This window comes from Chlorocebus sabaeus, chromosome 26, assembly GCF_047675955.1.
Source record: "Chlorocebus sabaeus isolate Y175 chromosome 26, mChlSab1.0.hap1, whole genome shotgun sequence".
Lineage (NCBI taxonomy): Eukaryota > Metazoa > Chordata > Mammalia > Primates > Cercopithecidae > Chlorocebus > Chlorocebus sabaeus.
The window spans coordinates 54,866,700-54,996,476 of record NC_132929.1 but is presented as its reverse complement, the minus strand read 5'-3'; the positions used below and the strand labels follow the sequence as shown (position 1 = coordinate 54,996,476).

Here is a 129,777-nt window from a genome sequence, read left to right as displayed (position 1 = left end):
TTTCACCATGTTGGCCAGGCTGGTCTCAAACTCCTGACCTCAAGTGATCTGCCTGCCTCAGCCTTCCAAAGTGCTGGGATTACAGGCGTGAGCCACCACGCCTGGCCTCTTTGGAATTTTAACCTTTATGAAAGTCACTTCCATAATGCAGGCCTCTGTTTCTTCATCTACAAATAAAAAGGCGGAGTAAGAGACAGAGGGAGGGCTAAGTAAGGGAGGGCTTTAGGAGATCTCTAAAGAGCCTCCCAGCCTTACAGCTCATGAATTGATGATCACTCAGAACCCTGGACAAAAGTGCTGGTTCCCTATTTAGAGCCTCTGTGAGTAAGTACAAGAAGAAAGGCTCTTCTTCCCGAGAGGCACAACTTGATTTTTACTTGGTGCTGGTTCTGGAGGGGCCTGGGGCTGGAGAACGGAGGATGGGTGGCCAAGGTTGCACAGGCTGGTGGCATTACGGGGCCCCTCTGCTTCTCCCCATCTCATCCCAGTATTTCTTTCCCCATCCCCACACTTACTCAGTTTGCCTCTGTGTGTCAGAGAGAAGGGGGTGAAGCCAAGGTCTAGTCCAGCATGAAACAAAACACTTGAAATTTCAGCAAGGAAATTTCATCAGAAGGAACTGTACCATCTTCCAGTGTCACCATGGAGACGGCTGAGATGAGACTCACGAAAACCCTTGGACTCCAGTCTCCTTCCCTCTCCCCCTGTATATCAGCTGCAGCTAAACCAGACTCCTCAGTGATTTGTGGAGACCTCTGTAGCCAGCACAATCATTCTGATATTTCCCTAAAACTCTGCAAAATTACCCACTGCTTCAGGATGAAGTCCAAAGTCCAAACTCCTTAACAAGGCCTACCACATCTTGCTTATGATCTAGCTTCAGCTTACCTCTTGGGCCTAATTGATTGGCAACCCATACCGGATATTCCAGCCATGTGGAGCTGCTGGAAGGGGCAAAGCCAGGCACTTTCTTTTCTTTTCTTTTCTTTTCTTTTCTTTTCTTTTCTTTTTTTTGAGACGGAGTCATGCTTTGTTGTCCAGGCTGGAGTGCAATGGCACGATCTTGGCTTACTGCAACAACCTCCGCCTCCCAGCTTCATTCAATTCTCCCAACCTTCCAAGTAGCTGGGATTACCAGCCTTCACCACCATGCCCGACTAATTTTTTTGTATTTTTAGTAGAGATGGGGTTTCACCATATTGACCAGGCTGGTCTGGAACTCCTGACCTTGTGATCCGTCCGCCTCGGCCTCCCAAAGTGCTGGGATTACAGGTGTGAGACACTGCAACGGCCCTTTTTTTTTTTTTTTTAAATTAATTTAAAAAATTTGTCCGGGAGCAGTGGCTCACGCCCGTAATCCCAGCACTTTGGGAGGCTGAGGCAGGCGGATCACGAGTCCAAGAGATCAAGACCATCTTGGCCAACATGGTGAAACCCAGTCTCTACTAAAAATACAAAATTAGCTGGGCGTGTTGGTGCACGTCTGTAGTCCCAGCTACTCAGGAGGCTGAGGCAGCAGAATCGCTTGAACCCAGGAGGCGGAGGTTGCTGTGAGCGGAGATCACACCACTGCACTCCAGCCTGGCAACAGAGCGAGACTCTGTCTAAAAAAAAAAAAAAATGTGGCTGGGCACGCGGTTGCTCACATCTGTAATCTTAGCACTTTCAGAGGCCAACCAAGGTAGGCGGATCACTTGAGGTCAGGAGTTCGAGACCAGCCTGGCCAAAATGGAGAAACCTTGTCTCTACTAAAAATACAAAAATTAGCCATGCGTAGTGGCACATGCCTGTAGTGCCAGCTACTTGGGAGGCTGAGGCACAAGAATTGCTTGAACCAGAGGTGGACGCTGCAGTGAGCCAAGATCGCACCACTGCATTCCAGCCTGGGTGACAGAGTGAGACTCTGTCTCCTCCTGCCAAAAAAAAAAAAAAAAATTATAGAGAAGGGGTCTTGCTATGCTGCCCAGGCTGGTCTCAAACTCCTGGCCTCAAGCCATCCTCCCACCTCAGGCTCCCAAAGTGCTAGAATTACAGACATGAACCACTGTGCCTGGCCAAGTCATGCACTTTCAAGCTTCCAGGATGCCAAGTGCACTCCTCCCTTACCTTGGAATACTTGCTCCCCACTCTCCTTTCTCAACTCTATCCTGGAAGACCTGTATCAGGAAGCACCTCCTCCAGGAAGGCCTTACAGCTTACCAGGAAGGCAAATGTGCTCTCTCTTACACCCACACTTGACTGTCCTCCCTTTTGACTCAACACAGTCCCTCTGCCATGGCTAGTGCGGAGAGGAAGCACCCAGTGATACCACCTAGGTTCAAATCCTGACCAGGCCACTCATAAAACCACAGGACATTAAAAATTGCCTACCTACTTCTTAGGAGCATTTTTGCCTACCTACTTCTTAGGAGCATTGTGAGGACTGCATGAATGAATATGTGTGGTACATGTTGCCTGGCACATAGAACACTTGGCTTCCTCCTAGCAATCTGTGAACTCAGCCGGACTTGTGTTCTACCCTTAATGGGTGCCCTTTTTTTCTTTAATTAATTAATTAATTAATTAATTTTTATTTTAGTGTCAGTGTCTCACTCTATCACCCAGGTTGGAGTACAGTAGCACAATAATAGCTCACTGAAGCCTTGAACTCCTGGGCTCAAGAGATCCTTCCTCTTCAGCCTCCCTAGTAGCTGGAATTACAAAGTGACTGGGGCTACAGGCCCCCACCACCACACCTGGCTAATTCTTATTTTTTATTTACTTGTTTATTTCAGTAGAGATGGGGTCTCCCTATGTTGTCCAAGCTGGTCTGGAACTCTTGGTCTCAAGAGATCCTTCTGCCTTGGTCTCCCAAAGTCCTGGGATTACAGGCATGAGCCACTGTGCCTGGGATGCCCGTTAAATTAGGGGCTTGGTCTCATGAGCTCTCCAGTTGTCTCATTCACATCGAGGAGATGGTATTGTAGATCATATAAGGTTGGATTGTAAGGGAGGGGGCAACCAAGGCAGATTCAGGGGCATTGTGGGGATAACAAGGGAGCAGCCTGAAAGTCAAGGAAAGGCCACACTGCTGCCAAGCTGCTAGCATGAAAAAGACAGATCATAACGAGTGTTGGAGAGATGGGGAGAAATTGGAACCTTCATACATTGTTGGTAAGAATGTTAAACGGTGCAGTTGGCAAATTGTATGGCAGTTCCTTAAAAGGTTATGCATAGAGTTACCATATGACCCAGCAACTCCACTCCTAGGTAGAGATCCAAGAGAAATGAAAACGTGTCCACACTAAAACTTGTACACAAATGTTCATAGGAGCATTACTCAAAATTGCCAAAAAGTGAAAACAAACCATATGTCCATCAATTGATGAATAGAGACATAAAATCTTCTGTAATATTATATTCTATATAATGGAATGTTATTCAACCGCAAAGTAAATGAAGTACTAATACATGCTACAGCATGGCTGAACCTTGAAAACATTCTACTCTGTGAAGAAAAGCCAGTCACGAAAGACTACATATTGTATGATTCCATGTAGGAGGCAGATCCACAGAGACAGAAAGTAGATTAATGGTTGCCAGGGGCTGGGAGGAAGGATAAAGAAAATGGTATAAAATTAGATAATGATGATGATTGCACACATATATATGCTAAAAACCGTTGAATTGTACAATTTAACAGGGTGAACTTTGTGGTATGTAAATTATATCTTAATAAGCTGTTATTTTAAAAGGAAGGGAAAACATGACAAAACAAGATTATCAGGGTTTAGGTATTTTCTAAATATTTATTTAAGTTGCAAGATAAATGTTTTGCTTCATCTTGTCAGTGTGTTTAATGATAGAATAGACAACTCCATAAGGAGAAAAGGTCAAATGTCTAGAGTCAAAATGTCTCAAATGTCCTCTGGGAAGGTATGGCCTGGAGCAGTGGAGCCCCCTGCTGCCCCCCACGTGAGGCTCTGTTTCCAGCACCAAGTACGCTGCTGATTTGCCCTGTGGTGCCAGGCAAGTCTCCATCCCACTGGAGTTCCAGGCTTTCCATTTACATAACAAGGAGACTACTGCACAGGATCCTGCAGGCTGTCCCTCCTCTGGCATCCTGCACAACTTTGACCCTCCCTGAAGTCGGCTGGTGGAATTCTGCATGGACCCCCATGCATTCCCACCCAGGCCCCAAATGGCATCCCTTCAGGTTGAAAGGACAGAAAGGAAATTGTGAGCCCTGTGAGCTCACAATGGTGCCATTGTGCCCAGCAGAGCCTCTTTGTTCTTTTCAGCCCTCTTTCAGATCAGTATCCAGTCCCCAGCTCTGGAAGGAGTGGGAAGCAGGGCTAGTGAATGCTACGGAATTAAGCCAAGAGGTTAGCAGGCACTTAATGAACATAGTAGCCATCTATGGAGTCGCCACTCTGTGGAGGCCCTTCAAGTACTAAAAGGACCTCAGCAAGGTTAAATGACTTGTCCAATACCACACAGCTAACTAGTGGCAGTGCTGGGCTTCACACACACTCCTGGACACCTTCAAAGCCTCCAGTTACCAATGCCACGGTCAACTTCCTTCTGTAACTCTTCTCACTTTGCATGTCCCAGAGACTTTCCTAAGACTTCATGTATGTTAACTTGTGTAAGTCTCATAACAATCCTGGAAGAAGGGAGTGTTGTCATCATCACAAGGATAAGGAAACTGAGGCACAGAGTGGTTAGGTAACTTGCTCAAGGTCACACAGCTAATAAATGGCAGAGCTTGAACTTGGATAAAGCTGTCAGGCTCCAAAGTCCACGCTCTTACCATTATGTACCAGACAGTTGAATGTGACCTTCCACTTTGATAGACTTATGAAGAATTTCTTGATTGGCTGAATGGAGATTCAAGTATAGTTGTAAGAGCTCTGGTGCCCAGGTCTGCCATTGACTGGATGAGTGAACGGCCAGAGGTGCCTGTGAGACTGGTTTTTTTAAATGTCTGATCTAAAGGGGCAGCCACTGCTGGACGTGCAGGCCCAAGATCACTGGTTCTGCTGACTTGATTTAGAAAGGAACTGGAAAATCTGGATTTTAAGTGAAAATTTCTGAATTTTTTTTTCTTTTGAGTTGGAGTTTCACTCTTGTTCCCCAGGCTGGAGTGCAATTGCGCGATCTCTGCCCACTGCAACCTCCGCCTCCTGGGTTCAAGCAATTCTCCTGCCTCAGCCTCCCAAGTAGCTGGGAGTACAAGCATGCACCACCACGCCCGGGGAATTTTGTATTTTTAGTAGAGATGGGGTTTCTTCATGTTGGTCAGGCTGGTCTTGAACTCCTAACCTTAGGTGATCCACCAGCCTCAGCCTCCCAAAGTGCTGGGATTACAGGCATGAGCCACCATGCCCGGCTAACTCCTGAGTTTTAAATGTTGGCAACTCACTTTTTTGGGGGTGGGGTGGGGGACAGGGTCTCACTCTTTTGCCCAGGCTGGAGTACAGTGGTGTGATCTCAGCTTACTGCAATCTCTGCCTCCCAGGTTCAAGCGATCCTCCCAATGTCAGCCTCTTGAGTAGTTGGGACTACAGGTGCGCACCACCACACCCAGCTAATTTTTTGTAATTTTTATAGAGACAGGGTTTCCCCATGTTGTCAAGGCTGATCTCAAACTCCTGGACTCAAGCGATCCACCTGCCAAGATCACACCACTGCACTCCAGCTTGGGTGACAAAGCGAGACCCTGTCTTAAAAAAAAAGCCGGGCGCGGTGGCTCAAGCCTGTAATCCCAGCACTTTGGGAGGCCGAGACGGGCGGATCACGAGGTCAAGAGATCGAGACCATCCTGGTTAACACGGTGAAACCCCGTCTCCACTAAAAAATACAAAAAACTAGCCGGGCGTGATGGCGGGCGCCTGTAGTCCCAGCTACTCGGGAGGCTGAGGCAGGAGAATGGCGTGAACCCGGAAGGCGGAGCTTGCAGTGAGCTGAGATCTGGCCACTGCACTCCAGCCTGGGCGACAGAGCGAGACTCTGCCTCAAAAAAAAAAAAAAAAAAAAAAAAAAAAGGCCAGGCGCGGTGGCTTATGCCTGTAATTCCAGCACTTTGGGAGGCCAAGACAGTGTCGAGGATTAGATTCAATAAATTGTTTGGCCAGGTGCGGTGGCTCAAGCCTGTAATCCCAGCACTTTGGGAGGCCGAGACGGGTGGATCACGAGGTCAGGAGATCGAGACCATCCTGGCTAACACGGTGAAATCCCGTCTCTACTAAAAAATACAAAAAACTAGCCGGGCAACGTGTCGGGTGCCTGTAGTCCCAGCTACTCGGGAGGCTGAGGCAGGAGAATGGCGTAAACCCAGGAGGCGGAGCTTGCAGTGAGCTGAGATCCGGCCACTGCACTCCAGCCTGGGCAGCAGAGCGAGACACCGTCTCAAAATAAATAAATAAATAAATAAATAAATTGTTTAATTAAATTGTACAATTCAATGGGTTTTTTTTTTGTGTGTGTGTGTGTGTGTGTAATTATCACCACTATCTAATTTTATACCATTTTCTTCATCCTTCCTCCCAACCCCTGCCAACCAGGGCAAAAAAATCTCCTGTTGAGAATTCATAACTATAGTGTGGCTTTGGCTTATAGTTTTAGGGCCTAAAGCATATACTTCATGTGCTAAGATGTGGTCCAAAACAATACAAGCTGTTTTTTTTTTTTGTTTGTTTGTTGTTGTTGAGACAGAGTCTCGTTCTGTCATCCAGGCTGGAGTGTAATGGCATGATCTTGGCTCACTGCAACCTCTGCCTCCCAGGTTCAAGCAATTCTCCTGCCTCAGCCTCCTGAGTAGCTGGGACTACAGGTGCCCACCACCACGCCTGGCTAATTTTTGTATTTTTAATAGAGACATTGTTTCATTCACCATGTTGGGCAGGCTGGTCTTGAACTCTTGACCTCAAGTAATCTGCCCGCCTCTGCCTTCCAAAGTGCAAGGATTACAGGCGTGAGTCACTGTGCCCTGCCCAAGCTGTATCTTAATTAAAAGTGGCAGAAGCAAATGAAAATCTCTCCGGTGAAGACTACCCTCAATCCAGATGGCAAAGAATTCCTAGATATAAAGTGTATGTAAACATGACCTCACAATCAGAAGTGACATCAACAGACATGACTGACAGCATAATTATGCCCATAAAAACTTAAGCTACTATGATTAGACTATAATAACATTTAGTTTAAAGAAATAAAAGATCTACTTGAAAACATGAGTAAGAAACAAAAGGCTAACAAAAATGGGAAGGAGCCGGGTGCTGTGGCTCACACTTGCAATCCCAGCACTTTGGGAGGTCAAGGCAAGAGGAGTGCTTGAGCCCAGAAGTTCCAGGCCAACGTATGCAACAAAGCAAGACTCTGTTTCTATAAAATAAAATAAATACAATAAAATAAATTAGCCAGATGAGATTGTGTGCACTCATAGTCCCAGCTCTTCGAGAGGCTAAAATGAGAGGATCACTTCAGCTCAGGAGTTCGAAGCTGCAGTGAGCTATGATCTAGGATTGGGCCACGGTACTCTGCTTGGATGACAGAGCAAGACCATGTCTCTTAAAAAACAAACAAACAAACAAACAAAAACTTAAAGCAGCCAGAGGGAAAAGACAGATTACTTAAAATCAATCAACAATTAAATCAGCTGGGTGCGGTGGCTCACGCCTGTAATCCCAGCACTTTGGGAGGCCAAGGTGGGTGGATCACCTGAGGTCAGGAGTTTGAGACCAGCCTGACCAACCTGGTGAAACCCCATCTCTACTAAAAATACAAACATTAGCCAGGCATGGTGGCATATGCATGTTATCCCAGCTACTTGGGAGGCTGAGACAGGAGAATTGTTTGAACCCGGTGGAGGGTGCAGTGAGTGGAGACCATACCATTACATTCCAGCCAGAGCAACAAGAGTGAAACGCTGTCTCAAAACAAAACAAAACAAAATAAAACAAAACAAATTAAATTGATAGCAGACTTCTAAAAAGCAAGGATAGAAAACCAGAAGACAGTAGAATAATGTCTTCAAAGAGCTGGAATAAAAAGAACAATCAACTTACAATTAAACTAATGAAGCTATATTTCAAGAATGATAAGAAAATCAGATCATTTTCAGACAAAAGAAAATTAAGTTTATCAACAAACCTTCACTAAAGGAATGTTTCAAGGAAATAGTTCAGAAAAAGAGAAAATGAGCCTCAGATAAGTTTGAGATACAGGAACAAATGTTGAACATTATAGGATAGTTATTAAAAGACTAAGTGTAGAGTATACTACTCTCCAACTACTAGAGGGAAAAAAAGGAATGAGAAAAATAAATCCAAATGAAAAGAGAGGAAATTAAAACATAGAAAAACAAAGATAATGATAAAGTATCAAATATGATAGAAACATATCTAGCCATTACAGTAAAAACCATAATAAATGTGAATGAACTAAATTAGGAAGGCAAAAAAATTGTCAGGCTGGATTAAAAGTAAAACAAAACCAAGTTTATAAGAGAAACACCTAAAATAGACACAGATAAAAATATGCCTAATAACAACTAACTAAAATAAAGCGGGCTGGTTAGCTTGGGCAACATAATGAGACCCAGCATCTACCAAAAAAAATTAAAATAAAAAAATTAAATACAAAATTAGCCAGGCATGGTGGTGTGCACCTGTAATCCCAGTTACTCAGGAGGCTGAGGCAGGAGAATCTCTTGAACCCGGAAGGTGAGAGGTTGCAGTGAGCCAAGACTGTGATTGTGCCATTGCACTCCTACCTGGGCAACAGAGCAAGACTCCATCTCGGAAAAAAAAAAAAAAAAAAGCCAGGTGTGGTATCTCACTCCTGCAATCCCAGGACTTTGGAACGCCAAGGAGGGCGGATCACAAGATCAGGAGTTCAAGAACAGCCTGAACAATGTGGTGAAACTCCCTGTCTACTAAAAATACAAAAATTAGCCAGGCGTGGTGGTGGGCACCTGTAATCCCAGCTACTTGGGAGGCTGAGGCAGGAGAATTGCTTGAACCCAGGAGGCGGAGCTTGCAGTGAGTTGAGATCTCGCTATTGCACTCCAGCCTAGGTGACAGAGTGAGATTGTGTCTCAAAAAAAAAAAAAAAGAAAAGAAAAAGAAAAGAAAAGAAAATTATCTGGGTATAGTGGCATGTACCTGTAGTCCCAGCTACTGGGAAGGCTGAGGTAGGAGGATTGTTTTGAGCCCAGGAGTTTGAGGCGCCTATGATCATACCGCTGCAGCCTGAGCAACAGAGCAAGACCTGGTCTCAAGAAAAAAAAAGAAAAAAAAAAAAAAGAAAAAGAAAAGAAAGCTGGTGAGACTATATTAATTCAAAAAAGGGGAAAAAAGAGATTATAAGAAATGAAAAGATGACCAGATATTAGGGATAGACTGATGAAAAAGACAAGGCATCGCCCCATAAGCATTAACTGTAGTAGGGGAAACTTGGAATAGACATACATAAACAAAAAAAGAAACACCAATGCCAGTGAGTATTTTTTTTTTGGAAACAGAGAACTCAAAGGAAAACTGTGGTAGAGACACCTATTTTAGATTAGAGGTCAGCGAAGACCTTTTTGAAGAAGTGCCATTTCAGCTGAGCCCTGAAGGCTGTCACCTGAGGCAGGAGATGAGGGGCAGAATGTCCTGGAGAGACAGAATCAATTTCAAGAGTGAAAGCCCCAAATGGGGAAGAGTTGATCATAACAGGAGAAAGAGAAAGAAGACTGGCTGTGGCCAGTGAATGAGGATGGATAATCCCTTTTCTTCCCAATGGAAACACTGATGGCCATCATCTAACTTTTGCTGTGTGAATTGAGAGCCTCGCCTTTTGATTTGGAACAGTTGCAAAGAGTTTAAGTGCAGTGAGTTTAGGTGAGAGCTCCCACAGGGAAGCCTGAGCTGGAAAGTGAGCCCACCCCATCTGTTCTAAGAACAGCAGAGCTCCTGAACTGCTCTTTTGTCAAGGTCATTCTTGCCATCAGGGCCCTGAGCATCCTGGGCTAACCAGAGTCACTCTTGCAGGTACCCTAGAAATCAGGTAGGGCAGCCTTGGTCTACAGGCCAGTTTATTTGAATAAAAGGAGTTGAGGTTTCTTGGTTGCTTTTCAGAGGAGCTCAGTTGGAAGAGAAGTTTCCTCCCCTGGAAGGAGAAGGTCAGGGTTGGGACCCCAGGGAGGGGAGACAGATATCCCGGCCCTCAACACTTCTCTTCAGGACTGTGCTGCCAGGGATGGATAGCAAATAAGTGCATACGGCAGGGCATGGTGGTTCATGCCTGTAATCCCAACACTTTGGGAGGCCAAGGCAGGCGGATCACCTGAGGTCAGGAGTTCGGGACCAGCCTGGTCAACATGATGAAACCCTGTCTCTACTAAAAAATACAAAAATTAGCTGGGCGTGGTGGTGGGCACCTATAATACCAGCTACTAGGGAGGCTGAGGCAGGAGCATCACTGGAACCCAGGACGTGGGAGTTGTAGTGAGCCAAGATTGCTCCACTGCACTCCAGCCTGGGTGACAGAGTAAGAATCTGTCTCAAAAAAAAAAAAAAAAAAAAAGTGAATGTCACACCAGGGCCAGACCCTTCCCATGGAAGAGAAAGGGAAGGGTCAAAGTCCCCATGAGTGTTAGCAACGTCCCCTGCCCCATACATCAATTCATTAAACAATCATTAAATGTCATCTTTATCAATGCCTACTGTGTATGTAGCACAGGGCTGGATATAGGAGCCTAGAGTCAAAGAATCAAGACCTAGATAGAGCCTTGGAGATCACTGACTCTGACCTACTTATCTCACAGAGGGGAAGCAGAGACCCAGAGAGGAAAGGGCTTTGCTTACATCTCTCACATGTGGGGTGGACTTGGGACAAGCCCTGCCTCCTGGTGCCCAGACCAGTGTCCTGTCCCACAGCCCTGCTCTCCTCCATTGACTCCACCTCCACCTGCCCACGTCCAGTCTCCCTTACTGTTGGATTACGGCAGCTCTGTATACAGAAGACATGAGCCTCCTTCAGAATCCAGCTCTGTTCTGAGAATTTAAGAAGAAAGAAGCTCCGGTGAAAAGCCTATTAGTTTCCTCTGCATGGAAACTAATACATATTTAACAGCGGAGTTAAGTTCTGAACCTGCAGGAACCAGGAGGAGAAATCTGAAATTTCCATCCACAGAGGATCCCAGTGCTTTCACTAAGCCCTGGCTGACTCCTCCAAACCTCAGAGGTAGGGACCAACTGGACCTAGAGCCACCAGGGAGTCGAGATAAGAACAGCTACATTTTGGCCAGATGCAGTGGCTCATGCCTACAATCCCAGCACTTTGGAGGCCGAGGCGGGCAGATCACTTGAGGACAGGAGTTCAAGACCAGCCTGGCCAACATGGTGAAACCCTGTCTCTACAAAAAATACAAAAATTAGCTGAGTGTGATGAGATCCACCTGTAATCCCAACTACTCAAGAAGCTGAGGCAGGAGAATCACTTGAACCCAGCAGGCGGAGATTGCAGTGAATAGAGATCACACCACTGCATTCCAGTCTGGACATCAAAGCAAGACTCAAAAAACCAAAAAAGTCTCAAAAACAACAACAACAACAAAAAAAAACAACTACCTTTTACTGAGTGCTTACTAGGTGCCAGGCAATTTGCAACTGTTTCTTCTTTACTTCTCAGAGCAACTCAACAAGGTAGATACTAGCATTTCTAACTTCATACATGGGGAAACCAAGACTCAGAGAGATGTGGGAATTTACTCAGGGTCACACAGAGAGCAAGGAACAGAGCTAGCTGGATTTCCCTAAATTGCAGAACATCAGAAAGACTTGCCAGCACATTGCTAAACAGAGCCTCTCAAAATACATACCATGTGGATGTACATTTATTGAAAGAAATGTTTACAGAGATCAAAGTTAAATAGCCCAAGAGAGATTTTAAAAATCATGTCTTTTGTACAGATAGAGCACAACAGTCAAAGACAGGCAGAGCTGGAGGCCCAGGGGGAAGTGCCCAGCAAGGCAGACACTGGGACTTTAGAGCCTCAGCCACCTGAGGCCTGGCGGCCCACCTCACTGTCAGCTGGACCATTGGTCCTGCTGGGTCCAAGTGACAGACTGGGCCTCAGATACCTCTGCTTTTTCACTCTTTTCTAGAACTTGTCTGGAAGGTTGTACAGCCAGAGAGAGAAACCATGACCCATGACCCATAGGGGTAGGATGACCACCACTGGTGTTTGCCTGAGGCTGTATCAGTGTTAGCAATGCCACGTGCCAGGAATTCCCTCAGTCCCAAGCAAACCGGATGCTTGGTCACCCTGTCTGGGGTGGCCTGGCTTCCTCCTGGGACTCTGTCAGACTTAGAGAGGCAGGCTGTGACATCTCTTCCTGGTGTATCCTCAGACAGCAGCCTCCCTCCCTGGACCTCAATTTCCCCATCTCTAAAATAGGGGTATTTAGGCCGGGCATGGTGGCTCATGCCTGTAATCCCAGCACTGCCAAGGCAGGCGGATTGCCTGAGGTCAGGAGTTCGAGACCAGCCTAGCCAACATGGTGAAACCCCATCTCTAAAAATACAAAAATTAGCTGGGCATGGTGGTGCACACCTGTAGTTCCAGCTACTCGGGATGCTGAGGCAGGAGAATCATTTGAACTGGGAGGCAGAGGTTGCAGTAAGCCGAGATCACACCACTGCACTCCAGCCTGGGTGACAGAACAAGACTCCATTTCAAAAAAACAAACAAACAAAAAAGGTGGGGGGACATTCAATAGCACCTCTGAGGATGCTTCTAACTTACCTGTTTCACAGTTTCTGAACCAATGTTTTGTTGATTAATGGCATGTTTTGGTCCCTTGCCTAAATTGCCAACTCCCCTGGGGCAGTGCTGAAAAAACAGTGACTACTAGATCCCTGCAGGGCTGGCCTCCTCCACTCCCCGCACACAGAGTCTTACTTTTTCCATTCTCTAAGCCTGTCATTTAAGAGATGATTATTCATGCCAGCCACAGCAAAAGGGCATTTAAAATGGAGCCCTGTTCCACTCCTCATGGAATTAAAAATGGGTTTACAGATCCCTGCTTACTTGACATTTTAATCAAGGAGTTAAGAGCAGAGAAACTTAAAGGGGAAAGGTCAAGAGCCAGGGTCACACACATTTCCATTTCAGCAAGGAATATTCCACTGCCCACTCCAGGCCAGAAGCTGTTGTGGGGGAGACACACACAGACAGGAGAAGCATGGTCCCAGCTTCCAGAAGCTCCTGCTCAGCCCAGGAAGGGGGTGCCATCCCCACAACGGATGGAACCAGAAGCACCCTGTGGCAGGTGCTCTTCAGGGCCCCCAGGAACCAGAGGAAACCTGAACAAGTGCATAACTTATCAATACAAACCTGCCATATCTGGCGGTCTAAAACATTATTTCCGCCGTATCTGGGGATCTATAACATTATTTCCATCAGGCCCAAACCACTGTCTGTGGAACCTGTGGAACCTCTGAGTTAAAAGAGGTGGTAAAAAATGCTTTGAGAGGCAAGAAGGCCAAAAAGGGTAGTGGGTTCTGACTCAGGGTGCTGAGTCTAGGGATCAGCAGCCAGGACAACAGAGCACCACAGTACCAGATACACAACGGACTTTGGGAACAAAAGAAAACCTCCCACCCCGCAGGGCAGGGCAGGACTGGCATTCCAGGCAGAAGGAACAGCGGGAAGTGGATTTGCTCAGGGCACAGGCATGAGGGGCATGGCCAGAGAAGACTGGAGAGGGAGTCTGGGCCATGCCAAGGCCATGGGGGAGACAAAGGATTCTGGGCTTTACTTTGCTTCTCAGAGTTCATGCTTCTCAGAATGGGGCTCTCCACAGTGCTACTCAGGATATAGCTGGAATATCTTCCAAGAGCATCAGTCACTTGAGGATGGGGGAAGGGGATCATTCTTTTTTATTGTAAAATAAACTTGTGAACAGTAGGCAGCAGACAACCAACTAGACTACTTTTGAAGACAAAACTCAAGATTTTGGCTGGGCATGATGGCTCATGCCTGTAATCGCAGCATGCTGGGAGGCCAAGGTGGGCGGATCACTTGAGATCAGGAGTTCAAGACCAGTCTGGCCAACATGGTGAAATCCCGCATCTACTAAAACTATAAAAATTAGCTGGGCGTGGTGGTGCTCACCCATAATCCCACTTACTTGGAAGGCTGAGGCAGGAGAATCGCTTGAGCCCGGAACGCAGAGGTTGCAGTGAGCTGAGACTGTGCCATTGCACCCCAGTCTGGGCAACAGACCAAGACTCCGTCTCAAAAAAAAGGAAAAAAAAAATTTTTTAAGGCATGCTTCACTCACAACCGAAGGCACAGCCCAGAAGTGACTGTGCTCATGCCTTCTCCTCTGTGCCACACTACCTCTACTGCAACCAGAGCCACTTTCACCTTCATGCTGTCTGTCCTTCCCACTCAACTAGCCTCCATGAGCCCAAAACCTCTGCTGTGGCTCCCTGTTAGACCATGTGGGGCCACTCCCATACTTCTAATCTTGGGCTGGACTTCAATATATTTTTTTGGAGGTCGGAGGGGCACAATTCAATGCACAATAGCATCTTCTTTCAAATATGGTTATCAATCTTGGGGTTCATGTTATCTACAACTACCTCCCCAGCCCCCTTAATAACTCTAGGTATTCTCATCCCTCATAAGCGCTCACTCTTCCATGGTCTCTTCTCTCTTCTGTCTTCAGCCTCTTCTGTTCTACTGGCTCATTCCCACAAGTACCTAAAGAGCCACCTGCTTCTCTTACAACCCTACGGCAACTTCCCATTGTCTTTCTCTATCACAGGTCATGTTGAAAGGGCTGTCTGCATTTGCAGTCTCTGCTCCTCCGCTCCCATGTGTGGACATTGCAGACTCTTCTCCTCACCTCCCACCTATTTCGCCAGCTGCTGTGATCTGGTTTTCCCTGCCCTGCCTCTCCCATCCTGTCCTGGGAGGTTGGAATTCAGCCAGGAGTGGCCTTTTTTTTTTTTTTTTTTTTTTTTTTTGAGACGGAGTCTTGCTCTGTTGCCCGGGCTGGAGTGCAGTGGCCGGATCTCAGCTCACTGCAAGCTCCGCCTCCCGGGTTTACGCCATTCTCCTGCCTCAGCCTCCCAAGTAGCGGGGACTACAGGCGCCCGCCACCTCGCCCGGCTAGTTTTTTGTGTTTTTAGTAGAGACGGGGTTTCACTGTGTTAGCCAGGATGGTCTCGATCTCCTGACCTCGTGATCCGCCCGTCTCGGCCTCCCTAAGTGCTGGGATTACAGGCTTGAGCCACCGCGCCCGGCCCAGGAGTGGCCTTATATCAGTCAGTGGTCAAGACTCCGTTTCTCAGAGAGTATCTTGAAGCTTTTGCTGCAAACCCAAGTCCACCCTCCTCAAGCAACCCCCACAAATCCAAAAGTCTCTAGGACAACCTCTATTAAGATAAAACAACTGTTGACTGGACGTGGTGGCTCACACCTGTAATCTTAGCACTTGGGAGGCTGAGGCACGTGGATCTCCTGAAATCAGGAGTTTAAGACCAGCCTGGCCAACATGGTGAAACCCCATCTATACTAAAAATACAAAAATTAGCCAAGTGTGCCTGTAGTCCCAGCTACTCGGGAGGCAGGAGAATTTCTTGAGCCCAGGAGGTGGAGGTTGCAGTGAGCCAAGATAGCACCACTGCTCTCCAGCCTGGGTGACAGAGTGAGACTCCATCTCAAAAATAAATAAATAAATAAAATAAAACAACTATAGAAAGTAGCAAGCCATCAGTCATCTCCACATTTACTTGGATCATTTCTGTCTTGATTGACTCCAGTCTGACAACTCTTATTAAAGGCAATGCAGGATGGGAGACCTGGGATTGTCTCTCAGCTCTGTTGTTGACTGACTGTATGCCACTCCTCTGCTTGAAGCCTCAGTTTGCTCCTGCAGGAGGTGGGAACAATAATGAGATCCAGCTGCCAAAGATGCTATGAGGATGAACTGAGATGATGACATAAAGGGGAATGTGGCAGGCTGAACAAATGTGAGTGCCAGAGAAGACTCAGGCCAGCTGGCCCATTCCTCAAGAGCTTGGATTTTAGGAGCAACCTCTGGAATCTAGGCGAGGCTTTGGCAGACCGTGCTCAGGCTAAGGGAATGAGGAAAGAGACCGAAGACAGCATCATACACAGGCGAACTGGAGAATGAGAATGTACCTTGCAGAGTGCACTCACATATTGGTTATTTATTGAGAACCTACTGTATAAGCAATTCAAGCAAAAGTCAGACACACGTTGACAGTTCATAATTGAAGAGAAGACATGAAAACATACTCAGCATTCAGGTTGCTATACCTCACAGGCAAAGCACTGTGCTGGGGGAGCCAGGTAGGCCAGAGGGAGTGCAGGGTCCCCGGGAGTGGAGAGTGAGAGCCACAATACAGACAGAGAAAGGGCACAGGGCACATGGGAGTAGAGCAGTGGGCACAAAGTGGGAATACAAGGGCCCCCAAGAGAGTAGGCTGGGGCTAAGGAAAGGACTAGAACATTTTTTTCTTTCTTTTTTTTTTTTTTGAGACAGAGTCTCTCTCCATCGCCCAGGCTGGAGTGCCGATCTCAGCTCATGGCAGCCTCTACCTCCTGGGTTCAAGTGATTCTGGTATCTCAGCCTCCGGTGTAGCTGGGGTTACAGGCGCCTGCCACCACGCTTGGCTAATTTTTATATTTTTAGTAGAGATGGGGTTTCACCATGTTGGCCAGGCTGGTCTCAAATTCCTGACCTCAGGTGATCCACCTGCCTTGGCCTCCCAAAGTGCTGGGATTACAAGCGTGAGCCACCGCGCCTGGCCAGGACTAGAACATTTCTGCCTGAGGTTCCAACACCTGGAAGAGTCCACGGAGGGGGAGGAGTGAGGTGGAATAGAAGAAAAAGAAAGGCTCAGCGGCTGTCCTGTCTGAAGGGCAAAAGACAAAGGTGGTCAGAGTCAGGAGGGGCTCTGCGCCAGCGAGGCTGTGTGACTTAGGGTGGGGAGCTCAGAGAAGCAGCCTGCCCTCTTTGGGAGAGAATTCAGCACAGAAAGCTTGACAGGGCCTCGCCTGCAGAAGCCTGGCTGATGTGAGAGGTGGGGGACACCTTTGTGAGCTGAAGATGCTCTTTCAGATACCCATCCACCTTTGCCCTCTTGGAGGGGCTGCAGGAGTCCGAGGGCTGCCCCTCACAGCCCTCCCCCATTTGCCACTGAGGGGACTGGGATGTGCTGGGATGAATGACAATATCAGACACACTTATGATTTACTCAGGACATCGCTTTTCACCCTCCTTCCCTCCTCTGCAGCATCTGACACCAACACCAACCCAGCTGCCATTCATTCATTCACCCAGAGCATCTATTCTTTTCCCAGGTGCCTGGCTCCTTTGTGGCCTCTGTGCACCAGGATATAAGTTCTTATTTGGCCTTTTAGAGCACTTTGCTCCACTTCTCGGCACTTGGCAGATGAACCATTAGTGATTATGAGTTTGGAGCCAGGCACAGTGGCTCACACCTGTAATCTCAACACTTTTTGAGGCCAAGGTGGGAGGATTGCTTGAGCCCAGAAGTTCAAGACAAGTCTGGGCAACATGGTGAGACTCTGTCTAAATACAAAATAAAATAAAATAAGGTAAAATAAGGCAGGATGCAGTGGCTCACCCCTGTAATCTCAGCACTTTGGGAGACCGAGGTGGATGAATCACCTGAGGTCAGGAGTTCAAGACCAGCCTGACTAACATGGTGAAACCTTGTCTCTACCAAAAATACAAAATTAGTCAGATGTGGTGGTGCATGCCTGTAATCCCAGCTACTAGGGAGGCTGAGGCAAGAGAATCGCTTGAACCTGGGAGATGGAAGTTGCAGTGAGCCAATATCACACTGTTGCATTCCAGCCTGGGCAACAAGAGTGAAATTCTGTCTCAAAAATAAATAAATAAAATACAAATAAAGAAAATAAAAGCTGGGCATGTGCCTGTGGTCCCAGCTACTAGGGAAGCTGAGGTGGAAGGATCACTTGAGCCCGGAAAGTCTAGGTTGCAGTGAGTTGTCATTGCGCCACTATATCCAATCTGGGCAACAGAGACCCTGCCTCAAGGATGAAAACAAAAACAAAACAAAACAAATGAAAAACCCCAAGAGTTTGGACTTCAGAATCAGGGAGCTGTGAATTGAAACACTTGCTATGCCATCTTATAAGCTGTGTGACCATGGGCAGTTTCATAACCTCTCTAAGCCTCAGTTTCTTCCATACAGCATAAATAATATGATGCACTAAAAACATTTGTGAAGATTAAACATACATGAAGTGCTGCACCTGCCTCATTGTCAAGTGCTCAATAAATGCCAGCCCATGGCTCTTTTACAAACTTTAGGGTTTTTTTTTTTTGTTTTTTTTTTTGAGACGGAGTCTCGCTCTGTTGCCCAGACTGGAGTGCAGTGGCATGATCTCGGCTCACTGCAAGCTCTGCCTCCCGGATTCACACCATTCTCCTGCCTCAGCCTCCTGAGTAGCTGGGACTACAGGCGCCCGCCAACACACCCAGCTAGTTTTTTTTTTTGTGTGTGTGTGTTTTTAGTAGGGACGGAGTTTCACTGTGTTAGCCAGGATGGTCTCTATCTCCTGACCTCGTGATCTGCCTGCCTTGGCCTCCCAAAGTGTCGGGATTACAGGCGTGAGCCACTGTGCCTGGCCCTGGGGTTTGTTCTTTCCTTCAGAAACCTCATGTACTCTGCATTTCTCTGCATGCATTTCCTTTGTGTCTCTCTTCTCTGCATTCATTGACTACTCACTCTTCCAGCCACCCTATCCAGACCATATTCTCCGTGTAACCCTATGCCTTCCTTTAGAGGCACACCAGAGACCCACATCCACACTGTAGAACAGTTCCCAGAGGACTCAAGAGCACCAGCTCAGAGCTGGGCGCACAGTCCAGTACTAGCAATATGTGTATTTATCTGATCTTCCCCTCTTAAGAGCCAGTCCTCTTCTGGGTGAGCAACCTGATGCTTTTATAACAAAAGCCAGTAAAATTTCACCCTGGCCTTGATAATAGAAAACATTCAGAAACTAAAAGTTCAATATTTTCTAGGATCTCAACTTTGTGGCAAGAAATGACCCAAAAACAATTTGTGCATAAAGAGTAATTAGAAAAGAATACAGAGTGGGTAAAAACCACTGATCTGAAAAATGCACAAGGAACTCAACTTTTCTCATTTTATAGATGAGGAAACTGGGGCTCAGAGAGGCAAAGTTATCTGCTTAAGGTCACAGGACAAGGCAGAGCAGGGGCTTCTGACCAGGCTGACTCCAAGTTGAATGCCTTTGCCTCTAGACCCTGCTGTCCACTGTATGGTGTTTATGGAGTAAATGGTGTAGCTTTCTGCAATATTCTTTAAAGTAAAGAGAATGGTTTTAGAAGTGACTGTTGGCCGGGATCAGTGGCTCACCCTGTAATCCCAGCACTTTGGGAGGTGGGTGGATTACTTGAGGTCAGGAGTTTGAGACCAGCCTGGGCAACATGGTAAAACCCCAAGCCTACTAAAAATACAAAAATTAGCTGGGCGTAGGCCAGGAGCGGTGGCTCACGCCTGTAATCCCAGCACTTTGGGAGGCTGAGGCGGGCAGTTCACAAGGTCAGGAGATAGAGACCATCCTGGCTAACATGGTGAAACCTTGTCTCTACTAAAAATACAAAAATTAGCCAGTCATAGTGGTAGGCGCCTGTGGTCCCAGCCACTTGGGAGGCTGAGGCAGGAGAATTGCTTGAACCCGGGAGGCGGAGGTTGCAGTGAGCCAAGATTGCGACCCTGCATTCCAACCTGGCGACAGAGCAAGACTCCATCCAAAAAAAAAAAAAAAAAAAAATTGCTGGATGTGGCGGGCACTTGCAATCCCAACTACTCAGGAGGCTGAGGCAGGAGAATCGCTTGAACCTGGGAGGTGGAGGTTGCAGATTGCGCCATTGCACTCCTGCTTGGGAAACAAGAGTGAAACTCCTCAAAAAAAAAAAAAAAAAAAAAAAAAAAAGTGACTTTTGCCCTGGGCTTCTATTTAATAAGGTATTCTTTCTTTCTTTTTCGGGGGGTGGAGGAGAAGTTATCACTTTGTCACCCAGCCTGGAATGCAGTGACATGATCTTGGCTCACTAAAACCTCTGCTCCCAGGTTCAAGTGATTCTCCTGCCTCAGCCTCCCTAGTAGCTGGCATTACAGGCAGGTGCTGCCATGCCTGGCTAAGTTTTGTAATTTTTTTTTTTTTTTCTAGTAGAGATGGAGTTTCACCATGCTGGCCAGGCTGATCTGGAACTTCTGGCCTCAAGTGATCGGCTCGCCTTGGCCTCCCAAAGTGCTGGGATTACAGGCAGTGAGCTACCGCGCCTGGCCTCCACCCTTTTAATTCTTTTTTTTGTTTTGTTTTGAGTCTCGCTCTGTCACCCAGGCTAGAGTGCAGTGGCAGGATCTTGGCTCACTGCAACCTCTGACTCCCGGGTTCAAGCGATTCTCCTGCCTCAGCACTCTTTTCATTCTTTGGACTGGTTCTAACTCAGCGGATGGGCTGCAGGAAGATAGGAGAAAGCATTAGTAGGGGACTCTTCTCCCTCCTATTGCTCCCATGAAACACGTGCCCCTGCACTTGAGGGAGAAATGAGCTACAAATGACTCACTTCATTTTTTTTTTTTTTTTTTTTTGAGACAGAGTTTTGCTCTTGTTGCCCAGGCTGGAGTGCAATGGTGCGATCTTGGCTCACTGCAACCTTCACCTTCACCGGCCTTGGTCTCCCAAACGGCTGGAATTACAGGTGTAAGCCACCGTGCCCGGCCATGACTCACTTTAAAAAGAACACCAAGAAAGGCTGGGCACGGTGGATCAGACGCCTGTAATCCCAGCACTTTGGGAGGCCGAGGCTGGTGGATCACGAGGTCAAGAGATCAAGACTATCCTAGCCAACATGGTGAAACCTGTCTCTACTAAAAATAAAAAAATTAGCTGGGCATGGTGGCATGCCCCTGTAGTATAGTCCCAGCTACTCAGGAGGCTGAGGCAGGAGAATTGCTTAAATCCAGGAGGTGGAGGTTGCAGTAAGCCGAGATCGTGCCACTGCACTCCAGCCTGGCGACAAAGTGTGACTCAGTCTCGGAAAAAAAAAGAACACCAAGAAAAATAATCAAGGTTTAGAGCTACCTGTGAACCACTGCATTCTCTTCTTCCTTTATCTTTTAAATGTTTCCTGACTCCTAGAACTGACACTGTGTTTTCTTCTTTCCAAAAATGTAACTTTCCTTTTAAGTAGACAACCACTACAATAGGAGGTAAGATTCTTCAGCTGGAGTACTTTGAAGGAATAATGGTATCGCCCACACCAAGCGGTTCAGGCACTCTTATTCCATCAAGCACTAGCTATGGGTATTGCCACCAATTCGGGCTGCTCTGGGATGATACATCTGTAGACATTTGGGTTGACACAAGGTCCTGTACAGGCTCTTTGCTTGGACAGCAGGCATTGTGGAATGTGTTTTTCTCTCTATGTTCAAGCATCAAGTCTTTCTCATTCAACACAACAGGCATGAAATTTATGAGCAGGTCTTCTTGCAAGCATGCAAATATAAATTCTGACCTCTGGCCATCTAATCTCAAGTGATGTGTATTGAGAATGCTGCTTTATGGCGGCTTTGCATCAATATGAGACTCAAGTGTTGCCTACCAGAGAAAGGATCTAACTTGGCTGTCTTTAGATTAACCTTCAAGTGATTTTGGGGAGCAGGGGAAGAGAGGATGCTGACTGTTAAGGCTTACAGCATGCAAACGCTGAAGTTATACTCCTTCCTGGTCCCATATCAGGTACAGGGTCATCAGGCTAAAAGGAATTGCAGAAATCATCTAGTCATTCCACAGCCTCACTAGATGCATCAATTCTGTCTCCAACATTCTTTGTAAGTGATCAGCTAGTCTCTGCTGGAATACCTCCAAAGACAGGGAGCTCATGAGGCTCAGTTGCTCAAAAATGGAAAAAGCCTGTCATAATTAGGATTGAAATCTGCTTCCTATGACTTTTCTACCACTGGTCCCAGTTCTGCCCTCTGTGGTCACCCAGGCCACTGCTGCTTCACCCAGCCTGGGGGTGGGAGAGGGTGACTACCCTGTCCCCTTCTCCAAACTGCACAGCTTCAGCCCTCTGGCTGCTTCTTGCAGCCCCTTTTCATGCAACAGCTAACATTCTCAGAGTCAGCATACTGCTGAATCAGTGCTGCTTGGGGTCAGCCAAGTCCCCAGGATCTTAAGAGGACATGTAACAGGAAGGTCTTAAAGGTGAAAGCTCAGAAATCTTCAGCCATTGAGGGCTGTCTTTGAGCCTGATGTTCCTCCATTGTAGGTTTCCAAAAACGGCCCAGACCTCTCCCTGGGAGCTCCCTCCTTAAAATAAAAAGGAAACAAAACAGAAGCCAGGACAGTTAAGCCCCTTAAAGTGCAATGAATGGAGCTCATACCATTTGCAGAGGCTGGGCTAGGAGGATCAAAGTGCTGGACCTGGCAGAGTCCCCAGGATTCATCTCATCCCCAAACTTTTCGAATGGGGAAACTGAAGCCAGGGAAGATGGGGCTCACCTTAGGACACGCAGGTTAATGATGACTTCCAGTGTTAAGTAATCTCCATCAATGGACCAACCCTGACCTTCTGAGAGACCCCAGAATAGCAGCCTAGACTTCAGACCCTGCTTCTTGATGTCATCGCCCTAACCCCTAATGAGCCAATTTACTCCATGCCTTTGGTACTGAGGCAGAGACAAGCGGCCCTCATTGGGAGAGTGCAGCCGCTGGGGTGCTGCCGTGGGAGCTGGGAGGGGCACCAGGCGCTGGGCTTAGCTACACAGCTCTGGAAGGCCCTGTGGGAAGTGGGCCACAGCAGGCAGTAAAGCAGCGGGCTGAGGCAGTTGTTGCAGTGCGCCAGGCAGATGGAGACTGGGAAGAGGTAGGCCTAAGCCAGGAAGTAAGAGCGGTCCAAGGGCATGGCATTCAGTTTGATCAGCATCCCTCAGAGTGTGAATGCTTGGTTGGGCAGCCAACAGAGCACTAAGGCCAGCAGCACGCAGGCCAGAGAGCAGGTGACTCAGGAAAGCAGTCGACGCCTGACCCTCGACGGCCAGCGTGCGGGCCACAATTGCAGGAAGCACAGCAGCAGCAGCGAGCAAGTGCCCAGCGTGGCCAGCGTCAGCACGAAGGCCACCACGATCTTCTCTGCAGGTGGTAGAGCGTTTGCCAGTTGGGGCCGCCGTCGGGGAAGCACAGCAGGCATGAGTGCTTTCCCCCCACCCTAGCTGCCGTGGTGAACAGGGCGGTGGGTGCTGTAGCCAGGACGGCCATAGCCCAGAGCAGGCAGCACACACAGCTGGCCCGGCTCGGAGGCAGCGTGCCAGTCACGGTGCAATAGCGTGCCACGCTCATGGCGCTGAGGAAGAAGCTGCTGGCATACATGTTGAGCACGGTGAGCATCAGCACCACCTTGCAGATGGCACCCCCGAAGGGCCAGCTGAAGTCGCGCACCATGTCCACGGCCCAAAAAGGCAGCGTTAGCACCAACTGCAGGTCAGTGGCTGCCAGGGTGAGGAGGAAGCAATTGAGCAGCCAGTGGTGGCGCCGCTGCTGGGACCAGGACTAGCACCAGCACGTTGCCCACCAGGCCTACAGCGCACAGGGCCCAGTAGGCGCCCGCAATCAGTGCCCGCAAAGCCGGCGCCGGGACTGCCCCTGCCACCCAGTCCAGGCCGTCCAGGCTGCGGGCACTCCGGGCCGGGCGAGTGCTCTTCAATCCGTTGCCCAGGGAGCTGTTAGGGCGCAGCCCTGACGACGCCTCTTGCAGCCAGCTGAAGGGAAGCACGGCCCAGAGAGCTCGGGCAATTCGACCCTGCCGCTGGCGGACGCCATCGCCGTAGATGGCAATGCAGGGATCCGCTCAGATCCACTCCAACACCGGCTTTCGCTGAGAGAGAATTAGGGGTCTGCGGTACCTCGCCGCAGCACCTTTTAAAAACTGGGGACCGCTCGCTAGCCTGTGATCGGCCATGGTCCCACCCCAAAGGCCTCCGAGCTGTATTTCCATTAGCTGCTTCTGCACCCTTGAATTCGCGTTGAACCGGGGACCCTTTGCGGGTGAACTGAGACGCGGAGGCCGGAAGCCCGAACCAGAGGAAACAGCGTCTGCCATTCACCCAAGGTGTGGGGCCACAGCTGCTGGTTCCCGCCCGACAACGCAGCTCCAGCTTCCCAGTGCCTCCCAGAGGGACTCTGATACTCGGGGGGCGGAGAAGGGAGGTCATACAAATTCTTCCTGTGGAGGCAGTGCGCCCCTCCACCTCCCGTGTGGGCCCCGAAATAGCCAACTGAAGACCAAGGAGGGTTGCCCAAGTCCGACCAGTGGGGCCTGGCAGGCCACTGCCCGCCAACCCTGCTTCCTTGAACCCCCTGCTCCTGATAAAGGCATTTCTCCTCCCCTGCTTTAGTCATGGGTACCCTTCATCTCCACCTTCACTGTGGTCTGCTCTGCAAGTATCTGTGACTTTCTTCCCAAGGTCAGCCTGAGAAGTAACTAATCTAGGAGCAGTCAGAGGAAGAGACAGGCAAACAGGATTTAAAAGACCAGTGTTGGGCCAGGCGCCAGGGCTCACGCCTGTAATCCCAGCATTTTGGGTGGCGGAGGCCGGCGGATCACCTGAGGTCAGGAGTTTGAGAACAGCCTGGACAACATGGTAAAACCCTGTCTCTACCTAAAATACAAAAATTAGCTGGGCTTGATGGTGTGTGCCTGTAGTCCCAGCTACTTGGGAGGCTGAGGCAGGAGAATCGCTTGAATCTGGGAGGTGGAGGTTGTAGAGAGCGGAGATGGCAGGCCATTGCACTCCACAGAGCAAGATTCCATCTAAAAAAAAAAAAAAAAGGGCCAGTGTTGAGAGACCAAGACTGGGTCAGCACTCATGCTCAGCATGCACAGAGGAGGGTCCTAAAGCCTGGGGAATCCTGAAGGGCTTCTTGGAGGAGGTGATTTTTGAGCTGATCCCAATATTGCCTTGGCTTCCAATTCCAGTGAGTTCCTCCTATAGTTAGAATAAAATCCAGATTTCCTGCTTTGGACTACAAGGCCTCATGACAGAGGCACTCAACTATAGCTTTTTTTTTTTTTTTGAGACGGAGTCTCACTCTGTTGCCCAGGCTGGAGTGCAGTGGCGTGATCTCGGCTCACTGCAACCTCCGCCTCCTGGGTTCAAGTGATCCTTCTGCCTCAGCCTCCCATGTAGCTGGGACTACAGGCATGCATCACCACACCCAGCTAATTTTTGTGTTTTTAGTAGAGATGGGGTTTCATTTTGTTGGCCAGGCTGCTCTTGAACTCCTGACCTCAGGTGATCCACCTCCCAAAGTGCTGGGATTACAAGTGTGAGCCACCATGCCCAGCCAACTAAGGCTAAAAAAAGAAAAAAAAAAAAGGCTGGGTGCAGTGGCTCATGCCTGTAATCCCAGCACTTTGGGAGGCCCAGGCAGGCAGCTCATGAGGTCAGGAGAACGAGACCATCCTGGCTAACATGGTGAAATCCCTTCTCTACTAAAAATACAAAAAAGGTAGCCTGGCGTGGTGGCGTGCGCCTGTAGTCCCACCTGCTGGGGAGGCTGAGGCAGGAGAATGGCGTGAACCCGGGAGGCGGAGCTTGCAGTGAGCCGAGATCGTACCACTGCACTCCAGCCTGGGAGACAGAGCAAGATTTCATGTCAAACAAAAAACAAAACAAACAAAACAAAACAAAACAACAACAACAAATCAATGCATGGGTCCCATACTCCAGAGGTCTGGAGTAAGCTCTGTGTGTGTGTGTGTGTGTGTGTTTTTTTTAAGACAGAGTCTCGTTCTGTTGCCCAGGCTGGAGTGCAGTGGAACGATCTTGGCTGACCACAACCTCCACCTCCCAGGTTCAAGTGATTCTCCTGCCTCAGCCTCCCGAGGAGCTGGGACTACAGACGCAAGCCACCATGCCTGGCTAATTTTTGTATTTTTAGTAGAGATAGGTTTCACTATGTTGGCCAGGCTGGTCTCAAACTCCTGACCTTGTGATTTGCCCGCCTCGGCCTCCCAAAGTGCTGGGATTACAGGCATGAGCCACCGTTCCCGGCCAGCCCTGGTATTTTTAAAGGTGCCTAGGCAATACCACTGTATGCCAGGGTTGACAAGTCCTCTGTTTGTGATCTCTCTGCCCATGTCCTAGACCTTGTCACCTACCATTCTGAGCCTTGCTCACTTCACTCCAGACACAGTGGTCCTTCCCCAGGTACACCACTCTGGCCTGCCTCAGGCCTTTGCCTCTGCTGTTCCATCTGCCAAGAATGCCCTTCAACCGGATTACCATGTGGCTGCTCCTTCTCAGCACTCAGGCCTCAGCCCAAATATCACTTCCTCAGAAGAGACTTTCCTCTGCCACCACTCTGTTTACTTCCAAAAACATTCATTGTGTGCCCACTATGTGCCAAGCACCTTGCTAAGCACCCAGGATACAGCCTGGAGTGTGTCTTCTACTAGGGGATAAAGACAAACAAGTAAATGAGATGAATTTATGGGGGAAAGAGTGACAATGAAACAAAGCAGGGTAACAAGATAGAGAGTGAGGGGCAGGGCAGCAGGCTGAAGAAAGGGGTATGAGTTTAGGGATGGGAGGGCTCCCAGGGGAGGAGGAGACCATGGTCCCCTTTATGCCACTTACCAGGTGTATGTCTAGGGGTTAACCAGTTTTCATTTTTCATTTTTTATTTTATTTTATTTTATTTTCGAGATGGAGTCTTGCTCTGTCACCCAGGATGAAGTGCAGTGGTGTGATCTTGGCTCACTGCAATCTCCGCCTCCCAGGTTCAAGCAATTCTTGTGCTTCAGCCTCCTGGGTAGCTGAGATTACAGGTGCCTGCTACCACACCTGGCGAATTTTTGTACTTCTTAGTAGAAATGGGGTTTTGCCATGTTGGCCAGGCTAGTCTTGAACTCCCGACCTCAGGTGATCCACCCACCTCAGCCTTCCAAAGTGCTGAGATTACAGGTGTGAGCCACCACCTCCAGCCAGAGGTTAACCAATTAATCTTGCCTATCTGTAAAGGAAGATGCTGATAACCCCTTGTCAGGGCCATAGGACAATTAACCAACCTCAAGAGAGAAAGCCTTCAGCTCTGTGCCCGGTACGAAACTCTTCTTCTTGTGATTATTATTGAGAGGCTAGAGTGATCTCCCGTTTTGCTGAAGGCCCTCTCTGGAACTTCTTGGCCAACTTTAGTCTGGAGCTCCCACTGTATGGCAACCCTGGCATACCGTGCACTTGCCTTTTCCTCCTTTCCTACCTCCATCTAGAACACAGGCACGACATGCCACCAGGAGCTGGGAGGTGGTTCCCAGAGGGCAGATCTCCTTCATGTCTCCTGCCCTCAATCAATCACCACTGCCAGAGCCTCCCCATCACTCCCAGGCCTCTGCCTTGCTTGCCCAGGAGACAGGGAATCTGCAGTAAGTGACATTCTCTGCGCAGCAGTTAGGAAAGGGGAGATTAGCCTACTTACCGAGACATAGACTAGGCCAGAACCTGGATGAACTGGGAATCTGATCAAAAGTTTCCAAAATTAGATCATGCTTTCCCAGGGTTTCCTTCTAGCAGGGTCTGATGCCTGGGACTTTTTCTTCCTTCAGTGGAAGTTGTCACTGAATGTCAAGTGGCCTGGGTTCTAGTCTCTGTGCCCTAGGGCTCTGTGTAAAATCAAGTGACTTTTCCCATTCTGGTCTGTTTTCTCATTTGTAAAATAAGACACCTTCTAATTCGAAGAGTGTTTTTAGAGACAAGGTCTCGCTGTGTCACCCAGGCTGGAGTGCAAGGCCTGATCATAGCTCACTGCAGCTTCTTTGCATTGGCTGAGCATCTACTATGTGCCAGGTCCAGTGCCAGGTGTTTTACAAGGATCATCTCCTCCGGTCCCCATGACTGCTGTGTGAGACAGGGAATGTGACCCGGACTTACACAAGTGGAAGCAGGCTCCGAGAGAGGACTTGCCTAAAGGCCCACCCAGCAGGTGAACAGAAGCCTCCCTCTGAAGAGCCTGTCCAGTTTTCCCTGAGGTGCTCTGCTGACAATACTCCTAAAATCTGCACACCAGGGGAGTCTCCCAAGAGAAACAGTTATTGGTGAGAGAGGGTCACAGGTTGGGGATGTATTTCTTTTTCTTATTTATTTATTTATTTATTTATTTATGAGACAGAGCCTTGCTCTGTCGCCTAGGCTGGAGTGCAGTGGCTCCAGCTTGGCTCACTACAACCTCTATTTCCCAGGTTCAAGCAATTCTCCTGCCTCGGCCTCCCGATTAGCTGGGACTACAGCTGTGTGCCACCACACACCTGGCTAATTTTTGTATTTTTAGTAGAGATAGGGTTTCGTCATATTGGCCAGGCTGATCTCGAACTCCCGACCTCAAGTGATCTGCCCACCTCGGCCTCCCAGAGTGCTGGGATTACAGGTGTGAGCCACTGCACCTGGCCGGATGCATTTATTTTTCTTTTAAAAAAGTATCTTTATGTTCGGGCACAGTGGCTCACACCTGTAATTTTAGCACCTTGGGAGGCCAAGGCAAGAGGAACACTTGAGCTCAGGAGTTCAAGACCAGCCTGGGCAACATAGTGAGACCCTTTCTCTATCAAAAAAAGAAAAAATAGCTGGGTGTGGTGGTATGTGCCTGAGGTCCTAGCTACTCAGGAGGCTGAGGTAAGAGGATCGCCTGAGTCCAAGAGTTGGAGGCTGCAGTGAGCCATGCTTGTGCCACTGCACTCCATCTGTGGCAACAGAGGAGACCCTGTTTTTTTTTTTAAAAAAATCCCTTTACAGCCAGGTGCAGTGGCTCACCCCTGTAATCCCAACACTTTGGGAGGCCAAGGTGGGAGGATCACTTGAGCAGAGGAGGTTGGGGGGCAGTGGGCCATGTTCCTGCCACTGTACTCCGGCCTGGGTGACAGAGCAAGACCCTGTCTTGAAAAAACAAACAAACAAAAAAACCCTAAAACACAAAACTCTTTATATTATTACTGCAGTGAAAATATAGCATTTCCACATGTAGTTTTGTACAAATTATGTGGCCAGTGTTGATTTTTCCCTTGAGAAAATTTCCCCACCATGAGATTATAGGTGACTGTGTCAAGCTTTGGTGTCTTGCTGCATAATCCCTTTGATTCCCCATTCCCGTCTCCACAATAGGCCACTCAGCCCCTTGCTTTGCTGCACTGGGAAGATCACAGAAACATCAGGGCAGTATTCCCAGAGTCCCTGGAGAGCCCAGAGGAAGTGGGGAGGTCCGGAAGCAACAGACAGTAGGTCAAGGCCATGACAGGGAGACAGGCCTGGCCTGGCTCAGGGGCCTTCCCCTCCTCCCACTGCATAAGTGGTGTGTGTGTGTGTGTGTGTGTGTGTGTGTGTGTGTGTGTTTGATGGGCTAGGACAGAGTGGGCTGGTTTTCAGCTTGTATTTCTGTAATATAACTTGACTCTTTTAAACCATGAACATATATTACTTGGATGTAAAGTAAATTAAATAGCAAAAGCACAAAAACCTTTGCAAATTTGATAGGTGGCAAATGCTCCACAGTTGCTTGGATTTGCATTCCTTTAATTTCTGGCAAGGCTGTACATTTCTCAAATGTTTCTGCACCATCTGTATTTTCTCTACACTTTTGGCATTTCCCGTCAGGGAATAGGGTAATGGCTGTGGGCCTCGTACCTGGAGGCAGACAGATCTACCTACAAGTCTTGGCTCTGCCAGTTACTGGCAAGGGACTTAATCTCCATTTTTTTTCTTGTCTGCACATTGGAGATAAAGGTTGGGTTTCCCTTATTCAAAATGCTTGAGATCAGAAGGGTTTTAGATTTTGGATTTTTTTGGATTTTGGAATATTTGCATATGTATAACGCAAATCTTGGGGACGGGGCCTACGTGTAAACATGGAATGCATTTATGTTTCATATACACCTTATACACACAGCGTGAAGGTAATTTTATGCATTGTTTCATTTTATTTATTTATTTTTTTATTTTGAGATGGAGTCTCCCTCTGTCGCCCAGGCTGGAGTGCAGTGGTACGATCTCGACACATTGCAACCTCCGCCTCCTGGGTTCAAGCAATTCTCCTGCCTCAGCCTCCTGAGTAGCTGGGACTATAGATGGGCACCACCATGCCTGGCTAATTTGTGTATTTTTAGTAGAGACAGAGTTTCACCATGTTGGCCAGGCTGGTCTCAAACTCCTGACCTCAGGTGATCCGCCTGCCTCGGCCTCCCAAAATGCTGGGATTACAGGTGTGAGCCACCATGCCCAGCCTATACATTATTTGAAATAATTTGGTGTATGCACACATCCATTCCCAGACCTCTTGAAATCTGCCCTGGGCTCCCTCATCCCACCTCCATCCAGAGTTGCCTAAGTTGCAGGTCCAGCAGAGGCAGGATTGCTTGGTGGTGAGAAGGTTAGGTCTGGCTCAGACCGAATAAGAGATAAAATTTGCCTAAAACTGGCAATGGCTTTACTGCACGGCCTGAAAACACCCGTTCCCGCCTTCTCGACTGAAATTTTCTTGTGACACAGAGAAGGGCAAAAGTCTGAGCCCAGAGTTGATGGAGGGAGTATTTCAGGGTTCAATTCTGGGACTCCTAAAACGATGAGGGTGTTAGGGAGACAGGCCCAGAGTGGGGACTGGGAATTTAAGGAGAGCTGGGGACACATCCCTTAGGTTCAGGAAGCTTCTGTGCAAGTAGTGAGGATGGCTGGGGCTATGGGGCTGCTCCGCCCGCCACGCTAGCTGTGAGTTGAGCAAAGCCCTGGTCTCATGGCGCACCAAAAGCCTGCAGCTTTAATCCTAGGCCTGCACAACACATTCAAAAGGATTGTTTTGTTTTGTTTTTAAAGAAAGATGAGATTGGCTTGATTCTCCATGGGCACATTTTATATAGCTCTTTTTCTTTTTTTCCTTCTCATTTCGTTTTGGGGAAGAAATCTGTACTGTATTGAGATTGTGAAGAACATCTCTGCACTCAAACAGTTTACAGAAATAAATTTTAAAAAAATGTGTGCATGAAACTAAGTCTAGGTACATTGAACCATAGAAAGCAAAGGTGTTGGGTATGGAATTTTCACTTGCGGCATGTCAGTGCTCAAAAGGAGCATTTCAGATTTTGGATTTTTGGATTAGGGGTGCTCAACCTGTAGTAAGTTTACCTCATAGGGTTGTTCAACTTTTAAGTAGAAAATTAACATAATGCAACATGGTGAATCCCTGTCTCTAAATTTAAAAATTAGCCAGTCTCAAAAATTAAAAAATTAGCCAGTCTCATAACTTGGTATCAAAAAAAAGTAAATAAAAATTGAAAAATAAAATAATGGTTTTAAATGCTGTATTTTGTTTTATTTTATTTTGAGATAGGATCTTGTTTTGTCACCCAAGCTGGAGTGTAGTGGCCCGATCTTGGCTCACTGCAACCTCTGCCTCCCAGGCTCAAGCTATCTCCACTTGCCTCTCCCTGATACCCTGGCTCATTTTTGTATTTTTTGAAGTGATGGGATTTTGCCATGTTGCCAAGGTTGGTCTCAAACTCCTGAGCTCAAGTGATCCGCCTGCCTTGGCCTTCCAAAGTGCTAGGACTACAGGCGTGAGCCACCGCGCCTGGCCTGTATTCTATTAATTTTCCTTCCTCCCTTCAGAAAGACATAATATATCTGTTGTTTGTTTGTATGTTTGTTTTTTTGAGACAGCGTCACGCTCTGTCATGTAGGCTGGAGTGCAGTGGCACAATCACAGCTCACTGTAACCTCTAGCTCCCAGGTTCAAGTGATCCTCCTGCCTCAGCCTCTCAAGTAGCTGGAACTACAGGCATGCACCACCACACCTGGCTAATTTTTGATTTTGTGTAGGGACAGGGTCTTGCTCTGTTGCCCAGGCTGGTCTTGAACTCCTGGTCTCAAGCAATCCTCTGGCCTCAGCCTCCCAAAGTGCTGGAATTACAGGAATGAGCCACCATACCCAGCCAGATGCTGTATTTCTTTTCTTTTCTTTTTCTTTTTTTTTTGAGATGGAGTCTCACTTTGTCACCTAGGCTGGAGTGCAGTGGCATGATCTCAGCTCACTGCATCCTCTGCCTCTCGAGTTCAAGCGATTCTTCTGCCTCAGCCTCCCGAGTAGCTGGGACTAAAGGCATGTGCCACCACACCCGGCTAATTTTTGTATTTTTAGTAGAGACAGGGTTTCACCATATTGGCCAGGCTGGTCTCGAGCTCCTGACCTCATGATCCGCCCGCCTCAGCCTCCCAAAGTGCTGGGATTACAGGTGTGAGCCACTGCGCCTGGCCCAGATGCTATATTTCTAACAAACTCCTAGGTGATGCTCTGCTGTTGGTCCAAAGGGCCACATTTAATGTAGGAAAGGAAACTATATTCTACTAGTAGCAATGGGCTAATGGCTGGGCATTAGTCTCTATGTTTTACTGGGAGATTGGTGGTGTTGTAGTGAGCTAGGTTGGCAGAGGTTGCTAAGGAACTTCCACTGTGACTAACAGTAGTTTACAAAGTACTTTCACATATATCATTTCATTTGGGGCATTATTTTAATGCCATAGGGTGTTATTGTAATCATTATTATACCATGGGCCGTTATTTTAATCCACTGCCCTTTTTCTTTGAGTTGAGGTCTAGCTCTGCTGCCCAGGCTGTAGTGGTGTGATCATAGCTCACTGCAGCCTTGAACTCCTGGGCTCAAGTGATCCTCCGGCCTTGGCCTCTCAAAGTGCTGGGATTACAGGCATGAGCCCCTGGACCCAGCCACCAATTCTTTTTTTACACTAAGGATTTAAGACTCAGAAGGATTGGTTGGGTGCAGTGGCTCACACCTGTAATCCCAGCACTTTGGGAGGCCAAAGCAGGTGGATTTCTTGAGACCAGGAGTTTGAGACCAGCCTGGCCAACATGGTGAAACCCTGTCTCTACTAAGAATACAAAGATTAGCTGGGTATGGTGGTGCAAGCTTGTAATCCCAGCTACTCGGGGGTCTGAGGCAGGAGAATCGCTTGAACCTGGGAGGTGGAGGTTGCAGTGAGCCGAGATCACGCCACTGTACTCCAGCCTGGGCAACAGAGCAAGACCCTGTCTTTAAAAAAAAAAAAAAAAAAAAAAGGCCAGGCGTAGTACTCATGCCTGTAATCCCAGCACTTTGGGAGGCTGAGGTGGGTGAATCATGAGGTCAGGAGATTGAGACCATCCTGGCCAACATGGTAGAACCCCCTCCGTATTAAAAATACAAAAATTAGCCGGGCGTTATGGCACGCGCCTGTAGTCCCAGTTACTCAGGAGGCTGAGGCAAGAGAATTGCTTGAATCCAGGAGGCAGAGGTTGCAGTGAGCTGAGATTGTGCCACTGCACTACAGCCTGGTGACAGAGTAAGACTCCATCTCAAAAACAAACAAACAAAAAACACGTAGCAGAGCTGGGACTTGAACCCAACCATATTTAACTCCAGAGCCTGCCACCATTACTACGTGGAGCTCACCTTGAGAACATCCAGATCCTGAATCTAGTCTGGAGGGAGGCAGCTGAGTTGAGCCAGGCCTGAGGGTCTTATCTCTACCAGGAGGTGTTACAATTGGTCATTCAGGTGATTTGCAATTAAGCCTTTGTGGGTTCCTGTACATAGAGCCAATAATCTCTATTTCTGTGGATTTTGTTCCTTTCTTGTGAAGCCTCCCTCCTGGGTCTCTGCCTTCCTGTTTATGTCTGGACTGGTGTCTCTTCTGGCCTGCTAACCAGCTGTGATCCTGGAATCTACCTTTACTATTATTCTGGAGGCTCCCTTCACCTTACGTTCGTGTTGGATCTGTTCCTTAGGGCCTCAGTCTTTCTCTTTCTTGGCTTACTTCTTCATTTTGGTAGAGCACAACCTTTAGTAACTTTTGGAAAAAGGGTGCATAGAAGGCAAATATTTTGAGTCCAGTGCAGTGGCTCACGCCTGTAATCCCAGCATTTTGGGAGGCCGAGGCAGGCAGATCACCTGAGGTCAGGAGTTTGAGACCAGCCTGGTCAACATGGCAAAAACCTGCCTCTACTAAAAATACAAAAATTAGCCTGGCGTGGTGGCAGGTGCCTGTAGTCCCAGCCACTTGGGAGGCTGAGGTAGGAGGACTGCTTGAACCTGGGAAGTGGAGGTTGCAGTGAGCTGAGATCACACCACTGCACTCCAGACTGGGTGACAGAGCAAGACTCTGACCAGCACTCCCCCCAAAAAAACTTTGACCTTGTATGTCTTAAAATGTTCTTATTCCACTTTCTTACACTTGATCAAGAGTCTGGGAGTTGAATCCTATGTTGGAAACCATTCTCCCTAGAATTTTGAAGGCATTGCTCTGTTGACCTCTAATCTGTAGCATTGCTGGAGAGAATTCTGTTGCCACCCCAATTACAGAGTCTTTGGACCATTTTTCTTCCTTCGCTGGAAAATCTGGAAACAATTTTCTCTAATATCCCAAAGTTATGGTACGTCAAGATGTCATGTCTTGGTGTGGGTCTTTTTGTGTGTGTGCTGGAAGCCAGTAAACCCATCTAGAAATTCATGTGCTTCAGTTCTGAGAAAACTCTTGTATTATTTATTTGATAGTCTTCCCTCTGTTTCCTCTGATCTTGCTAGGTCTCCTATTTTTTGGATGTTGGATTTATGAAGTTTTAAGATATGGACAAGTTTTTACTTTTCATACAGGCATATCCATAAACTGTTTTCCTACAGATTTTGCTGTTGATTTCATCTTTAAAATATCCTTCCCAACCCCAAAATTATATAACCAACTTCACTTTTCATGTTGGCAATAGCAGTTTCAAAATAAGGTTCATGCTGTTTCTCTTGTCTAAGCTCTACTGCAGGCAGCAGAAGTGACTATTTGTTGGATAAATAAAACAGTGAAATGATTTATTGATTTTAAAAAAGAAAAAGAAAAATGATCCATGTAATTCATTTTGTCCAGCATCTTTTTTTTTTTTTTTTTTTTTTTTTTTGAGACGGAGTCTGGCTCTCTCACCCAGGCTGGAGTGCAGTGGCGCGATCTCAGCTCACTGCAAGCTCCGCCTCCTGGGTTCACGCCATTCTCCTGCCTCAGCCTCCCGAGTAGCTGGGACTACAGGCGCCCGCCACCTTGCCCGGCTAGTTTTTTTGTATTTTTTAGTAGAGACGGGGTTTCACCATGTTAGCCAGGATGGTCTCGATCTCCTGATCTCATGATCCGCCCGTCTCGGCCTCCCAAAGTGCTGGGATTACAGGCTCGGGCCACCGCGCCTGGCCTTTATCCAGCATCTTATTGCCAGCAGGGATTCTGATTTTTATTTTTTAAATTTATTTTTTATTGTTTATTTTTGAGACAGAGTCTCACTTGTCGCCCAGGCTGGAGTGCAGTGGAGAAATCTTGGCTCACTGCAACCTCAGCCTTCTGGGTTCAAGCAATTCTCCTGCCTCAGCCTCCTGAGTAGCTGGGATTACAGGCGCCCACCACCACACCTGGCTAATTTTTGTATTTTTAGTAGAGACAGAGTTTCACCATGTTGGCCAGGCTGGTCTCAAACTCCTGACCTCTGGTGATCCACCTGCCTTGGCCTCCCAAAGTGCTGGGATTACAGGTGTGAGCAACCATGCCCAGCTGGGATTCTAATTTTTAAATGTGAAAACAAATATTTTCTTTACAAAAGTTAGTAAAATGCATGAAAAAATAAAAGATAAATAATGAGCAGAAAGAGCTCCTTAATATTCAGTAAACACAATAGAAAAACAATAAAAGTTTTCAAATTATTTCCAGACACAAAAAATATGGAACATCCATTGCTGAAACAATGGTGTGAAAAAACAAGAAAAACACAATTTTAAAAAGAAGAAGAGGCTAGGCATGGTGGCTCACACCTGTAATCCCAGCACTTTGGGAGGCTGAGGCGGGCGGATCACTTGAGGTCAGGAGTTGGAGAACAACCTGGCCAACATGGTGAAACCCTGTCTCTACTAAAAATACAAAAATTAACCAGGTGTGGTGGCGGGTGCCTGTAATCCCAGCTACTCGGCAGTCTGAGGCAGGAGAATCGCTTGAACCTGGGAGGCAGAGGTTGCAGTGAGCCGAGATCATGCCACCGCACTCTAGCCTGGGCGATAAGAGTGAGACTCATTCTAAAAAAAAAAAAAAAAAAAAAGAGAAGAAGAAAACAGCCAAGGCAATAAGTAAGCTATAGCATCAAGGTGGTAAAGAAACCCAAAGATGGTTGGGTTTGTGCCAGGACAAGGCTGGGTCCAGTAGCGTGCACGGCTCACACTTCCAGCACTGGTTAGACTCTCAAACAACAGTCTTCTGAGATCCTACTAAGCACCAGCCCATCAGACATGGCCCATGCCCTTTCAGTGTTCATGAGCTAGAAGTGAAGATAAGATCTGACTGCAGGAAAGAACGTGATAGCTATCATTAAGAGTCCCTTTGCAAATCAGCATGGCTCTTGGCAATTAGCACTTAGTATATGTTCATCAGTGAGTCTCTGGTGAAGGGGATCTGGCAGCCTCCCACATATCCAGCTGTCTGACAGACTTAGAAACAACTCTAAAAGGAGGAGTCCCGAAGAAACAGATCCTTTAATGATAGAAGCCAAAATTGGTAATTTGGAGAGGCAGTGATATGGAGTGGTTAGGAATCCAGGTGCTGGAATTAGGCCAGTCCTGGCCCTAACACTTCCAAATGTGGGATGTTGGGCAAGTTACTTAACCATTCCATGCCCCAGTTTCTCCACTCCTAAAATGAGGAAAACAATATCTGCTTCATGTTGGAAAGATTACATGAGACATTGTGTGTAAGGCACAGTGCCAGAAAATCGGATACAGCACTCCTTCACTATCTCAATTTGCCTCCATCAAATCATCATTCTCACTGCCCAAGTGGCAACTCAAAGGCAGTAGAAGCCAGTCATGAGCCTTTTTCCCATCAGCTAAGTGATGGCTCCAAAATCTCAATGTGGATAATTCTCATGACTCTTCCTGTGGCATTTCTCCCCTACGGTGAGGGGACAGGACACATTCCCAAGCTGCAGAGGCAGCTGTGGCTATGGCGTTGGCGGGTGAAGGCTGCAGTGCTCCAGAGAATGGGGATAGATTGAAAACACCCATGTCTCCAGGGCTTCCAGAACAATGACTAATCAGGCCCACAGGGGCAGCTCAGCATCCCTTTCCAAGTCAATCATCCCATACATTTTCAAGGCCAGCTCATACTCTGCCCAGTTCTGTCTAATGAGGGAGCTTTTTTGGGCACCCTTGTTTAGAAATCTGCAACCTAAACTGGCATTTTCAATTATTTTGCAATGCTTGAAATTTACTGGGGTGGAAGGGACCCACCAAAAATAATGTCTTTAATTTGGCAATACCTGTTTATCAAAGTCACAAATGCACACATCTCTTACAGCAATCTCAGTTCAAGGACTTTATTCTACAGATGTACTCACACAGGTGCTTCGTGAACATGGCCAGAAAGAGATTGGAAACAATCTAAATATCCTTCGGTAGAAGATGAGGATAATGGCATATGCACACAATGGAATATCAATCATGTAACATTTATTTAAATATTGAAAATAGCTATCGAACACATACTATACGCCAGCCACTGTTCAAAGTAGTCAGGACACATTAGAGAGCAAAATAGAGATTGCCTGCTCTCACAGAGCTCATATTGTGGCTTATGTGCCATAAGCTCCACAACCAAGGATATGAAGCCATCTCCAAGTTTACATACATATGTATGTGTGTGTATATATATGTGTGTGTGTGTGTGTGTGTGTGTGTGTATAGTTTCTGAGATACAGTCTTGCTCTATCACCCAGGCTGGAGTGCAGTGGTGCGATCTTGGCTCACTGCAAGCTCCGCTTCCCAGGTTCACTCCATTCTCCTGCCTCAGCCTCCCGAGTAGCTGGGACTACAGGCACCTGCCACCATGCCCGGCTACTTTTTGGATTTTTAGTAGAGATGGGGTTTCACCATGTTGGCCAGGATGGTCTCGATCTCTTTAACTCGCGATCTGCCTGCCTCGGCCTCCCAAAGTGCTGGGATTACAGGAGTGAGCCACCATGCCCGGCCTATATAGACACATATATATTTTTAGACAGAGTCTTGCTCTGTTGCCCAGGCTGGAGTACAGTGGCATGATCATAGCTAACCATAGCCTCTCCAGCTAATTTTTTAATTTTTGTACTCTCACTGTGTGGCCCAGGCTAGTCTTGAACTCCTGGGCTTCAGCAATCCTCCCACCTTACCCTCTCAAAGTGCTGGGATTACAGGTATGAACTAGGGCACCCAGCCTCCAAGTTATAGTGTTAAATTTTTTTAAAAAGCCAGGTAAAGATAGAGAGTATATATGCTAGCATGTGTGTAAAATTTATCTTTGTGTTTGCAATGCATTTTTCTGGAAGGATTCGTGAGAAACTGAAATAAGTCATGGCCCCTGAGAAGGAGCACTGAGGGACCAGGGGTCAGGTTTGGAAGGGAATAATTACTTTTCAATGTTTGTAAAGTTTACATTTTTAATTCTGTGCTGTCTCACTACAAAATACAAAATAAAACATAAAGGCCTTTACTTTTGCCAAATGCCTCAAATCCTTTCTTTACTCCTCTAGACCAGGGTTTCTCAACCTTGGTACTATTGACACTTGGGGCTGAAGAATTCTTTGTGGCAGGGGGTTGTCATTTAGCCACACCCCTGGCCTCTACCCATTAGATGCCAGTAGCACCCTCTCCCTGGTTGTGACAACCAAAAATGTCTCCAAACATTGCAAATTCCATGGAGGCAGAATCACCCCCACTTAAGAACCACTGCTCTAGATAACATATGAAATAGGGGTGGAGGAGTCTCTATCTCCACTAGACAGATAAGAAAGTTGAGGCCTAAAGAGGTTTTATTTTGTTTTTAAGAATTGTGTGCCTTGTCCAGGTGCTGTGGCTTATGCCTGTAATCCTAGCACTTTGGGAGACTGAGGAGGGCAGATCGCTTAAGTCCAGGAGTTTGAGACCAGCCTGGGAAACAGAACTAAACCTCATCTCTACAAAAAATACAAAAATTAGTTGGGCATGAGGCACATGCCCGTATTCCCAGCTACTCGAGAGGCTGAGGTGGGAGGACCACCTGAGCCTGGGGAGTTTGAGGCTGCAGTGAGTCCTGAGCATGCCACTGCACTCCAGCCTTGGTGACAGAGCAAGACCGGGTCTCAAAAAGAAAAAAAAATGTGTGGCTCATTTTCTTTGTTATTTATTCATTTATAATTTTAAATGGATGATGTTCCGCTATACTTTCCTACTTTTTATTTATTATTATTTATTTATTATTTTGAGACAGGGTCTCACTCTTCCTCAGGCTAGAGTGTAGTGGCACAACCATGGCTCACTACAGCCTGGACCACCGGGCTCAAGCAATCCTCCCACCTCAGCCTCCTGATTAGCTGGGACTACAGGTGTGTGCCACAACACCTGGCTAAATTTTTGTAGAGACAAGATTTTGCCGTGTTGCTCAGGCTGGTCTCCAACTCCTGGACTCAAGCAATCCTCCTGCCTCAACCTCCCAAGAGCCACCACACACAGCCCTTTCCTACTTTTTAAGCAATCTATCAATATATAAATGGATATATAGAAGTAGAACAAATGTAGTTTCTTTTTAAATTTTGATTAGTTTCTGGTAATGTTTTAGCTATGTTAAAACTTACTGGAGATGTTGGGTCATATAGCATGATAATCATTTAAACAATAAATGAAATAATTTATATCAAGATACGGGGGAGAAGCTCACTGACTGGATACTCGACACTCTGAACAATGACATAAAATATGTGTTGAAATATCAAATCTCTTGCTTTGTTCAAAATGTACACTTTGGGCTGGGCACAGTGGCTCACGCCTATAATCCCAGCACTTTGAGAGGCCAAGGTGGGCCGATCACTTGAGGTCAGGAGTTTGAGGCCAGCCTGGCCAATATGCCGAAACCTTGTTGCTACTAAAAACACAAAAATTAGCCAGGTGAGGTGGCGAACGCCTGTAGTCCCAGCTACTCAGGAGGCCGAGGCAGGAGAATTGCTTGAACCCAGGAGGCAGAGGCTGTAGTGAGCCAAGATCGTGCCACTACACTCTGGCCTGGGCAATAGAACGAGACTCCGTCTCAAACAACAACAACAACAAAAACAAAACCCCCCCAAAAAAACAAAAACAAAATGTACACTTTACTCCCCAAAATTTGGAGTTGGCTGGTCCTGTATTTCCAGTTGAATTATTATTTGCGTCATGATGGCATGACTAAGGCTTATCATTTTTTGTATCTTTTTTTTTGTATCCCATGGTTTCCAAGGAGGTTTAAAATGAAGGCATCCAGCAGGGTGTGGATGGAGTAAAGACCAGGACCTGGGACACTGGAGGAAGCAGGCAGGGACTGTTGTCAGCTGCGGGATTTGAAAACACAAACTCCAAGGCTGCATTTCAGAAAAGCCTCCAATCTACTGTTGGGCCTTGGCAGCATGGAGGCAGTTCGTGGCGTTGGCCAGGGAGGGCTGTGTGTCCCCTCCCAAGATCCTCCTGATCTCTAGGGTTTGCTGTGCTGGTGGCAGGGATCACAAAGACTAAGACATGACCTTAGCATCTCACAGTGTGTCAGGGTTGACAGACCCATAATCAGATACTAGCAGTCTAGTGTGCTGTCAACGAGAATGGCAAAGGGTGCTCCAGGGAACCTAAGAGGTCAGGGAGGGCATTCTGGAAGGGGTGACGTATAGCCTAGGTCTGAAAGGACAAGTCTCAGGGACATCAAGTTTACGCCCATCTTTTATTTATTTTTCATTTTTTGAGACTGAGTCTCGCTCTGTCGCTGGCTGGAGTGCAGTGGCATGATCTGGGCTCACTGTAACCTCTGCCTCCCAGGTTCAAGCAATTCTCCTGCCTCAGCCTCCTGAGTAGCTGGGATTACGTGCATCTGTCCACCACCATGCCCAGCTAATCAAACTCCTGACCTCAAGTGATCCGGCCTCTTCAGGCTCCCAAAGTGCTGGGATTACAGGTGTGAGACACTGTGCCTGGCCAGCGTCCAGCTTTTTACCATTTATTTTTATTTCTAGAGACAGGGTCTCATTCTCTCGCCTAGGTTGGAGTGCAGTAGTGCGATCAGAGCTCACTGCAGCCTCAATCTCCTGGGCTCAAGGGATCCTCCTTCCACACTCTCCTGAGCAGGCAGGACAACAGGCATGCATCCCGTGCCTGGCTCACATCTTCTCCCTTTCACCTTCACATGACTGGCTCCTTCTTGTCATTCTGGTATCACAGCTTAAATGTCACCTTTTAAGGAAGGCCTTCCCTGACCACCCCATGGAAAGTAGACTCTCTAGTCACTTCTGGTTTTATTTTCTTCAAAGCACCTCTCTGTAGCTGGTCTTGTTTATATGGTGGTCTGAATTGTTTATCCATCTGTCTATTTGCTTGCTGTCCGTGGCCTCCTCCAGAGTGGGAGCTCCAGGGAACAGAGACCTTATCCATCTGTTCACAGCTGTGTCCCCAGTGCCCTGGGTCTGCAGTGCATACTTGATATTTATGGAGTGAAGAAGATACGTGCCAGGTGATAAGGGCAGAGTGGAGGCGTGCGAATGGGGAGGGCATCTCTAGAATGCACTGCGCAGGTCAAGGTGGAGAAGGAATTTGGCTTTGACATCAAGATGGGGATGGACAAGAGGCTTAGCCTGAGGTACAAACAGGAAAAGGGGGAATCTAGACAACCTTGAGGGAGAAGTTTGACTAAGACAAGGAGCAGGTATGTGGGGTGGGAACTAGAAGGGACATCCAGTCCATGGAAGGGTATTATCAGTACTTTTTTTTTCTTTTCTTTTTTTTTTTTCTTTTTTGAGACAGGGCCTCACTTCGTTGCACAGGCTGGAATGCAGTGGTGTGATCTTGGCTACTGCTCATAGGCGGGGCTGGGCCCGGCCCAGCCTCAACCTCCTGAACTCAAGTGATCCTCCCACCTCATCCCCGCAAGTAGCTGGGACCACAGGCATACACCACCATGCTGGGTTAATTTTTAATTTTTTTGTAGAGACGGTGTTTCACTATGTTGCCCAGGCTGGTCCCAAACTTGGGGCTCAAGTGACCCTCCCACCTTGGCCTCCCAAAGTGTTGGGATTGTAGGTGTGAGGCACCTTGCCTCTTTTTTGTTTGTTTGTTTTTCCCTAGAGACAATGTCTCAGTATGTCTCCCAGCCTGGCCTGGAACTTCTGGGTTCAAGTGATCCTCCCTCCTCAGCCTCCTGAGTATCACTGGGACTACAGGCCTGTGCCACTGTGCCCAGCTATTATCAGTATCTTTAATAGGAGGAAGACAAGAATGTTTTTAGACTGACGATCACCAGCCCAAGGAGAACAAGGAAAGTGGGGGACACGTGGAGCAGGACCCTTGAGGAGACAGGAGGGGAGGGAGCCACAGAGCCCTGGTGGAAGCATTGTCTCTGACTGCTGGAGGGCACCTGTTTCACTGTGTCCAGATGGAGGGAGAAGCAAGTGGGTGCCAGCTACAAAGTCTCATTGCATGCAGTGCAATGGATGTGGTGGTCTGAATTGTCCCTGTCACTGAGCAGCAAGACCAGCTGGTGTAAGCGGTGGGGAAGAAATGGAAGGTGGTTGGGTAGGGGCCAGGAGTCAAGCAGTGGATATAGCTAGGGAGGGAAGTAGGTGAAGCCAGGAGGGGCTGGTAGATGGGGCAAAGAGGAAAGTATCAAGGGACTGGAGGAAGAGCAATACATAGTGGGATTGTAAAGGTGGAAAGGATGGCAGGGTTGGGTCTGAGAGGAGGGCACCTGATCTTCGGATTTCCGAGATGGAGCAGTTCTGAGGGATGACACAGCCCAGACTGTGACCCTGAGACCTGATGGCTGAGGTGGAGTGGAAGGTCATTGGAGATGAGGTGGAGGAAGTAGGTGACCCTGTGCTACATGAATTCCCTAGAGAACAGAAGGGTTGAGGGTGGAGAGGAAGCCAGAAGTGAGCTTCCAGGAATTGAAGGAAAGCACCCAGGAGATTGGACAATGAGGAGGTGTGCGGGTCTCAGAGGGCAGGGGGCACACAAAGGCTAAAGAAAGGGAGGAAGCTGACCATAACCTCCCTGAGGACAAGACTGGCATTCTCGGGGCAGGGCCATGTTTAGTGACGGCAGAAGGGAGAGAGGAAGCTCCTGGGAGCACAGGGGGAAGGGGAGCCCGAAGCCAGAGCCAAGGCTGGGGCTGCGAAGGACAGATGGCCGGTGTTAGGGGCGGAGGCTGGCCTGGGATGTGAGATTGGGGTTGGCCAGGCTCCAGGCTCCCCGGGGGCCCCTGTTGAAAGTCTGTGGGCGCTAGCCTGGGCGAAGCCGCGGTCCCCTGCCTGTGGACTGAACTCTGCGCTCTGCTTCAAGCAAACACACTAAGAGAGGAGTCAGGAGACGAGGAACTGCGGGGCCCCACCTAGCGCGGGCAACCGCTGTCCATCCAGGGAGGGCCCAGGCCTCTCTCCGCAGCTAGCTTTGAAGCAGGGCCCCCGCTGCCCCTCTGTGTGACCCTGGACCCTCGGGAGGCCTCCCGTGTCCCCTTTTGAGAGGCTGCCCTACTTGGCCCGGAGAACACAGCGAAGGGCACCTCCTGGAGCCCAGTTTAGGGACAACACAGAAATTCTGGAAATTCCAGATTCTTTGTGGGGAGCCTCAAAGGGCCGGGGTCGGGATAGGCCTGGCCAGGCTCCGCCGGCAGGGGGCGCTGGGGACAGGGGGGCGAGGGGCGCGGACACCCGTCGTGGGGCGCTGCCTGCGCCGGGCCCTGCCAGCCCTTGAGGGGAGGGCGGCCTGCGGGGCCGAAGAGGCCGGGGCCGGTGGGGGCGGGGCGGGGCCGGGGGCGGGGGAAGGAGCCCGAGGGGCGGGGCGGGGGCCGGCAGCCGCCCTCCCTCACCCTCCCTCCCTTTCTTTCTTTCTTTCTTTCTCTCCTTCTCGCTCTCTTGTCTTTTCTTTGCCTCTGCAGCCGGCCAAGGGGGCGGGCCCTGCAGCCTTTGTTGCCCGCGGACCGAGCACAGCCGACCAGAGTCTGGCCCGGGTAGTCGGGAGCTGCACGCGGGCCGTGCATGTCCTGAGCCGGACCTGGGACCAGGCAGCAACCGGACGGGACGGACGAGAGCGTGCGCGCGGGGTCACCCGGCGGCCGCCCGGTCCCTGCCATGCCCGGGGGCCCGAGTCCCCGCAGCCCCGCGCCGTTGCTGCGCCCCCTCCTCCTGCTCCTCTACGCTCTGGTTCCCGGCGCCCCCGGACCCGCACCAGGTGGGTGTCCGCCCCTCCCCGGCCAGCCAGCCCTGCCACCCCTTCCTGCTCCCCAAGTCTCAGTTTAGTCCCTCCTCAGCTTTGTGGTCCCTGCGCCGGCCCCGCTCTGCCTGGAGGTGGTCGTGTCTTCTGCTCGCACGGTGTTAGGGGACAGGGGTGGGGTCGGGCCGGCGGAGGAGTGAAGCGGCGCCTCTGGGGAAATTTCCTCAGCCCTTGATTCAGCTACTGACACTGTCTGTTGCCTGCAATAAGCCCCTTCCGCTCTTCGGGCTCCGGCTTCCCCACCTCGGGTGCAGCAACGCGCCTCGCTCCTGGGAGAACTCTCGTCCGAGTGGGCTGGATGGAGCGCTGTTTACCCACTGAGAATTTGGTTTCTCACACTCCTTAGTGGGGCTTTCCTGGAAAGCGGGCTGTCCGGGACACCGCCGGCGAGGGCGCCAGGTCGCAGGTCTCCGCGGGTCCACGCCGCCCCTCCCCCCCACCGCCTGCTCCCGCCTACGGCATCTGGGCTCCTGGCGGCCGGGGGGACCGGGTCTTGCGCGGTCCTTGCACTTCCTGCCTCTCCCTCCCCCAAGTGTGAAGACGCCGGGAGTGGAACCGGGAGCAGGAGCTTCTTTTCCCGGCCATGGGTTAAACTCTCCCCGCCCCGCCGGGCCGGCCTCCGATGAGCCTCTGGCCTGCGTCCAGACTCTTGTTTGGCGGAGACCTGCCGGGCGGCAGCGCTGCTGGCGCGTCCGACGCAGCGCAGCGGGCCTGGGAATTCAGTAACCGAGTATGTAGGAGACCCCAGGCCCGGTGCTCAGGGAGCTCCCAGTCAGGGGAGGCGGTGGATAGTTGGGAGAGCCCTGCAATAGAGGCGATCGGCAGGCTTTGTAGGAGAGGAGGGGCATGAGGTTGGAGAGACTGGAAGGATGGATGGATTCTGGATGGGCTGGAAGGGCGTGAAGGGAGTGGGGCCCTCCCCTGGGGAGCATCAGTCGGGGGACTGGAGTAGGGTTACTTGCTGGGACGGAGTCGACCTACCTCCCCACTGGAGGGATTGTAACTAGAAAGTAGTCTGACATTTACTCTTGGTCTCAGAGGTTTGGGAAGTCAATGAGGGGAGCAGCTGATGAAAGCAGTGTTTTGGGAAGATTTGGTCTAGCAGCCATGTGCAGAGTGCAGAGGGAGCGAATATTTAATGAGCACCTACTGTGTGCCAGCCTTACGGGTTCTTATTTCTCATAATCTCCACAACAACCCTGCAAAGCAAGTGATGGAAAGGTCTTTTATGGACCAGCAGACAGGCTCAGAGTAGAGCGACCTGTGGGGGTTGGACTCCTGAACTTCCTGAATGAGGCCTGTGTTTTCCACTGTCCAGAGCTGGGGGCTGAGGAGGATGAACCGGGCTATGGGAATGAGAGAGCAGGAAAATGCTTCCTTCAGGACTTGGGTCCAGGACCCCTGGCAACTGTGGGAAGAGCTGGGTACGGTCAACCTGGTGGTATTCTTATGAGGATTAAATGAGATACTGAATATGTCAGTTGCTCAGTATAGGACACAGTGACTACAATGTAGTGGTCATTATTTTTATTAATCTGCCAGGCCAACCCAGGACTCCCCAGATGACCTGGACCTGCTGTTTGCGGGTGGAGGCAGGCCAGGCACTCTCCTCTACCTAATCTGGGCACAAACACTCCAAGGGTGGGGTCTGTCTCTAGCGTTCCCATAGATACAGAGCATGGGGTCCTCGCCGTTCTGCACTCCCTCGGGATTGGTGACTCTGAGGCTGCTGGCCTGTTTGTCATTTTCTTTGGAGCCCAGGACCTAAGCCTGGGGCTCCTCCTCCTACTGAATGTTACCTTCTTTGAGACCAAAGGGCTCATCCTGGGCTCACTTTTAGGAAAACATATCCTTTTTCCCCACTTGGGACTAACCCAGGGACCTGCTATGGTTTCTCAGGCTGGAGCCCAGTCATGTCTCCTCCTCATGCTGTATGGCACATGTGAACCCTGTGTGCATGTGTTTCTGTGCGTACTAGGACTCACAGAGGAGGGCATTCACATACCACCCCCTACCCTGCCAGGTATTTTTCCTTCTTGGCATGAGCTGTGGGTCATTTGAAGGGCTGGATTGTAACTCAGGTTCTTGATAGGGAGGTGAGGGTAAATACCATCTTGGCATTTCTTTGATAGAAACTCCAAAGTGACAGTTCTGTCACCCAGGGGAGATATTAAAAGTTTTTAACACCCAATGTGGCAGGAGCTTGGTCCAATCAGAACAGACCTCCTGACTTGGCAGAATAGATTTGGCCATGAATCTCTGGCAGTCCTCCTGAATGGCGCCTGTTGCCATCCCACTGTCACTTGAGCTCTGCAGGCTCAGTTTTGATGCAAGCACATGACCATTTGAGACTGGAACCTGCAATTACTCCTTGCTGGCACTGGGTGGTGCTAGTTTCAGCCACCAATATCTCTATTGGGGTCAACTGTAGGCTACAGTGAAAGTTACTTATTTTTAAACTTACCCCTGCACTCTTTGAAAATATTTTAATGGAAAAACAATACAAGTTCACTATAAAAAAGTTAATGCTGGTGGGGTGCAGTGGCTCATGCCTGTAATCCCAGCACTTTGGGAGGCTGAGGCTGGCAGATCTCTTGAGGCCAGGAGTTCAAAACCAGCCTGGCCAGCATGGTGAAACTCTGTCTCTATTAAGATACAAAAATTAGCTGGGTATGCTGGTGCATGCCTGTCATCCCAGCGACTCGGAAGGCTGAGGCATGAGAATCACTTGAACCCAGGAGGCAGAGGTTGCGGTGAGCCGAGATTGCACGACTGCATACCAGCCTGGGTGACACAGGGAGACTCTGTCTCAAAACAAAACAAAACAAAATAAAAAACCAACCAACAAACCAAACAAACAAAAACTAAACAAAACAAGAAAAAAATTATTGCAATAAAAGTGGCAACATCCTGTAAGTCTGTTCTTTTCTTGTTGATTGAAAAAGATGTTTTAGACCGGGCACAGTGATGCACACCTGTAATTCCAGCACTTTGGGAGGCTGAGGTAGGCAGATCATTTGAGCCCAGGAATTCAAGACTAGCTTGGGGAGCATAATGAGACCCCATCTCTACAAAAAAATTAAAAAATTATCCAGGCCTGGTGGTCCACGCCTGTGGTCCCAGCTACTTGGGAGGCTGAGGTGGGAGGACTGCATGAGCCCAGGAGGTCAAGGCTGCAGTAAACCATGATTGCATCACTGCACTCCAGCCTGGGTGATGGGGTGAGACCCTGTCTCAAAAAAAAAAAAAAAAAAAAGAAAAAGAAAGAAAGAGAGAAAGAGAGAGAGAAAGAAAGAGAGAAAGAGAAAGACAGACAAAGAAATAAAGAAAAGAAAAAAAACCTGTTTTGGTTTGGTTTGTTTGTTTTTAAGCCATTAGGCAAACAGATAAAACAACACGTTTTTAGAAGAAAAAGCTAAGTATACGTTAGAAGTTCTCTTGCTAATTTTCAGTTATAACTTAGCTCACATTTGTTATGTGCCAGCTATTGTTGTAAGCACTTACATGCTAACTTATTTAATTCTTACACAACCAAAGAGAGCAGCTGTAATTATTATCATCCCCATCTTACAGATGGAGAAACTGAGATTCTGAGTGGTTGAGTAATTTACCCATGGTCTCACAGATATGGGTAGCAGAGCTGGGATTCAAACCCAGCCTGTCTGGCTCTAGAGCTCACTAATCTGAATGCTTTTTACCTGCAGCATAGCTCTACTTAGCCCTGTCCACATTTTTGAACTTAATAGGATGCTTCTTTGTAACTCATCTGGAATTTCTGTCTTGCAATATTTGCCTAGGATCTAGAGCAGGTATTCTCAACAGGACTGTACATCCCTTGGGGCATGGGTCCTTCCCCAGAGATACTTTATTTTTTTAAAGCTTTTGGGGCCTTTTCTCCCCAGTGGTTGATTCCTCAGTTACATACCTGCTTCCATCCCCCAACCACACGCATTTGAGGACAAAACTTGCCTAAAAGAGTGTCATGTAGCTCCTCCAGTTGAGAACTTTAGAGCTAGTTGGCATCAGTGCCCCCTGACCTTCAGCTCATCTTTAGCTGCCTTGGCTGGGATTGTCCTTGCCCTGGGAACCAATGTTAATACTCACTTAAAACAAATCTTGGAGGGTGGGCACAGTGGCTCATGCCTGTAATCCCAGTACTTTGGGAGGCCGAGGCGGGTGGATCACCTGAGGTCAGGAGTTTGAGACCAGCCTGGCCAACATGGCGAAACCCCATCTCTACTAAAAATACAAAAAATTAGCTGGGCGTGGTGGCTCGCACCTGTAATTACAGCTACTTGGGAGGCTGAGGCAGGAGAGCTGAACCTGGGAGCTGGAGGTTGCAGTGAGCCAAGATTATGCCATCGTACTCCAGCCTGGGGGACAAGAACAAAACTCTCTCTCAAAAAAACAAAAAAGCAAAACAAAACAAAACGAGCCTTGGAATTGTAGTCTCCGCGAATTGTGAACCTTGGGAAAGTTAGGAAATCCCCCACTGGAAATGAACCTGGGAAGCAGTTCTTCCCTATCTCTGTCATTTTCGTCTCCTTGACCTGGGCCCCCTCCTCATGTTTTTCTGGCCTGGATTCTCCAAGCAGATGAGGAAACAAAACCCAGAGACATGCAGTGACTCAGATTATACAACTATTAAGTGGCCCACTTGGGCCTGCCCGGGGTCTTGTTATTTTCAAAGCCCATGCTCTATAGTGCATTATTTTGTCCCTCCATTGCCTTCCATTTTACAAAACACATGCCTGGGCCAAGATTAAACTTCTTGTTGCCCATTCTTCTGGCTTTTCCCCCACTTCTCTGAGGGTTTACCACACAGTGCCCCTACCACCAAGAGGCCCTCCTTGTCTTCACTGTTAAATTCACATATGTTAAGGGCCATCTCAAATGCATCCTCCTTGATGAAACTTTTCTTCATTCTGATGCATTCATAAAGTGTCATCCCCTCCCTTGCTTGGACCTTGTCAGCACTGTGCCAGAGTGGGGGTCTTGGATCTACCACACCCATTTTTCTGTTTTTTTTTTTTTTTTTTTTTTTGGTGTGTGTGTGTGGGGGGGGGGGGGGCGGAGTCAGAGTCTTGCTCTGTCATCCAGGCTGGAGTACAGTGGTGCAGTCTCTGCTCACTGCAATCTCCGCCTCCCAGGCTCAAGTGATCCTCCCACCTTAGCCTCCGGAGTAGCTGAGACTACAGGCATACACCACCACGCTGGCTAATTTTTGTATTTTTTGTAGAGATAGGATTTCACCATGTTGCCTAGTCTGGTCTCCAACTCTTGAGCTCAAGCAGTCTGCCCTCCTCGGTCTTCCAAAATACTGCGATTACAGGTGTGAGCCACTGCATCCAGCCATTTCTCCATTTGAAGGCAAGGATGGTGTCTTATCCACTTTCCTGGACTTTGGAGCACCTAGTGCACCCTCACAGTTAGTAGCCAAGGGTCACATACCAAATGCCATTGACTAGGCAGGTAATGTAAATGAGCAAACAAGGTGGGCAGGGAGACAGATTTTTCCTGAAACGTGGGGCCTCTTGGCCCATCTCTTGTTTTCCCACTTTTGTTAGAGACTCAGTTCTTTACTGAGTGAAAGGAAACACAAGCATGATGGGAAAGGGAGCCTACTTGCAGCCACAGTACTGGGAATGAATAGGGAGTGGTGGGGACTGAGGACTGGGGAGCATAGGCCCTTCCTAAAGGGAACTCACTGCTCCACCCTGGCCACTTCTGCCAGGCAGAAATTTAAGCCTGACATGGATGGATGATAAGACTTTTCAAGAAAAGCTGAAAATTGAGATTTTTGTACAAGATCATGTGATTCTTTTTTTTTTTTTTTTTTTTTGAGATGGAGTCTCACTCTATCGCCCAGGCTGGAGTGCAGTGGCGCCATCTCAGCTCACTGCAAGCTCCGCCTCCTGGGTTCACACCATTCTCCTGCCTCAGCCTCCCGAGTAGCTGGGACTATAGGCACCTGCCACCATGCCCAGCTAATGTTTTTGTATTTTTAGTGGAGATGGGGTTTCACCATGTTAGCCAGGATGGTCTCGATCTCCTGACCTCGTGATCTGCCTGCCTCGGCCTCCCAAAGTGCTGGGATTACAGGCGTGAGCCACTGTGCCCAGCCCCAAGATCATGTGATTCTTCAACATTGGCAGTTGACTAAAACGTTTTTCAGTATTTGTGTCAGCCAAAACAAACCAAAAAATCAATAACTGATCAACACAAGCAAATCTGCATGCTGTGATTAAGGAGTTGTAGTCCCATATGCCCTTATTAGGATGTCAGAGCAAGAAGTCTCCTTAAATTTTCCAGTCCGGTGGCTTCTGAATGCCAGCCTCTGAATTGGCTAGATCAGAATCCCTGGGAAGGTCTAGAAAAATACAGAAAATACACGTTCTAGGGCCCCCAGAGCCCTGGATCTGTGGAACCAGAATCTCTGGGCTGGGTCCTGGCATCTGCAGTTTTTCAGAGCTCTCCAGGTACTGTGATGACCAGTCAGGTTCACTCCCAGTGGGGGATTTCCTAACTTTCCTGAGGATCACAGTTCCTGGAGGCTCTTGGTAAAAACATAGCTTCCCAGTCCCTAGTCCTACTTTCCTGGAAATGCTGATTTAGTGAGTCTGGGATGGGACCTGGGACTCTTTTTTAAGAAACTTATCTGTGAGGTCTGGAAAATCCTTGCACTAGTGGCCCGCTGAAGCTCAATGACAGGGAAGATTAGCTCAGAGCCACACAGCACGTTGCCCCAGCCTACCCAGTCTCTTGACTCTCAGAGAAGGCTCTTTGAGGCTGGCACTGCTGGGGCGGTTGGGAGCAGAGGGAGATAGCAGGGGCACAGCACTGGCATGTGCAGGGCACTCTACATGCAGTTTGGCAGAGGACAGACTGGAGGGCGGGTTTGGTTTCTGTAGCCTGCTGGGATGGAGCTTTGGACTGGGCAGCAGCAGAAGGAACCCTGGTGGGATGTCAGCAGGGCACTCAGGCATTCATGCGAGCCTGAAGAGTCTATTGTCGTGAACAGCCAGGATCCTGGGAGCTGGGTATAAATCCAATCGAGAAACTCCTGATTGCCAAGTTTCCTAACTGTGCTCTTTAGAGCCTGGGAACTGCAGAGAGGGAAAAGGCCGGGGAGGAAAGCATGGATGCTCGGCTCTCCCAAACTCCAGCACATGAGATTTCTTTTGAGACTAGACCTGGTGGCCAAAGAGATTTGAGAAACGTGATCTAATTCAACTTTTTCACATTAACGATGGGGAAACTGAGGCCCAGCAAGGGCTGGAGTGTTGAGAGTATAGAGCAATGTTACTGAAGAGACTGAAATCATTTGGGGGACTTGAGTTCCAGTCTCAGCACTGTCATTCTTACTGTCACTGTGTGGCTCTAGGCCAGTCTGTCTACCTCTCTGAGCCTCCCTTTGCTCTCTCACCTAGGAAGCAGTCTGGACATCTTACTGCAGGTGTCCTAACCTGGGCTTCACAGCCTAAGGGACTGTGAACTCAGGGGATCCATGAACTTGAATGGGAAAATATTACATATTTACTTTTTGTAACCTCTCAAAGAAATTTAGCTTTTCCCTCAATTATGAATATCATTAGCAAATCCCAACAGCACCTGTGGTTTTGTTACCAATAGAACAAACCAAATATTTTTCTATCTCATTACGATTGTTGCACGTATCTTGAAATAAGGTTTACGTTCATCACTACTTCAACATTTCCATAGTTGCCCGGCATAGTGGCTCATGCCTGTAATCCCAGCACTTTTGGAGGCTGAGGTAAGTGGATCACTCAAGGCCAGGAGTTCAAGACCAGCCTTGCCAACATGGCAAAACCCTGTCTCTACTAAAAATACAAAAACTTGCTAGGTGTAATGGCATGCACCTATAGTCCCAGCTACTTGAAAGGCTAAGGGACAAGAATTGCTTGAACCTAGGAGGCAGAGGTTGTGTTGAGCCAAGATTGAGCTACTGCACTACAGCCTGGGTGACAGAGAGAGACTCTGTCACAAAAAAAAAAAAAAAAAACCCAACAAAAAACCATAGTTGTTAAATATGCCACAAAATCTTGTTTAATTCCACACCCTACTTTTTAAATTATTTTTTGTTTTGTTATGTTTTGTTTTTTAGATAATGTCTCACTCTGTCACCCAGGCTGGAGTACGATGGTACCATCATGGCTCACTGCAGTCTTGACCTCCTGGGCTCAAGAGAGCCTCCCACCTCAGCATTCCAAGTAGCTGGGACTACAGGTGTGCACCACCTTGCCTGGCTAATTTTTTTTTTTTTTTTTTTTTTTTGTAGCAACAAGGTCCCATTATGTTGCCCAGTTGGTCTTGAACTCCTAGGCTCAAGTGATCCTCCCACCTCATTCTCCCAAAGTTCTGGGATTACAGGTATGAACAACCATGCCTGGCCTTAAATTATTTGGATAACTATATTTCAGTATAATCAATTTCATTGGTACTTCTGTGTATTTTATTTAATATATTTATTTTTTGTGGCTGGGTCTCACTCTGTCACCCAGGCTGGAGTGCAGTGATGCGATCTCGGCTCACTACAACCTTCACTTCCCAGGTTCAAGCAATTCTCCTGTCTCAGTCTCCTGAGTAGCTGGGATTACAGGCATGCGCCACCAAGCCTGGCTAATTTTTGCATTTTTAGTAGAGACGGTGTTTCACTATGTTGGCCAGGCTGGTCTCAAACTCCTGACCTCAAGTGATTCGCCTGCCTCGGCCTCCCAAAGTACTAGGATTACAGGTGTGAGCCACTGTGCCCAACCACTCCTGTGTATTTTATTTACTGCATTTCAAAACATTGTTCTGAGGAGAAGGAGTTTGTGGCAAAAAGGGATAAGAATCCAGGCCTTACTGGGAAATCCAAGAGGACAGAGCAACAGAGAGGGGTTTTTAAACGGCAAGGGCCTGAGCAGAGGTCTGCCAATTTTTTCCATCCCTGGAAGCTTTCTTTAAATGAATTCTTGTATATAAAAGAAAGAAACCAGAGCTACTCTGTTGAAGTGGCAGTTAGGGGCCAGGGAGCCCCACTGGGGTGGTCTTTGTCTGTCTCCCCATTCCAGGAGGCCTGGAGACATTTGCAGAATGTTCACGCACCTGAGAGCACATTTTTCAATCCATCAGGCTAATAATAATCATAGCAATCATAATTGCCATCATATTCCACCAGTGGCTCAGGCACTGCTAAATGTGGAGTAGCTCACCGGGTTTAATCTTCACAACAGCATCGAGAGTGTAAGTGCTATGGTTATCTGCATTCTACAGAGTAGAATTTTGGTATTCAACAAATACCAAAAAAGGACTAAGTTCTGGACACTTCCTCTGACACTTAAATCTTCAACAAAGAATATAAAGGGCCAAGTGTGGTGGCTCACACCTGTAATCCCAACAATTTAGGAGGCTGAGGTGGGAGGATCAGTTGAGGCCTGGAGTTTGAGACCAGCCTGGGCAACATAGCAAAACTCCCATCTCTACCAAAAAAAAAAAAAAAAAAAAAATTAATCAGGGCCAGCCTTGATGCCTCACACCTGTAATCCCAGCACTATGGGAGGCTGAGGTAGAAGGATTGCTTGAGCCCAGGAGTTTGTCTGAGACCAGCCTGGGCAACATAGTGAGATCCCATCTCTATTAAAAAAATTAAAAATAAAAAAAATTAGCCAAGTGTGGTGGCACCCACCTGTAGTCCCAGTCCCTTGCTACTTGGGAGGCTGAGATGGGAGGATGGCTCAAGCTCAGGAGTTGGAGGCTGCAGTGAGCTATGATTGCACACCTGCACTCCTGTCTAGGTGACAGAGCAAGACCCTATTTCAAAAAAAAAAAAGTGCAAAGAATGTAGATTCTTGCCTTCCTAGACTACATTGGGAGGGGTGCGAGAAAACAAATAAATAGAAAAAATACTGAAAATGCTAAGTGATATGGTATGTCAGAAGTGCTATGGGGAAAAACAAAGCAAGGAAGGGGGATAGGGAGAGCCAGGGAGTTGCAATTTTAAAATAAAGTCATTAGAGGAGGCCTCATTGAGAAGGAGACATTTGAGCAAGAACTCAAAAGTGAGTGCTTTAGCCACGTGGAAAACAGAGAGAAGAGTGTTCCAGGTGTAGGGAACATCAATGCAAAATCCTGAAGCAGGAGCATGTCTGGCCTGTGGAGGAACTGCAAGGAGGCCAGTGGGCGGAGTGGAGGGAACTAAGGCGGTGTAGTTGGAAATGAGACTGGAGAGGTTACCTTGCCTAGGGCCTCATATAGGCCAGAACTTTGTCTTTTGCTCCGTGAGATGGGCACGATTGTAGGATTTTGAGCAGAGTAAGACCATGATCGCGCTGGTTTTGAATGAATCTTTCTGGCTTCTATATTGAAAACACGAGGGGAGGGGCACCTGGGGTAGGCAATAGTTGAAACAGAGAGACCTGTTAAGAAGTTACCGCAGCAATCCAGGCCGGGCGCGCAGTGGCTCGCGCCTGTAATTCCAGCACTTTGGGAGGCCGAAGCGAGCGTATCGCCTGAGTTCAGGAGCTTGAGACCAGCCTGGTCAACATGGTGAAATCCTGTGTCTACTAAAAATACAAAAAATAGCTGGGCGTGGTCGCGTGTGACTGTAGTCCCAGCTACTCCTGAGGCAGGAGAATCGCTTGAACCCAGGAGGCGGAGGTTGCAGTGAGCCGAGATCGCACCACGCACTCCAGCCCGGGAGACAGAGCGAGATTGTCTCAAAACAAACAAACAAACAAACAAACAAAAAAAACCCCAAACACAAACAACAACAACAAAATAAGTTACTGCAACGATCCAGATGGAGAAACTGAGGCACGGAAAGATGAAATGGCAAAGTTAGTAGATAGCCCAGGGAGGATTTGAATCCAGATACTCTGACTCCAGCAGCCCCCTCTTGGCCGCTCCCTTCTTGTCTCCGGCCACCAGCAAGGACCCGGGTCTGCCCTGGGCTTAGGCGTTTGTGGTTCTCTCCCTGCAGGACGTGCAACTGAGGGCCGGGCGGCACTGGACATCGTGCACCCGGTTCGCGTTGACGCGGGGGGCTCCTTCCTGTCCTACGAGCTGTGGCCCCGTGCACTGCGCAAGCGGGATGTGTCTGTGCGCCGAGACGCGCCCGCCTTCTACCAGCTGCAATACCGCGGGCGCGAGCTGCGCTTCAACCTGACCGCCAATCAGCACCTGCTGGCGCCCGGCTTTGTGAGCGAGACGCGGCGGCGCGGAGGCCTGGGTCGTGCGCACATCCAGGCCCACACCCCCGCCTGCCACCTGCTTGGCGAGGTGCAGGACCCCGAGCTCGAGGGTGGCCTGGCGGCCATCAGCGCCTGCGACGGCCTGGTGAGTGCGCTGGGACGTGTATACTTGGGGCAGTCTCAGGTGGTGGGATGTGGAGATTGGCTCCAGTCTTGCCATGCACTTGTCTGGTGCCAGCCTCGGTATTCACGCCTGTAAAGTGGGAGTGACAACGCAGGCCTCGTTGATCTCTGGACAGCACTTCTCAAAGTTTAATGTGAAAGCCGGGTGGTGGTGCACCTGTAGTCCCAGCTACTTGGGAGACTGAGGTGAAAGGATCACTTGAGCCCAGGAGTTCAAGGATGTAGGGTGTGATGATAGAGCTTAGCTGGTGATACAGTCAGACCCTAGGCACTAAAAAAGAAAAAAAAGAAAAAAAAAAAGATTTACTATGAGCTCAAATCACCTGCAGGCCCTGTTTAAACAGAATGTTTGCAGGGTAGGTCTGGGGTGGCGCCCAAACACTTGGATTTCTGAAACCGTCTCAGGTAATATTGAAGATGCAGGTCCAGAGATCCCACTTTGAGAAACTCTCTTTGACTGGACTAAGTAACCGAAAAAGCAGTTGGCTTCTCTTCCCTGGGGCATCAGTTATGACTGTTCCTTCACAGGTCCCTTTAGGCTGCTCTTCTCCAGGAAAGCCACCCCTCACCCTGTAGCCATTCTGCAGGGTGTGGTGAGGAACCCCTTTCAGCCCCTCTGCCCGGATCAGCGTTCCGGGAAAAGCAGGCCTCAGCTTCCTGGCTTCGTCTGGCTGAAGGGTGGTGCTGGCTACTACCTGCAGCCCTAATGGCTCCCTGACTGGGGCTGATTAGAGCAGCTTCCACTCCAGGCGGAGCAGGGCCCCTTTCTGTTCGTGTTCGGGTGACCAGCCCCACTCTCCCAGCTCTGGAGGGTGGGGGTTTGGGAGGAGTAGGGGATGTGTGCACACTCTCAGCGTCCACTGTTCCCAGGAGGCCCTCAGCTTAGATTGCTCAGGCAAAAACCATGTGCTGTGGCTGCACAGGGCCTAATGACAGGGCAGCCCACAACATAAGCTGCACAACATCTGGACCTTTGAAGGCCCATCTGCCCTGCACAGTATTCTCATTTATGGAGCCTGCGCCTGTCCCTTAATGTACAGTTGATGTTGTTGAGCCTGAGCAGCAGCTGTGCACACAGAGCATCATTCCCATTTCACAGATGAGGAAACAGGCTCAGAGGGGAACTTGCCCAGGGTCACCTAGTCATTCAGTGAGTGGTGGGTGGGAGGGGGGGACTCCGCATTCATACCCAGGTCTCCAGACCCAAGAGCTGATGCACTCTCCAGCCCTCCCTCCAGGCTCCCTGGTCCTGTGTGACCCAAGGGGCAGAATTGGTGCCTACGAGGGGAAGTCCGAGGCACGTAAGACCTTCTTCCCTGTTGGAGCCCTGAGCTTTCTCAGGAGGTAGTGGGCATCAAAGATGCTTCCCAGGGCCCCTCCCCTCTGTGGATTCTGAATGCTGGCGGACATGTCCAAGACACTCCTGCCAGCTTTCCTTCTCTGGGCGGCCCTGGGCCCAGAGAACAGGGTGTCCTGGTGGCCATGGGCATCTCCTCTGCTCGGGTGTGGGTGTAGATGCTTTGGAGTGATTCATTGCCTTAGGGAGATAGAGGGAAGGTCAGAAGCCCTGGCCAGCTGGGAGGGAGCACAGTGCTGGAAATGGCTGGCATGCAGAGGAGATGGAGAATAGCCTGGAGGCCTGGACACAAGCTGCCCTGTTCAGGATAGCTGTCTGAGACTCTGGAAGACACCATTTTGTCAGACTGGGATGCAGACCCATTTCCCTCTCCTAATGGGGTGGGTGTGTGGGGCAGCTTCCCCAGGGGCGGAGGCTTCTGAGCTTCACTTTGAAGGTTTGGCTGTGTGTGAAATGGCAGAGAAGGGCTTTCCAGGTGGAGGCTACAGAGTGTGCAAAGGCCCAGTGGGATGAAAGTGCAGAGTGTCCGTGGGCAGTCACAAGTGGTGTGGGCAGTGGGGGCTCAGCTGGACAGGACGGGTCTCTGGGACATGCAGGAAGAACAGCTGAGGGCCAGCCCTTCCTGTGTGACCCTAGTGCTTCTTCCCCAGAAAGGTGTGTTCCAGCTCTCCAATGAGGACTACTTCATTGAGCCCCTGGATGGTGCCCCGGCCCGGCCTGACCACGCCCAGCCCCATGTGGTGTACAAGCGTCAGGTCCCGGAGAGGTTGGCACAATGGGGTGATTCCAGTACTCCAAGCACCTGTGGGGTGCAAGGTATGCTCTTCTGCTCCCAGTTCTCGGGTGGGTGCTGGGCCTGGGGACATGAAGGGGCCTTTCTAGAAGCCCCTCTTAACATCCCCATGCCCAGTGCCCCTTAGACCAGGGGACACAGATAGACAGACGGATACATCACCATAGCCTGTGCCCTTAACTGTGCCACAAGACTGTGTCCTCTGCCTTTCAGGCCTGCCCCAGTCAGTCTGATCTCCTTCGCTCCGTCTCACCTCCTTCTCCCACCTTGGGGCTCAACCTCCCTCTGCTCCCTCCCCCCCAACAGCCTATGGCACCTGGCTCTGCCAGCCATTCTTCCTCCAGTGCCCAGCTCCAACAGGGCCACTAGCCAGGAACCTCCCTCCCTCCGCCACCCTGCTCCCACCCTAGAATAACTACCTCTATTATTGGGAATTGGAGTGTGGTACCCAGTGCCTCCTCAGCAGAGCAGCAGTAGTGCTGGCCAGTCCAGGTGAGGAGCTGCCTGCTAAGGGTTGCTAGGGTTTGGGGAATGTTTGGCTGGCATGCCAATCTCAAGTTGCCCACAGCTCTGGTCCTCTATTTGCTGGAGCACATATCCACGGAAGCATGCTTCTTGGCCTCAGTTTCCCCAGCTTCATAGATGTGCTTCCTCTTCTGATCTGGAGCAGCCTGGGTCAGGGGAGCAGGCCCGGTAGGGCCAGCTGGGCTGGATCTTGGCCAGCTTCCTCAGGCTGGGGTTTAGAGGGTGAGGTCAGCCTGTGTTGGGATGTACTAACCCCCCAAGAGGGGAGGAAGTGACACACGGAGATAGGGGCTCAGGTGCCAGCTTTGTCAGGCCCAGGAGTTCCCCTCCCATGGACACAGTACTTTACTGTGTTTATATCCACCATTTCATTTGCCCTTTGAGGTCCCCCTGTGAGGCAGATCAACTTATTCCTGTTTTTAGTTAGGGAATCTCAAGATGAGAGAAGGAAGGTGACCAGGCAGAGCCACACAGCACAGATCTGGGGCAGAGCCAGGAGGAGAATTCAGGCCCCTGGCCTCTGATCTCAGTGTGGTTCCCAGTGCCCCAGAGAGAGCTCACTGGGGAGAGGCCCTGGAGACATGTGCCCTGGGCCAGTCTGCTGGCAGCTAACCCCACCCCATCTGGACCTCCAGTGTCCCCAGAGCTGGAGCCTCGACGGGAGCGTTGGGAGCAGCGGCAGCAGTGGCAGCAGCCACGGCTAAGGCGTCTACACCAGCGGTCGGTCAGCAAAGAGAAGTGGGTGGAGACCCTGGTGGTAGCTGATGCCAAAATGGTGGAGTACCACGGACAGCCGCAGGTTGAGAGCTATGTGCTGACCATCATGAACATGGTGAGTCTGTGTGGGCCAGGAGTGGGTGGAGGGGATAGTGTTGGGGGATGGGGGTGCAAAGAGTGGGTGCAGGGCAGGAAGGCTGGCAGGCTGGACCCCAGACCCAGGTCCAGGCCCCGAGCAGGAAGAAGGGTATCCAAGCTCCTGAGGCAGGAAGGGGTGGGGGTCTTGGCAGCAAGTCACCATGAGAGAGCCTGGACAGAGGCTGCTGTGGGGACACCACAGGGTGTCATGCCACCGGGAGGGGGAGCGGGAGTGGGAGACTGAGGCTGCCACAACTCTGTGCCTGCCTGGGGGCTCATAGACTAGTTGGTTCATTCATGCTTCCCTGCACAGATACCTCCTTCCTTTGTGTCAGGACCTGTGCTAGATGCTGGAAACACAGAAATGCCTGATCAGACCACACTCTGCCTGAGACCCTGCCTGAGACATCAGCACACATTACAGCTGGAAGGATCTGTGCAGTTCTGTGGTCACTAGCTGGCAGCCTTGGGCAAATCACTTGCCCTGTCTGAGTCTCAGCCTGCTCATCTGTGAACTGGGCATGACGACAGTACCTTGTGGGGTTGGCAAACTGCTTTTGACCCCATATGATGGATGAGATATCAGAGGCCTTGAGAGGACAAGTGACTTGCCCAGGTCACACAACGAGGCAGGGTAGAGCCAGATGGGAGCCCAGGTGTCCTAAGTCCCACCGGGGGAACTGTGGCTGATTGCAGCTGGTGATTCCTGGAGCCGACTACTGCAGAGCTGCCACTCCCTGCTCCTGCCCTTTGGGTGCAGGTGGGAGGCCTCAGGCTTCAAGCTGCTTCCTGCAGCCCCTGGGAGGAAAGATCTCTGCTCCTGGCATTCTTAGCAGCCACCTGGTGGGCAGGCCACCATATAACCATGTTTCTCTCCTGGGCTGGGTGGTTGGGGGCAAGGTAAGGGTGTGTGCTGTGAATAGGATGACATCTAAAGGAGCCCTGGGGCCAGGATCCTATGCTGCTGCTTCCCCCTGCCAGCCCCACACCTCCTGCAACCCTAAAGGAAGTACCCTCTGAGATCATCCAGTGTCTGGCCCCCTAGTTTATCACTGTGAAACCTGAGGCTCAGAGAGAGGAAGGGACTGCGTCCAGGGCTGTTCTCTCTACGTGCTGACCACCACGTCCCCACTACTTGAGTTCTCATCAGCAAATGCAGCTCTGGGCCAGTTCTTCCCTGACTGGGACACCCTCATTGGCTCCCTGTTCCATATGGAATAAAAGTCACAGCCTTCTGCCTGACATTTGAGGCCTTGAAGGCCCAGATCAAGCCTCATCTGCCTAGGGAGGGAAGCCACTAACAGCCAGGGTTCAGCAGGGCTATTGCTGGACAGCAGGGCCTGGCCCCTGGGCTATAGGGGTGGAGCAAGGGGCAAGGCCAAGTTCTCAGGCCTTGAGGTTCCCTCCTTCTCATTCTCAGCACTTTGGGGGCTCAGCCTGAAAGATCCAGGAGGCTGGCTGGAGCCAATGATGATTAACTAGGTTCATTTCACACCTGCTTTTCTGAGTGTTCTCTGTGCTCCAGATTCTGGGCAAAGTAAGACCCACCTGAGCGGGTGTTGTGGTTCATGGCTATAATCCCAGCACCTTGGGAGGCTGAGGTGGGCAGATCACTTGAGGTCAGGAGTTGGAGACCAGCCTGGCCAACAGGGTGAAACCCCATTTCTACCAAAATACAAAAAATAGTTGGGTGTGGTGGTGCACACCTGTAGTCCTAGCCACTTGGGAGGCTGAGGTGAGAGGATCTTGAGCCTGGGAGGCGGAGGTTGCAGTGAGCTGAGATCGCGCCACTGCACTCCTGCCTGGGTGACAGAGCGAGACTCCATCTCAAAAAAAAAAAGACCCACCCAGCCCAACAGGTGCCCCATGACTTAACCTGGGTGACAGGATTCAGGTGTTTTTGCCCCCCAGGGCCTGGCCCCTTCCTGGCTGCCTTGCCCTGGCTCATAGGACCCACGCATTCACTTGGTGAGCCCCATCCCTGGGGAGAGGGTGGGCCTGGTTCTCACACTCACCTGCTCTGACAATATCAAGCTTTTCTGAGCTGGTGAGCTCAGCATTGGTCAGATATTCACAAGGCTCCAGCCCTAACCCACCAGGGGTTGGGGGCACCTTTGAGCCTGACAGTGCTGGACCCCCTAGGAGGCTGTAGGGATGGCAGGGACATGGGAACCCATGTGGCCAGCCTCTGAGGACGGCTGTATTGTGGGCTGAGGCCCTGGTGGGTTAGGGCTGGAGCCTTGTGAATATCTGTCTACCTTTTGTCCAATGCCCAACACCCAACACCTCACCTAAGCCTCACCCCCATTTTATTTATTTATTTATTTAATTTATTTATTTTGAGATGGAATTTCACTCTTGTCGCCCAGGCTGGAGTGCAATGGCACGATCTCAGCTCACTGCAACTTCCTCCTCCTGGGTTCAAGTGATTCTCCTGCCTCAGTCTCCCTAGTAGCTGGGATTACAAGCGTGCCCCACTACGCCTTGCTAATTTTTGTATTTTTAGTAGAGAGGGAGTTTCACCACATTGGCCAGGCTGTTCTCCCTGGCTCATCCTCCCAAAGTGCTGGGATTACAGGCATGAGCCACTGTACCCGGCCCTCATCCCCATTTTCGAGTTGAGGGAACAAAGATTCAGAGAAGTCAAGGGGCTTGCTCAAGGTCACACAGCTAGTAAGTGGTAGAGCTGGGACTGGAACTCAGGTCTGTCTGCCTCCAAAGCCCCATTCTGTCTCCTGTGCCCCTTAATCTGCCCTGGAGAGGGGCAGACAGGGTGGGCCAGAAGGATGGGGAACAGATGTTCCCTCGGGATCAGATGTTTATTTAAGACTGACTTGTTGAGAGCCATTGCTCTACCCGGGATAAAGTGATGGATGTGGAAGAGCACAATCCTGCACTTGGGGACTCTGTCTCATTGTAGCATTTCCCAAGGAATATTTCAGGGAATGTGTTCCAAAGAATGCCAGTAGTGTACTGTGAAAAAAGATGCTGTTGTTGAGTCAGTTTGGCCACACAGGGTTAAAAAAGTAAAACAGGCCAGGCATGATGGTGCACGCCTGTAGTCCCAGCTACTTGAGGGGCTGAGGTGGGAGGATTGCTTGAGCCCAGGAGGTCGAGGCTGCAGCTGGGCTGCAGTGAGCCGAGATCATGCAACTGCACTCCATCTTGGGTGACAAAGTGAGACCCCGTCTCAAAAGGGAAAAAAAGGTAAAACAGACTTCTTTACTACAGGACTTCTCAGAGCCCTCAAAATAAATATGCATTGAGAATCCCCAACAGAATAGGCAGGCAGCATTCCCCAAATTTAAGAAATAAGCAGGGGCTTTGAAGCAGCGAAACCTGGGTTCTGAGCCCAGCTTCACCCTCTCTTTGAGCTTCAGTTACTTCATTTGTAAAATAAGGATAATTGTGCCTACCTTAGAAGTAAGAAGATTAAATGAGATAATGCATGCTAAGCCCCCAGCACAGGGACTGTACATGTTAGGCTCATTCAAGGTTGGCTGTGGCTATTTTTTTGGCTGCTGCAGTATTTGACCCACAGCCACCTTTAGGACAGCCACACCTTTCTTTACCAACGCTACCTACAGAGCCCAATTTATCAGTGTTCTCCCTGTGCTAGATTCAGACCTGAGTCCTAGAGCTTGGGTGGGTCTGTCCCAAGGATAGCAAGACAGGTCCCTTTTCACCCCATTTTCTTTCTTTTTTCTTTCTCTCTCTCTTTCCCTTCCTTCCTTCCTTCCTTCCTTCCTTCCTTCCTTCCTTCCTTCCTTCCTTCCTTCCTTCCTTCCTTCCTTCCTTCCTTCTTTCATTTCTTCCTTCCTTCCTTCCTTCCTTTTCTTTCTTTTGGAGATGGAGTCCTGCTCTGTCACCCAGGTCGGAGTGCAGTGGTGAAATCGCAGCTCACTGCAGCCTCTGCCTTCCTGGGTTCCAGTGATTCTCCTGCCTCAGCCTCCCAGGTAGCCGGGATTACAGGCATGCGCTACTACGCCGAGCTAATTTTTGTATTTTTAGTAGAGATGGGTTTCACCATTTGGCCAGGCTGGTCTCAAACTCCTGACCTCAGGTGATGCACCTGCCTTGGCCTCCCAAAGTATGGGGTTACAGGCATGAGCCACCACACCCAACCTCCACTGTTTATTTTTAATGAGATAATACATTGGAAATATTGAGCAAGTACCCTAGGTACATTCATTCATTCAACAACTATGTCTTGAGTGCCCATCATGTTCCAGGTACAAGACATGTCACTGGGGCTCTAAGAGGAAGTTTACATATACCTGGCCGTGTCCTCATGGAGCTTTCGGTCTCTTGAGGGAGATAGACATTAGTTAATGAAACCATTATCTTGTTGAAGATGAAGGAGCAATGGAGGGAGGTGCTAGGAAGGACAAATTCATAGTGCTTTGGGAGTGTTAGATCAAATAAAAGCTCCCCAAAGGACATGATGAGGGGTTGAGGGCAGGAGAGAGGATAGGAGGTAACTTGGGGAAGACAGGTGGGAAGATGTTCCAGGCTGAGGCCATAGCATCTGCAAAGACCTTGTGTTAGGAAGAATTATGGGATTCTAACAGAAAGACAGAGTGGTTGGAGCCAGAGAGTGAGAGGGAGGCAAGGGGAGGTCAGAGAGGAAGGCAGGGACCAGATCCAAGAGGCCTGTTGGCTAGGCTTCCATCCTTTTCCTGGACAGTGAAGAGCCACTTACTGCTTTAGGCAAGGGCGTGTCATGATTGGGTTTGCATTTCAAAGACCGATGGTGGAGCCACTAGGCTGCAGGTGGCCTGGAAGGGCTACAGAATATGGGTACACTCATAGGAGACCTCAACAGCTGAGCAGATGAGATGATGATGGCAACTTGGACGAGGCAGTGGTGTTGGAGATGGAGAGAAGAGACAGAGTCAGGCAAAACTTGGGAGGCAAAATTGGTTGGCTGTATTGGAGAAAGATGGTTCAGGGCTCCCAGGCTCCCAGCTTGTGTGTGAAGGCGACGGTGGTCCATGATATTGCTGTTTATCTTCCCCATTTCTGACCTTGGGTTCTGAGAGTGTCATTCATCCCCATAATCAGGGGCTTTGGTGCCCTCTTAACAGTGTTTGTTTGGTCCCTTCCTATTTTAATATTATTTTTCTTGATGCATTGCTAGAAGCCAACTCACAACTGGCCTGTTCTGCCATCTCTGCCCTCTGGGAACCGGCCAGCTATCCCCAATCATGGGCTGGCCTCTTTTTTGTTCTGAGGGAATTTTAATTTTAAAAGAGCAGATGGCTTTCCCCACCCATTTCCCCTCACCTTGGCTTATCTTCCATCTTTTGGGGATAGCCCCGTCTCCTGGGGCTCAGTAGGGAGCCCCATGTAGCCATGGGGACTCTGATAGATGTGCATACCTGCCTCCTTGGCCCCATGGCTGCCAGTCCTGGGGAGATGGAATAGTAGAGCAGTGGGGAGGCTCCATAGCCCTGTGCCTACCCTCACTCTACTCTCTGGGCCCTGCCCAGGTCTACGCTTCATTGGAGGGCACACTCCTGAGATGCTGGTCCTGGCATCCCCAGGTCAGGAGGGCACTGCTGTCATAGACCAGCGGCAGTTGGAGGACTAGGGCCCTGAGACAGGCCAAGAAACCAGCATTTGGAGGTCTTAACTGCCGTTGCCTGTGCTGGGTGGGCATGGAGTTGGTACTTGGAAGCAGATCCCAAACTGGTGCTCAAGAGAGGCTGCAACTCTGGGAAGGGGCCTCGGAGGCCTCTTGTCCTCTCCAGGTTCTGCTGCTGCCGGGTTGGGGCAGTGTGTGTGAGGTGTGGGGACACTCATGCATTCGTGTACGTGCATCACCTCTCCGCTGTGCAGCCTGTGTGTACCTGTGTCAGCGTCCCTGTGTGTGAGCATGGGTGTGCGTTGCCCTGGGTGGGTGGGTGGGTTGGGGTGAGCATTGGCTGCTTGTATCCTTCATCCTGGTGACAGCCTGACCCCCCCATCTCTTGGGCAGGTGGCTGGCCTGTTTCATGACCCCAGCATTGGGAACCCCATCCACATCACCATTGTGCGCCTGGTCCTTCTGGAAGATGAAGAGGTGAGCGTTCATGTGGTCCCACGCTGCCCAGCAATGACTTCGGCTGCCAGAGCCCTCCTGCACCATGACCTGTGCTGCTCTGTATGGAAGGGCACAGTGAAGGCCTCCTTGGCCTGGACCGTGTCCCCTGCCAACCCCTGGTTCCTGACTGACCCTCTCTCAGGTCCCAGGTCCTCTGCAGGAGGTTTCTACAGGAGGGGTGGTCAGGCCAGAAGCTGGACTGGTGCCTGCGGGCCTCCCACTGCCCTGCTGGGCCTCTGTCTCCTGCCTTTATATGGAGGAGAATTGGGCCTGACCCTCTCAGAACTCAGGGGAGGAATGAGCGGTCATTCTCTCTGCCCCCAGGAGGACCTAAAGATCACACACCATGCAGACAACACCCTGAAGAGCTTTTGCAAGTGGCAGAAAAGCATCAACATGAAGGGGGACGCCCACCCCCTGCACCATGACACTGCCATCCTGCTCACCAGGTACTGCCAGCTGCAGGAGGGTGGGAGCCTGCATCGCAGGGAGGTGCTTCCTGGCCCTGCAGGAGAAGCCCTGGTGGAGGAGGGAGCCGTGCTCTCAGGGAGCCCCATTTTTAGGAGAGTTTCCGCACCTTTGGCCCAAGGCTGGATTCTGTCTGCACTTGGGGAGGTCTTTTATTTTGAAATAATTGTAGATTTTCATGCTGTTGTCAAAAATAATAGAGAGAGGGCCTCTATAGCCTTCTTCCATCTCCCCCAGTGGTAAGTAACATCTTCCATGACTAGAGCACAGTATCCCAACCAGGAAACTGACACTGATACCATCTGCAGACTTCCTCAGATATCATTAGTTCCACACGTACTGCCCTTTGTGTGAATGTGTGTGTATTCAGTTCTATGCAGTTTCATCACTGTGGGTTCACCTACCCACCCCCACAGTCTAGATACAGATCTGTCTCATCAGAAGGATGTCTCGTATTACCAGTTTATAGTCACAGCCACCTTCCTCCCTCCTACCCTAACCTCTGGCAACTGCTGATCTGTCCAGAGGCAGTTATTTTCCCTCTGCTGGACTCTGGCAGCTTCTGTCAGCACCCCTGCTGGATAGTAAGCAAAATTGTTCTGTGCGGGTCTGTGCTCCCAAGGGCCAAAAAGATACCCAGCGGATTGTGTGTGAATGAGAGCACCTGCTTCCCACGTGGCCACTGTGCTGGCCTCATGCCACAGAACGGTGGGAGGGACATCCTTTTCGCTTGGAATCAGTTCGGGGGGACCCTTCCCTGGTCTTCGCTCAGGTGGGCCTGGCACTGGGCCAGGTTAACCTGAAGGCCACTTCTCTGCCTGTGCAGGAAGGACCTGTGTGCAGCCATGAACCGGCCCTGTGAGACCCTGGGCCTCTCCCACGTGGCTGGCATGTGCCAGCCACACCGCAGCTGCAGCATCAACGAGGACACAGGCCTGCCGCTGGCCTTCACTGTCGCCCACGAGCTCGGGCACAGGTACTGTGCCTGCCCCCATTGCTACACGGAGACCTGAGCTTCACCCTCCCAGCCTGGGGGCACCGGGTATCCAGCCTGTGGGTCACAAAGTACAGGGGAAAGGAAGCTCTCTGGAGAAGGAGCCCCGACTGTGGCCATCTGCTGTCCCTGCACTGTCCCCTCCCCACAACCAGGCTGCTTCCCTGTAAAGCAGGAGAGAGGCCTGCCTGGGCATCTCTGGGACTGGCCTGGAGGGAGTCTTATTTAAAGGGGAGTTGTGATGGGCCAGAAAGTCATCATAGGTCTTTGGCTGTGCCTCCCCATTTCCCTCAGTGCTGTATTTTTTACTCTCGATCCCTGTCCCTGTTCCTGTTTGCTCTGTGGCCTGGGCCAGTGCCTGCCCTCTCTAGGCCTCTGTGTGCTTCCCATAGATTGAGGGGTTTGGATTCAATGACGTCCAAGGCTCCCTCCATCTGACACCGCTGCCTGAGGCTCCTGCCTTCACAGGCCTCCAGCCACCTGTGCCTGGGCTGTTGAGCTGGCGAATATGGCAGCATCTTAGATTGTCCAGCAAGCTTTCAAAGGCAGGATCCCAGAGGGTTCTATCGTCAAAGCTGTTGGGGCCATCCATTCAGATGTCCAGGTTTCATGGGTGATGGCTGTGCCTGCAGGACCTTAAAGCTGCCTATGGCTGCAGAAAGAACAGCCTGCCGCAGTACTGCAATTTCCTGGTTGTGTTACCCTGGCTAGTTCCTTAGACTCTCTGAGCCTCCCTGGGGGTAATAATGAGAACTGAGTGAGACTGTGTTTCTGAAAGTGCTTAGCATGGCCCCTGGCACATAGTAGATGCTCAGGAAATAATTTTTCTCGTGTCCTTCCCAAGGATGGTCTCTGGAGACCTTTCTGTGACACAGCAGCTCAGATCCCCTAACTCAAGTGCACAGCCTTGGGACAAGGACCTGTGAGTGGGAACCTCTGTCAGACTGTTCTTGAGGCCAGTGAGCTTGCAGGGGCCATCACGGGCCCCCATCTGTGCCACCTGGTTTGCCATTGCTGGCCAGCCCCCAGGCAGGGGCAGGGCTGCTCTGGGTCCCTGGCCCTCATTTCAGGCTGGAGCAGGAGCCCTTGGGGTCCTAGCTGTCATACCCTCATTTTACATTAAGGAAACTGAGGCTCAGAGAGGGGAATGTGACTTTCGGCAGCCATTGGGTGTGGCCATTGGGTGGCAGAACCAGCCCTGGAACTAGGGCTGTGCCCCTTGTGGATCTCCAGGGGAGGGCAGGCTGGCAGCCTCCCGCCAGCTCACCCGCCCCTGGGGCCTGTGCTCTCACACAGTTTTGGCATTCAGCATGACGGAAGCGGCAATGACTGTGAACCCGTTGGGAAACGGCCTTTCATCATGTCTCCACAGCTCCTGTACGACGCCGCTCCTCTCACCTGGTCCCGCTGCAGCCGCCAGTACATCACCAGGTTCCTTGAGTAAGTCCTCCAGCACCGGGCCCCTGCGCCTTAATCCATGAGGTCAAGGTCTACTAGGAGAGCTGCAGACAGTCACATTGGAGGGGTAGAGGGAAGCAGAGGGACAAGGTCTTGATCTGTGAGGTCAAGGTCTAATGGGGGAGATGCAGACAGTCATACTGCAGAGCCGGGGTAGAGGGAAGCAGAGGGGCACCTGGCAAAGATGTGGTGCTGGCGTCCCAAATGTTCTCCTCAAAGGGACACCTGAGCTTGAACTTGGAGGAGGAGCGAGAATTCACACATGTGCAGAAGGGAGAAGAATAGCGTTCCTGGTAGAGGAAGCCTGAGAAAGGCCTGCAGCCGTGAAGGAGCAGGAGAGCTTTTCAGGGAACGGCAGAACCCTGAGCAAGTCTATGGGAGCCAAGGCTGCGTAGAAAACGAGGCTGGAGGAAGCAAGGGTCAGCCACAAGGTCCAGTGAGAGGCAGGAAGAAGGGGCCACTAAGGGAACTGAAATGTGAAGCTTTCTCCTTTTTTTCATGTTCTCTTCATTTGTTCTGGTGTTTTTGCTGTTGTTGTTCGTTTATTTTTTGAGACGGAGTCTCGCTCTGTCTCCCAGGCTGGAGTGCGATGGTGTGATCTTGGCTCACTGCAACCTCTGCCTCCCAGGTTCAAGAGATTCTCCTGCCTCAGCCTCCTGGGTAGCTGGGACTACAGGTGTGCACCATAATGGCTGACTGATTTTTGTATTTTTAGTAGAGATAAGGTTTTGCCATGTTGGCCAGACTGGTCTTCAACTCCTGACCTCAGATGATCCAACCACCTTGGCCTCCTAGAGTGCTAGAATTGCAGGCATGAGCCACCATGCCTAGCCTGTTCTGGTGTTTTTTGTTTTTTTTTTTAATTTGCGATTTAATGTTGTTCTAAGTAAGAAAAAGTTTTAAATTTAAATTATTGGCATAAATTGTACCATTCATCTTTATTTTGTTCAGTGCCAGTTTTAAATGCAAATATAAGAGTATAGCTGACCCTTGAACAACTTGGGGGTCGGGGTGCTGACCACTGTGCAATTGGAAATCCATGTATAGCTTTCGACTCCCCCAAAACTACTAATAGCCTACTGTTGACTGGAAGCCTTACTGATAACATAAACAGCTAAGACATATTTTGTATGTTATATATAATATATACTGTGTTCTTACAATAAAGTAAGTTAGAGAAAAGCAAATGTTATTGGAATCATAAGGAAGAGAAAATATGTTCACTCCTCATTAAGTGGAAGTGGATCATCATAAGGGTCTCCATCCTCATCCTCTTCATGTTGAGTAGTCTGAAGAGGAAGGAGAAAGGCAGGAGATGATCTCAGGGATGGCAGAGGTGGGAAAAAATCCACGTATAAGTGGACCCGTGCAGTTCAAATCCATGTTGTTCAAAGGTCAGTTGTATTAACTTGTATGCAGAGTCACCAAAATTACACAGTTCATCTTTTGTAGCTGATATTTACCAGATGATGAGATAGAATAAAACTATCTCAACTGGTTTCATCTCACTCCTTGATATGGGCACAATTTACCCAGGCTCTCTACCTTTTGTTACCAATGAGGAAGGAAAGACTGAAAGGAGAAGGAACTATGGGGTTCTCTTTCCTCCCATGTCTTCATTTTCTGCATAGCGATTGGCTAATACAGGGGTGTTAACATGAGTAAGAAAGGACGGTGGGGCTCCTTGGTCATTGTCTTCTTTCTGCATTTGAAGTAAGTCTGGTTCAAATGGAAAATGCAGCCTCTGGGCCTGTCACTGCCCCCCGTCCCTTACTCAGTTGTCGACATAACATGTTTATCATCTGATAGTTTTGAGTCTCAATGAACTCCTACACATTATAGATTCTGAGCTCATGGACCAAAGTAAATGTTGGATGCAAGTAGGGCAGCAAGGAATGCTGGACACAGACATTACCTTTGTCTCCTCTGCTCAGACATAGGCTCCTTTGTCCCATAAGACCTTGCTTACTGGCCAGGCGTGGTGGCTCATGCCTGTAATCCCAGCACTTTGGGAGTCCAGGCAGGTGGATCACTTGAGGTCAGGAGTTTGAGACCAGCCTGGCCAACATAGTGAAACCCCTTCTCTACTGAAAATACAAAAAAATTAGCTGGGCATGGGGGCAGATGCCTGTAATCCCAGCTGTTCAGGAGCCTGAGGTAGGAGAATTACTTGAACCTGGGAGGCGGAGGCTGCAGTGAGCCAAGATTGCACCACTGCACTCCAGCCTGGGGAACAAGAGCGAAAAAACTCTGTCTCCAAAAAAAAAAAAAAACAAGATTGCAACAGCAGAGCATCGTACACCTGCCCCACTTCTCCCCACCCTCCATTGCTTTTTTCTAGGCAACCACCTTCAAACTTAACACTTTTAGCTTTTTCTTGTATTTACTTTTCTATTTCCAAAAAGCATTGCTAGACTCTCATTTGTTGATTTTCCAGTTTCGATATTATCTGGAAGGTTGGGATTTAGCACCCTTGCATCACTTCCTGTACATACATTTGTCCCCTCACCTTTCCTCCCAATTTAGTGTTAACATATTTGGATTAAGTCCATATTCCGCATTTTCATTATTACAGCTATAAATCTTGATGGCTGAACTAAGTGTTGTAATAAGACGGCCTTTCTTTCTTTCTTTCTTTCTTTCTTTCTTTCTTTCTTTCTTTCTTTCTTTCTTTCTTTCTTCCTTTCCTTTCTCTTTCTCTTTCTCTTTCTCTTTCTCTTTCTCTCTCTCTCTCTCTCTCTCTCTCTCTCTTTCTCTTTCTTTCTTTCTTTCTTTCTTTCTTTCTTTCTTTCTTTCTTTCTTTCTTTCTTTCTTTCTTTCTTTCTAGTCTCACTCTGTTGCCCTGGCTGGAGTACAGTGGTGCAATCTCGGCTCACTGCAGTCTCTGCCTCCCAGGTTCAAGCAATTCTCATGCCTCAGCCTCCCGAGTAGCTGGGATTACAGGTACCTGCCACCACCACCCAGCTAATGTTTGTATTTTTAGTAGAGACGGGGTTTCCATGTTGGCCAGGTTGGTCTCGAACTCCTGACCTCAAGTGATTCGCCACCTTGGACTCCCAAAGTGCTGGGATTACAGGCATGAGCCACCATGCCCCATCTAGATGGCATTTCTTTTTAAGAACAAGTTTTTTAATTGCTTGGTTTTCATTGCTTTTCCAGGCCTTCCAGCTCCTTTAACAGTTTTGTAAGATGTCTCTTAATCCAGTTTTCCCAAAGGTAATCCCTACCAGATAATCCAGAAGTTCCTTTCTTTCTTGGACCCTCCTCCCAACTTCCCTCTATCCTCCAATTTAGACTGGATACTTTCTAGGCCTGCCCCAAAATATTAATGGAGGGTCATCATGTTTCTTAGATCCCATGCTACTTTTTTTATGGGGAGGTACCTTTTTTTAAAATTTGTTTTGGTAGAGTACATCCTCAAGCAGCTTTCTGAGAAAGATTGCATGGAAGTAAACGGTTTGCCCGTCTCAAAGTGTCTTTATTCTTCCCTCACATCTGATTGATATTTTGATTTGATATCAACTTTTGGGTTGGAAGTGACTCTTCTTCAGAATGTTGGAGGCATTTTTCTGTTGTCTTCTAGTTTCCAGCGTTGCTCTGAAGAGGTCCCATCCCATTCTGATTTGAATGTGACCTTTTAAAAAATCTGGAAGCTTTTAGGACTCTCTCTTTCTCTTTCTCTTTTTGGTGATTTTAAATTTTACAATATATGCCTTTGTCTATTTTAATTTGAGGGAGCACTCATTGGAGTGTTTTAATCTAGAAACTTGTGACCTTCAGTTCTTGAACTGTTGTTGTATTATTCATTTGATAACTTTCTTACATTTTCTCTTTCTGGAACCCTGCAGCTATTCTCTTGCTTTCCTATTTTTAAACATTTTACACTTTTTCATCTCTTTCTATTTTCTTTTCCTTTCTATCATCCCTCTTCTCTCTCTCTCTCTCTCTCTCTCTCTTTCGGTCTTGCTTTGTTGCCCAGGCTGCAGTGCAGTGCCACAATCATGGCTCACTGCAGCCTCGAGCTCCCAGGCACAAATGATCCTCCTGCCTCAGCATTCCGAGTAGCTGTGCCACCACACCCAGCTAATTTTTAAATTTTTACTTTTTTCTAGAGATGGGGTTTTGCCATGTTGCTCAGGCTGGGCTTGAACTCCTGGACTCATCCCTCAGCCTCCTAAAGTTCTGGGATTACAGGCGTGAGCCAGCGTGCCTGGCCGTCTCTTTCTGTTTTCTAGGAGGCATCTGATTTATCTTTATAATCTTTCTATTAAATTTTTCATTTTTTTCATTGTACTTTTAATTTCTTAAACTTTCTCATTCACTAAATACACATTGTGTGTCTCATATCTGAAATACTTGGGACCAGAAGTGTTTTAGATTTTGGATTTTTTTTTTTAAATTTTGGAGTATTTGCATTATATTTAGCAGTTCAGAATCCCCAGTCTGAAAGTCCAAAATCTGAAGTGCTCCAAAGAGCATTTCCTCTGAGCATCATGTTAGTGCTCAAAAGTTTTGGATTTTGGAGCATTTGGATTTTGGGATTAGACATGCTCAATCTGTGCACCTTTTGATCCTATCCTTGTTTCATGGGTACAGTAGGTTCTCTTATCTCTGTGAGGTTATTACTTACATGGATTTGACTTTTTTCTTCTGTTCCCTGAAATGTTTTTCTTTCCTTTGGGTTATTTTTTAAAAAATATTTGTTTCATGTTAACAGTTTTCTTGGCCAGGCACAGTGGCTCACGCCTGTAATTCCAGCACTTTGGGAGGCCGAGGCAGGCAGATCTCTTGAGGTCAGGAGTTTGAGACCAGCCTGGCCAACATGGTGAAACCCTGTCTCTACTAAAAAATATATAAAAAATTAGCCGGGCACAGTGGCTGGTGCCTGTTATCGCAGCTACTCAGGAGGCTGAGGCAGGAGAATCGCTTGAACCTGGGAGACGGAGGCTGCAGTGAACTGAGATTGCACCACTGTACTCCAGCCTTGGCAACAGAGAGAGACTCTCTCAAAAAAAAAGTTTTCTTAAAATGCATTGTCTGTATTTAATATATAGCAAGGAGATGCAGAGATACTAATTGTTCAGTTTGTGGACTTGGGCAGGACTTTTCCAAGTCACTGCTGAAGGACTGGTTCGGATAGCGCTGTTTTGGGGAGATCCTCTAATGTCAGTATCTGAGGTCATTTTTCTGAGTGATTCAGTTGCCCAAGCGGAATCCTCTAGACTTTTCCTGGGAGAGTGTATGTCTGGCTGCAGCATTCCGGCATCCAAGTGAGGAAGGGGCTTGGCGTGTTTCTTACCCTTCGATGTATAGACTTTTGCTTGTTCTCTTTTCTCTGTAGGTCCTTCTGCCTTGGGCCTTCATCTATGCCCAGTGTTGCTGGGCCAGAGCCTCTTGGTTCACCCTTGCCAGAGAGTGATCCCCAGCCCTCTGCAGGGTGGCAGGTGACAGTCACTTGGCTACTCAGGGTTGGGGAGGGGATCTAGGGTCTGATCAGTTCTTACAGACTTTCAGCCCTACTGTCTTCAGCCCTCCTGGCCCTAAGGCCCTGAGGGGTCCCTGGCAACTCAGTTCCTGAGCCTTTCTGGGCTTCTGCTTCTGAGTGGTTCCTCCCTGCAGACATTTGACTCTCAGCTTTCATCACTCTACCAAGTCAGCTACTGCCCGGCCATCTGCTTCCCAGCTTCCAGAATCTTGTTAACATCCCTCATTACCCATCAGCACCTCTTATGGATTTATGCTGTGGTTATTTCCTCTACTGTCATCAGAGTGCAGTTTTGGAAGGGAGCATCGATAAATCTGTCTGCTCAATGTGCCATGTTTTTCTAGAAGTCCACTCACTGTGGGGTTTAAGCAGGGATGTGACCAGGTCCATTAGGGATATAAGAGCAAGGATGCTGGCCTCCAGTGGTAGAGGGATTACTGGGGTGGGGAGTGGGATTGGAAGCAGAGAAGAGTTTTGTTTGGTGGTTAAGGACCTAGACTGACTGGGCACGGTGGCTCACACCTGTAATCCCAGCACTTTGGGAGACGGAGATGGGCAGATCCCTTGAGGTCAGGAGTTTGAGACCAGCCTGGCCAACATGGTAAAACCCCATCTCTACTAAAAATACAAAAATCAGCTGGGTGTGGTGGTGCATGCCTATAATCCCAGCTACTCGGGAGGCTGAGGCAGGAGAATTGCTTGAACCTGGGAGGTGGAGATTGCAGTGAGCTGAGATCACGCCACTGCAGTTCAGCTTGGGTGACAGAGTAAGACTCTGTCTTGGGCGGGGGGGAATAAAAGAACCTAGACTGTGGCCCAGGCTTCTACCTGTGTTGGCACACAAGTTATATTATCCCTTAAGCCTCAAAAAATGGACATCATGATGGGACTGCCTTGTGCATGTGATATGAGGAATAAGTGAGAAAACACGTGCAGTGCTGAGCACCGCGCCTGCCACGCAGTAAGCATTTCACACACGCTCACTACTATTCCTTCCACTGTTACCAAGTGATAGATGGGACGGACTTGAACCAGGCAAGTGGCCTGAAGGTGGAGAGGAGGGTGTGTCTTCATCCCCAGAGAGAGGCAGAGAATGAGAGAATGGCTTCAGAAAATCAGAATAGTAGCTGCCGCCACAGCACCCCCAGGGCTTGTTCCCAGCTCCCCCCACCCAGGGTGCCGCCCAACACCCTGGCTCTAGGACAGACAGACAGACAGACAAGTCTCTGTCCTCATTCAGCTGCTGGCATGCTTGAGGGACTTGGCTCGGGACCTGGGGTGAGGAGGGGAGGACAGGGTGAGAGTCAGAGCCAGCTGTGGCCTCCCAGAGCCTTGGCACTGGGGTGAGCCAGACAGAAGCAGAGCAATCCATGCCTCACCAGTGGAGGGGTGTTTGGGAGGAAGAAGAACCCCATCTTCCCAAGGTCCTTTCACACTTTCACCTTTGCATCCTGGGAGTCAGGCAGCAGGGCCCTCCCAAGGCCCAGGAGGTGGAAGGAAGAGGGTGTGCGGAGGTGGGGAGGGTGGCAGCAGCCTGTCTCCCAGCCTGCAGGCTTTGGTCTCCTTGCTGGGGGTGGGACAGGAGAGAGAGGATGGGCCCCACCCCAGCCGGTTGGGGGACAGAATGAGTGAGATTCACTGAAGTGTCAAATGGTCAGGCAGTGTTCCCAGGACTTTGGGGCACCTCAGAGGCACTCACAGACAACCCCCTCATCCTGTCTGGTCCTGAAGCCCCTTGGCTTCCTGCGCGTAGATGCTTATCCAGCCAGGTAGACCCACAGGGCTGAATCCAGACTCGTTCTTGCTGTGTCCACAGACTCCGTGTCCATCAGGACCTGTGTGTGGGGACTGTGGTAAAGGAGACAGACCTCCAGGTGCCTGTCCTGCAGGTCCTCACACCAGAGGGAGACGGACAGATGACAGTTGGGGATGATTGGCACCGAGGCACGCAGTCCTCGTGGGCTGTAGGACTGGGGAGAGGGGCACCAAGCCCTCCTGGGGTCAGGGACAGTGACTCGGAGAAGGAGCCTGCCCTCTAAAGGCTGACTTCCACCCCGAGGAAGAAGGGTGCTAAGTGGAGGGCAGGCTGGGCAGAGGCCAGGGCCATGCGAGTGTAGGGTGGGGCAGAAGAACCCTCAGGAGGTGGCGGGGAGGGGGTGCTGGAGGGTAGCATCTGGAGCTTGTCCAAGAGGGTTGACCTGAAGAACTCTAAGATCCTTTCCGGGCTGACAGGTGCTTTAAGGGACCCTGGGGAGAGGTCACAGCATTTCACTGGTGTCAACTCGGACTTGGGTGGGAGAAGGGGAGGCCCTGGTCCCTGCTTTCCTCAAAGCCAGCATTTCTACAGGGAGAGAGACAGGCTGGGTCACATGTGGGGTCTTTCACTTCACCCCATGGACCCCCCCATTCAGTGACTCCATGACCAGATCCCAGGGGTGGCCAGGGGAGCGGGCCCACAGGTCTCTCCTGTCAGTGGTGGGCAGCTCTTTGCAGTCTCGAGGTGAGAGTGAGGTTTCTGACCAGAGTCACCTACTGTCTGCTCTGACCTCTTGTGGGACTGCCCAGCCCCGCTATAATTAGCCTAAGGAGGGGCGTGGAGGGGAAGGGCTGACGGGTTTGGGGATCCGGGTGTGTCGGCAGCGCAGAGGAGCTGGCAGTGAGCCTGCCAGAGGAAGGAAGGGCTGGCTGCTGGCCGCCTGTGTGATTTTTCCCAAGAAGACACTGCTATTTATACCCCTGTAGCTTGGGATCAGCTTCTTGCAGATGAGGACGTGAAGGCCCAAGGCCACACAGCAACTACAGCCAGGCAGAGAATAGAACTTGGGTTTCTGACTCCCAAGACAGCACCTGGGCCTGATTCTGGCAGTGGATTCTGTGAGGGTCGCCTCATGCTCCCGACTTCTCCCACACACCCAGGGTGGGCTGAGAGGTTGTTGTGGCTTCAGCTGCCCAGCAGCAGGCCCACAGGAGCCACATGAGCAACGAGTCAGCACTGGGGCAGCCAGGAAGCAGACGGGCTGGGCTGTAGCCCAGGGACTGTTGGTGCCGGGATGAGGCGCATGGGACCCCTCAGCCACGGGATCAGAGGACACCCTGGCTGGGATGGGTGAGCCCCCAGTCTACCTCCTGGAGCCACGGAATGCTAGCGGGAAGGAGGGAGCCCAGGGCCAGCTGAGCCCACCACCCCCTGCTGACACTCTGCCTCAGGTGCAGGCCCAGGGAGGCTCAGGGAGCCCCAAGCCGCAGGACCACTTGGGATACTCCTTTCTCCCCACCAGGCCTTGGCTGCCATGGTTTTGAACTTGTATTTGGGGTGAAGTATTTGAGGCCAGGCTCGAGGCTGAATGGGAGGAGCCCTGCACTGGTGGCAGCTTAGTGAGTAGACACAGCCTGGTGCAGGCAGCCTGGGCCTGGCTTCAGATCCTGGCCATCACGTCCCTCTTGTATGACCCAGGGCAAGTGACGTATGGGCCCTGAGTGTGTGAGGAGAGATGATGGTAGAGTCTGCCTAGGATGTTGTGAGGAGCAAATGAGAGGGTATGGCCCCCAGCACCCGGGACCAGCCTGGCATGTGGTCATCTTGGGCACTAGAACTGCATCCAGCAGCTGCTCATCTGCCAACGCCCATGTTCGAGGGTCTGTTTCCAGCCAGCATGGGCAGTCTGGGGGATTCCAGGAGGATTCCAGGGTTCTCAGTAGAAGTCTGGTCACCTTGGCTTTCTTCTCTGCAGCTCTGGGCAGAGCCAGGGACTTGTCACTGGCCAGGGGACTTAGGAGACCACACAGACCACCCACCCCACCCTGGGTCTCCCAGCTGCCAGGCCCGCTCCTCTGAAATCTGGGTTTTGGGATTCCATGGTCTGATCTACCCTCCCAGCCCCTCTCCACACCTGCCTTCAGTGGTCTTGGCCCTGTTTCCAGACCCTTTCATGTTCTCCCAGCCTCTCCACATCTCGGAGTGTCTTTCTCTCCCTGCTGGACTCCAGGATCCATCACCTTTGCCCTTCTTCCCTGTGCAACCCCCCACCTGTCCCAGCCAGGACTGTATGCTCATCCTGGCCCTCTGGCCTGGCACCACCTGCCCTGAGGCCACCCAGACTATAGAACTGGAGGGTTTGTGCCTCCCCATGTCCCCCACCTGGCTAGAGGCCCCAGGTCCCACGGGTTCTGCCTCCCTCCGTTGCTTCTGCCCAAGTTGTGGCTGCCTGGGTCATCCCCAGCCCTGCATGTCTGCGTGGCTCAATTCTCCCCAGCCACTGCTGCCCCCAGAAGGCCCCAAACCTTCCTCCAGGACAGCAGTGAGCCATAGGTGGGGTGGTCAGCGGGTTAGGGCACTCCTGCTGCTAAGCCATAGTGGTGCCCGCCTAAGTTCCAGCAGGGGCAGCAGGCTGGTCACGGATCCCAGAAGCAATAGCATGGCCAAGGGCTGTACAGAGTGAGGCAGAGGCAGAAGTGAGTGCCAGCCAGGCCTGGGCTGCTCTCCCCAGGGCCCCCACCTCTGTGCTCCCTGCCTCGTGGTGTTGTGTCTGGGCAGCCTTGTCTTCACCAGACTGCAGCAGCAAAAGTGTATGGTGGACACAGATGGCGCCTGCTCATGTCTGCCATTTTCCCCACCACCACTGCCAGGGAATGCTGGCTGGAGGAAGACAGGAGTGGAGGCCGGAGGCCAGCCCTGTCGGTGGGTGGGGGAAATGGACAGGCATGACTGCCCTGGGCTCTCTCCCGAGGGTGGCTGCTTTCCAGACCTCGCCCTTCCACAGATGACCCGAGGTCTCTGCCTGGGTGGGGCCATCGGAGGCTCTGTTGTGTCAACTGTGATGTGATGTTCTCTGGATCCTCGTTGGGCCTGGCTCCAGGGTCTGGGCTCAGGGACGGAGGCTGCAGGGTCAGAGGGCAGCGCCACATGAGGGCTTGGCGGTCCAGGAGGCCTTCTGAGGGAAGGGCCCTGGCAGCGTGTGCAGAGGGCTGGGATTGGGGTTGGGATTGTTTAGCCAGCTGGAGTGCCCAGGAGGTGAGATGAGAGAGGCTGGGAGGGCCTGTGCTGCTGGCTGTGTTTGGAGGATCAGCTGAACTGAGTGGGGAGGCTGGAGTTTCCTATAGCTGTAGGGCTCTGTGCCCCCTCCCACCTCTCCTCCTCTCCCAGCCCCACTGAGGCTTCTCCGATGGGTCTCACAGGCTGCGCCCCCTCCATCCTCCCGTCCCATCTCTAGCCGTGGGTGGGGCCTGTGCCTGGACGACCCTCCTGCCAAGGACATCATCGACTTCCCCTCGGTGCCGCCTGGCGTCCTCTATGATGTGAGCCACCAGTGCCGCCTCCAGTATGGGGCCTACTCTGCCTTCTGCGAGGACATGGATGTGAGTGGGGCCGGTGTGGATGTGGGGGTGTGGGGACCCGGCAGGAGGGCTCAGGGGACAGCTCTCACCAGCCCGTGGATGCCAGCCTGGGAGTAACCTCGCCTGGCCTGGGCTGCGCCCCCGAGTGATACTGTGAGACGTCAAGTGGCCTGTGGGAGAGGCCAGGGATGGGCGGCCACAGACCCAGCTCTGATTTCTGGGTCAACCATGGACCAACTGTGACACTTCGGGCAAGTCCCTTAGCCTCTCTGGAGCTGGCTCATAAGAGGGAAAAGGGACCCCAGTGGGGAGGGTCTATTTATCCTGGAGAAGATTGCCTGAAGTGATCTTCTAACGGGAGTGTTTCCAGAGGAGGGGCTGGGTCGGGAGAGGTGGGGACAGCTGGGGACGGCTCTGAGCAGCGCGGCCCCGGGCACCCCACACCACTACATGGTCTGGGGAGGAAGGTGGGAGCAGGCACACAAGAAGGGACCTCTGGGGGTCAGTGGGCCCCTGCCATGTGGAGGGGTGCCCAGGGGACCCTTGGGGACAGGGAGGGGGCAGGGTGGGTGGCGGCACTGGGAGGGGGTGAGGGTATGGCCCATGTCCTCCTCCTCGCAGAATGTCTGCCACACACTCTGGTGCTCTGTGGGGACCACCTGTCACTCCAAGCTGGATGCAGCCGTGGATGGCACCCGGTGTGGGGAGAATAAGGTAGGGGATGTCCCCAGTCCCGGCGGTGGGTGTTGGAGAGGCCAGACCTGCTGTGACCGGGCCCTGGGGTCAGCCCCGGCTCACAGTCTTGCTTGTGCTCCTAGCAGAGCCCCGCACTCTCTGCCCCACAAGGCCCCATCTGCAAAGCGGAGGCACTGGGGCCAGGGCTTGATTCCATGATTCCCCAGGGTGTCTTCAGCTGAGTCAGCACGTGGGCTGTTTTACTCCCTGCTCAGCTCCTCCCTGTGGCCTGGGTCACAGATGATTGTGATGATTGTGAGGGGGTCTCTCTCACCCTCCATCCTTCCCCTCTGTGCCTTTCGCAGCCGTCCCACCCACCTTGTTCTCACTAGGGTGAGGATGACTGATAGGCTGGGGGGTGGGGTGGCTCTACCTCCATCTGTCACAGTAGTGGTGTCTCAATGGGGAGTGCGTACCCGTGGGCTTCCGGCCCGAGGCCGTGGATGGTGGCTGGTCCGGCTGGAGCGCCTGGTCCCTCTGCTCGCGGAGCTGTGGCGTGGGTGTACAGAGCGCCGAGCGGCAGTGCACGCAGCCTACGTGAGTGTGGGGCCCAGGGTGCCCTGGGCAATGGGACAGAGGGACCCAAGCAGTCAGCCGATTGCAGGAGCTTGGCTCTGTCCCAGCCCCTGGCTCTTAGAAGTGTCCTCATAATGGTCAGTCCGAGTGTCCAGGCCACCTTGAGTCACTTTCAAGCAGTGTTCTGGGGACTGACAGGGTCCCCACTGCTGACCCCTTTCCAGAGAGGGGGACACTGAGGCCCAGAGACTGGAGAGACTCATCAGAGGCCACATGGCAAAGCAGCTGCTGGTTGGAAGGAGGCAGGAGAGGGCAGTGGCGAAGAGCATGGGTCCCAGACCTTAGATGGCTCTGAGTTCGAATCCTCTGTTCACCCCTTCTCTGGGCCTCCGTTTCCCTGTCTATGTAATAGCAGTGCCCATCCAGTAAAGTTGTAGTCGGGGGCAAATGCAGTTTACGCAGGCCAGGCCCTCAGTTTTGCAGCTCGTCTGTAGTGGGCACTCAGCGGGAGGGGCTTGGTGGCCTCAGAGGCACAACAAAGGTCTGAGATGAGGCAGGGCAGCTTGGAGGAGGTGACAGCATTCAAGGGGTGGCCTGAGGTGAGTGACTTCACCTCTCTGGGCCTCTGTTTCCCTGTCTAAACGGTGGGGTGTGAAGATCTGGTGAGATGCAGAGGCCAGTGGTACTGTAGACCTGAGGCACTACCTGGCTAATCTTCACTTCCAGAGGCCACCTGGGGCAGGCATGGGGTTCACAGCCAGCCCCACCCAGGGCCCTGTGCTTACCCAAGACTGGCCTGTGGCCCTCCTGCCTCCTGGCCTCCAGGTCTGAGCTGGGTGATGGTCAGCGACCCTGGCTTAGATGCAGAGGGTTTCAGGAGCTGTGCTTGGTCAGACCTCTCAGCTGGCTGGGGCCCTGGGCGCTTCCTTTAGGCCAGGGCTGGGGTACTGCCACCAGGAGGGAGGCTGAGGACTCAAGGGCTCGTTAGGATGTTGGTGTCATGGGTCGGAGACTTGGAGCAGTCCCTCCAGCCAGTGCCAGTCATGCCTACTGCTTGTCCCAGCTTCTCAACAGCCCTCTGCAGAGGCAGCCCCAACCTCACTTTATACTGGAGGAAACTGAGGCCCAGAGGGTGGCTCAAGACTTGCCCCCGATCACACAGCAGGTTGGGGGCAGAGCTCAGGCTTCCTGCTGCCACCTCCCCACAGGTCCTTACAAACAGGGAGGGTGTGTCTGGGCCAGAGGGTGGGCAGCCCACGGGAGGAGAGCAGCGTGCACAAAGCTGGGCGGCAGGGATCTTGGAGTGTGGGTGCAGGAGGAAGCCGCTCGCTCTGGGCTGTGGCCATGCAGTAGTATTCACCAGTCCCTCACTGGGGTGCACCCCGGTCCTCCCACAGGCCCAAATACAAAGGCAGATACTGTGTGGGTGAGCGGAAGCGCTTCCGTCTCTGCAACCTGCAGGCCTGCCCCGCTGGCCGCCCCTCCTTCCGCCACATCCAGTGCAGCCACTTTGACGCTATGCTCTACAAGGGCCAGCTGCACACATGGGTGCCCGTGGTCAATGACGGTGAGTGCTGCCTCCCATGGAGACACTGAGGCTCAGAGGGCTGGGGGTGTGTGTGTCCAAGGTTACCCTGTGATGCAAGCAGGAGGCCCAGTCTCCACCACAAGCCTGGGCCTCTCCCAATGTCCCCTGGGGCTGCTGCTCACCCCTAGCTCTCCAGTCTGCAGCCTTGCAGATAGCTACCAGCCCAGCCGGAGCCTCCAGCATGTTGGTGCTGCTTGGGAGCCTCTAGCCTGCTATGGATGTGTGTCACAGAGGGGTCTTCTTGGTGGCCTCCACACTCCTGCCCCAGCTGTTGCTGATGGCTCTTCTACTTGGGCTCCCAGTGAACCCCTGCGAGCTGCACTGCCGGCCCTCGAATGAGTACTTTGCCGAGAAGCTGCGGGACGCAGTGGTCGATGGCACCCCCTGCTACCAGGTCCGGGCCAGCAGGGACCTCTGCATCAACGGCATCTGCAAGGTGTGCCTGGTTAGAAGAGGCTCTCCCAGCACCGGCTGCCCCCAGCCCCACTGGTGGGCCTCAGGCTGTCTCCTGGGTCCCTCCTGGTCCTCCTCAGGCCACCCTCCCTATGCTCTACCTTTGGGCTTCCCAGCCCCTACCCTCTATGACCTCTAAGGCAAAGCCCCTACTATGCCTCCTGGCACTGGGGACCTCTCCCAGTCAGGCCTCACCCCCTGCATCTCCTTGGATGCCTGCACCAGCACCGCCACAGCCAGGAAACCAAAGCCCAGAAAGTGACTTGACCTCTTGCTGGCTGGCTGACCCCAGGCAGTGGTTTGCTCCCTGACAGAAGGGGTTAAATTAGGTGGCACAGGTGACATGAAGGGCTCTGAGCCCCGAAGAATAGTGCTTAGTATTTGGTAACAAAATCTATTCTTATTTTTAATAACAACAATGGCCTCTCCTCTTTGCCTATGTCCCCAGCCACCTACTTGTCCCTGCTTCTTGGCTTCTAAGCCTCTGGGGTATCAAGACCTGGGCTCCGAGGAGGACCAGCAGGGAGGTGCCAACCCCCAGTGCCTTTGACGTTGAAATTCCCTGCACGCGCTGGTCAGGAGCCCGTGGCGCGTCAGATCCCCTGCCTGCCCGTGGCCTTTGCAGAACTCTTTCCTTCTCTTGTCTCATGTGATGCTCACGACATGCCTTTAAGTGAGGGATGGGTCTCCCCATCTCACATCTGAGGAAACTGAGGCTCAGGGAGGTAGAGAAGTTCACCTGGGTCAGAGGCACAGCTGGGGTGGGGCAGGGCCAGAGAGAGGCCTCCTGACCCCCACTCCCAGCTTTCTCCTCCTGACCCTGGCTGGCCCCCGGGGCTGGGGCCACAGAGGGCTGGACGCCAGCACCAGGAGCCTCCCCTCCTTGTGTGTTGCAGAACGTGGGCTGTGACTTTGAGATTGACTCCGGTGCTATGGAGGATCGCTGTGGTGTGTGCCACGGCAACGGCTCCACCTGCCACACCGTGAGCGGGACCTTCGAGGAGGCCGAGGGCCTGGGTATGGGGTGGGACTGCTGTGGGGGAGGGGTGTGCTCTTCACCTGGTGGCCCCTTCCCCATCTCCCCTGGGCCCCTGTCCTTGGCCTTGTGGTCCCCACCCAGCCTGGAGATGGCTAAGCAGGGAAGCCTTGCTGGGGTGGAATTCTTGCAGGAGTCAGGGGACCCCTGGCCCACGTGCAGAGACATGTCCCCATGGGGAGTCCTCCTGTCCCAGAGACCCCAGGCAGGGCCAACCCGGCTTGTGTGTGGCCCCCGGGCCTTTCAAAGAATGGTAGTCTCCTCCTGAAACTTCTGAGACCCCCAGCTCCGTGCCCTCACCTCTGGTCTGTTTTGCACGCATTGCTCAAATACTGACTGTGTGCTAGATGATGGGGACATGCAGGCAAAGCGCTCAGTCCTGCAGGGGGCAGAAGCTTCTGGTGTGATCAGTGCAGTGGAGGGAGGCCCAGAGGACTATGGGAGCACCGAGGAAGAAGGTCCTGGCCTGGGGAAGTCAGGGAAGGTTTCCTGTAGGAGGTGGAAGTTGAGCTGAATCATAAAGCTCAGAAGTGATGGAAGGGGCCTTCCAAATGGAGGAAGAGCTTGTGCCAGAGCCTGGAGGCAAGAAGAGAAGGCAGGACCAGCTATGGGGCCTTGAATGCCAGGCTGAGCAGCTTAGATTTCATCCCAGTGCAATGTGGTGGATAAAGCACTGGCCCTGGAGGCTGCTCATATCCCAGCAGGACGCTCATGCACGTTACCATCCCTGTCTGCCTCTCTGCTCATCTGTAAAATGGGGATAACAATAGTACCTAGGCTATCGGGCCGTTACCCATGAGCTTACACAAGTGCTGAGAGTAGTGCCTGGCACGTGATGGGTGTGACAGAAGTGAATGAATAAAAGCAGGCTGTGTGGGGACGAGGAGGGTGTCCCAGGAGAAAGGCCTGGGCACTTTGTTTTTTTTAGAAAGAGAATTAGTGTAGGGGATGGATACAGCCTTATGATGAGACCAGTTTAGGTCCTCAAGAGAGGGGTAACGGGGCATGGCCACGGGGTCAGGATTTGTGGCACCTCTGTGAGGTTTTGGTGACCCACGACACATCTGAGCAATTTTGGGAGCTCAGACTTTAAAGCTAATGGCGAAATCTTTGGCATCAGCAGGCAGAGGCAAGCGGGGAGAGACGTGAGGGAAGCGGGTGGGGATAAGCAACCTTCTCACCCTGGGCACAACCTACCCACAACCCTTGGCTGACAGGGTATGTGGATGTGGGGCTGATCCCAGCCGGTGCACGAGAGATCCGCATCCAGGAGGTGGCCGAGGCTGCCAACTTCCTGGCACTGCGGAGCGAGGACCCGGAGAAGTACTTCCTCAATGGTGGCTGGACCATCCAGTGGAACGGGGACTACCAGGTGGCAGGGACCACCTTCACATACGCACGCAGGGGCAACTGGGAGAACCTCACGTCCCCGGGTCCCACCAACGAGCCTGTCTGGATCCAGGTGCCTGCCTCCCGAGGCCCAGGGTGGGGGAGCGGAGGCGCAGTCCCCAGGCTCAGCACCCCTCATGGCAGGTCTCGTCCTGGAGGAGTGAGCCCTGGGTCAGTCACAGAGCCTGGCTCTGAGCCAGGCCCTCCTGCTGTGGCCTCTACCTTGGTTTCCCTATCTTTAAAATGGCCCAGTGGTGTAGCTGCAGTTCACAGAGGTGGCTGGGGTTGGCTCCTTTAGGACTGGGTGGATGGAGAAGACACCTCGTGCTCACAGGCTCCTGCCTGCCCACCCAGCTGCTGTTCCAGGAGAGCAACCCCGGGGTGCGCTACGAGTACACCATCCACAGGGAGGCAGGCGGCCATGGCGAGGTCCCGCCACCCGAGTTCTCCTGGCACTATGGGCCCTGGACCAAGTGCACAGTCACCTGCGGCAGAGGTGAGAAGTGGGGCAGGCACAGCCTCGCCAGCAGGGGCTTCGTCTGTGGACAGGGATGCTGGCTTCAGCTTCCAGCTCACTGCTGGGCCACCACGGGTTTGGAAGTTGGCTTCTCTGAGCCTCAGTTCCCCATCTGTGAGATGAGGCTGGCAACCGCCCCATGTCCCAGGCGCACTGGGAGGGGAAATGGATGAGGCAGGTGGGTGCTGGCTCGCGGCGCGTGCTCAGTGTGCTCCAGCTCTTGGCGTTCTCCCTCCAGCGGACACAGCTCCCTCTCGATTGTGTCCTTGCTCAGCTCCGGCAGGTCTTGTGCCTGCATTTCTGCTGCGTCCTGGAGACCAGTCCAGTGGCCCCTCACCACCCTGACTTATTTCCCTGAACTATTTGTAAAAAGTAGGGCAATTTCTTTAACTCCGACTCTTCCTCCCCATATTTCCCTCAGTCTCCCCCCATGCTCCTCAGTTCCTCCTCTCTGTCTCTTTGTCTCCTCCCCACTGCTCCTCGGCCTCCCCTCTGCCCCTCCATCTCCTCCCATACTTCTCAGTCTCCCCCCATGCCCCTCAATCTCCCCCCATACCCCTCGGTCTCCCTCCTGTCCTCCAGTCCCACCCATGCCCTTCAGTCTTCCTCTCCCCGCTCGGTCTCCCCCGCCGTTCCTTGGTCTCCCCACACCTCAGTCTCCCGCTTTGTTTCTTAGTCCTCCCTTTTCCCCTCAGTCTTCCCATTGTTGACACTCAGTGTCCTCAGGGTCTCAGAATCGGGAATCTGAGATACAGACATTTGAGCATTCCTTAAAATGCTATTATGATGACAAAACGAAAATGGAGAACTGGGCAGATACCTTCCAAAGCTAGGAAACCCATGTTATCTAATACAGCTGTCTTTATTTATTTTATTTTATTTGAGATGGAGTCTCACCCTGTCGCCCAGACTGGAGTGCAATGGCATGATCTTGGCTCACGGCAGCCTCCACCTCCCAGGTTCCAGTGATTCTCCTGCCTCACCCTCCTGAGTAGCTGGGATTTACAGGAATGCGCCACCATGCCTGGCTAATTTATATTATTAGTAGAGATGGGGGTTTCACCATGTTGGCCAGACTGGTCTTGAACTCCTGACCTCAGGTGATTCACCCGCCTCGGCCTCCCATAGTGCTGGGATTACAGGCGTGAACCACCACGCCTGGCCTAACACAGGTGTCTTTAATTGGACAAATGTGGAAACCGACACATACATTTGTAGCACTAGACATTTGGGGAATTGTCTTTCAGCAAATTGGCTGCTTCGCAGGTGGACCACTTGGGAATGTCTGCAGAGGCAAGTGCCCCGTGGTGGCTGGAACAGACAGGGGTTCTTTGTCTCAGGCAGGAAGTCCCAGGTGCACAGTCCAAGCTGGCGGGATCTGAAGCTGACTGGCCCTCAGCCACACTGTCCTTGCCACAGCAGCCTCCCCTACACTCCTGCTTGTCACAGATGGTGTCCTCCCTTCCAGGGCTCTTACCGTGTACCGGGCAGGAAGAAGGAGAGAGGAAAGGGCTGACTCCCAGCAAGGGACTTGTGCCTTTTTCTCCCCAGCCAGGACTGTGTCCCAGACCCCTTAGTTGCAAGGGAGCGGCAGTGGAGTGTGTTTTCAGCAGGTCCCATTGCTGCCTTGAACAAAATCAGAATCTGTTGGTGAGGAAAGAGGGGGATGGGTGTGGGACCGGCAGCTCAGGGGAGGGACAACTTACTCTCAGGACCACGGGGCAGGGGGTGGAGCAGAGAAGACAGAGCCACCTGCAGAGGGGGTCCTGCGGCTGGGCCTCAACCGGCAGTATGGAAGTGAGTGTCTAAGGTGAGGAGCGTGGCCGTGCAAAGGCCCCAGGGTGGGCAGTGGCAGATGGTGTGAAGGACAGGAGCAGTGCCAAGGCTAGTACAGGGGTGGAGAGCAGGGGCTGCCCCTTGATGCCCAATTTCTTGTCCAGATGTTCTCTGAGCCATTGGGAAGGGTGTGGATGGTGGGATGGTGTGTCGGTGGCCCCCGTACACACGGGGCCCTGAAGGCTCAGGCAGCAGCTCCTCCAGCCACGAGTTCTTCAATGAGGCTGACTTCATCCAGGGCCACCTGGCCTCATGCCTTTCACCCACCTCATCACCCAAGCCAGCCCCGGGAAGGAGCAGAGGGATCTGGGCTTTCATTCTCTTCTCAAGGCTGAGGCCCCAGTCCCCGGTCACCCCTCACCCCAGCCTGGGCCAGTGTGGACACCTGTGGTCCTCCTCTTTGGGCCCCTGGATGTGGAAATAGTCCTCAGGGCAGGCTCAGTTTCCTTGAGGGGAGGGTGGCAGGAGCCATGGCTGGGTTTGCATGCTAGCAGCAGCTGGCACGGATCGAGCTCTTAGGATGTGCTGGGCGTGGGCCAAGCCTGCACATGCAAGAACACACGCAGTCCTCCCTCCAGGGCTTGGAGGAGGCAGGATTGTTGCTCCCACTTCTTAGAGGAGGACGCTGAGGTTCAGAGAGGCCAAATGAGTTGTCCAGGGTTTCAGCTAGGATGCAGAGGGTCGGGGCACCAAAAACCTGTTAATCCTCCACACTCTGCCACCCGTCCAGGGGCAGCCAGAGGGGAGGCTACATAAGAGAGAGGGGGTGAGTGAGAACCAGGACAGCGAGAAGGTGACGGTGGAGGTCTGCTTTCATCTTGACATGGGCAGTAAGGCGCTGTTCTGGGAGGGTTCTGGGTGTCTTTGGGTCTTGGGTGGTGGCCACCTGGGTGCCAGTCCCAGGCTAAGCCCCATGGCCCCCAGGTGTGCAGAGGCAGAGTGTGTACTGCTCGGAGCGGCAGACAGGGCCCGTGGATGAGGAGCACTGTGACCCCCTGGGCCGGCCCGATGACCGCCAGAGGAAGTGCAGCGAGCAGCCCTGCCCTGCCAGGTGAGCCCACCCCACTCCCCCGCCAACTCCCCACCCCTAGGTGTCCTGAGTCTGCCACAGGCCCCTACATCTGGGTCCCCAGAGGCCCTGGGGAGGAGCAGAGGGAGCTGGGCTTTCACTCTCTTCCCAAGGCTGAAACCCCAGCCCCTGGTCACCCCTCACCCCAGCCTGGGCCAGCCTAGACACCTGTGGTCCTCCTCTTTGGGTCCCTGGATGGGGAAATAGGCCTCAGATCAGTTTCCTGAGGGGAGTATCCCTGAGGGAAGTTTCCCTGAGGGGAGGGTGGCAGGAACAGAGGGGCTGTGCTGTGTCATCAAGCTCAGTTTCCCTGAGGGGAGGGTGGCAGGAATGGAGGAGCTGTGCCATGTCACCAGGCTTTGAGGGCAGGACACTTACCTGGGCTTGGAGCTTTGGAGAATCATCCATTGGCCTCAGTCCCAGCTCTGCCCAAACCCTGAGGGCCTGGAAGCCCAGCCTGGCCCTCCCTGCTGGTGAGCCTGCTGGTGCCATCCATCTGATGCCATGCTGATGCCACCTGTGTGCCCTCGCCAGGTGGTGGGCAGGTGAGTGGCAGCTGTGCTCCAGCTCCTGTGGGCCTTGGGGCCTCTCCCACCGGGCCGTGCTCTGCATCCGCAGTGTGGGGCTGGATGAGCAGAGCGCCCTGGAGCCCCCGGCCTGTGAACACCTTCCCCGGCCCCCTACTGAAACCCCTTGCAACCGCCATGTGCCCTGTCCGGCCACCTGGGCTGTGGGAAACTGGTCTCAGGTGAGTGTAGGATGGGAGGGGGCCCGCCTCCAGCTCCACCCTTGGTCTTCGGCTACAGATAGGCAGACAGCCTTCCTGGAGCCTTCGTGGGTGGGAGGGAGCCTGGGCATTCCAGGGTCCAGCCCCTGACTCTAAAGCCTCAGGGATCAGGAAGCCCCTGGCAAGCATGTCCACAGCCATGGCCTTGAGCTGGGCAGGGCCAGAGAGGGCTGGCTGGGATCTCTGCCACTCTGACATTGGGCAGTGGACAGGTTACCCAGCCATGCCCCTCACCCTGGCTTCCCTTGCAGTGCTCAGTGACATGTGGGGAGGGCACTCAGCACCGAAATGTCCTCTGCACCAATGACACTGGTGTCCCCTGTGACGAGGCCCAGCAGCCAGCCAGAGAAGTCACCTGCTCTCTGCCACCCTGTCGGTGGCCCCTGGACACACTGGGCCCTGAAGGCTCAGGTAGCGGCTCCTCCAGCCACGAGCTCTTCAATGAGGCTGACTTCATCCCACGCCACCGGGCCCCACGCCCTTCACCCGTCTCATCACCCAAGCCAGGCACCATGGGCAACGCCATTGAGGAAGAGGCCCTAGAGCTGGACCTGCCGGGGCCCGTGTTTGTGGATGACTTCTACTACGACTACAATTTCATCAACTTCCATGAAGATCTGTCCTATGGGCCCTCTGAGGGGCCTGATCTAGACCTGGCGGAGACAGGGGATCAGACGCCCCCACCACACAGTGGTCCTGCTGTGCCCTCCACAGATAGCCCCGTGCCTGCCACAGAGCCTCCTGCAGCCAAGGAGGAGGGGGCACCGGGACCTTGGTCCCCTAGCCCTTGGCCCAGCCAGGCCGGCCACTCCCCACCCCCACCCTCAGAGCAGACCCCTGGGAACCCTTTGATCAATTTCCTGCCTGAAGAAGACGCCCCCAGAGGGGCCCCAGATCTTGGGCTCCCCAGCCTGCCCTGGCCCAGGGTTTCCATTGATGGCCTGCAGACGCCTGCCACCCCTGAGAGCCAAAATGACTTCCCAGTTGGCAAGGATAGCCAGAGCCAGCTGCCCCCTCCATGGAGGGACAGGACCAATGAGGTTTTCAAGGATGATGAGGAACCCGAGGGCCGTGGAGCACCCCACCCGCCTCTGAGACCCAGCCCCACGCTGCCCCCTTTGTCCCTGCCCCCTTTGTCCCCTGTCGGCAGTACCCACTCCTCTCCTAGTCCTGATGTGACAGAGCTATGGACAGGAGGGACTGTGGCCTGGGAGCCAACTCTGGAGGGTGGCCTGGGGCCTGTGGACAGTGAACTGTGGCCCACTGTTGGGGTGGCTCCTCCCCCTCCTCCCCCCATAGCCCATCTGCCAGAGATGAAGGGCAGGGACAGCCCCCTGGAGCCGAGGACTCCCACCTTCCCAACCCCAGGACCAGGCTTATGGGACGTGCAGACTGTGGCAGTGTGGGGGACCTTCCTCCCCACAACCCTGACTGGCCTCGGGCACACGCCTGAGCCTGCCCTGAACCCAGGACCCAAGGGCCAGCCTGAGTCCCTCAGCCCTGAGGTGCCCCTGAGCTCTAGGCTACTGTCCACGCCCGCTTGGGACAGCCCCGCCAACAGCCACAGAACCCCTGAGACCCAACCGCTGGCTCCCAGCCTGGCTGAAGCCGTCTCCCCTGCAGACCCGTTGGCTGTCAGGAACGCTAGCTGGCAAGCGGGAAACTGGAGCCAGGCAAGTGGTGTGGGCTGGGTGGGCTGGGAGTTTGCGCGGGACCTTGGTGACCGTTTCCTCATCTGAAAATGAGCAGAGTGGGACACAGGCGCCATCTGTCTCGCCTCTCTTGGGGCAGGAGTTCCCAGGATTAGGGGAATGAGGGGACCCTGGGGCCCATTTCTGGGCAGCACAGGGGGCCTCAGGGAAGGCAGGGGCAGGCAAGCTCTGGCAGCACAGCCCACCCCAGGATGCAACTAGCTCAGACAGCTGTGTAATGGGGAGGGTCCCCGCATGGCTGCCAGGCCCAGTCCTGCCCAGCAGACAGCAGCTTCCCTGAGGCTCGGCCTGGCTCCTCCAGGCTGGGCTCAGCCCACTGCCACCTGGCTCTGCCCTGAGTGACTCCACCCTCCTTTGACAGTGACCTGCAGGCATCTGAGCTGCATGAAAGAAGCTGGCCAGGGCCCCCTCCCTGGGTCCCCAGATGGTCACTGCAGGAGAAGCAAGCTTCTGTTCAGATCCCTAATTTGGGGGTGGGAAGGTGCAGGCTGAGGCCCACAGGACTTGTTTTGCGCATCGATCGCCAGCGATTTGGCTGCTTGTCCCAGGACCCAGCCTTCCTTCCCTGGTGCCTCTGGGAAGCGACGAGGCTGGTCAGGACAGCTGGTCAGGGGTGCCCACAGGGTCCCCTCCCCCACCTCTGCACCAATGACACTGGAACACAGGCCCTTTGTCCCATGTGAGCAGGGACGGTTGGTTGCTGGGGGGATTTGACTTTTCATTCTCATGGTCTCCCTGGGAGGTGGGTGGAGGAGCCTATTTTGCAAATAAGGAAACTGAGGCCCAGAAGAGGGCCCCTGTCTTGCTGAGGTCTCGCTAGGCTAGGTGGGTAGTTTCCTGGCTGTAGAGGCCTGGCGGGGATGGGATCTGCCTGGCTTTCACGGGTCTGTGCCCCGCAGTGCTCCACCACCTGTGGCCTGGGTGCCGTCTGGAGGTCGGTGCGCTGTAGCTCTGGCCGGGATGAGGACTGCGTCCCCGCTGGCCGGCCCCAGCCTGCCCGCCGCTGCCACCTGCGGCCCTGTGCCACCTGGCACTCAGGCAACTGGAGTAAGGTGCGTGAGGATGGAGCCAGGACAGGCATTCCCAGGGCATGGGTTGGAGCCCTGGTTCCCCAAGGCCTGTGTTCCAAAAGCAGCAGGACAGGGGAGGGCTCCAGGCTGCACGTCTGTGTGCCCGATCACACTGGATTCCGAATCTCTTGGGAGTCTTCTCACCTGTGTCTGGCTTGGCCTGTTTCCTTTCCTCTGTATTTTTGACCCCATCTGGACTTGTCTTTCACCAGCTTGCCTTTGTTCCTCCCTTCCTCTGTCTGTCCCAGCCCCTGGCAGCCCCTGGCCATGCCACCTTTTGCCTGGGGCGGGCCAGCCTTGGCCTCTCGCTGGGGCTCTTTAGGGATTTGTCCCGGGCTGGGGCGTGGGCCTGATGCCTTTCCCGCCACACGCCTCACGGGGTCACACCTGTGGGCCTGCACCTGGGGATGTGTCCCCACACGTCTCTCGGTCCCCAGTGCTCCCGCAGCTGCGGCGGAGGTTCCTCAGTGCGGGATGTGCAGTGTGTGGACACACGGGACCTCCGGCTGCTGCGGCCCTTCCATTGTCAGCCCGGGCCTGCCAAGCCACCTGCGCACAGGCCCTGCGGGGCCCAGCCCTGCCTCAGCTGGTACACCTCTTCCTGGAGGGAGGTGAGGCCTGGGGTTCAGCTGGGGGGAGGGGACGCCCTCAGATGCTGGCTGTGCCCTGACTGCTTCCCTGCCCACCCAGTGCTCCGAGGCCTGTGGCGGTGGTGAGCAGCAGCGTCTGGTGACCTGTCCAGAGCCAGGCCTCTGCGAGGAGGCGCTGAGACCCAACACCACACGGCCCTGCAACACCCACCCCTGCACACAGTGGGTGGTGGGGCCCTGGGGCCAGGTGAGCCAGGCTGAGTGGAGGAGCAGGGAGCAAGTGCGTGATGGCACCTGGTCAGTCCTGGGTTGGGTGAAGGATCTGTTGAGTATGTGCTGTGAGCCAGGCTCTCTGTGGCCCCTGCGCATGCAGCAGTGACTGGACAAGGCCCTGCCCCGCTGGTGCTCACACCTGCCAGGGAGAAACAGACAAGGAAAGGGCACGTGTGTTGTGATGTCAGGGAAGGCCTTCCAAGGAGGGGTCTGGGGTTGAGACCCGAGGGAGGAGTCAGTGATGCCAAGGACAGGGATCAAGGGGACAGCAGGTGTGAAGTCTGAGGCAGGAATGACAAGCTTGGGGTTATCAGGGAGCCCAGCAAAGGCCAGCGGCAGAAGGGGGTGGAAGAGGGCCCTCAGATGGGCAGGACACCTTCTGCCGGGTCTGTTTGGAACTCAGGGGTTCAGGCGTCTCAGATTTGGGCCCTGAACTGGGTCCTGAAGTCAGCTGGGCCAGCATTTGAGTCTTTGTCCCACTGGCTGCTGAGTGACTCTGGGCAGGTTGCTTTGCTTTGCTAAGTCACTGTTTTTTCATCTGTAAAACTGGGACAGCTTGAGAGAGGAGGGTTGGGAAGATTAAATGAATGAACACAACAAAGCACAGGGCTGGGCACAGCACGACACTGGCACAGACGCAGCGCATGTTTAGGGCTTTCAGACCCACACCTGATAACAACGAAGCCTGGTGGGCTGGGCCCCGGCTGTGAAACCTGTCTCCTCCCCTCCTGCCCATGGGCTGTGGCAGGTCCTCTGCCCTGTCCCTCGGGCACAGCGGTGTCTCGCCCACATCTCTGCCCACTGCTGCATCAGGGCTCCATCCCGGGGCCGCTGCCCAGGCCTCTCAGGCATGTCCCTTGTGAGGGCCTCACTGCCCAGGAACCCCGAGGGCTGTCCCACTGTTCTCATGCCCCTCCCCTCTGCAGGAGCCGATCCCACAAGTGAGAGTGGGGTTCCAGCACCAAGTGGGTTCTAGGGGTGGGACCAGGTCCTCCAGGAGGCACTCAGGGGGCGGCTGGGAGCAAGGGCAGGCCTGTCAGGCACAGGGCGCAGGGATGGCTTCCCAGAGGAGGTGTCACTGTCCCCATTGCTAGGACTGGTCCCGGAGAAACTCATTCCTCCCCCACTCCCCCCAGTGCTCAGCCCCCTGTGGTGGTGGCGTCCAGCGGCGCCTGGTCAAGTGTGTCAACACCCAGACGGGGCTGCCAGAGGAAGACAGCGACCAGTGTGGTCACGAGGCCTGGCCTGAGAGCTCCCGGCCGTGTGGCACCGAGGATTGTGAGCCCGTCGAGCTTCCCCGTGAGTCCCCTGACCCCAGGATCTCTACTGAAGTGAGGTGGGGTGGGGAGGGCGATGGGGAAATTGGGTCGTCAAACCATTGCGTCTGGGCTCAGGAGCCATGTGGCCACTGAAAATCCTGAAGCCACAGGATGCCATGCTGGAGGCTGGGCTGTGCTGGGAGTCAGTCAAGGGGAGTCCCAGTCATACAACATCCCGCAGGCAGCTGTCTGACCTCGGGGGAGTAGAGGGAGCGGCCCTGACCCCTGATTTGCTGTGTGAACCTGGGTAAGCTCTTTCCCCTCTGGGTCTCAGTCTTCACAGTGAGACCAGGGATGTCCCTGAGGCTGTGTGAAAACTGGGCCTGGGTGAGTCCCTGTCCCTAGCCCTGGCCTGTCCATTCCCTGGCCAGAGGATTGCCTAGAGTGAGCAATGGAGCCGCAGGAAGGGCCTCCCAGGGCCCTGCTGATGAGGTAATGGGGTTTGAGGCAGGAAGGGCCTCCCTTCCAGGGTTCTGCTAATCCCAGTGGTGGGGGGTTTCCTGGCCAGCTGGGTCCTGGTGGAAGGGCCTGAGCTAGAGGTGGTTCTGCACAACCCCACCGCTGCCTCCAACACATACACACACACACACACACACACACACACACACACACACACTCATACACTTCCTTCCTGCAGCCCCAGCTGCTCTCAGCAGTGCTGAGGGCAGAAAATGGGGTGGCCCTGGAGTGTCACCTAGGCTCCTTTTGCCAGCTGTGTGGCCTTGGGCTCCATTTCCCTATCAGGGCCTTCATGTGCTGAATAAAGGGGCTGCCAAGCCCCATCCTTGCATAAATGAAGTCTGGGCATGAAGGGCCCAGCACTGCGTGGGCATCGAGGGGATACTCAGGCAAAGCGGCTTCTTCCCCTCTGCCAAAGCCACTGTCATCCCCAATTGCAAGGTCAGGGAGAAGGCCTGGGGTCAACCCTGCCAGTCTAAGGAATCCAGAAGCTGTGGCATGAGGAGCTGTGGCCCCTGTGCTATTGGCTGTCTGCTCCCTTCCCCTAGGACAGAGTCCTCAGCCAGGGCCCTCAAGCTGGCATTCGGGGCCCCCTGCAATCTCCCCGGTCTGCCTTCTCCCCTTGTCCAATACAGCCTTCTCTATCTGCACTGGCTCCTGGGCAGCCCTCATTCAGGCTCAGAGTGGCCCCTGCCATGCCTTGCTACCCTGCCTCTGGCAGGGGTGGCCTTCCTGCCTCAAACCTCAAGGCCCAGTGGCAGTGCCCCCACTCTGTCCTGCCTGCCCTCAGCATGCACCTAGCCAGCATCTCAGAGTGCTCCTGTGTGTCGCCTAAGCTGGGTGCTGGCACCATCTCTCTCACCTTCAGGGTTAGGGCTGGCCAGAGGGAGCAGGGTGGTTATGATCCCCGGGGATGAGGACCAGATGGGGCAGAGAACAGGAACTGAGGCACCTGGCGGCCTAGAACCAAGGACGGATGGCCCAGGAGGCTCTGGGCTTGCAAGGTCTCCCGGGGTGGGTGTGAGTGAGCTGCAGGGAGTGGGCAACGGGGGCTGGTTAGGTGGCTGAACTAGAAGCTGTCCTAAGTGAGGAGTTTTCTGCCACCAGTGAACAGTGGAGGGGCGGCTGGGAAGGTATCTTGGACTTCCAGACCTGGAATTCCCAGGATGTTTTGCTGGTCTGTGGGACAGTTGGCGGGACATGGTGGAAAGCCGGGAAACTGGTGTGTGTGTGGTCACTGCAATGACACAGCATGGCCACATCCGTTTGCTGTGGAGGTGGGGTTGACAGAGGAGGGAACCAAGGCCCAAGAGGTGAAGCAGCGTATCTGAGGTCACCCCGGGTGACTAGGATGCATGCCTGCAGATGTACACTTTGGAGCTCTGCCTGGAGTTGGGGTGGAGGAGCCTGCCTGCTGCCTTGTGCCCTCTGCTGGGCCTGGGGGATGTCCCAGGGGCTGCTGCCCTCCTGCTCCTCCTCCCCAGGGAGGTCTGCTGGAGTAAGCAGGGCCCGGGCAGCAGTTGGGGGCTGTCAGCAGTGGCAGTGGCATCAGGAGCAAGACCAGGAGGCTGGGAACAAGCCACTTCCCAGAATAGCTCTGATAACTTGGGCCAGGAGGGCCCAGCCAAGCCTCAGCCCTGACGAGCACAGCCTGGAGCTGGCCTGGGCTCAGTCCCTGGTTTCCGCTGACGGCCTGTAAGGCCCACTCACTCTAGGCTTTGTGGCCCACCTGAGAAGTGGGAGGTTGGCCTGGGAGATGGGACCCTGTGACCCAGAACCCGAGGCTGAGTACAGCCCCCGTGGCTGGAGGTGGTCACGGAGGCCTGGCAGGCCAGATGTACTGGGGCAGGGGGTGGTGGTGGGAGTCGGGGACAGAGGCCGCTGCAGGCTGGCAGGAGGCCCTGGGACCGCAGTTCTGTGGCAGGATCTGTTGGGGAACACCAGGGGTGAGCAAGGATGGAGATGGGGTGGCAGGGAGTTGCCCTGGGCAGGCTCTTTCACAGGCATGTGAGGGCATCAGGGTGGGGTCTCAGGACCTTTCCTCCAGAAACCTCAGCCCAGCAGCGCCCGTTCTCGAGTCCTGGGGTTGGCCATGAGCAGGTGGGACAGAAACAGCAACAGCTGGAGACCTGCAACTCCGGTTCAGGAGCCACTCCAGAAACTGGGGCCCTTTGCTCGGTGGGGAGCTGCTGGAGCCTCCTTAAGGTGGTTGGGGTGGGGAGCCAGGTTCTGGCTACCCCAAACTACTGGTCCTGATGCCCCTCTGCCCCTCCCCCACTCCAGGCTGTGAGCGGGACCGCCTATCCTTCGGGTTCTGTGAGAGGCTGCGCCTACTGGGCCGCTGCCAGCTGCCGACCATCCGCATGCAGTGCTGCCGCTCATGCTCTCCGCCCAGCCACGGCGCCCCCTCCCGAGGCCATCAGCGGGTTGCCCGCCGCTGACTGTGCCAGGATGCACAGACCGACCGACAGACCTCAGTGCCCACCACGGGCTGTGGCGGAGCTTCCACCCCCTGCGCCCTAATGGTGCTAACCCTCTCCCTACCCAGTGGCAGGCTGGGGACCTCCTCCCCATCAAAAAAGGTATTTTTTTATTCTAACAGTTCGTGTAACATTTATTACGATTTTACATAAATGAGCATCTACCATTCCAAAGCACAGTGTGACTTCATCCTGGATTTGGGGAATCTTAAAAGTCAGAAACTCTTCCCCCAGCCCCTCTGCCCAAAACTCCACCACGGCAGCACCTTGGCAGGCGCGGCTTTTCACGTGCTCCTCTGGGGCAAATCTGCAGTGGGCAGAGCAGCAGTCGGGTCCATGAGAGCGTGGCGTCTGGTGAGGCACAGAAGGCCTTGGAAGCCGGGGGCTGCTGCCCAGGGAGGCCTGTGTGCAGAGGGTGGGGTTCTGGGGGCAGGAAGGTCTTCTGGGCAGGGGCAGCTTGGCCCTTACTTGCTGCCCGCCTCCAGCTCAGGCTCCTAGCGTCTGCTGGGGCCCCACTCTGTGGTCCTCAGAGACCTGTTCCACAGGGATTGGGCCCATCTTGTCACTTGCAGGGACTGCCCCCTGGAGTGATGGGGACTGGGGCCCCCGGGGGCACCTCCCTGGCCCTGTCTGTTCTATCTGTTGACTCTTCTACAAAAAGCAGACAGAGAGGGGAAGAGCAGGCTGGCCAGCTGTGCCCTACTGTGTCGCCATGTGTCCCTTCATCTCTGTGCCCAGAGATAGGGCTGGGCTAATTGCCACTGCCTCGGGGTGGCCCCTTTCCCACCACCAGCCCCAGCAACAGGTTCCTACCATGCTGATCGATGGTCCAGCACCTGGCACCTGCCTACCCACAGCCCCTTCCCCTCCCATAAAATCTAGTCCCATAGAGCCAGACAGTGGTGCCCATAGCAGGGAACAGATGAGCATGAATGTGTTTTGAAAAGGGTCCTGTCCTGGCCAGGGGCAGGAGGCTGGGGAAGGGGCAGACACTGTCCTCCCAGGCCCAGGCCCAGCCCTGGAGCTGACCCTACCCTCTGTCTATGAGCCTTGGACTCAGTTGTTGACAATTTCCTCCTCAGCCCTCTCCCGGAAGGTGTTACGCCCCTTCTCCAGGTGGGGACACTAAGGTTCAGAGAGGTCGCCCTGCAGCCTACAGGGGTCACCTCTCACATTCTACTCTCCAGCATATGACATCCCTGGACGAAAGGCGAGTGTGGCCCTGGAGCCTGCATGTGGCAGCCACGGCCACTCAGGGCTGGGTGTATGCTGGGGATGGAGGAGACACCACTGAAAATCACTCCTGGCTGGGTGCAGTGGCTCACGCTTGTAATCCCAGTGCTTTGGGAGGCCGAGGTGGGCGGATCACCTGAGGTCAGGAGTTTGAAACCAGCCTGGCCAATGTGGCAAAACCCTGTCTCTGCTAAAAATACAAAAATTAGCCGGGTGCGGTGGTGGGCACCTGCAATCCCAGCTACTCAGGAGGCTGAGGAAGGAGAATCACTTGAACCCAGGAGGCGGAGGTTGCGGAGAGCTGAGATCGCGCCTTTACACTCCATCCTGGGCAACAGAGTGAGACTCCATCTCAAAAAAAAAAAAAAAAAAAAAAAAAAAAAAAAAAAAAAAAAGTGACTCCTTAGGGACTGAGACCAAGAAACAGTATCAGAGGCTGAATCTTTTGCGATGAGTGTCTGTCCAAGGACTTGGAAGGGAGGGAGGGAGCGTGACCAGGGTGGCTGCCTGCAGGTGCGTGTCCTGCTGCTCCCCAATTCAACACGCTCACCTCATTTCACACCAACACACTCCATCCTCAGAGGAGGAGCCCAAGGCTCTGAGAGGAAGTAATTGGCCCAAGGGCACATGCCCTGCTGACACAGGCCCATCCTAGGCTCCAACTGCCCACCTCCAAGCCCCAGGCCACCCTGAGCAGGTGGAAGAGGGAGAGGGCCCCGAGCAGGCCCCAGCGGCGGCTTTGCACAAAGCGGGCAGCCTGCCAGAGTTCACGCAGGAAAGCAAGTTGCTGGGCAAGCTAGCTTGAGTCCAGCCCTGCTACGCTGCCCGCGGGTGGAGGAGCGTCAGGAGTGCTTCCTGTCTGTCTACAGCAGCCCGGCTGGCCCAAAGAGACCCTAGGGACCCATGCTCTGAGTCATGGCTTCCCAGGCCTTAGTCAGAACTGCCCCTGGTGGCAGCCCCTTCCAAGGGGTGGGGAGCAGAGCCTGTGGACTTGCTCCTGACCCACACGCTGAGCCAGTCCGTCCCAGCTCTGCCGCCCCTGCTGTGCCGCGTGACTTCAGGAGCCCCCAGCCTCACTGAATCCATGTCCCCAGAAGGGAAAAGCCTGCCAGGCCTTGGCTTGCCCTGTCTGGGAATCCTTGCGGGAGCCACCCCTGAAACACCCCTATGGGAACCCCTTTGGTCTTCATCATTCTCGGGTGTTTTCCACTGATGGCTGGGGGTGTCTCCGGTGGCAGCTGGGACTGAGCTGTCAGCCCAGGCAGGAGACAAACAAGCCTGTGACTCAGGCAGGGCATGGCACAGTTGGCGGAAGGAAGCGTGCCTGTTCTTTGTGGCTGGGTGGGGGGTTATCTGGACACAGGGAGTCTCCAGCTCCTGGCTTCCCACCTTGGTGCCCCTAGCCCACACCTGCAGCTTGGCCATGGTTCTTGGGGACTCCCAAGGCTGCCCCTGCTGGGAAAGGCATCCTGACGCACCCGCCCCAGGGTAAGCCAAGGGCAGGGACACCCAGAAATGCCAGGCTGGAAGGTCAGAGAGCTCCTCCTCACCCCCCAACACCAATAAGCCCTGGCCCACCCTCCAAGCCCTTGGGGTGAGCCTCATCACTAGTGACTATAACGGAATTTCAGTGCAGAATATCATACAAATTAGTTTATTTCTTCCTTAGTATTACAGTTCCAAAATGTAACTTGAAGGTCAGGACAGGAGCTGCTATGATATAAAAGGAGAGTCACCTGGTGCCCCCTGCAGTCCTCCAGTTGCCCAGCAGCGGTGGGACACTCAGTGGCACACACTAGGTCTCTGTATGGCCTCCCACCTGCAAGGACTTCCCCAGGCAGGCCCAGCTGCCCAGAAGCCCCGGAACACACAGGAAGACAAAACTACAGGATGGTGGGTGGGGATCTGTGCAATACAAACTTGTAGTTAGAAAACCCAACCGAGCATCTGTCTAGGATACTTCCTATATCAATATACCGTAGTTGGAACCAGAACCGTCTCCAGCCATCAGCAGTCTTGGCGGCTACTGTACAGCTGTCAGCATGACTACAGGCAGCGCCTGGGGCTACCTGGGGTAAGAAGTGGGCCCGCACATCACAACAGCGAGTCAGTGAGAGTCAGGGCCAGAGGGAAGAGCAACTCGGAGGCTCAGGCTGGCGCAGATACAAGGGAGTCACACACATAACGTAAGAACTTGTTATATAAAATAGATATGTGGAATCTAGAAACACCTTGAGAAAATAGCCTATAAAAATATAAACCGTAGTGAAAGCATACAAAAGTATTAACAGAGGTTCAACTGCTTCCTGGCAGGACACAGGGGAGAGACAAGAGAATCAGCAGCGCTCACGTGAGTGCTCACACACAGCCCTCACAGGCACAGCAGGTGGCCTGGGGCAGGGTGGGAAGAGCGCTGGCCAGGCTGGGGCTCTGACGTAGGGAACGAGGCCCACCTTCTGCAGAGAGGTGACAAGGAACAATGGCCCAGCCAGGGGCAGGTTCAGAATGACAGCCTGGACTCCAGCTCTGCCACATGCTTGCTGTGTGACTGAAGTCACCCCCTTTTCTGGCCTCTGATTCCTCATCTGCACACTGGGGATAACAGTAATGCTACCTCCTAGTGTGTGGGATTACTCGAGTTCCCACACATAAGCACTGAGAAGAGTGCCCGGCACTTGCATGGTGATGACAGGTGCGGATGTGTCTGCATCCTCAGGTAGGCATGAGGCCTGGCACCGGGCTTGAGTCCGGGATGTCTGTGTCCCAGGACTGATTGACTGGGGGAATGAACACAGGCCCAGGCAGTCCTGGCGATGACTGTCAGAGCCAGCTGGCAATGTGACAAGTGTCCAGGTGCAGTCTACAGAGAAACGTGCAGCTCGTGGGTTTCACATTATCCCCAGGTCAAGGCTCCAATTTACAATAAAAATGTTAAGGTTGTGATCACTTGCTCCTAACCACTGGTCAGTGGCTTAATAAAAATAAAACCAAAAGCTGTCCCGAGGCCTGGCTATAGATTTCTAGCACTAAGGGGTCAGCCACGCTGGTCTCTGGGGATCACAAAATAAGCCAGTTCCTCCAACACGGGGCCACCATCTTCCCCTCTCTGGATTCTGCCAGGCCCCAGACGCTCTGCATCCAGCAACAGGGGCTCGTTCCTTTCCTGTCAACCGAAGGCCCAACAGACTCACCAGCCCCAGGAAAAGCTGTGGTGAAACAGAAATGCCCCAAAGGACTTCCTGCCCGTCCCCAGTGGAGCAGGCCATTTGCTCCTGCTGCCATCAGCCGCCTGAGTTCCTGTCAACACACGGTGCACACGAGGGTGCAGCCTTCTGTGTTTCCAAACCCCGCTGCCTGGACATGCTTAACTCTCGTCCAGAGGCTCAAGGTCAGAAAGGCCAGCTTTATTTAAATTCCAAATTCCCCAGCGTGTGTTCTAGAACATGGGAGCACCAGAGAACAGGGAAGACTCGAGCACAGGGGTCCCCGCATGTGGATTTCTCAGGTTCCACCTCCTGCCTGGCTCTGCGGACCGGGCTGCCAGCCCCACCAGGCGGGAGGAGGCTTCATGTGAACGGGGCACGGGGTCCCCACTCACCAGCACTTTCTCCCCCATAGCTGTCAGCCCACAGCCCCCACAAACCCCAAACCTAAGGCACCCACCCCTCCTGTGCTGCAGAATGTGAGCCCGAAGTGTAATTCTTCATTTGCTCCTCAGTCAGGAGCTGACAGAGGCCTCTGAGCCCAGGCTGGCACCTGGGAAGCCGGACCCCACCTCTGCCTCAGGCCTGGAAGATTCCTCTGGGAGATGAGAAGGCGCCCCGTGGTCAGCTAAATTTGGGAGACGATGCTCAGCACCTTGAAAGGCTCCCAGAAGTTCTGCTGCAGAGCCTGGTTCAATCCTGTTTAATCCCCGTCTCCTGAATGCAGCTGACCACACAACTCCCTCCCTGTGTTTCTGAAGGCCCCTCACTGTGCTGCGGGACTGGCCTCCTTGCAACCTCTAGTCTGGGGAGCTCATTAAAACACTGAGGCTGCAGCCCATAGGCGGGTTATGGACCTCTGCAGTCTTGATAACATCAGGGAGCATGCCAGCCATGCCTCAGCACTCTTTAAAACACCTGTCAGTCTGGCGACCCTGCTTTCTAAAGCAAGCTGCAGGGGAGACCGTATCACGAGCCATTCACAAGGAGGTGCTGCAGGACCATGCAAGGCCCAGCAGTGTGGGAGGGGCCAGGTCGACCTGCGGTGCCAGGGAAGGGGCGGGCACTCGCCAGAGCCATGCCCACTCACCTCCGCTCCTCCTGGGAGCACCTGGAACCCAGTACAGAACTGAGGGCAGCGGCGCTCCCAACACAGCCCTAGCTGTCGGCATGGGTGAGCTCATTCCGTGTCACTCTCAGGAATCTTGACCCAACACGAGATGAACAGAAACTCTCCAGGCTCACCCCAGGACTCAGAATCAAACTTTCCCCAGCAAATATGATTCTCATATCCTTCCTCATTTGGCAGAAATCAGGACACTGTTGTGGGTGCTATTAGTAAGCCTGAAACTATTACAAAGCCACTCCCCAATAAAAGACCCTAAAAATAGTGACGACCTCCTGGAAGCCTGGCATGGCCTCAGCCAGCACCTCAGCTCCCAGTGTCCAAATCGGCTGTCAGCGTCAGAGCAGCCAACAGCTGTGGTTAAGGGGACGAGGGTGGCCCAGAACAGGCAATGACTGTGTGGCCAGGGAGGGTTCCTGAACACTTGGCTGCCCAGGCCATAAACCCAGGGCTCTTCCAAGTCAAGTATTGCTTGAGCCCAGGAGTTCGAGACAAGTCTGGGCAACATAGTGAGACTTGGTCTCTGTGCAAAATTTTAAAACTAGCTGGGCTTGGTGGTGGCACGTGCATGTAGTCCTAGCTACTTGACAGGCTGATGTTGGAGGATCACTTTGAGCCCAGGAGTTTGAGGCTGCAGTGAGTGGTGATATCACCCACTGTACTCCAGCCTGGCGATGGAACAATATCCTATCTCCAAAAAAAAAATGTTTAAAAACTGAGTAGACAGGTGTCCTGGTGGCATGATAGGTCCTGGGTGCCCTTCCAGATCTGTGATATTGGACAGGTGACTTTTCCTCTGGACCTCAGTGTCCCCATCTGAGTGGGAAAAGGTGGTTGGGAGGCAGATCTTCGAGTTGAAGCAGTGTAGAAGCCACGTCTGAAAAGCCATACTTGGGGCTCCAAGTCCAGCACACAGTCCTAGCAGGGCCTGGCGGGGCGGCCAGGGTGGCACAGGCATCAGGTTCTAACTTCCTTCCCTCTTTGCCCACTCTCAGACCAACGAGTTCATCTTCTCAGAGCTGCTGGCCAACCTGTACTAGCATGAGGATGAGAACACGCTGATGGAGGAGTCAGCAGAGCAGGCACAGCTGGGCGACAAGATGCTGCACATGTACCACATGCTGATGGAGGCACCCAGCATCATCGATGACATCAACAAGACCACTGTTAGCACACCCACAGGGGCTGGTGGATGACTCCTGGTTGCAGGTGCAGAGCGTCCCGGCCAGATGCAGGTACCAGCCTCCATGACTGAGCCTGGGGGCCCTTGAAACAGGTTCTATTCCCAAGCTGGCAGGTGTGGGTGCTCTCTGGAGCCATCAGAGAGGGCAGAGAGCTTGTGGTTCATGATGTAGGGGCTGGGAGCTTGCAGGGGGTTGTGTGTGGGGATGGACTCTGAGGTGGCCAGAGGTCTGGGAACATCATCCTGGACACGCCATACCGGTCGTGCAGTCTGAGTCATGCTGCCAGGGCAGGGCATCCAGCTCCCAGCCTGGGAGTGCCGAGAGCCGAATCCACTGCAGAGCAGGGGTGATAGTCAGGGTCCCACTTCCTCTATCTGTCGGCAATCCAGTGGCGATCTAGGTGAGAGTCCCACACACACGGTCATCCCACAACACACTCCACAGGCCAGGCAGGGACACACAGCCCCCTTCCCTCCCTCCCAAGTGTCATCATAGCTGCTATTGTGTGACCAAAGGCAGGGTCCCTGGCCCCCACTGAAGCACTACCACTGGCCAGCAGGCTCACGCACCTTGGCCTGTTGTTCCTAGAGGTTGCCTGTGCTATTCAGCCAATGGGACCACAGTGCCAGCTGAGTTCCGCCTAGCGAGCCCACCTGCCTTTCCTGCCACGGACTCTCCCTCTTCTGCTTTTCCCAGTAGGAAGGGCCCACCTTCACCTATGCAACTTGCAGCCCCCCATCAACCAGCTGAGGCTCCCCTCGTAGATTTATAAGTCTATGGCCAGTGGCATCTGGCTACCTGCCCTCCCTGCCTTCCCCAGGCTCCCTTCAGAGGGCCCTGGTCTTGCTGACCACCCAGAGGGGCCTCTGGCACACACTCCAGCCATCCATCCCTTATAGCTTCACTATTTTGGTTCAAGCAGTGTTCCTTATCAGGCCAGTTGGCTGTTGGGTGGGGCTCCCCAAGCAAAAGGTGGCCCTGGTCCAGTGGGTTGGAAGACAGGGTGACCAGAGAAGAGGGAAGCCCAAGGGGGCTGAGCATTGGTTTGAACTCTGGGTGCACTGCCTGGGTCCCGTGAGAGAGGCCAGCGTGTGTGGGCTGGGGAGGGCCGCCACATCCCCCAGGCACCACCTGTGAAGCTCTGGCTCCTCCCTCCATCTTCCTCCCCTTTCCCTTCCAGCCCCTCTTTTCTAGGAACCTTGCCACGCCCACACCTGCGCCCTCCCCTCCCCAGCCCTTTCACAGCTGCTGTGGTGCGCCCATGCTCTGCACTTGCCTCACCAGCTCTGGCTTTTCTTTAACCCGTTTTCTCTCTGCTTTCCTCCAACTGCCAACTGAATGGATCAGGCAAGTCCATCCCATCCTGAGAGCCCCAGGTCCCCCTTCAACCTCTAAACAGATCCTCCTCTTCTGGGAGGCCTCCCTTTCCAAGCCTGCGGGGCAGGTGTCCTGTGACTTGACAGCGGCTCCCCAGCCCAAAGCCAGCCCCCTTCATCTGTGACTTAGTCTGCTGTAGTGCTGAGCTGACACATCCAGGTGTGACCATTGCTGAAAACTTGTGCCCCTCTGTGGCATGCCCTGCCCTGTTCTATAAATAGCTATAAATACTCTGTGGCATGCCCTGCCCTGTTCTATAAATAGCTCTAAATACTCTGTGGCATGCCCTGCCCTGTTCTATAAATAGCTCTAAATACTCATATATATATATACACACACATCTACACGTGGCCGACCGCCTCACCTCTAGCACTGGGAATCAGTCACCGTGATGTCCTTGTGGAGTCTTATGGCCCAACAAGAGAAAGCTGTCCCTTGACATTGCCCTTCCAAAGAGCGCCACCTCCAGTGAGCCTCCCTGTCATGCCCGGCCTGTGGACAGCCAGCCTCCACCATCCCTCCCACCCCCTACCAAGCATGGGGGTGCTGTGCAGGCAACTGTGTGGGCTGACAGTGTCTACCAGTTCTGCTGTCCCTCAGCTGAGAATCAGATCCATTTCTGGATGACAGGGAATGTGTCCTCTGCTGGCTGTGTTCTCTGTGGAGCTCAGGGGAGGGAAAAGGCCAAGCCATTTCTAGGGTGCTGTTGGGAATGGTGAAAAGGCCACACCTTTTCCAAGGGACACTTCCTGGAAGGCCCCTGGAGCTTAGCTGGCTCTTATCCTGTTAAGCTGGCTGTGGCCACTAGGGGGCAGGGCCATGAACTCAGCCTGGAGGAGCCTGTGGAGCACCCGTCACTCTGGAGGGACAGACAGAACAGGCCACCCAGTGCAGATAGGCGAGAGAGGCAGGGGGGCTGAAGGGAAGATGCCTGGGGTGGATGGAAGTCAGTGTCCTTGGGTGCTGGTATCTGCCTTCCTGGCCACCGCTAGATCAGGCTTCTGAGCCTGTTGGCTGTCAGGGCCTCACTGTGCCCCATAGGTGCCATGGCAGCCCCCATGAAATCCACCAGGTGTCACCAGACAGCATATAAGTAACAGGCCTGGAAGGTCCCCAACAGCTGAGCTGGACATGCTCAGACACTCTGGGGCTCCTTGTTCAGTGGCACAAACTCCAGGACCCAGTGAGGGAAATGGGAACCCAGCAGGCTGAGCAGTATGGCTAAATCCATTTATTCCAAAATGAAAAGCAAAATAAACAGGAGTCGCATCACCAGGGAGCCACAACCCCATCCTGACCTCCTTCCTCTGTCCTGTGCTATCAATAAATAAGTTTCCCAGCCATAAATAATGATTAGAACCTCCTCCTCATATGCCAGCTCCAACCTCCACTAGGTACGATACAGGGGGCAGCCCTACCCCCCGGAATATACAAAATGTTACACAGATACTATATGTACACTGGGGAAGGGGGACCACCCCAGCAGCCTGTGCCCTCGCCTGCTCTACACTTAGCCCCACTGTCCCACCTCAGCTGCCTCTCTGAATAAGAACATGTGAGGCCCCCTGAGGGAAAAGTTGCTTTGGCGAGAGTAGGGAGGTCATCAGGCCTCCTCCAAACAAACCAACTCCACCAGCCTCTGGCTCTTCAATAACAAACATCACCGTCCAGAAATTTAAGGACTTGGCCCTGGTCAAGATGGCAAAGGGTCTGTTTGTCTCCCTCCATTAGACGGGGTCTTGTCTTGCTACCCTAATGGTAAAGGGGTGACTGGGAAGGGGTGGTTGGTACATGGTGGGGGGCGAAGACTCTAGCCCCACTTCTCCAGTCTTATGCTGACAGGGGCTTGCTTTTATTTATTTTTGTTTTTATCCCATGACTTTTTAAAAAATCTCATAACTTCTTATAACTTAAAAAAAAACTTTTCATAAAACTTTTTCTACTTTTTTGGCCGCTTTTCCACAGCATTTTTTATCCCATAACTGTTTCATCCCACAACTGTCTTAAATTCCCATAACTTCTTTTTAGTTTCTGTTCTTTTAATAAACACACTTGCATAGTTACAATTTTGTAAAAACAAAAGCCGATTATCTCATGCCAAGCGTGCCCAGCATTTGCACAGTCTCAATACATTTAACACCATAGTTTTGAAGACACACAAAATTTACGGCAAAAACAGCACTTTGCAACAATTTCCTAATTTATTACATTACAGTAGCATCACAGTAGCAGTCAATAATTCCAGTTTACACAAAAGTTTTTCAGTATTTCCATTATACATTCTGTTGATAGGAATTCATAAATTGGTAAAAGTCATTCTAAGAAAACTCAGCAAATAAAGCTTGGCATTGGAATTGGCATTTCTTTCTCTATTTTTCCTTCCCCCAGGTTCTTTGCTTTAAACTACAGTATTCATATTTTAAGATGTTTTAACTTATTTTAAAACATTAACATAGCAGTTACATTTTTGAATAGTTATATCATCTTAAAGTGACTCTGTAAGATAAAGTTTTAGAGAAAATATTACGGATAGGGCTGATTTACATTTTCACATTTTCTAAAAATCAGCTTTAGTTTTAGAACTGATTTTTTTTTTTTCATTTCTGGAAAACCTATCAGGTTTAAACAGATACTTTAAAAATAATGACCATATATTGCAATCTTTAAATAGGTATTTTGATTCTTTACTTCCTACAGAAATTCAATTTTATTCAGTTGAACTCACATTTTAAAATTCTGTATTTCTGATGAACTCTAACCTTCTAATGTTGCCTTCTAAGCAGATTGAAAGCTGCCTTATACTGAATGAGGAAGAGCACAAATACTTGGCTGAATGAGGTATTGCAAAGACTGCATGCACTTTGAAGACTTAAGTTATTGTCATAGGATTTCCATTCTTTCTAGCTTTTTCTGAAACACATGACAAAATACCTACACAAAGTGGTATTTCAGTTAATATAGTACATTTATTTTCCAGACTGACATTCAGCTTAAATATGCCAGTATGTGATTTAATCCATGAACACATTATTGTCAGATTGGTTACAGCTGCTAAACACTATCTGAAGGTCATTCCTAGTCATTTATATTTATCAGGATAAAAGTGAAGTGATTTGAACTATAAAAATTCCTTTGAAATAATTTATCAATGTATTAGGTAAACCCAGTTTCAGAATGATAAAGAAAAACTGTTAGAACAAACAAGGTGGCTAATTAACAGTGGTGCGATTTCTAGCCCGAGGGTTTAAAATGGACTTAAAATAACTGTCTTTCAAGTGAACTCAAATAATGCAAAAGTGGCAAGTTCACAAAACAGAAGGCAAGAACAGGACCTTAAGTCCATTTTAAACCCTCAGGCTAGAAATCGTACCATTGTTAATTAGCCACATTATTTGGTCTAACAGTTTTTCTTTATCATTCTGAAACTGGGTTTATCTAATACATTGATAAATTCATACAATTTGGAAGAGTCAGTTGAAGTCACAAGGACCCAATATTTGCACTTTTTCAGTGAATGCAGGAAAATCTGTTATTCCATCTGTAAAATCATATTATTGCTCTCCTATTAATGTCATATTTATAAAAGTACGATGAGGATGTCAAATGCTAAAAATGGAGATGGCCTAGTAACTAGAAATGCCCACCCCAGGGAGCACACATACATCTCTCCCTACATCCTAATACTGTGATGTATATTGGAACATAGACATTAGAACTTCATGAAGTTTTAACTGTTGATTCTTTCCCAAGCATCATGAAGTTATGATTCAGGCAATGTATGACTGAAATAATTCATTCATCATGTATAGGCACATTAACATAAATGTGGCACAAAATATGCCTCTAACTGAAACCGAGAGGTATAAAAACATATTTCACTCTTTGTAAAGAACTTTGTGAGGAAATATAACTCTGTGATTGTATAGACACTTTTACTCACAATATTGTGACATTCACCAACAGTAGATTGCACTGCAGTTTGTAAACATTTTAAGTTGCATAAACTTCACCTTGATTTTCAAATGTAGTATAATACTGTCTACTAAAACTCCTTTTTGTTTCAACTAAGTACTGTCACATATATTGGTTTATAATAATGGTTGTTATTAGTTTTAAAGTGTTTTCCATTCAAGGAAAAGAAGTAAATTCCTATGTCAGATTAACCAATGTGGCTGAAGAATAGGTATTAGCCAGAGAGGTCTAGATGGTAAAATCAATCTTCTAGCCTCAAGGAAGCTCCGTGAACATAGAGGAATGCCAGGTATCACTCAAACTCATTCTTGACCAGAGCCTGTATGCCTGTTCCAGGGATATTTAAACTCTGAAAGGATTTCTTGTGATCTTTACTAAATACATTAAGAAGAATGCCAAACAGTGCCCTATTGTGTACCTATTGTGTACATGTGATTAAAACAGGTAACATGAACTCTGACTTTAAAATGTATTGTAGATATAAATGCTCTAGGCTGGGAAAGGTTTTCCACATCCACAGTCAATAATGGGAGCCTTTCATTCCTCAGAAAGAATCCCTTTTTAGGTCATTGAGAAAGAGTCCAACTGCTGCAGCTCATGCTGCAATATCTTCATGAGCCCAGAGCACGTACAAATCCTAAGGGGACTACCATAGTACCGCACTCATTCCTGGCACCAGAACAAATGGCAAACACTCTATCCTGCACACACCTGCCAGAGTAGGCCACTTTCCTCTTCTGTGAGATTTAAAAAGCTCCCCAAAATGTTATTACTCCCATCCCCAATACACAGAAAATAGGGGAAAGACTGTTTCCAGTTCTTGGCCTTTAAACAATTCTAAATGTCAGTACTCTCGGCATATTACAAAGTAAGAAACAGTGCGCACTTGAGGGCAAACCACATACTGAGCTAATGAAGAGCTCACTGTGATTAGGATTCGATGAAACATAATAGCAGAACATAAGCCAATTTTATCTGAATTCTGTAATGAATATACATGCTGCAATAATATTTAAAAAGCATGGCAGCCTATTCCAAACCAGTAAGAATAGTTTTGTGCAAATAGTGGGTCTTTGTGTGTTTGAACTCCCACCATGTAAGGGCAAACTCCATATGTGAGCTAATGACCTACAATTATCAATTAAAAACAAAAATGCTAAAGGATGACAGAGTGAACATCAGGGAAAGACCCACTCTCCCTTAACTTTTTATAAATAAATTTAAACTGTAAATTAGAAACATAAATAAACATGAGGGGCTCTAACATTCCAATGAAGTAGATGAATTGTGTAGGGGATTAACCCCATAACTGTTTTTTTTTTTTTTTTTTTTTTAAATTTCTTGACCAGCTCTCAGATGATGATGATGTTTATCTCCCTGTTCTCGGCTGCCCGGTAAAAGAATGGCACGCAGGGTTTGGTGGCAAAGCCTGGGTGCTCCTGGGCGTCCTGCGTTACAGGAAGCAGCTGCAGGATCTTCTGTGCAGTGGGGTTGTCATGGGGAGAACCCTCCCTGGCCTCTCCTGGTGCAGGCTCCACGCTGTCGGCCAGGCTCACCTCATAAAAATCTTCGGAGAGAGGGAGGCGGGGGTCTGAGCACAGTGCTAGCCTCCCCTGCCCCTGCCTGTCCACCCCGCCTGAGGGCTCTACTCACCACCCTGCTCATGGGCAGCCCCAAGTTCCTGGGGGGCTGGGGCCCCTGGAGCGGGCTCATCAGCAGGGTTCTGGGCAGTGGGGAGGAATTCGTCATGCCCCTCGTGGTCACCCACAAGTGGCAACACCAGCTCCTGCAGCTCCAGCAGCTTCACCTGAAGGGAGGTGTGCTCAGCTACCACATCAGAGCCTGTGCTCACACCCACCCCCACCCCTGCAGAAATGTTTCGTGCCCTACGTTCATCTCCTCCTCATTCTGGGCCAGACTGCTGACGTCCTCCTCCTCCTGGTGCCGCGTGTTTGGCACTGCCCCTTGGTTCCCATATATGGTGAAGTACTCTCCTGCAAGAGGACAGGGCTCAGACACTGGGGCCCCTCCAACGGCCCTGCAGCTGCCCGTGCCCGTGCCGTGGCCTCCCGCTCACTCATGCCATCTGTCACTCCAGAGAGCTGGATGAATCCAAGCTCTAGGTTCTCCACCTGCTCCTTCCCGTCCACCTTCTCCTTTGGGAGGTCGATAAAGCCACTCTGGAGCCAAAATAATCTGGTCATATCTCAGGAGTGACCTCTCCTGCCCTGCCCCCACTTTTCTTGGCCCATGCCAGGACTCACTCACCTTCACCTTCTCCACGGCCTCCTACAGGGCCCGGTAGCTCTCCCCACACACAAACTCACCCCCAGTCCCTGGGGCCGGGGCCTCTGCCTCTGGCTCTTTCCAGGCCGAGGCCACCAGGTGAGCCAGGTGCAGGCAGCACAGCCTTCACACCTTCCGCTGCCCACATAGCCATGCCTGCTCCTCCTGGAAACTGGCTCCAGCGGAGTTGAAAAATGCCACTCGAAGGCAAGAGCTGAGTATTCTTGTAGGGGCATACACAGAACAAATGGGGCTGGGAGGTGGAGCACAGCCCCTTCCCTTGGGGCCTCAGAGAGTGCACCTGTGGGTCACAGGTGAAGTGGTGTCTGACCACTGGCTCCCGGAAGGGGTGAAGGTCCAGAGAAATCAGAAGGCGGGGAAAGCAAGAGCATAGGGGGGTCTGGGAGGGACCACAGAGGAAGGTGGCAAAGCCGGGGCAGGGAAAGTCAGACTCACTGTGGCCTCCCGGCTCTCCAGGTCCTCTGGGACACTCGGCATAGGCCGAGGCACCCCCTCCTCCTCACTGTTCAGATGTCCTCCTCCATCTCCTGTAGGGAGGTGGCCAGAGGGGTCCTCAGAAAACCCAACAAGGGAAGTATTGTGGGCCCACGTCTGTCCCCACCCTCACTGTGTAACCCTGAGCCAGCCCCTCCCCCGAGGGGAATGAGCTGCTGTTCTTTATTTTTCCTTTTAAGAACCAAGATCTTGCTATGTTGCCCAGGCACAGTCCTACTACCTGTCGGTGTGGGAGTTCTGACCTGCTCCCTTTCTGATCTGGGCCAGTTCACTCATCCTTAGGCGACCTGGTGGCCCCCTGCTCCCGGGAGGTCATCATATTGATGCCAAACTTCGTGCAGACACCTAGTTGGCATAACAACCAGCTGTTCTAAAGGTCTCTTCCAACCCCTCAACCCTATGCTGCTAACAGTCCCCCCTTCCTCCTGGGGCTCTCTCCTCTTGCTCTGAGTGGTCTCCTGTACCTTGTCCAGGGAGAGCCATGAGACTCAACTGGGTCTCTAGCTGTTGGTTCTCCTGGTTGGCAGCTTCTAGGTGCTCCTAAGGGGATGGAAAACAGAGTGAGAAGGCACAGAGGTTGCCAGGTCATCCCCTCGGGGCCCTGTCCTCAGCAACTCCCTCCCCTGGGTCTCCTGCAACTTTTGGCAGGCCATCTCAGCCACCGCTTTGCCCTGAGCTTCCTGCTGCTGCAGCTGGTCCATGAGCTGGGTCTGCAGCAGTAACTGCCTGTACGGCACCTCCTTCTCAGAGGTCAGCTGCTAATAGGTGGCCCCGTACTGCTGCAGGTGACCCAGGTACTAATCTCACTGCTGCTGCAGACTGTGAGATTCTTGGCTCTTCAGCTCCACCTGCAGGAAGACCCTGGGCATGAGGGCATGTGGTGGCTGACTTCCAGATTCTGGGCCCATTAATAGGGTAGCGAGGGCACAGTGGGGCTCTGCCACCTGCCCAGGCCCCTGACCCCTTGCTCCAGGCCTAAGAGACTTCCTCCCTTGCCTAGAACCACATGTTTCCTTCCCCAGCCTCAAATCTCATGTCCTTCTTCCCACTATTTAAACTGTAGGCCACAGACTGGTGGAAAAGCAGAAGGAGCCAACCACTGTCTGCTAAGTGTGCTCCATGCCTAACGCTTTCCATGTGTTCTCTCATTTAATCCTCAGCACCTCCATAAGAAAAATACTAACTTCCTTTTGAAGTTAAAGAAACAGAGATGAAAAGTAGTTGAATGGTGACCAGTGGAATCGAGGTTGGAATCCAGTTTGAATCTAAGGAGGCTTTTTTGTTTTATTTTGAGACAGAATGTCACCTTGTGGCCCAGGCTGGAGTGCAGTGGTGCAATCTCGACTCGCTGCAACCTCCACCTCCCAGGCTCAAGCAATTCTCGTGCCTCAGCCTCCTGAGTAGCTGAGATTACAAGCATGCGCCACCATGCCTGGCTAATTTGTTGTTGTTGTTATTTTAGTAGAGATGAGGTTTTGCAATTTTGGCCAGGTTGGTCTCAATCTCCTGACCTCAAGTAATGCTCCTGCCTCAGCCTCCCAAAGTGCTGGGATTACAGGCAGGAGTCACTGTGCCCGGCATAAGGAGCCTCTTGTTCCACTGTCTCTTCCTCTATGGTTGGGGTAATCCATGCCTTTAGCTCGGATGATGATGTCCAGGCCTGGGAGGAGCCCAAGGCTACCCACCTGCAAAAGTCAGAGGGCAGGAAGAAAGAAACAGTCATGGAGCTGCCCTGGAGGTTGCTGCCATCACCTGCCCCCCAGCTGGAGTTGCCTTTGGCCTGGCACCTCCCCTCCCCAGAGGCTGGTGCCTGCCTCCCAGCCCTTCTTGGATGGGGCACAGGTTACCATCTCCTTCACCTTGATCAGCTTCTCCTGCAGCTGCTTTACTTGCTGTTCCAACTGCAGTGCGCTCTTGTTCTCATTGTTCTGGACAGAGAGAAGCAATCAGTGGCCAGCCACTGCAGCTGTAGACCCCAGAACTTGGTGTCTGCCTCCCATCTCACCGGGAAGGGTGGAGGCAAGTTAGAAAAATCATCCCCTCTCCCCTACAGCCATCAGAGCAGGGCCTGATGAGCTCTGGCTCACAGATGCCTTTAGAAGTACCATGTCATGTGAGGGCTACACTGCCCCATTTTACAGGTGGGGAAACAAAGGCCTGGAGGGCTAGGGATGAGGGCAGGCTCCCCAGGTGGGGCAACGCACCAGATCCTCAAAGCTGCACTGTGGCTTGGCCAGTTGCTTGTTGAACTTGTGGTTCTGGGAGAGCGCGAGCCTCTCCTCCTGCATTCGCAGCCTCTTCTCCTTCTCCCACAGCCTCTCCTCCTGCTTTTGTAGCCTCTCCTCCTGCTTTTGTAGCCTCTCCTCCTGCTTTTGCAGCCTCTCACCCTGATCCCTAAGCCTCTTCTGCTGCCCCCGAAGCCTCTCCTTTTGCTCACACAGTCTCTCCTGCTCCTGAAGCCTCCTCTCCTCCTGCCCCCAGAGCCTCTCCTCCTGCCCCCGGAGCCTCTCCTCCTGCCCCCGGAGCCTCTCCTCCTGCCCCCGGAGTCTCTCCTCCTGCTCCTGGAGTCTCTCCTTTTGTTCTTTGCTCAGGAGACGCAAGGCCTGATTGTTTTCCATCTGGGATTGGAGCTTTCCCTCCAGACTTTCCACCTCCTGCCTCAGGTGTTTGGCCTCATCTTGTAGCTGTTCCACCTCAGAGGTCCCTGCTGGGGGTGCTGAGGATGGAGGCTCAGCTGAGAAATGAAGCAGACAATAAGGGCCTGTGGATTCCCTCCAATCCCCCACCCCCCCTGAAAAAATCCTCCTCTTGATGCAGCTCCTCTCAGGCTTCAGAAACTTGGCCTCACTGCTAATGATTCCTCACACCCGATGGTAGCCAATTTCCAAGCCATGTCAGATAGAGAGCACTGTGGGTGGCTGACAATGGGCACTCCTCCCTCTTTGCTGATGGGGACCCTGAGGCTCATGGAGATGACCAGGCTTGCTGGCTGCTGACACAGACCACTTTCCCGCTGCCTCAAAGCCCTGCCATCCACCCACCTCCCTGGGGCATTCTAAGCCACCCCACAGCCTTCTGATGCCAGTCCTGCTCCCAGGTCACATCAGCCCCATCTTACCCATCTCGGTTTTGAGTTCGGACAAGCTCCTCTCCAGCTCCTGTATCTGATGTATGTCATGTTTCTTCTCCTCCTTCAATGCGTGAGCCTGCCCAAAGCACAGGGGGAAAGGTCCCTGGAGAGAGGGGCTGGTGGCTGGACAAGCTACCGTCTCCATCTCTGCCCCCACCTCCACAAAGCCCAGATCCATGACCACCTCTGGCTGTACTATTCCCATTTTACAGATGCCCAGAAAGATCCAGTGGCCCATCTAACGTGGGGCTGAAGGGTCAGGTCTCACCTCCATCGACATTTTCCACATCCTCTCCTGCCACCGGACCCTCTCTCCTTTTATATGTTGAGTATATTCATCTCTCTCTAGCTGGACTTGTTTAAGTGACTCTGTCACCTGCAAGAATGGGCACAGAAGTGAGGAAGGGCTGTCACTGGTCCTCACCTGCTCCTGGCCAGCTGGGATCATCTTCCTTCCACATCCCTCCCTCTGCAAAGCCTCACCTGTGTCACGTGTGCATTCAGCAGTGCCCGCTCCTTTCTGGTCTGCTGTAACTGCTGCTGGAGGACTGCTTCACTGCGGCTCAAGGACTGGATGGTGAACAGTGAGAAGTTTCAATTTGGGAAGCCTGGGCAGTGCCCCTTAAAAGGGCTAGGTCTAGCCTCAATATACAATTCGGTCAGTAAAGATCAAGACATTTCCAAGCCTGTGGCCTGGTTTTTAAAAGAACTCAGTAAAGTTGGAAGGGACAGGGAAAGAGATCGAACTTACAGCTGGCTAACAGAGGCCCAGAGAGATCAGGTAACATTGCTATTGTTATTACTGTTATTACTACCACTGTCTGAACCTTTATGGAGTGCTTCACCAGGTACCATACTAGCAATCCCATGTAATCCTCACAACCACCATATGAGACAGCTACTAGGAAAACCCCTATTGTGCAGATGAAAAACATCAAGTGTTCGAGGTTAAGGGCTTGCCTAAGATCACTCAGACCGAGCTGGGATTTGAACACCCAGGTCTATCCAATTATCTAAGCCCATTTTTCTTGCTGAGGGTGGGGGCACAGATAGCAAGGGGGAAATTAATCTTTTGTTCACTTTTTGAAAGGTTGATACATTCCCATAGTCCAAAACTCAGAAGGTACAGAAGGGAAGTGTCTCCCAGCCACCCTGTTACTCTCTGCTGAATTTTTTTCAAACCCTTGCAAACATGTTTTATGTATATTATCATAGTATGTACACACACAGACACACACACTCACACCCACACACACACACCTTTCCTCTCTCTACAGAAATGGTGACATACTAAAGGTACTCTTCTGTACCTTCACAGTACAAGTACCGAATATCCCACCTAGGACTTGGCCAAGGCCACAGCCAGGTAAGGGCAGGGCAGGCACTTGGCCTCTGAGCTCTGCGTCCAGTGCTCACTCCCCACAGTGCCCCCAACTCACCCACAGCAGCTGACTCAGCCCCAGGCTGCCTCTAACAACCATACACAAAAGCAGCAAGAAATGAGGATGTTGCCTTCTGGGCAGGACACTGCATCCTGCAGAAGGGACCTTTACACTCTCTCCTCCATCTGGGAAGCCAGGCTGCCAGGGGACGGGGCAGCTGGTTGGACTCGCCCTGTCCTCTTCCTGCTGCTGTGTAGACACAACAGAGAGAGCCCGCTCCAATTCTTGAATACGCTGTAAAGAGTATTGAAGGTGGCCGGCCAGATCCTTGGACTCTTCTGTAATGACAGAGGTGGAGATGGGGCCCAAAGGACTCCCCCTAAAGACCTGTCAAAGTGCCAGGTTGAAGGATGACGGGGTGCCCAGATTCCCACCTTCGAAGTGTCTGGCGGCAAGTTTAGTATGGTAAAGGGTGGTCTTCAAGTCTGCCTTTTCCAGCGTGAGGATGTTGATTGTCTGAAATGGAATGTTTGGGAGAAAAGCCAAGCAAGTGCTGAAAGAGAAGGAAAGAAACATTCTCTGGAGGACAGGAGAAAACTCCCCACCCTCCACTCACCTCTAACTGCTCCGTTTGTGCTTTGTGTATTTCATTATTTGCTTTCTTTTCCTATAGGAAGAGGAAGACAGAGCTCTTACCACGGGGAGGCAGAGATGGCACAGCAAGAGACATGCCCCCAGAATGCCACAAATGCCCCAGCACAGGCCCACCCATGGGACCAGGTTATCAGGGATCCCATGGGGATGTGGTGGAATCTGAGGGATGAGCCTTCTTCCCCAGGCTGGGAGTGGGTGAGACGAGACTGGGGCCTCTACATCTGAGTGCCCCCCAAACCCAGGAGTCATGTTGTGAGCAAACAAAGAAATCACGTTACTTTTTCCAGCTGATGTTCCACTTGTTTCTTCTGTTGTTTCTGTGGGGACAGTCAAATTCAGGTGACTGAGGGGGGCCCCCTCAACTCTATTCCCCAGACCAGGAAGCGGTAGGCAGGGACCAGGAATGGATTTTAAAGGCAATGTTCTCAGACTCAATGGCAACACGAATGGGTCAACTGTCCTCAAGCTGGCAAGGACAGAGGATTTGGGTCTTTGTTGGTTTTTGCCCACAGCCACAGAACTCAAAGTCTGAACCTGGATTCTCTCGAAAGGGCAGTAACATAAACCTCTAGAGATGGAGTCTGAGAAAGGCCTACCCTTCTGCCAGCTTGTGATTGAGGAAGGTGCATTCATTCAACAAACATTTACTGAGCACGTACAAGCCAGGTACAGTTCTTCACAGCAGATATAGGACAGAAAAGGGCAGACAGGAGCCCTTGGCCCTGAGGTTTCCATTCTAAGGGCCTTTAAATCTCAGACTTTCAGAGCTAACAGAGATTTTGATGCTCTACCTCCTCTGGAAACAGGAGCCCAAGGAGGAGAGGTGGCTTGTCCAGACTCAAAGAGCAAATTAGGGACTGAGTCATGGCAGAAATACAGGACCCCTGACAAACCATCAGGCTAGTGCTTCCCTGAGAGGAGAAAACCCCAGGGTGTGTGTGGCAAGGACTGGAGCAGGGGTGTCTGGAGAAGAGACAGTCGGCAAAGAGGGCAGTGACAGAAGAGCCATGCTGCATTCTCCTTGCTCTGGGGTCCCTCCAGGTGAGGCCGGGGTGCTCCTGCTCCCCATTTGCCCTTGGCACCAGGGGCCCCAGCCCCTTTCTTCAGAGCCCCAAGGGAAAACTAAAGCCCAGGATTAGCAGTGTGGAATCACAGGACCCCACTGGACCCTTACCAGTGATTCTATGTTTTCATAGAGTTGATTGATTGTTGCGGAGCTTGAGTCCAGGGCTACTTCCAGTTCTTGGTTTTGGCTCTGAGGCGCATGCAGAAAGGAGGAGTTGGAGGAGGATTGTGGGAAGAGGTAGAGAGAACAATCATTAGGGCTGAGGTGTGCGTGGGCTGTCTCAGCTGGCAGAGGGGCACCCAGCCCCCACTGTGAGAGGAAGTTGGAGGGCTGGTCTGCAGGGTCACTGCACGTCAGCCCAGGGTCTCTTACTTCCAGATCCTTCAGGGTAGCAGATGATGCAGGAGTAATAAAAATTAGAAATTAAAAAAAAAAACAAACAAACCAAAGACTGACATGGGACACAATTATGGATATAGACAAAATATATAAACAGCAAGGCGCCAGGCACGGTGGCTCACACGTGTAATCTCAGTACTTTGGGAGGCTGAGGCTGGTGGATCACTTGAGGTCAAGAGTTCAAGGCCAGCCTAGCTGACATGGTGAAACCCTGTCTCTACTAAAAATACAAAGATTAGCTGCACGTGGTGGCAGGTGCATTTAATACCAGGTACTCAGGAGGCTAAGACAAGAGAATCACTTGAACCCAGGAGGCAGAGGTTGCAGTAAGCCGATATTGCACCATTCCACTCCACTCCAGTCTGGGTGAGAGAGTGAGACTCTGTCACAAAAACAAAACAAAACAAAACAAAACAAAACAAAAAAGGCCCCAAATCCCACATGCCTGCTCCATACTTTATTCCCAAGTTACTTTTAAACTTTAAGGTCTCACCATTTCCAAGATGATAAAAGATGCGGGGAAGGAAAAAACCCAATCAATCAAGCAGGTGAAGAAGCAGATATAAACAGAATGAAGGTTAATGGCAGCAACATAAAACAAGGCAGAGGCAAAGTATCTCCTAAACCAGAGAAGCCTCAGGGGCATGCACAGCTGGAGAGAGCAAGCCAGAGAGGGGTCCTGGCACTGCCTCACCTTCCACTTGTGCAATGGAGGAGCGCTACCCACTGGAATGGTTAAGGTTGGACACCAGCACCTTCAGAATGTCCTGAATCTACAGGAGGTGACAAGGGAAAAACAAAGGCATGGGGAGAAAGACAGAAGTGGCTTAGAGAGAAACAAAAAAGTCAGGGTAGGAGGAAGATGTGGGTTGAGGAAAACAAAACGCTAAGAAGGGCAGAGGAGATTGAAACCATGGCCTGTGCCATTCTCCCAAATGGCCACCTGCTGCCTTGCCAAGGGCAGAAAAAAATAGATGGAAATGTCCCCTGAGTGATGCAGTCACAGAGTGGAGAAACCTGACCAATGCAGCTCTTAATATGCTCACTGGACCCCTCTCCTCAAGCCCAGGATGTGGACGATGAATCTGGTAGAGCTCCAGACCTCCACTTCTATTAAAAACACCAGACTCCTGAGTAAGGGTTCACTTGAACTAAGGGGGCTCCAGCTGAAAAACAAGTTTGAAAGGTACTGATCTTGTCCAGTATTGTCTACAGAGGAAGAAACTGAGGCCAGGGTAAGAAGTGAGTTTTCTGTGGTCACCCAGCAAGCTGGTGGCAAGTTAGATCCTCTCTTACTCCTAGTGCCTGGGGCTTTCCTCACCACACACTGGCCCTCCTTCTGTGACTCCTAAAGGGACAGTCTGATGGCAAGTGGCTGTACACATTGTCCCAGCTTCCCCTTGAGAATGGAGGCTGCAGTGAGCCATGATGGCGCCACTGTACTCCATCCAGCCTGAGGAACGGAATGAGACCATCTCAAAAAAAAAAAAAAAAAAGTCTGGGCGCAGTGGCTCACGCCTATAATCCTAGCACTTTGGGAGGCTGAGGCAGGCAGATCACCTGAGGTCAGGAATTGGAGACCAGCCTGGCCAACATGGCAAAACCCGTCTCTACTAAAAAAAAGAAAAAAAAAATTAGCTGGGTCTGGTGGCGGGTACCTGTAATCCCAGCTACTCGGGAGGCTGAGGCACAATCGCTTGAACCCAGGAGGTGGAGGTTGCAGTGAGCCAAGATCGCACCACTACATTACAGTCAGCCCATGCAACAGGGTGAGACTCCATCTCAAAAAAATAATAATAATAATAATAATAATGGTTCAACTTTCATTTCATCCAATCGATAGGTTAAAGAAGAGAAAAATGGACAGATTTGGAAAACCATTTTTTATTTGAAAAGAGAAAATTAGGAACAGATGAAAACTGTCTTAAGAGTATTTGAAAAACAAAACAGCAAATTTAACATCAGACAGACAAAATATTTAAATTGAGAAATAAAGTTAAGAGGTGGGTGGCATGCCCTCTTACTATCATACTGTAGTATTGTTTCATAGATGCTTGTTTTACCATTAAAGATTGACTATTTAGAGCCTTGGCTCTCACACATTAGAGTGCATCATCATCCCCTGCAGGGCTTGTGAAACCAGCTGCTAGGCCCCACACCAGAGTTTCTAACTCAGTAGGACTGAGGAGGGCCTGAGCATTGCATGTCTATGTTCCCAGGTGACGTTGATGCTTCCAATTAGAGACCGTGCTTTGAAAACCACTAGTGTAGGGAAATATACTAGAGAATATGTTATGAATATACTGGAGAATATGTATATATGTTAACTTACAAATTTCTGTTCAGCAGAAAAGACAACTCCCAAAGATGACATTTTTAAGTCCCAATATGATTTTTTTTTTTTTTTTAAGTCCGAATCTCTCTCTGTCACCTAGGCTGGAGTGCAGTGGCATGATTTTGGCTCACTGCAACCTCCACCTCCCAGGTTGAAGCGATTCTCCTGCCTCAGCCTCCCAAGTTGCTGGGACTACAAGCGCCCAGCACTGCACCTGGCTAATTTTTGTATTTTTTGTAGAGACAGGGTTTCACCATGTTGGCTAGTCTGGTCTTGAACTCCTGACCTCAGGTGATCCACTCACCTCGGCCTCCCAAAGTGCTGTGATTACAGGCATGAGCCACCATGCCTGGTCTCCCTAGAGGATATTAACAAGTTTTGGCTCTATCTCAGAATGCATTTCGGAATGCCCTTCCTGGAGCGCTACAGACACTGTCTTTCAAAATGTTCCTTTACTAGCTTCATCGTGTTGCTGACTCCCTTGGAAATCAAAGAAAATATCTTATACGTATTCCTTCATTATCTGTATGAAAGTCAAGCTTTTCACATTGTGAAAATGATACTTCAGGCTGGGTGCAGTTGCTCACGCCTGTAATCCCAGCACTTCGGGAGGCCAAAGTGGCAGGATCACTTGAGGCTAGGAGTTTGACACCAGCCTGGCCAATATGTCGAACCCCATGTGTACTAAAAAAAAAAAAAAATCAAGATTAGCTGGGCGTGGTGGCACACACCTGTAGTTCCAGCTACTTGGGAGGCAGAGGCACAAGAATTGCTTGAACCCAGGAGGCGGAGGTTGCCTTGAGCTGAGCTCATGCCACTGAACTCCAGCCAGAGCCAGAGCGAGACTCTGTCTCAAAGAAAAAAGAAAGAAAGAAAAAAATTATACTTTGATACAATATGCTAATATAAAGGATATGATATGGTTTGGCTTTGTGTCCCCATCCAGGTCTCACCTTGAATTGCAATAATCCCCATGTTTCAAAGGTGGGACCAGGTGGAGATAATTGAATCATGGGGGCAGTTTCTCCCATGCTGTTCTCGTGATAGTAAGTGAGTTCTCATGAGATTTGATGGTTTTAATTATGGGCATTCCCCTTTGCTTTGCTCTCCTTCTCTCTCCTGCTGCCCTGTGAAGAGGTGTTTTCTGCCATAATTGTAAGTTTCCTGAGGCCCCCCCCAGCCATGCAGAACTGTGAGTCAATTTAAACCTCTTTTCTTTATAAATTACCTAGTCTTGGGTATTTCTTCATAGCAGCGTGAGAATGGACTAATACAGTATACTAATAACAGCCCAGACAGTAGTACGCAGGTACTACTATACTTTGATGCTAGAGGTATTCCCATTAAGGTCAGGAGCAGTATGTGCTATCATTACCATGATCTAACATTGTTTCACAGGTTTTTAGGTCAGCAGTTCTCAACTGGAGGTGATTTTGCCTCCCTGGGGATATTTGACAATATCTGGAATCATTTTGGCCATCATACTGAGGAGTGCTATTGGTATGTAGCAGGTAGAGGCTGGGGATGTTGCTAAACATCCTGCGAGGCACAAACAGCTCCATAACAAAGAATTATCCAGCCCAAAACGTCAATAATGCAGCTGTTGAGAAACCCTAGTCTAGACAAATAAAAATGGGAAATCCATTAACATAAATGTGGAAAAATAATAAACTAGTATTTGCCAATGACAGTCTAACTAGGAGGTCCAAAAGAAGCACCTGAAGAATGGTGAGATTTTGCAGGGGCTGCATGGTGGCTCATGCCTGTAACCCCAGTGCATTGTGAGGTAGCATTGGGAGGATCTCTTGAGGCCAAGAGTTCAAGACCAGCCTGGGCAACATAGACCATATCTCTACCAAAATTTAAAACATCAGCCAGATGTGGTGGTGCGCTCTGAGAGTCCCAATTGCTGAGGTGGGAGTGTCACTTGAACCCATGTGTTGGAGGCTACGGTGAGCTGTGATCATGCCACTGTACTCAAAAACATTTTTTTTGAGATAGGGTGGTTCTCCGTTGCATATGGGGTCTTGCTGTGTTGCCCAGACTGGTCTCAAACTCCTGGCCTCAAGCAGTCTTCCTTCCTTAGCCCCCGAAAGTGTTGAGATTACAGGCATGAGCCACTCCCCATGGCCTTACAAAATAAAAAGAAAAAACAAAGAAGGTACAGGATGTTATGTGGACCATTGAAAGATGTTGGAAAACAGTTGTGCATGTGACCCCACTGTAACCAGTTGTAAAAGTATCCGGATTAAGAAATGTGCTGTGTGTGGCTTTCCCAAGTTTAGGTTCCTGCTGAAACAATGAGGTGGACCTTTTCTTCCTCCCCTCCTCACCTCCCTGCAAGAACCAGGACTGTGCATTTTGACGGGCAGGCTCTTACCTCTGGCAGGCCATGGGGGCATGCAGAGCCTTTCCGTGTGTGTTTTCTGGGCACTCGGATAAAAACCCCCTGTCCAGGCCTTTGTTTAGGATATGTGGCCCATAGAGGAATGAGGCTGGAATCACCTGGGAGGGACAGAGGCTTTGACTGGAAGGAGGAGTGACCTGAACTCCAGGTTCTGCGCCTACACTTTGTTCTCCTGCAGCACCCTGTTAGAGGTGACTGGGGCCTGGAAGTCAGAGGCCTTGGTGGCCAAGTGTTGGGTGGACAGGAGGAGCTGAGGGAGGTGAGGGGCATTTCTCCAGCACTGCCCCCCACCCTGTCCCCAAATCAATGCCCTCTGATGGCTCAGACACAGCCCCGGCCAGCAGCAGCGCAGGTCAGGAAGGACGAATGCACTCAGCACGGATCTGCTCCACAGTCTCCGCCTCACTTCATCTCGGGTTGTGGGGAGTGAGTCCCCGCACACTGATGATATGCTGTCAGCTGAGAATGTTCAGCTTGATTTAGAAAGATAAGGCGGGACATCTCTTGGGCATGGCGTGTGGAGCAGTGTCATCCCTCTGTGGCAGCGAACCAAGCAATAAACCAGAATGTGCGAAACCTGCATCCCAGAATCACTATTCCCAGAGGGAAAGCCTATATTGTCAAGATGCCCACAGCTAAATTAGCCCAAACATTCCACCCAGCCTCGAAAACCAGTAGAACTTTGACATTAATATACTAACCCTCAGGTCTTTACAGAAATGTGTAAGAATAGCCACATACTGTAACGTGCGGTCATTGAGAGGGAGGAGCCCGTCAGAACAAATGGAACCAAGTCCAGAAACATGTCTGTCTAGGCGCAGGATGTCAGCCTGTGTGTCAGCCAGGGAAGCAGACCAGGAAGAGATATGTATTAAGATTTAAAATGGGCTCCGTAGCTCAGACCTATAATTACTATACTTTGTGAGGCTGAGGTGGAGGATCACTTGGGCCCAGGAGTTTGAGGCTACAGTGAGCTGTGATCATGCCACCCAATTGCAGCCTGGAGACAGAGCAAGAGTCCGTCTCAAAAAAAAAGTGCTTAGATGCGCCCTTACATGAAGCTACCTTGGGTACAGCTTCCAAGACTGGTGAGGCCTCATTCAGGACCAGGGGGCCCAGCCCTAGCTCAGCTTCCACCACCTCAGTGGCACCTGGAGGAGGTGGTCACAATGTTTTCAGTCCAGGCTCTGTCGGGTCTCAGATCCCCCGATCATCAGGCCTTTTCTGCCCAAGCTCTGCCTCACTATGGCCTCCACTGACCGCAGCCTCTTCCACCTCCCCAAAGGGACCCCTGCTCATGCTCCCCAGCCAGCAGGAGCACCTGCGTCTCCAGGAAGCCCACCCTGCTGGCTCTGGGCTCTATGTAGGAGAGCTGGGGGCGGGAGGGCTGGATCCCACCACTGAGTTCAGTCTCGGGGGTCTCCACCCATGCTAGGCTTCCACTGATGGGACATAAGTGGCCTGAGGATCCTTTACATCCACACAAGAGCCCCATGGTGACCAGGAATGGGGTTCTGAGAGGTTAAATGACTTGCCCAGGGCCCCAGAACTGGCTAGAATTCCTGCATTGCCACATCCAAGGCCATGTTTGGGCCTCCCACTCGGGGGCCCGGACACCCCTCTGCATCTACCAGGCTGGGAAACGCATGTCTGCCGCAGTTTCCTCCCAGTGACTTACAGCAGCTGCAGATTTCTGGGGGTCTTCTACAAGGCCCACTGCAGCGGGGAGCCAAGAACTCTTACAGAGCCCTGTGTTCTCCCTCCACCCGCTTCAGCTCCGAACTCATACTAGCTGGTCTGATGTGAGAACAGGCTGTGGTGAGGGAGTTGGGGCTCTCTCTGGTCAGTAGCCCAGGCCTCCAGGAATCAGGTGATGTCAATCTGGAGAGGAGGTGCCTGCTGGAGGGACTAGGAGGAGCAAGCCTGGCCCAGGGCCCTGGCCTCCCGCTGGGGCATCCCCCTCTTCCTTCCCAGGGTCCCCTGATAATCCGAAGGCATCCAGGATAAAGCGCAGTGTTCAGCTGTGTCCTGGGGTCCAGGAAAGCCAAGGAGAAGTTGCTCTATGTGCTGTCCACCAGGCACCCCGGCAGAGAACAGCCTCAGCCCACCCCATCCCAACACCAGATCCCAGGGACTGACCCACCTGTAAGAGGGCAGCATGAGACTGCCCCCATTGTCCCCAGAGAGTCCCCTCAGTCATGGGCTCCGACGAGGGTGCATCATGAGTGTGGCTGCCCATTGGTCCTCTGAAGAGCCTCAGGGGCTTGTGGCAGCCAATGTGTGTCTGGGCTTGGAAGTAGAGGAGGGCAGGGGACACTTGTTTTGTATTCAAGTCCTCTGTAAGGACAGGGACTCCAGGCTCTGGGCACCCCAGCTCTGCCTGCTCCTACCCACAGCCAACCACCATTTGGCCCAGGCAAGTCACCCCAGCTCCCACAGAGGGAGCCACCCTCCCCACCTCCTGATATTTGCCTGCACCAGTCAAGTTCCATTCTGGAAAAACCCTCCACATCCTTGGGAAGGCACCTCGTCCTTAGCTCCTTTCCAGAGCTGTCGTCCCCACTTCCATTTTCTACCTATCATTCTATACAGAGACCAGCTTCTTCCCTGGGCCAGGGGTGTTCTGGAGGCAGGGAGGTTGTGGTCAAGCCATGGAGTATAGCAGAGCACTGGGTATAGACCAGGCTCTCCAGGCACACCTGGGCAGAGAAGTCAGAGACCTACAGGTGAATGCCCCTCCTTCCAGCCCCACCCACCACACAGGCAGAAAGAGGGAGGCTTCACAAGGAGGCTGAGGTAAACAGGGGAGCCTGGGTCACCTCTGTCTGATCTCCTGCCCTCCTGGGAGAAAGCCAGAGGCTGGAGCTGGGAGGTGTCGAGAGTCCTGGCCCAGCCCTGGTTTCACTGATGAGGCTCAAGGAGGGGCTGGGTCAGCCCAAGTCACTGAGTCCATAGGGGAGGGTTCTGAACATAACCCAGGACCCTAGAGCTAGCTGAGGTCCCATCCCTTTCCCACGTAGACCAAGGTAGGGGCATGAGCTGGCTGCTTCTGGCTTCTAAGGCCGAGGCTCAGCTCACCTCTCCCTCCCCTTGCCTGCAGCTGTTGTCACACATCAAAAGTGAGTTTTTCCCCGAGGGGGGAGGCGCAGCTCCCTGGACTGGACCAGATGGCCAATCCAAACAAGTCCCTGTGCATCCCCACCAGCCAGGAATTCTCACACCACACAGCAGCTGGGGGCACCAGGATACCCGGGGGGATTCCAGGGATGAGCCCTCCCCGAGGCTTCCACAGCAGCACTGCTGCCCCCAGACCTTCCACAAGCCCCATGTCCACCCAGCCTTCGAGAACCTGGCCCCTCACACATACCTGCCCCGCTCCTCACACCTGGCTTTCCTGTGAAAAGTGGAACCGGTTCCACCTGGGCCAGCTGGAGAAGGACCTCATGAAATCATGATTTTGGGGATTCATTCCAATCATTCATTCATTCATTCACCAAATACCCACTGTCCACCTTTCTGTACCAGGCCAGGGGTGATGGTCAAGCGGAACACATGTCCCAAGGAGCTTTCCTCTCTTTAGAGACAGACAGGCGGACTCTCACACCATGAGGTGCCCTCTGGGTTAGGGGGTGCCCAGGGCTGGATGCAGGTCAGGGCCTCACCCACAGTTGGTGAGGGTGGGTGTGGACGTGGAGGCAACTATGGGGTGAGGGTGTCCAGACATAGGCCCTAGCATGTGCCCAGGCCCAGGGTGTTACCTGGGGCAGGTATGGGGCTGCTTTATCTGGAAGGTTTCCTGACTCTGCCAACAATGGGCCGTGGCTGTATCAGGCTTCATGTTGATTTTTAATATTATATTTAATACATTTTGATTATGTAACTACATATGATTATTGTGATAAAGTTATGAAATACAGAAAAGTTAAAAACACAAACCAACAAACCCCTTGTCTCCCTAAATAACTGCTTCAAAAGTATTCTTGGACTTTTTTCCCATGTATCTGCAGCTATAAACATAAGCTGCCCAAGATAGTATCCTTCCCCATATTCTGTTTTGGAGCTGGAGTTTTCACCCAGCAGTGAATAGAGGCAGACTTTAAACAGGCCAGGCACTGTGAGGGCCCTGGGAGAGGAGACTGACCATGTTGCTGGGTGACCTTGGGCAAGTCTCGCCCTCCTCAGAGCCCGGATTTTCTCAGTCCAGTGAAGGGCAGGAAGGGCTGTGGTAGGACTGCATCAGCGCTTCCCAAACTCAGAACCACCATGTGGAACTGTGTGAGCTGTCACTGCACAGCCCCAGGGACAGGAGCATTCTTGTCATAGCCTCTGTGGGTGGGGCTTCTGCCCAAAAGTGTGCTGTGCAACCCTGGGGCCCACAGGAGGATTTCAGGTGATATGCAGATGCATTTATTTTTACCATTACCTTCTATTTGTAGTAAATGAGACCGATTCTCACCGGGAGGGCTTGTTAACCCACAGATCACTGAACCCACACATCAGAGGTTCTGATTCAGGAGGTCTGGGGTGGTGCCTGAGAATCTGCATTTCTAACAAGTTCTCAGGTGATGGTGATGCTGATGCTGCTGGCTCAGGGACCACACTTTGAGAACCACTAACCACAAATTTCCTTTTATTTATTTATTTAAGGCGAGGTTTTTGTCTGTCACCCAGGCTGGAGTATAATGGTACAATCATGGCTCATGGCAGCCTCGACCTCCCAGGCTCAAGCAATCCTCCTGCCTCACTTCCCGAGTAGCTCAAACCATAGGTGCACGCCACCATGCCGGACATTTTTTTGTTTTTTGTAGAGATGGAGTTCCACTATGTTGTTCAGGCTGGTCTTGAACTCCTGGGCTTGAGCAATTCACATGCCTTGGCCTCCTAAAGCAAAAGTTTCTTTTTAAATATGTTTATTTAGGTTTTAAAAATGAGTTGACTTAAAGCACAGGAATAGATCTTCAACACCAACCACTGGGGAAATGCAAATTAAAACCACAGTAAGATATCACTGCATGTCTATTAAAACAGCTCAAATCAAACATAGTGATAATATCAAATATTGGCAAGGATGCAGACAAAACTCACTCTCTCATACATCGCTGGTGGGAATATAAAACGGTACAGACACTCTAGAAAATAGTTTGGCAGCTTCTTTAATTAAACATACACCTTAATATATGACCCAGGAATTGCTTCTGGGCATTTGTACCAGAAAATAAAACTAATGTGTGCACAAAACCTCACACATGATTGTTCACAGCAGATTTATTTGTAATAGCCCCAAACTGGGAACAACCAAATACCCCCCAATAGGTGAATGGTTAAGCAAACTGATACATCCATTCTATGAAATACTATTCAACAATAAAAAGGGGGCCAGGAATGGTGGCTCACACCTGTATTCCCAACACTTTGGGAGGCCAAGGTGAGCAGATCACTTGAGGTCAGGAGTTCGAGACCAGCTTGGCCAACATGGTAAAAACCTGCCTCTACTTTAAAAAAAAAAAAAAAAAGTCTGGGTGTGGTGTCTCTAACCTGTAATCCCAGCACTTTGGGAACCTGAGGCAGGTGGATCACCTGAGGTCAGGAGTTCGAGAGCAGCCTGGCCAACATAGTGATAACCCATCTCTACTAAAAATACAAAAAAATTAGCCAGGCATGGTAGCAGGCATCTATAATCCCAGCTCCTTGGGAGGCTGAGGCAGGAGAATCACTTGAATCCAGGAGGCAGAGGTTGCAGTGAACCGAGATCGTGCCATTGCACTCCACTGTGGGCAACAAGAGTGAAACTTTGTCTCAAAAAAAAAAAAAAAAAAAAAATACCGGGCGTGTTGGTGGGTGCCTATAATCCCAGCTATTCGGGAGTCTGAGGCAGGAGAATCACTTGAACCCAAGAGGTGGAGGTTGCAGTGAGCTGAGATCACACCAGTGCACTCCAGCTTGGACAACAGAGTGAGACTCCATCTCAAAAACAAACAAACAAACAAACAAACAAACAAAAAACCAGTAAAACAATAAAAACAAACATGCACAACTTGGATGGATCTCAAAGGGCATTTGCTGAGTAGGAAAAAAAGGTAATCTCAAAAGGCCACATACTGTGTGATTCCATTTATATAATGTTCTTTTTTTGTTTGGTTTTTGTTTTGTTTTTGACACAAAGTCTCAGTCTGGCCCTACTGGAGTGCAGTGGTGCTATCTCGGCTCACTGCAGCCTCCACCTCCTGGGTTCAAGTAAGTCTTGTGCCTCAGCCTCCCGAGTAGCTGGGAGTACAGGCATGCACCATCATACCTGACTAATTTTTGTATTTTTAGTAGAGACAGAGTTTTGCCATATTGGCTAGGCTGGTCTTGAACTCCTGGCCTCAGCTGATCCACCCACATCTGCCTCCCAAAGTGCTGGGATTATAGGTGTGAGCCACCATGCCAGGCCTTCATTCATTCATTAATTCATTCATTGAGACAGAGTCTCACCCTGTCTCTCAGGCTGGACTGCAGTGGCAGGATCACTGTAGCCTCC

At 51.7% G+C, this 129,777-nt stretch overlaps 2 protein-coding genes across 2 annotated transcripts; one reads left to right on the top strand and one right to left on the bottom strand.

Annotated features, from left to right (window-relative positions):
• Nucleotides 1-44,038: 44,038 nt before the first annotated feature.
• On the top strand, nucleotides 44,039-97,161 carry ADAMTS7 (ADAM metallopeptidase with thrombospondin type 1 motif 7). Its single transcript, XM_073012372.1, has 24 exons — nucleotides 44,039-44,387; nucleotides 55,411-55,766; nucleotides 57,812-57,977; nucleotides 59,115-59,311; nucleotides 65,315-65,398; nucleotides 65,744-65,868; nucleotides 66,714-66,863; nucleotides 68,178-68,321; nucleotides 79,035-79,179; nucleotides 79,780-79,872; nucleotides 80,285-80,430; nucleotides 81,807-81,976; nucleotides 82,300-82,433; nucleotides 83,347-83,467; nucleotides 84,704-84,948; nucleotides 85,230-85,371; nucleotides 88,153-88,279; nucleotides 88,832-89,045; nucleotides 89,336-90,757; nucleotides 91,696-91,848; nucleotides 92,304-92,477; nucleotides 92,557-92,703; nucleotides 93,866-94,028; nucleotides 96,791-97,161. Exons 1-24 carry the CDS (start codon nucleotides 44,288-44,290, stop codon nucleotides 96,946-96,948), a joined length of 5,076 nt encoding a protein of 1,691 aa, XP_072868473.1. The 5' UTR covers nucleotides 44,039-44,287; the 3' UTR covers nucleotides 96,949-97,161.
• A 13,708-nt stretch (nucleotides 97,162-110,869) lies between these two features.
• Nucleotides 110,870-115,252, bottom strand: LOC140710407 (uncharacterized). The gene is made up of 3 exons (XM_073011969.1): nucleotides 115,172-115,252; nucleotides 115,003-115,090; nucleotides 110,870-114,744 (listed from the first exon to the last, which is right to left on the bottom strand). The coding sequence occupies exons 1-3, from the start codon at nucleotides 115,250-115,252 to the stop codon at nucleotides 114,050-114,052; spliced, it is 864 nt and encodes a 287-aa protein (XP_072868070.1). The 3' UTR covers nucleotides 110,870-114,049.
• Nucleotides 115,253-129,777: the final 14,525 nt, after the last annotated feature.

Coding starts and splice junctions, on each gene's coding strand:
- ADAMTS7 (XM_073012372.1), top strand. CDS start 44,288: ATGCCCGGGGGCCCGAGTCCCCGCAGCCCCGCGCCGTTGCTGCGCCCC. Junction 65,869..66,713: donor ACTGCCATCCTGCTCACCAG/GTACTGCCAGCT, acceptor CTGCCTGTGCAG/GAAGGACCTGTGTGCAGCCA. Junction 92,478..92,556: donor ACACCTCTTCCTGGAGGGAG/GTGAGGCCTGGG, acceptor CTGCCCACCCAG/TGCTCCGAGGCCTGTGGCGG.
- LOC140710407 (XM_073011969.1), bottom strand. CDS start 115,252: ATGGGCCACTGGATCTTTCTGGGCATCTGTAAAATGGGAATAGTACAG. Junction 115,091..115,171: donor TGGATCTGGGCTTTGTGGAG/GTGGGGGCAGAG, acceptor TGCTTTGGGCAG/GCTCACGCATTGAAGGAGGA. Junction 114,745..115,002: donor CGAACTCAAAACCGAGATGG/GTAAGATGGGGC, acceptor ATCGGGTGTGAG/GAATCATTAGCAGTGAGGCC.